General features: G+C 40.1%; 10 protein-coding genes across 14 annotated transcripts; 4 read left to right on the forward strand and 6 right to left on the reverse strand.

Annotated features, from left to right (window-relative positions):
* Positions 1–481: 481 nt before the first annotated feature.
* Positions 482–31,909, reverse strand: LOC134635717 (connector enhancer of kinase suppressor of ras 2-like). 4 transcript variants are annotated; one of them, XM_063485196.1, is made up of 22 exons: positions 31,358–31,909; positions 26,454–26,617; positions 24,040–24,242; positions 22,819–22,906; positions 21,877–21,918; positions 21,666–21,785; positions 19,280–19,339; positions 19,090–19,158; positions 15,127–15,273; positions 13,626–13,744; positions 10,648–10,850; positions 10,371–10,460; positions 9,424–9,614; positions 9,277–9,325; positions 8,965–9,143; positions 8,795–8,868; positions 6,318–6,389; positions 6,013–6,083; positions 4,784–4,884; positions 4,203–4,683; positions 1,146–1,336; positions 482–1,058 (listed from the first exon to the last, which is right to left on the reverse strand). In XM_063485196.1, the coding sequence occupies exons 1-22, from the start codon at positions 31,419–31,421 to the stop codon at positions 1,011–1,013; spliced, it is 2,826 nt and encodes a 941-aa protein (XP_063341266.1). In that variant the 5' UTR covers positions 31,422–31,909; the 3' UTR covers positions 482–1,010. The 4 variants fall into 4 exon arrangements, with proteins under 4 accessions (XP_063341266.1, XP_063341265.1, XP_063341264.1 ...); XM_063485195.1 differs by having other exon boundaries at positions 13,626–13,759; XM_063485194.1 differs by having other exon boundaries at positions 22,819–22,924.
* A 4,602-nt stretch (positions 31,910–36,511) lies between these two features.
* nlrc3l1 (NLR family, CARD domain containing 3-like 1) lies at positions 36,512–42,927 on the forward strand. Its single transcript, XM_063485988.1, has 7 exons — positions 36,512–36,589; positions 38,470–38,707; positions 39,764–39,862; positions 40,114–40,191; positions 40,280–40,385; positions 40,486–40,726; positions 40,852–42,927. The coding sequence occupies exons 2-7, from the start codon at positions 38,523–38,525 to the stop codon at positions 42,453–42,455; spliced, it is 2,313 nt and encodes a 770-aa protein (XP_063342058.1). The 5' UTR covers positions 36,512–36,589; positions 38,470–38,522; the 3' UTR covers positions 42,456–42,927.
* Positions 42,928–44,441: 1,514 nt separating this feature from the next.
* On the reverse strand, positions 44,442–46,010 carry LOC134637281 (interleukin-1 receptor accessory protein-like). The gene is made up of 5 exons (XM_063487669.1): positions 45,907–46,010; positions 45,784–45,825; positions 45,646–45,708; positions 45,432–45,561; positions 44,442–45,335 (listed from the first exon to the last, which is right to left on the reverse strand). Exons 1-5 carry the CDS (start codon positions 45,929–45,931, stop codon positions 45,185–45,187), a joined length of 411 nt encoding a protein of 136 aa, XP_063343739.1. The 5' UTR covers positions 45,932–46,010; the 3' UTR covers positions 44,442–45,184.
* A 118-nt stretch (positions 46,011–46,128) lies between these two features.
* On the reverse strand, positions 46,129–54,052 carry rnf121 (ring finger protein 121). The gene is made up of 9 exons (XM_063487668.1): positions 53,928–54,052; positions 52,044–52,081; positions 51,255–51,396; positions 50,789–50,943; positions 50,560–50,667; positions 49,002–49,122; positions 48,789–48,922; positions 47,941–48,042; positions 46,129–47,408 (listed from the first exon to the last, which is right to left on the reverse strand). Exons 1-9 carry the CDS (start codon positions 54,003–54,005, stop codon positions 47,288–47,290), a joined length of 999 nt encoding a protein of 332 aa, XP_063343738.1. The 5' UTR covers positions 54,006–54,052; the 3' UTR covers positions 46,129–47,287.
* A 3,817-nt stretch (positions 54,053–57,869) lies between these two features.
* On the forward strand, positions 57,870–65,112 carry LOC134636116 (ribonucleoside-diphosphate reductase large subunit). The gene is made up of 19 exons (XM_063485939.1): positions 57,870–58,039; positions 58,802–58,890; positions 58,993–59,170; positions 59,772–59,872; positions 59,963–60,022; positions 61,642–61,681; positions 61,771–61,933; positions 62,018–62,159; positions 62,250–62,333; positions 62,430–62,591; positions 62,700–62,779; positions 62,867–63,068; positions 63,179–63,328; positions 63,414–63,635; positions 63,730–63,806; positions 63,895–64,030; positions 64,122–64,217; positions 64,330–64,518; positions 64,613–65,112. Exons 1-19 carry the CDS (start codon positions 58,021–58,023, stop codon positions 64,799–64,801), a joined length of 2,379 nt encoding a protein of 792 aa, XP_063342009.1. The 5' UTR covers positions 57,870–58,020; the 3' UTR covers positions 64,802–65,112.
* Positions 65,113–65,558: 446 nt separating this feature from the next.
* LOC134636959 (short transient receptor potential channel 2-like) lies at positions 65,559–73,023 on the reverse strand. Its single transcript, XM_063487244.1, has 13 exons — positions 72,954–73,023; positions 71,711–72,403; positions 71,423–71,623; positions 71,161–71,325; positions 70,886–71,060; positions 70,598–70,798; positions 70,326–70,488; positions 70,145–70,237; positions 68,203–68,395; positions 67,987–68,114; positions 67,825–67,897; positions 67,583–67,700; positions 65,559–67,022 (listed from the first exon to the last, which is right to left on the reverse strand). The coding sequence occupies exons 1-13, from the start codon at positions 72,966–72,968 to the stop codon at positions 66,142–66,144; spliced, it is 3,099 nt and encodes a 1,032-aa protein (XP_063343314.1). The 5' UTR covers positions 72,969–73,023; the 3' UTR covers positions 65,559–66,141.
* Positions 73,024–74,068: 1,045 nt separating this feature from the next.
* Positions 74,069–93,777, reverse strand: rb1 (retinoblastoma 1). Its single transcript, XM_063487629.1, has 27 exons — positions 93,563–93,777; positions 92,972–93,092; positions 91,923–92,026; positions 91,351–91,485; positions 91,213–91,251; positions 91,019–91,068; positions 90,666–90,776; positions 90,360–90,505; positions 90,202–90,279; positions 89,465–89,574; positions 89,295–89,372; positions 88,910–88,997; positions 88,700–88,816; positions 88,554–88,610; positions 88,244–88,275; positions 88,016–88,092; positions 87,640–87,860; positions 80,632–80,747; positions 80,142–80,284; positions 79,641–79,786; positions 79,420–79,524; positions 79,197–79,310; positions 78,945–79,093; positions 78,777–78,807; positions 78,399–78,541; positions 76,691–76,737; positions 74,069–76,372 (listed from the first exon to the last, which is right to left on the reverse strand). The coding sequence occupies exons 1-27, from the start codon at positions 93,670–93,672 to the stop codon at positions 76,302–76,304; spliced, it is 2,739 nt and encodes a 912-aa protein (XP_063343699.1). The 5' UTR covers positions 93,673–93,777; the 3' UTR covers positions 74,069–76,301.
* LOC134637247 (lysophosphatidic acid receptor 6-like) lies at positions 82,325–83,398 on the forward strand. The gene has a single exon (XM_063487630.1). It carries the CDS (start codon positions 82,325–82,327, stop codon positions 83,396–83,398), a length of 1,074 nt encoding a protein of 357 aa, XP_063343700.1.
* On the forward strand, positions 86,138–87,130 carry LOC134637164 (lysophosphatidic acid receptor 6-like). Its single transcript, XM_063487528.1, has one exon. It carries the CDS (start codon positions 86,138–86,140, stop codon positions 87,128–87,130), a length of 993 nt encoding a protein of 330 aa, XP_063343598.1.
* A 2,362-nt stretch (positions 93,778–96,139) lies between the features above and the next one.
* Positions 96,140–105,784, reverse strand: slc6a7 (solute carrier family 6 member 7). Of its 2 annotated transcripts, XM_063486259.1 has the most exons (15): positions 105,532–105,784; positions 103,748–103,973; positions 103,123–103,254; positions 102,251–102,461; positions 100,547–100,685; positions 100,302–100,436; positions 100,099–100,202; positions 99,859–99,983; positions 99,648–99,760; positions 99,414–99,551; positions 99,212–99,311; positions 98,850–98,968; positions 97,988–98,008; positions 97,506–97,679; positions 96,140–97,406 (listed from the first exon to the last, which is right to left on the reverse strand). In XM_063486259.1, the coding sequence occupies exons 1-15, from the start codon at positions 105,598–105,600 to the stop codon at positions 97,236–97,238; spliced, it is 1,977 nt and encodes a 658-aa protein (XP_063342329.1). In that variant the 5' UTR covers positions 105,601–105,784; the 3' UTR covers positions 96,140–97,235. The 2 variants fall into 2 exon arrangements, with proteins under 2 accessions (XP_063342329.1, XP_063342330.1); XM_063486260.1 differs by lacking the exon at positions 97,988–98,008.
* Positions 105,785–106,595: the final 811 nt, after the last annotated feature.

Here is a 106,595-nt window from a genome sequence, read left to right on the forward strand (position 1 = left end):
CACAATCAAAAAGAAAATGATTCAATTTTCTGGGGCCGTTTGTATAAGAATTAAAAATACACTGTGCTGCTTGTGTGCATGAGTGTGTGTGGGTGTGTAAGGGACTGCGGGTGAGCCGAGGGGTGGAGAAAATGTCTTACAAACAATCAGGTAGACAGCATGCATACAAAAATAGACGACTATTCTGATCGTTCATCTGTAATTTACAATACGAGTTCATTATTGCCAAGCCTTTTATTTTTGTGCCTCTGGTTTGAGGGATAGCTTGCGTTCTGTGTCTTCTCTGACCTCTCTTGGAAAAGTACAATGTACATTCACTATCACTGAGGCACAGCACTTGATTTACAATTTGTATAAGTAACCCAAAACACTGTGTAGTCACTTTTGCTGTAATGTAATATCATAATATCTGTATATCTGTATATCTGTATGTATATGTATATGTATATGTATATATATATATATATATATATATATATATATATATATATATATATATATATATATATATAACATCCTGTACACTCGTAGAACAAACATACCCATGAATCAAACACACATGCATAACCAAATGTTGTGCACAATGAGCAGCTGCACACAACTCCAGCATAATGTTCAAACAACTCAACAGAAGCAAAGGGACGTGGCCATGCACGTGAGCAATGATTTAAAAACCTCTCTGACAAATTTCTGACATGGAATCAAAGTGCTTATTTGCCATAAACCCTGGGAGCCTATAACTTATTTCATCAAGCCAGGCATCTTTTTTTGCCTTTTGTTAAAGCCCTCATCCTAAAAAGAAAGCGATGAGGCAAATAGGGATAGCGAGTCTTTGTGCTCCTGCAAGTGGACTGTAGTTGAAGGTGGTGTAAAGGAGAGGAGATGGAGAACCAAGAAGGTAAACAATGGTTTTTGGTGCCTTTCATTTCCGTCACTGGGACGCCAGCAGTGTGAAGTGCAGACAGAGGTGTTACAGCTTAGTTGTCACCGCCACACCGATTCTCAACAGGCTACCCTAAAAAACCCAACGATCGATTTGTGTCTTGAAGGGGGACGTTCTGCAAGAAAATAAAAGCACGAATCAGAAATCAGCAAATGCAACTTGTTTATAAAACAGTAATTCATGCTTAAATGTGTTGTTATACATTGAGTGAACTGTGGAGAATTCGTAAGCGGTGAAGTTTGTCATTCAGCAGGGGGTCGTTAACTCGGCGGACAAACGAGCGCTTGTATTCCAGGCGGTTGGCTGGTCTGTGATCAGACAGGTTTGTCTGCTCCAGGGCACGGTACAAATCCACCAGAGAGTCCGTCTGCATCCTGCAGTCACGTCCATGGCCTGGCAAGACACAAAATGCACCAAAAAACGTACATTAGTAAACTGAAGTCGAAACTGAGATTTGTTACCTTTTCACACCCTCTAACAACGCTCCCATGTTTCCGAGCATGACACCACAGAGAGCCAAAAGTAACAAATGACTGGTGAAATGACTATTTTAAGGAACAACATCTTTTTTCTGGAAACAGGTTCCATGCACCAAAACTAAACTATATTCAAGCAGCATTTTACTCTAATAGCTTTCTGGGGTGTGGGTCATCGTTTACTATCGTTAATCTATTAATCATTTCCTCAGTAATGTTGTTTTTTTAAAACTTCAGGCAAATAAGTCAGACAGCGAGACTTTTAAAATCAAAATGATTCAGCATGCTTTAGTTCAAGACAACAAAAACTGTAAAATGTCACTTTTAATGGCTGGAGTAATAAAAAAAAAAATTTGCTAATTGGATTAATCAATTCTAGTTTTCATTTTTTACTGATTAGCCTATTGACTAATTATGTAGCTTATGGACGTCTCCCGAGATGAGTGAACATTTCTTTTGTTTTTAAGACATTAGTCAGAGCTACATGCATTATTTGGGCTTTTTTCTTCAGACAGCAATAAAGGAAGAAAAAGGACCTTAAACCTAGGAAACTGGAATCTCATGCATTATTCTAATAAGCTACCCAAACCCCATTTGTCTCCTGTTTTCATGCACTGCCCCCTGTTGCCAACACTCATACACTGCACTCGGGCTCTGATTATGTGAGTTGTCACACACTGTTTTGTATTGTGGAAGCAGGGTGGTACATTCTGAGGCTTTTGGGCTGTGCTTTGAAATGTATCGCGCTTTGTTTGCCGCCTGTTTTGTGTCTGCTTTCTCATCCCTATTGGAAGCGGTGGAGAGACCGAACCCACGGAGCAATAGATAAATGAGGACAAGAAGAGAGGGGCCTTGGGCGGGCTTCTTTATCCCATTCTGAATTCAACATTAACTTGGGCTGAAAGGATTCCTCCTCGCCTCACCATCCAAACACCGCCGAGAGGCACGACGACATCTCGATCAGGCAAGAGGGAGAAAAGAGAGAGAGAAAGCGAAAGAATGAGCGAGAGAGTGTGCTAGAGAGAAAAAGAGAGTGGGCTGCCAAGATAAATCAGTATCAAATAAGACTAAATTTCGTTTCACTTAGACAACTTCCCCGGAGGACTTCAAGGGATGGCGAATGGGCTGGCTTTAAATCCAATCCAATAAAGCAATAATAGCGAGTATTCAACCTCTGACATTTGCTGGCTCTGACTGCCTGTTAGCAGCTTTAATAAAATAAATGATGACAAATAAGCGCATTTGCACAGCCGTGTGCTGATGAAAAGACTGATCTGCATATAACACTGAGCAGGAGAGGCTCTCACAGCAGGACCATTCAGAATGAGTTCAGTGATGCTGTTAAGTGTGCGACGTCTTCATCTCTACCTCAACATTTTTGTACCCCCACAAAACTGTCAGATTAGCTCTAGGAGCTCTTCATCGCAGCCACCTGTCAGGCTACAAATGTGTTAATCTGAACTGATTTTCAGTTCAGAGGTATTTAATGCTTTTGATTAAATGTAAGTGGATATTGTTGTTGACCTCTCTTGAATACAGCAGACACGGTGATTATAGCATCGTTTATTGTAAGAGGTGATGCCTGACTGTCTAAATCAAAGCAATATGCCTCAAATTTGTGAGAAGAATGTCAACTTGTGCTAATAACGAAAAAAATCTTGCCAAGCATATGTGAATACTTCAATCCATCCATAAATTTCATTCATTTTAACCAATTCAGGGTGGAGTTCAGTGGGGTCACAGCCTATCCCAGCTGTCATAGGATGAGAAGTGATGTAGACCCTGAACAGATCGCCAGTCTGGGCTAATGCACAGATTCATACTCTCAGCCAAGTTTTTTCACAGTCATGAATTACCCAAACAATTGGACAGAGAGGCCAAAGCATGCACAGTGAGAACATGCAAACTAAAAGTAGGAGGGCCCCGGCCGGCCAGTGGACTCAAGCCCACAACCTCCTTGCTGTGAGGCAGCGGTGCAAACCACTGCAGTTCCACTGCCCTGCCTTTTGAACCATATTACCTGCAGCAGTGAGGCAGGCAATAGTCTGAAGGCAGCTTGCGTTGCACTTTTCAGTTTCACTACCAATCAGTTTCTAGTATTAACAGATAAATCAACATCTTCCATGCAGACTGTGGGCAGCAGCGGCAATCTACCAATAAGCAAAGCAATCACAAGGACTTTTTTTGTTGCAGTGCCCTCCTAACAACTAGAAGCAACCACCTGCCAATCATATCATTCCCTAGCAACCACAGGTTGCTAGAGGGTTACCAGCTGTGTGACTGAGGCCTAAGCTTTATTGGTATATAGCCCAAAAATCCATCATGAAACAGTTTTCAGGAAAATAATTATTTTATTAGTTTTTCTGTTAGCTATAGAGCGCAGCAGGATTTTACAGTTTGCACATCTCATTCCCTCATTCATGGTCACTTTGGAATAGGATGTTGGTTTGATGCTGGAAGTAAGGTCTTGGATGAATACGGGGTTTAGACATTTGGTTCTGCAACATGAAATACGTAAATAAAAAGCCCACTTAGAGAAGCTTTTTACTTGTCCTAGAAAATTTTCCAAAACAGTGATTCAATAAGACTTGTTGGGGACACTGTGATTACAATTGTGATTACATTAGCCATAGCAGTGTTATTAAATCATAAGGGGCTTTGGTGAATTCAAATCCTGTAAAAATGTTATAAAATAAATACAAAAGAGAAGACTGCAACTATTTGGCTTCTCATGACAGGCAGCACATTGTAGTAAAACTGAAAATTCATATAAGGAATCTGACCTGCATCCCTGGACCGGTCCAGTGGATAGTGCTGCGGTTCCCCCTGATCAGAAGCAGCAGTGGCAGCCAGGATAGCATGGAGGCCGCTGTCCCTGGGAAGTGTGAAGCTGCGAGGTTTCCCTCCTGCCTCTGAATCAATACTGGCCCTGAGGGGCAAGGGCAGGGCTCTGTACTGTTCCTGCAGCAGACTGCGCTGTGCAGGCAGAGTGGCCTGCCTGCGATACTCCATCGCCAACTGGTCCCTGTCCTCAGATAACAAGGATTCCTCCATGGGAAACGTCTGGAGGTAGTGCATCCGTGTGTTGCTTTCCATCTGGTCGTGCCACGAGTTTCGATGGCTGCTCGTCTTTGGCCCGGGGGAGATGCCATTGTTGCTGCTGCCTTCCTGAGGCTCCGAGCGGAACTCCTCGTGAGAAGAACGAGACTGAAAGGTGTCGGAGGAGGAGAGATGCCCGCGTTTCGGTTCCAGGTAAGGACTCACCTAATTACAAACAGACGTAAGAAAAATAAGGGACGTGTGCCACAGAGGAAAATTCAGCAAATCAACCATAAATTTCTGAACTACAGGCTGACAGACTCACTGAGGATGCTCTGGGATAGGTGTCATAAGGTGGTGGTGGACTGTCCTGTTTGGACATTGAGGGCATTTCCATGTCCTCATGATCACTCTCACTCCAGTAATCTGTCATGTACAAAAGTACTGTTGAGTTAATACTTCTAGGCAGAAGCAAAATCAACTGTTTCTACATGCAGCAGAAAGGGGTAACTTTTCTCACACGCATACAGTTTGCAATCTGAACACCTGCATGAGGTCGGAAAAATCAAACTCTGACTAACAGCTCTGACAAGGGTACTGAGGCAGGAGTGTGGATGGGTAGGTGTGATGTACTAGTCCAGGTCCACTGTGAAGTGTGAAAAAGGATGAATCTAAGATGTGAGAACTTCCTTATGGGTCTTCTGGAGGTGTTATGGTTCTAATTTAGAAACTCTTCTGTAAAGCAAAAGACCCTATTTTCATGAAGCTAGTGATAAACCTGCTCTCACCCACCCACCCATGCAAGGTTCCTACGTAGGCTCCTCTAAATAGCGCAAGGGTTAGTTACATTATTTCCAGTCCATCTTTAAGAAGCTGAAGAAGTTATTCAGCCCCTTAAAATTACTATTTATACTCAGCACGAAGAAGCAATTCTTGAATCTGATGTAAAGCGGAAGTATAACGCCTCTGCTGCTGATCTAAATCTATTTATTGAATCCTCTGCATCTGGTCTTGTTTTTCCAGGCCATAAAATTTACTCTAAGCCAAGTTATAATTGTCAAATCCCCATTTATTTCCTTGTAATTCTTCTAAACTTTGACAGTCAAATAAATAATTAATGAGCTCATCTCCCAGTGGAAAGATTCAGACAAAGAAGTCTTTACTTTAAAGCAAGTGAACCGAACTAAAGAAGCAAGAATTTAAATGGAGTCATCTCTACAGTCACTTTTTTTTAAAGAAACGTTAATGTTGAAACAACCAGTTTTGTCCATTTGTGGTGCAAAAGTTGTTGCACCTCCAGTTCTAAACAGTAAAGACAGGAGCTTAATTACTGCTGTGAGCCTCTGACAGCAAATCAAAACCTCTGCCAAATGAAGACTAGGCAAAATAATTATTCACGCATTTGTTTCAACTTTTATATACGTAATTCCTCAATCGAAAAGCAACAGCGTGACGCCCCACTGCTTAGAAATCATCAGTTTTATATAACTGTTGACCTGTAACAGCTGAAGAAATTCTTGCAGCACCGTGAACACAGACTGTGACTAATCTCACCTTGGTCTTGGCGCATTTTCTCCTGCTGCTCAGAGTAGCCTGCCACTGCCATACTGAGACGACTAAGCCACCTGTGGGGGAGAACAACAGCACTGACGCACAGCAATTCAACATCCAATGAAACATCTCATACCAGTGTGTGTGTGCGTGTTTGTGTGCGTGTGTGTGTTCAACTGTCTGACTAATAAACTTACAAAACTACTTTGTTTCAAACAGAGAGGGCAGTCTATTAGTAGGGGGATTCAGTTTGCAGACAGTATGGGTTTAAATGTTTGGGGAGTGTGCAATACGGCTCATTAACTCACCGGGACATGTCGTCTACATTTTCCGCAGCAAAGTAGAAGGTCTTTATCTTCGGATGGCAAGCCTTGAAAGCACTAAAAGGGACATATTTAATCACACGTAAGCAGAAGGACAGCAACGTATGGCTCACATTTCCATGTGAATGCTGTCGACTGGAAAAATAAACCGACACATGGCCGTGCATATACTGATTCATGCTGACACAAAAACAGCAAGACTGCGCGTCATGAGATAAAGCGCTTTGATTATTTTGGGGAGTTGCACAAGTTGAGTCAGCCTCATGAAGTACGATTCCATTTATATACAGTCACAGTCTTCAACCCAAAAGCTGAAGGGCATCATTAAGATAAATAATTAAGATAGAGCCATAATTATTAAACACAACCCCAAGCCCTCTAATATTCCTGTTGTTTAACTCAGTACTGAACAGCAACCCATCAAGCCATACATCCTTCTGTTTATCTAATTCGTGGTTGTGGGCGTTAGAGAATATCCCAGCTATCACTCGGTGACAGGCAGGGGGCACCCTGCAGAGGTCGCCTGTCACAGTGCAACTACAGAGGGACAGACAACCGCCTATTCATGCTCAGGTTTACCCCTATGGTCAATTTGGAATTGCCAATTAATCTCACATGTCTAGACTGCGGGAGGAAGCCAGTATACCCAGTGAGAACCCATGCAGGCACCAGGAGAACATGTAGAATCTACGCAGAAAGGTACCAGCTATCTAGCAGATTCAAACTCGACCATGAGGCAACCATCTTACCTACTGTACCACCATGCCAAAACCCATCTAATCCTTCACTCCTAATGATTTTAACTCTTTAAGCTCACAGTAAACCGCAGCACAAGGTCATTTCGACTGTTGTAAACGATCCGTGAGCCAAATACAGCCAACTTTGATCTTAAGTAAGCCGAACCACTGAAACTTTTAACTACACATGAATTAGTAAACTTAAGTACACATTAATTCCCTGATACATGAATATCCAATTTAATTCAAATGTATATATTTGTCACCAGTTCACAACAACAGTCAACCCAAGGCCTTTTATATTAAAATATAATATAAAGTAATACAAGAAAAACAAGTGCCATTTCAATTTCAAGAAATATTGCCATAGTAAATGAAAGAAATCTCTCAGGAAGACTGTTTGGGCTTAACTTATAAGAAATAAATATGTAAATTTACTTTTTTTTTTCTGGTAGCACACTGACTAGACTGTCCTCTCATTCAAAAACATTAAAAACAAACATAAAGGACGTATTATTTTTGTTGGCTGACTGAAAATGTTTTATTTATTTATTAATTAATTAAGTTAGCTTGTTTTGTTACTGTGGGCCAATTGTAGAAATGTTGGTGTAACATAAATAGTCATGGGCAAGGTATTTATCAGTAGGAAAAGCTGTAAAACTCTCAAATTTACGCCCTGCTTAACAGTTTCCAAAGCTGTTCAGCGGGCTGTATTGGAGTCATTTGACACCCCTGGTCTAGACCAGCAAAATTTTGGAGAATTTTCTTTTCTTTCAAGTTAAAATTAGAAAGAATAGCTCTTAAAATAACCAAAAGTTAAATTTATTTTTCTAATTATACAGAAAAATCTAAATAAATTTCTTCCTTAAAACATACCTACAAGCTATAGCTCCATTAAGGCCACTGTAGTAAAGGAAGGTAGTTATGCAATGATACCAAACACAATTTGTGTGAGGCAGCCATGATCCAATTAAGATAGAAATCACCTTATTTTCTAATCCTGCACACAGTTTGCAGTGTTTTGTATCTGCCTGTCTTTATCTTAAAACTTGCAGTTTTGCCCCACTCATCAACTACGTCACAGCCTTCCTCTTACTCGATCACTAAATGCATGTGCACATACTCATCACGCGTCCAGCCCTCCATCTGTAACCAGAAAGCACTCCGGGCCCAAAAAGCCCCACAAGAATTTCTTAGAATTATTTCAAGTGTGACTCATAAAATGTGAGTCACACCCTTCTTCAGTGACATTTTCAGTCTGCAAACTTTTTAAAGATCTTTGTTACTGTAATATTTCATGTTGTAGTAATATACCAAAAACTATTAGTACAGCTGCTGCTTCGGCAATTTCTCTCTTTTCTTCATAATTTCAGATTTAAATTAATATCTGAAACTAAATAACATCTGCTGTGCTGTCAGAATATTGGCTGTTTGTGAGTCAGGCACTCGATCCCACCGCTCTGAATGGTCAGTCCATTAAATTTTCAGTATAGAGCTGTATGAAAAGCTTAAACAAATTACATATTTTGTTCATTTCTCGGGTGAAAAGATAAAATCTGGCCCAAAACAGACATTAAGAATGAGCCCATTTTCTTGCCAGGAACCAGTTTGCACAAGATAACCGCTTAATTGATGTTTATAGGGCTGTGTGCAAATATGTGACATGCATAAATGCAAAAGCAATGCGCATTTATATTTGGTGTTCAGGTAAAAACAGGGACTCACAACTTCCTTCTGCATTCAGTGGCACGATCTATCTTAAACTCTGGTAGGCTGACAAAGCCCTCCGCCTTCTCATCCTGAGATAAGCAAACAGAGAGTCAGTTCAAAGTTCAGCTTGAAGAATGGAGTCTAAAACGTATCAATTGCTCTTTTATGGGAACAATCATATTCACCTCCTCATTCATGTACCAGTATAGACACGTGTCTTTCAGGATGAACCAGTACTTCTTCCACTTCTGCGAAAAATAGGTTTTAGCGTCTTTCTTTTTCCACAGCCAGCCCTGACAGTCGCCCTGACCCAAGTCCCTGCAGGAAATCCGCCGTTTGCTGATTGAAGTGAGAGGACTTCCAGCTGCAGGCACCAGCAGGGGAGCAGAACAGAGGAGGGGGCTCAGAAAACTCTACTTATGAAGCACCTGCTTATATAAGGATTTGAGTACAAGTGAGCACGCACGTAAAATTCAGTCCCAGAAAAATGATCCTACCTTTACCCTTTTTCTTTGATCTTGAAAGCAATGAGGATCGTTCAAAAACCTGCGAAATTAAAACAGAACACATGACGGCATGAAATAAATCCCGGTGTGGATTCTGACAAAGAATGATTTCACTTTTCGTGGACAGGACAGACTAACGTGATACAAGGATGCAGAGTCAGAGCTAGACGTGGACCGGGAGACTTCCATCTGGAGGGCAGGGACGAGTGTGTAATGGGTCGGGCTGGCTCCTCGCTCGGTCTTCCTCCTGTTCTGACTCAGGCTGCGACCCAGGAGGAAGTCTTCGCGTGAGGTCTTGTCTTCGCTCTCAAAATGCAACAGAGAATTCTCTGCAGGGACACAACAGAGGCAGACTATTATACACATCACAACAACTCAAAACTGATTTTTTTTTTCCTTAAATCTTACCGACACGCTCTTACTAACGTCAATAAACACCGAACCGTCTGCTGCCTATCAGCAAGACTTGGGTTCAAGACTTTCCACTAAAATATGTGAAAACTGTTAAAACATCTACCGAGGAAGCCGTTGTCAGGCAGGAAGCCCTCAAAACTTCCAAATACTGCCTCTTGTAGATAAATATAGCTCCATCACTTTTTCTGAAAAGCCCAAAGGAGCAACATATCAGCAGCATCCTCAGAGGAAACAAACACATCACTCAAGTCGTTGTTTGAGGCTGAAATAAAGCAATTCAGTCTCCTCCCACTCCATTTACCACCTAGCTCAACAGTCACCAGCAAAATGTGAAAATCTTAGGAAAATATATTTATTCAGTTGCCAAAGCAACAGCGTACTTTTTATATCCAAACTCGGAGGCACGGCGAAGCTGAGAGGGAAAAAGAAACAGAGAGAGGGATGAAGAGGGGGGAGAGCTGTGATAGATAATGAACATATGGAGGAGATACAGGCAGGAGCTGATATCCAGCATGTTATCAGTTTTGACAGGCCAGCTCATCCTTCTACTTTTTGGCTGGGAGATCTGAGAGGGTGAGGATATTATGAGATCTCCTCCCACTCACCTCAGCTCCCTCTGTCCCTTTCTTCCTCCCTTTCTTTTTCTCTCTTTCCCACTGCCTCCCACTCACCTCTCCTGCTCTCTCTCTTCAGCTTGGCCAGGTCTTCGTTGTCTCCCACCCAGTTGTATTCCACTGGCATTGATATGGGCCTTAGCCTCCCTAGAGCAAGGAGGCACAGGGAACGGCAATATTACACAGCCTGCCCCCACACACAGACACACACGCACATACACACACACACAAATCAAAAACACCTAGAAACATTAAGACGTCACATCTGCACGGCTTAAAATTCTTGGCTCCCACGATTACAGCGGTGAATCCTCGGATGAGGCAGAGGTCTTACCGTAGGTGGGCGTGCTCCCCCTGCGGACTGATGCACCCTCTTGGTTCTGGTCGTACTCGTAACAGTACAGTATAGTATCCTCCTCCACCAGAGGAAATCGCCTTCGACACTCCTGATCCAAGTAGGAGTTTGGTGACTCAGATCCCTCTGCGACATGGACATCTGATTGAGGATCATCATCCGGCAGACTTCCCTTGTCATCTCTTTGGTAACAGAAAGCAGGAAGTCATTTTATTGTCAGGGTTTGGAATAAGATCAGAGAGAAGACGTTGTTCTGCTCCGAGCCCATCTGTCCCCATTAGAGATATATATTTTTGTATATACTTAGATTTCTTGGGGCTAAATAATTTCCACTGCCAATGTACTTTAGTTTTTAACAAACATTACTCAAACAGGAGTATATTCAGCTGCAGATTCCTACATATTTTGTGCTCTAGTTTTTATGGTATTAGGTAGTGTTTACGCAATTACACGTGTATTAAGTCAAACAAAGCACAGCGCAGGGAAAATAATCAGGGAAATAGCAGCGGGGAAAAATAAGGAGCACATCTCCCCGTGCAACACCTTTTTTTTCTCAACAGCAGCGGTCAATTTATTATCAGTTTTGATGGTTTTAATGGTACAAGTCCAGGTATTTTAATGGTATTTATTCATGATTTAAAATTCATAACACATATTGTTGTACATATATTCCCTTTCTTTAAACCAGTTACAAAAACAGTGATCACTAACATGAGATTTCTAACATGCATCCACTGAGGACTTAATAATACAAACTTCATATATTTAGCTCAATAATGCTCACCAGCCTGATTTGGCATTTGGGGATATCCAAAGTATGTAAGATTCATCCTCTTGGGACAATACATTCAGTAAAACATTACACAGAAACAAATATCTCTGGGTAAACAATACTAATCGTGTAGCTTTATTAGTTATTATCTGTAGTCGCGTGTTGGAGCTGACCCTGGGAAATCAAAGCTTTCAAGCATCAGTCAAAAATTCACGATTTATCTATGACTCTCGGAGGAGAGCGTTTCTTTATCCACAGAACACGATGCACTGTGTTTGTTGTTTGCATATGAGAGAAGCTGAAATCTGAGGAGGAACTAATTATTACTCATGTCACCAGTCGAGCCTTTCAATATGTGACATGGCTCCGTTCTTGTGGGAACTTTGTGACAAGAGTGTGGGAGAAGCACCTGCAGCCACCGTGAGGTGCAACAAGCTGTCTGCATGTTCAGAAGTTTCACTGTAAAGCTTATCCAAATGTTGTGCATCATATTTGCTACCAAACAAAAAGGAAAACAAAGATTCTCACTGTCTCATTTTCTCTCTTACTCCCACTCATTCCTGCAGAGTTTATCCAAACAGCAGAGGGTACAGCTAATGAGCTAGGCTAGTTATTGTAGTAGAAAACGCAGACTGATATCATGCAATAGCAATGAATGCAGCAAACTAACCTATTTGAAATGGGTAATCCTGTGAATTTCATTGCATGGCATCATTTCTGCTTTTTATGTTTTTACAAGTTGTCAAAAAAAGTGGCAAAGTGGCAAAAAAAAATGGGTGAAATTAGGCTGAAAATTTTTGACAAATCAAACTGATGGGTAAAATTTAAATCGCCAAACAATTTTCTTGGGGAAACCTAACATTTTGTCAGCCAACACATGGCTTTGACTTAATGCGTTAAGACACGTAGACATAGTCAAGACAGCGCGCTGAAGTTCCAACCAAGCATCGGAAATTATTTATGTGACTTTAAACGTAGCAGGGCTGTTTGGTGCCACACAGAATGATCTGAGAATTTCAGAAACTGCTGATCTGCTGGGATTTGGTACGGAAAAGAGAAAATATCAAGGAGCACCAGTTCTCTGTGTGAAAATGCCGTATTGATGTCATTCTCCTCTGTCAGGGGCCAGAGGAGAATGACCAGTGCGCATCGAGCCAATAGCAACTTTTTAAAAACCAAGGTATGTGGAAGAGGTCAATCAAACCCTGAAGTAGACAGGCAACAGCAGAAGACAAAACATGCTGCCACTGCCAATCAGCTAAGAACAGGAAACTGAAGCTACGATTCACACAGCCTCACCAAAATTGGATAAGACTTGGAAAAACATTGGATGCTCTGATGAGTCTCAGTTTCTGCTGCAACACTCAGTTAGTAGGGTCAGACCTCACATGAAAGCATGGAGCCATGCTATATTAATAGTTCAGGCTACTGCTGGTGGTGTAATGGTGTGGGACATATTTTCTTAGCACACTTAGTGCCAACTGAGCCTCATTTAAACACCATAGACTGAGTATTGTTGCTCACCATGATTCTGATGGGTGCTTTAAGCAGGATATCACCCAATCACAATCCCACCCATCACAAAGCTCAAATCATCTCAAACTGGTTTGCTGAACATGACAACGACTTGACTGTACTCAAATATTCCACAGTTAACAGATCTCAGGCCAATAGAGCATGTTTGGGTTGTGGTGAAACGGGAAGGTTCAAATTATGGATGTGCAGCTGATTTGCAGTTTGCAACAACTGTGTGATATTATCCAGTTAATATGCACCAAAATCTCTGAGGAACATTTCCAGCACCTTGTTGAATCCATGCTATGAAGAGTTAACGCAGTTCTGAAGGCACAAATGGGTCCAACCTGGCACCAGCAAGGTGTAATTAATGAGTCAGTGGTTGTTTTACATTAAAGATTTCTCAAAATATGAACTGTGCATTCCTTTTTGTTCTTTTTTTCACATATTTTTCATCGTTTTTCACCTCTATCTTTCACATCTTTTAAAACAGACTCCCCTCCTCTCACTGCCATTGTTGATACAACGCTACACCTTCACTCAATAAAATAACATGACTGTGTCGTACGTAATGTGCACATAAAAAAACTGCCCTGTAGTCACGCCAAGAGTGGAAAACTCTGGTAGGAAACCTTTTGCAAAGTTTTCTGTGTTTTACATCTGCGTTCACCTGGGGGTGTAGGGCTCTGCTGGAGGAGGGGGAATGTAGAGGTCCTGCAGGGCGCAGCTACTCCTCCTGGACGGAGTGCTTAAAGTGCTGGTCGGCGTAGCGACACTGCTGCTGGGGCTCTGAGGGAAGATTGGCTGTGTGTAAGTGAGTGTATGTGTATGTGTGAGCATGTGTGAAAGACAGAGAAAAAGGCAGACAGAGAGAAAGAGCGAGAGAAACAGTTACAGGGACCGACACAATGAAAATTTGGAGCTCACAGCAGTTCAGTCAGTCAGTTCGGGAGCGTTCACTCTGTTCAGACTGTGCAGTTGAGCATCTCAACCATGAAATGAGCTGTGTACTGTACGTTTCTGATGCTTTAGTTCTAACTGGTGCACAGAGGAAGAGAGGCTGGCGTGCGGTCTAGTCATCCCTCTTAGTCAGGTCAAGGAGGATCTGGCCGTAGCCTACTTTGCTTGTTAAGTACAGTAGACTGTTTTCTAAAGAAAACATGTCGTTGTGTTTAAGCACCACAATGTAAAATAAATTTGCCGAATGTAATGTCAGAATAAGAATATGCAACATCATCAGCTTAACTTGAATAGTCGGAGAAATGTAATCCAATCACAAGAAATCATCGACTTCCAAAAAAAAAAGCTTTTTCAACAATAGAATACTAATAAGACATTACTCAAACTATGCTGCATAAAGTCACAGCTGACCAATAGCTGAGATGTAACACTGAGTGGTCTGTGTGCTCCATCATAAGACCATTATATGAGTCACCGCGCAATGTTCTTTTCAATAACTTAGCAGAATACCTTGACATTTTTAATTTTAGTCACAGCTCAGATCAGAAAACACCACAGTCTCTGGTTGGCTTTTTTTTTTTGCCCCTGAAAAATGCCAGCGACATAGCAGATTCGATTTAGGTGGAGAAGAAGAATGTGAGGACGTGAAGGGGGAGGAGGCTGAGCAGCACTGCGCTTCGGGGCCTCAGGGGGAGAAAACATTTTCTCTGGAATGGGACTCAAAGAAAGGCTGGACTACTTTAATACACGTCCCTCTCATTTCCACCCATTCTGGCGCAGGCACACGGTCCTAATATTGTAATTGGTTTGGCCGAAGTAGGACAACAGATGCCACTTAGGGCTGAAATGTCAAAATCTGAATGGATCATGCTGGACATCAGTTAGTCAAAAGAAGAGTGTTTGAGATTTGTAAAGTGCATTACAAACATGTAATAATTGATAAAAAAATAAATAGTGTTAAAGTCAAAAGTTGTGATCACAAAGTGGGTGGAGTCAGATGGATTAGTTTGGACGCTACTCTACAAGCAGATTCATGTTACACTCTCATTTTATATTCTACCCATTTTAGGGTGATCGCGGTTTTTGGTGTTTAGCTTTGTACTTTTATTTTCACCACAGGCACAGAGATGAACACAAGCGAACAACATCAACAGCCACACAGAGACATGAATGAAAGATATATCTGTGGAGCATGAAGGCAGTCATCATACCTGCAGAGCTAATGGTTTCCATCTCATGTTTTTCAGCAGAGCAGGCGTTGACGTGAGCGTGCTCTGGGGGCGTTTCTTCAGCGTCAGGGTGACACCTGCAGGATCTCCACGCAACAAGTTCACCAGATTTTTCAGCTGCCAGCCCACCTAGTGCACAAGAATAGCTCGATAAGGGTTTCCTCAACCCACACGGGCATTTTAATGCCTGAGACTGCAGAAATAACGAGAAATATTGCCTAGACTAAATAAACAGGGAGTGTTTTGTTTTTGTTGTTTTTTTGTCATATGAATGAATCAGTAAAGTTTACCTTTGAATATTTGAGAATATGACCGTCATCATGTAATCAGTTTTTTACTATTACACAGAAATTTTCTATAAGTAAGTATAACTAGCTGATGGACTGTTAAGCTATTACATTTTTAAAAATTCACCTTCATCTACCAGATGCTCATGCTGCAGTATCTGTCTCTGTAGACTCACATATGTAGCGATCATTATAGAATTTAATAGGTGGGCTCCAAAGTTTGTTATCTGAACAATATTGAAATATGCTTGTAATGTATCCTTAAGTTCCAGAGTTATGCTCCTGAATAATAACCAGAAGAGTTTTTACAGAAAAACCTGACTAAATTTGACATTTGTCCATTACTTTATTACTTTATCATTCAATACTATTAGACATTTATGTGAAAATTGTAGGACAAAGGTGACATTAATCTTGAGAAGAGTGTGGGTGAAGACCCATTAGGTGATCATTGTGTGTAAGTTTCTTTAAATTCTGACCAATACTTTAGGAGGAGGCATGAGTCTTATGAGCTGTGGTTGGACAAATGGATGGGTTATCAATGGACCCCTTACCATGGCATAAGCTCATTGGTTCTTGAGCCAGATGAGCTTAAAAAGCATGTTTTTTGAGTTTTGTTTTGTACTTTGATCAATAAAACATGCTATAAATGAACAGCTGGACCAAACCTGAGCAAATTTCTTCAAAACATTCCTGAGACACTCTGATCATGAAAAGGAGAAGGATGCGGGCTTAAAACATAATGCCTTCAGTGATGCTATCGCCAGAGAGGAGGTATAAGAAGCTGCTATTTCAGTTTAACAATGCCACATTTAGTCTTCTTATTAACTGTCTGTATTTCAGGTAGTTTCCATTCACGATTTGAAGTCATTTTCTTTATGTCTAATGTTTTTTTGGTTTTTTTGAAGTTCAGTTCCCCAGAAAATGCGAGCTGTTTTATTCGAGGTGCTGTTACTTTGTTATTTTGGTAATGCACATGGATCCTGATGGTTGACAACTGTAGCACAGCCTGCAGCCCTCTGAGGTTCATGTTGATGATGATGTTTAATGCAAAGCTGGATGCCTCAGGGCATCTTGCACGCCTCCTGCCATGTTGTGGTACAGCCTGATGTTGTGTGTTGCGAACAGCTGCATGCCATGTAAATACTCTTTAACCCAGTTTTAATGATATTTGGCACGAATAGCATCCCGCCCAGAGAAACACTCTCTGCTGCTGAACCAAATATGCCAGGTCCAGTTTGGGGAGGAAAATAAAAAATTCTCCCGCTCGGTCGACCGCACTGAATTTTCAGTATGTCTTGTGTATTTCAAGCACCCTGAAGAACCAGACATTTTTCAGCCTCTGACCTGGCAATCACTTTGTTCCTTGCCAAGTAATTTTTCACCCTTACAGCCACTACACAGAAATTCTTCACAGAAAGTGCATTAAAGACATAGACTGACTGAACAGGCAGACAGACAGACACTTTCCTTTTATTCTTTATTCTATGGTAGAGAAAAAAATGTTATTCTGTGCGAAGAAAATAAAGTGTTTATTTAAAGCAGTAAATCCCTGATTTTCAGCTTTTTAAGCTGTTTACTTGGTAAAGAAATGTTCTGCTTTAAAGTGTTTCTTATACAACATCAAGTCATTGGTTTCTTCCTTTTGTTTCATCTCACTGGAAATTCAGATAAAACTCATAAGCGTTAAAATGTGCCATAGTGTATGTGATATTTTATGTGTTTGAAGCTTTTTTCATTTAATGGCCATTCCTGCGCCAGACTCTATCACTGTTGTCACAAGTTATTTACTTCTGTGTGCACAACACCACCAAAATAACCTACAAATTAGCAAACCCTTAGGTCTTTCTACATGTTTTCAAGTTAATCACAAGGCAGAGCATTTTTTTCTTCATTCGTTTCCTTTGATGTAACTCATTTGCTTTAGCTGCCATTTCTACATCCACTTCCTCTGAAAAAAGATGCTCAGATCCAGTGAACTCTGGTCTGTGTCTTTTTGCTGGAGTACTCCCTGCTGCCTTAATTATAAATCCCTCAACTATTTATAACATGCCTTGTTTTTTTTTCACTTGGTGGTGTTTTTGTCCTTGAGTATTAAGATATTTAACAACTTTTCTTTATGACTTGTTATCTCATTTTCCTGTAAGAAGAGATGGTGGCAGTAATCTGGGCCATCACAGACAAATCTAGTTCAATGCAGTTTCTCTAAGTCCTCAAAGGAACGTTTGTGAACAATCAGCCGTAATTAAGTTGCTCTACACTGTGCCATAATAAATTAAATGCATTAACAATGTTTAAGCTGGTTTAAGCAATGTTTATGAGTAACAGTGGAGTTTTAGCTCAGCATGTAACTCTACTGCAGTAATGTATTGCCTACTTAGGCTGCTGCAAGAGTCCATCCTCTGTTTGAGAACACCTATTACTCAGCCCTACCCCACATACTAATTTCGTGCAACCAATACATCATAATCATGTTGTTTAGAAAGAGCTGAGAATGTCTTGCAAATCAGTCTGCAAAATCACTCAAATCATTTATACTATACATCAAGGCCCTATTTCAATTAGCTGTTTCTGTGTTGGGCTTATGTAATGCTAATATTTACATTACTATGACAGGCTAAAATAGCTTCCGTAAAAGTTTTGTTTGAATACATTGCATTTTCCTTTGGTGCCCCATGAGGAGCATGACTCTGACTGACGCATGCTTCGGTAAAATGAAAATCAACTCTGCATTTCCACTTTTTCTCCAAAACATGGCTGCATTCAGTGGGTGACTTGACTGACTGAAATGAATCTGACTTGAGCTGTGTAATTATCATAAATCTCGCTGTTGCACACACAAGTAGCAATTATTTTAAACAAAGGGTGCTATATTTAAATTCCACTCTACGGAAAAGTGAAAGTTGAAAGTTTTTTCCCTTTCATTTCTGCTCATCACGCTGTGTACGCTGCAGAAACAGACATTTTGTGCAGTTATGCCTCTCACTGACAGAAACAATGGCAATTACTTTGGCTGATAAGTGCTCATGCTGAATCTGGGGACAGCTGAGAACAATTTCAGGTCAAAAAACCATGTATTGAAATAAAAAGAATGAACAGCAACATCCCCACTTTGAGCCTGGATTATACACTTTATTATTTCCATTTCCCATCTGCTTTTCAGTTCTTTCTGCTATCTATTAAAAAAAAAAAGAAGGCTAAAATTTGGTAGTCCCATTCAGGTGCATCGCAACTAGCAAGAATGGTCTAATTATCAAGAAAAACAATGTGTGTGCCACTAGTTTCTAGGAACGAAAACAGGACTCTTGCTAGCAAGAGGTACCTTTTTGAAGCAGGTACCTCTTGATCTGCTTTTAACAGAAAATCCAACTGACCCCATGATGGCCCTCAAAAACTACTACAAGAGACACTACAGCCAGTATCCTAGACAATAACAGTTGAGCTGCAGTGGCTCATAAAAGCACTGAACCCCAGAAGTGTATAAAACAACAGCATGCATTCATAATTTCTTTACGTATGTAAAAAATGTCTAAATTAAACAAACATTTGCATAAATAATCTGCAAATGCAATGCAAATAACATGCAAATTCAAATAACACCAATTTTCTTTTAAAAACAACATAATAATAAGGCAGAGAAAGAAAAACACGACCATACCACTGTCTGATGATTGACCTGAATGACTTCATCTCCAGCATGGATTTTCTTGCAGCGGTCAGCCAGTGACTGATGGAAAAACAGAGAGACCGAGTCATTAAAAGCAGCTCTGATTCAAGTAAAGTATAAATAGTGAATGAACAGTGAGGTGAAACTCTGCAAAGGTGAGCAGAAAGACATTTGCACTTACTCCCTCTGTGGTGCCGGTGATCACATGCAAACCATCATATGTTGATTTGATGTACATGCCCTGTGGGAATATAGCAGATATGTAAATGACTACCTTTTAAAGCACAGCATTAGGAGTCGGCATCATCTGCACCTCAGCTCAGCCCCGCAGTCATTTGCAGTACAGACTACTCCATATTTGCAAATCTCCATTTGTTTTAATCTGCTTGCGGTGCAAAATGGGTAGAAAATCTGGGTTTTTTTACTCAGTCAAAGCCTGAGAGGGAAAGTGCTTTTATACACATCTCAATTTGTCTCAGTAGTCTTAAACAACTAGAGGAAAGTCATAAAATATCACATGGGTGCACTTTCTTTAAATGCACAGAACACTCTGCAAACTTATGTCATGTAACGAGTCCCTCGCAAGCAGATTAAATCAAAGATAAATGATTGTTTATCTCCAAATACTTTTAGTCTGGTGCTGCAAAAAGAAAAAAAAACCTTCAAGGCTTTCACTAAAAGGGGTCAAAAGTACAAGACAAACAAACACACAACTATTTACACACAGATATGCATGAAAATACATGCATAACTATGTGACACACACACCGAGTCACACGCAGAAACGTAGAAGCAGCATGCCAGTCTTCAAGATGAGTGGAAGAGGTTTATTTTTAGGCTACTTGACCCACTGTTGTGTTCAGGTTTCACTGAACGGATGAAAGAACTTCCATGCCCAATGCTAGTGTTTGTGTGTGGGGGGTGGGGCTTTCACTGTGGCCCCAAGCAAGGAGCTTGTGCCCGAGTGTAGGTCAGTGCAAAGATGGAGTCCAACAAAGGGGAGCGTTTATATACAGTGCAAGAAAAAAAGTATTCTCTGCTTCTAAACAGTTATATACAATTCCTAAAAGTAAGTGTAACAGAATTGCCATTTGCTGTATTCTATTTGCTTGCATTTCACTCATCTGAATATGGCCAATATGTTGTTTTTATGTCACATTTTATCCACTGACTCACATGCCCACCAGCTCAGCAAAACCTAGTTTGGGGTCAGCTAATGTGAGCTCCATTAGATATCGTGCTGAAAAGCAGCACGCAAGGTTTAAAATCCACAATCCATATTCCAGATGTTCTGTTTGCTTTGAAATGCAATTTTGGTCATTCCCAGAAAACTTGACATGACAGTATCACACCTAAGTTGAAATTCCAGAGATAGATATAACAAAAAAGAAGTAATGAAAAGAAAAACTGTATGCCTACTTCTTGATGCCTCTACAGCAGGGGTGGGCAATTCCAGGTCCCGAGGGCCGGTGTCCTGCAGGTTTTAGATCTCACCTTGGGTCAACACACCTGAATCACATGATTAGTTCGTTACCAGGCCTCTGGAGAACTTCAGGACATGTTGAGGAGCTAATTTAGCCATTTAAATCAGCTGTGTTGGTTCAAGGACACATCTAAAACCTGCAGGGACACCGGCCCTCGGGGCCTGGAATTGCCCACCCCTGCTCTACAGGTATGTACAGATAACCAAATATATATATAGCTGTAGTCTGGCCTGACCAAGCCTTTAATGAAAATAGCCTCTGTAGTCACATCATGCTTCAAAAAGTAAGTGTGTGCTGTTCCATTAGAAAACTGTATTTATAAAAACTTTAACTGGAAAATCAGGCAAAGTTAGTACTGGGCTTGAGCAGAAATATGTTTGCAGTGAGTAAGAGAAACGCTTAAGAGAATTTGCACATGCCATATTTGTATAAAACAAAATACTCTGTCATGCTGTTTAATCGTCATTAGTACGATTCACATTAGTAAGTTTTGTACTTTACTTTTTTGGCTTTTCCCTGTGTTCATCAAACCTGAAAAACAATTTAACATCTTGATATTTTAAGTATATTTCAAGTTTGTGAAAAGTATATTGAAATATTTGTTATGTGTATTTGTTATGTACGCCTTGTTACGTATAGTGAAGTACAAGGTATGTATGCCTGGGATTACTGTGTGATAGATGACTCACTCCTAAAAAAATACCTACAAATTTCTGCCTTTCCTGTAATTACTAGTTAATTAGCTATGTGGCTATGTAGTCTACATAAAATGTGTAATTTATTTGTTGACTTATTATAGTATCTCTTCAAACTAAGAACAAAATAAGAATTTATTACGTACTTATTATTACTTTATAATAAAGCAGCATGAATGTTTCTGCTGTGTTTCTGAAGCTACACCAAAAAAATCCTTTAAAAAAGTTATTTCAAAGCTAGATTAAAGCCAATAATTAGTTCATCTGTTCATGGTTTTTCATAAGTGTTGAAAAAGTGAGACATAAAATCTGAGCTGGATAATTAAAACTGAACCCCTTTCCCCAAAACTGGTGTGATTCTGAGAGTCTGAGGGAGGGTCACTCTTACCAAGCCTTCAGTGGATTTTATGTTGGCGAGCTGCACAACCTCCAAATGTGCAGACTGGGACACCATGGGATCCGAGGAGAGAGAGATAATTTGGTCGCACACTTCAGACAGTGTTTTACACTGCGGAGGACACGTTAGGGATAAAGACAATCTTCAGGCTTGCACATATTAGTTTAATTATTTCTTTGATAGAACAATATTTCAAACTCACCACATTCAGGATCTTGTTTTCTGTTTCATACACAGAGCAGTCCTGAGGAATATTCAGAAAGCACTGTTACCTCAAGAGAATTTGTCAAAATGAAGTTATTATTGGCATTTCTGCTGTAGGTGGATATAAGCAAAAACCCAGCAGCTTGGCACCTATAACCCCCAACACTCCCACACAGGCAGGCACAAACACAAAACAAATGAATCACCAATGCGGAGGCACATCTTTCCCTCTCTCTTTCACTCTGCCAGTCTTCCTCTCTCTCAGCCTTCAATTATTTTCCCTTTTGCCCTCTTTCACTCTCACTTTTAATGTTTTCCCACTTTAATTTTTCTCTTAACTCTATATAAACATTATATTCCACAGAGACCAACCTAAAACCTGTACAGTTCTCTGAGTTTTAACTGATCTGTAGGAGCTCTGACTGACAGACCCAGATACAATAAAATGAAACTGCAGTTTATGATAAGCATCTATCATTTCTATCACTTTAGAATATATTTTTAGGTGACTCTTTGAGGTGGCTCTAATTAGGATGCTGCTTTACATGAAAGCATATCTGACAGATGAGAAGAAGTTGTGAAGTAGTCAAGTCCAATTTCAGCTTCTCATTATCACTGACAGCTGCAAATTCTAAAACTAATAAAAAAGCATGTATTGAAAGGGGGGAAAAAATGTGCAAACGTATATCTGCTTTAGGGTTTAGAAAGATTTTAAATTTGTGCAGGGAATGAAGTAAAATTTTTGAGATTTCATTTTAAAAATCATAAGCACATATACTAAAGAACCAGGTATTTTTCCAATTCTGCCGTTATACTTTAATATGGATCAGCTTCCTTTTTTCTGACAGAGGCTTTGTGATGATCGCAAGTTTGCTCTGTACAGTATGAAGCAATGCAGTACAACAGGATATGATACAATAAATCATTTCATATTTGTTACCTGTTGTACAATTGTAGTGAGCTCAAGACATAGCTGGATTACATTGTTTCTGGTCACAGAGTAATCTGCCACTGCTGCAAATGGAGATCTGAAAAAGAAAGAGCACCTGGAATGAACCATTAGATCATTCTTCCTTTGAGACTCAGTCACTGGTAAATTTTACATATTTTTTTTACCAGCATTTCTCCCTTTACATTTTAGGATTCCTCACATTTCTGCCTATGTTAGTATGTTTTGGGGTTTTTATTTTGGAATGTGACGTCTGTAATGCTTTTAACACATTTAATAATATTCACATTTCTCCTAAGGCCGAGAGCAGCTGACACAGAGCAGAGATTATTAGTTGCTGTTCTGCTTTTTCCAAATAACCTCACAAGTGCGTCCTATCCACAGCCAACAAATGCAGCTTCGACTCCCACGTTTCTATTTGTACAATTTGGTCAACAATTAAGCATTTTCAAACATGAAATGAAACATGGATTAGTGAATTTTAATTGGGATGAATGCTGTAAATCATGTCAGCTATAATGGGGGAAAGGCACAGCAAATCACTTTGTTATTTTTGCTGAACGTTGTCAGCTTTGAACTTCCAAATTCATCAAACACAAACAGACACAAACACACAGACTGGCACAATCCCACAGGGAAGCAAGGATAAAGAGACATATAAATAGACTTTCTCTGTGTCTTTTTGGCCACCCTGTCAAAATCTACTTATATAAGACTTTTACTCATCTTTTCTTGTCAAATGATTGGTCATGGACATTACACAGAAAAACAAAACCAGTCTGTATCTGTTAAAAAACAAATCCCAAATCAGACTACATGTACCAATGCATGTAAACAGGACTGTCTCATTCCTGTTTGATGTCAGAGTTATATATTTGATTTGGTGTGTGTTATTTTAAACCAACATAATAAAAAATGTTAAAATAATTAAAATTATTATTATATCTTTTTGCTTGCAATTAGCACGGTTGTAAGTTTGCATCTAAGACGAATCTAAGGAAAAGTATGCAAGAATATACCAAAATATGCCCAGTATGCATATAAATATGTGTCCATGTGAACCTGTATTTATGTGTGTGTGTGTGTGTGTAGTTGTAAATGGGACCAGTACCTGAATCTACACAGCTCTGTGGGGCCCTTTTTCACAGTGTGCGTCCACATGTTTACACATGACTTACCAAATGTTTAAATTCATCTTTTTGCAAATCTCACCTGTCAAGCCACGCCAAAAGGCTTTTGGCAGCAGCAATGAGGTCCACCACTGAAGTTAGAAAGTCGTTGGGCAGCTTGCGGGTGGCTCGGCCGTCATAATGGCCACTGCGCCGCCTGCCTGTGATGAAATTCTGCAGGTTCTTGGCAGATGCGTTAAGCTTATGAGAAAGCGTCTTGAGATTCTCAGTCTCCAGCCCATAATTCTAGAGGGGAGAGGAAAGTAAATTCACTGTGTTTGACCAGTTTGTCAGTGTTTGCTTTCACTGTGACACATTCCAAGAATATCCCCAGCCTGGAGATAGAAACCAATTGTTCTCTGATGGCACTTTATGAATAGGAATACTACAGCCGACCAGCCCACCACGCTCCACAACAGAAAGGCTCCACATATGATGAAAATGTGTGAAACCAGCTGTCACTTTGCACGCCTGAGCATCGTTGAGCGCTCATTACACTTTGCGGCTAACTGCACGTGTAGGCCTATGGGCATCTATCATGTCATGGGTTTCTTGGGAGGGGAGAGCGCAGCAGGAGGGCCACTAATCATATTTAATACAGCAGTGCCTGAGAGACTTAAAACTAAATCCCAGTTACGTAAGAAGCTTTAGGGCTGAAGCAGGGCCCCCTGTGCAGCGATGCAGGATGAGTGGACTTTAGATTCAGATTGCATCTGTGACCTTAGTCTGGTAATCTCCACCCAGTTTTTCTATAGATCTCAAGAGTTAACACAAACCCATGTCCAACTTTATTGCACCATGTCTCTGTTATTTCTGCTTCTCATTTATCATTTACCATCTTTTACTTTTATATTACTGCAGTCTAACTTTCTTTGGTTCAAAAACAGAAGATTGGAATTAAATACTGGAATTATATGTGCAAGTGAATATTTAAAAAAAAAAACTCAAAATAAATGAAATTATTAGGAGAGAAAATTATTTAGCTGGATGCTAAAGACACCTTACAAAAAGACTTTACATTTTAATTTCCTTTTGTGGTAAACTGGACAGCATGGCCAGAGTAAGTATTCTCAATTAGATGCAAAGCATTTATATGATTCACCCTTAGACACCTGAGCCACTGAGCATCCAATCCAACACCAAATAGTTCTTTGGTGTAGTTCCTGTTATATAAAGTGAAAATTTTCCAAACCACAACATAATCAGTTCAAACTTCTTAATGGTATTTGTCCCTTATTTCAAACAATCAAACAGTTATTTTATAAATAATCTAAGAGTAAGTAAAAGAGTAAAAAAACAATAATAAATTACTTCATCAATCAAATCATGTTTTCCAGAGTAAATAACTTGTAACATTTTCACTGCAAATTTTAAGCACCAATAAGGACACTTTTAGTAAGTAGGGTCTAAAAATATGTTCACATTGACTGACAAAAGAGAACATTTGGGAACAGCTATCCTGGGAAAAACTCCATTTAAGAAAAAATGTTCCTTAAATGAAGCAAAGCCTCCAAGCTAGTTCAGAAAGACAGCTCAAGCTGCTCTGCGTCACTCTCCTTGCGTCATATACCAAACATACCTTCCTAATCTGGTGGTCTATTTAAGCTACATAACTTCCCATCTCTCCGTCTGACATGCTAGTGCCGCTGCCCAATCGCCTTCTGTTTTACCCCCTTTACGCTCCAGGGATATATTTGCTCATGAGTCCCCAGTTTTATATGTAACATATTTGCACACAGAGACCAGAATCTGCTTCCAGTGCATTTTTTAGTCTGTAGCATGCTTCTGATGATTGCAGTATATATTCGTTCATTTTAATGCCGTTTGTTTGGCCATTACATGACTGACCACTAAATGTTACATTCTCGTGTTAGAAACAAGTCAAGGTCTCTACTCTGTATGCAGTAACATCCAGAATGAATGTTATAAGGAGAATAAATATTATGCTCCAGCTACTCCAGCTGCACATTAGCCAAATCAGCAGAACAGCAATCTATCATGCTGACACTAACAAAACTTGTGTTTTGGGGAACTAAGAGCAGAAATCCCTTCGAGATGAAGCAGTAATCCATGTCAACACTAACGACAGTTGTAAGATTTGCCTGTGGAAGATCTTTTGGCCAGATTAGTAACTCTGGTAGATTTGCTGTGATGTTTAAAAATTGGGGCCTAAAGCAATCCTATCTACATCCACTTATTCCTGGAATGACTGATTTCATTAACTGACAGACTTTGGAGTGATAATAACAATATAGAAATTGCATCATTACTAAATATATCAACTGCTTACTGGAAAATATCTTTATTCTGTAACTTGTTATCTTCACTGACTTGTTAAATGATTTCACAGAGCTGCAGAGGTGCCAAATGTTCGACAGAAACTTCATCCGACAGCACTGACTTTCCAAAGTGACAGTAGAAAGTAGTGGGAAGATGGTGTGGGAAACTTGGACTCACCAGAGCACAGAGTAAGTCCACAGCCTCCAGTATCAGCTCCTGGTGGCCAATTCTGGATACTCCCAAATCTTCCAGCTCCTGGTGGGTGATACGCAGCAGCTGCTCCCCCCCTACTTTCTCCTTCTCAAAGGTCTTGATGTACTGCTGCAGGCAGTCGTCCAGCCCTTGGGGGAACACAAAGGACAACAAGAAAACTTTCAGCACAGCTCAAAAGCATGAATTTTTATTTGCAGGCTGCATCAGATTTTCAGATTTCCTGTGAAACCACTGTTTGCATTATGCATTCTAACAGGACTTGATATCACTTGCTTTGCCAGAATATGTGCTGTAAATCTGTAAAGTGTGAGCACAGGTTGTATTTTGTTGTGTGCGAGTGTGAAGCAGTCTGTGTCAAGACAAGAAATCTGACACACTCCCCCTCGTCAACAGTTCTGAGCTGCATTTTCAGCTTCAAACCAGAAAATGCTTTCAGCTAGAAAGAAGCTATGTAGGTGTGCTCGAGTTGTTTTACATATTCAGCTACTGCAGCAGGTGTGAAATCTTCTGGAGAAACAGTTGATGAAGTGCAGCAGACGAAAACAAACTAAGTGATTCTGTATCTTCTGTCTGCGTCAACCAGTTTTACACCCTGAAATGTATGACTAGAAACTGTTTTCTAAAAAGTATATACACAGGGTAAATCAAAAACTTACAAAAAAAAAACAAAGTCTGTTACCAAAGCATCCCAAGAAATGCCTTCAAAAAATACCTCAAGCCGTGATGAGGGGGCCGAGCAGTTCAGTAGGTGATAAGGGGGCCGAACAGTCCCCACGGCAACTTCTTTTGATCATGTTAAAAGCACGGCTGTGAGCTCTGATTGGAAAAATGTGTTTTTGCTTATTGCACATCTCCAGTGGTGATTTTTCTTCACGAACAACCAAAGGAAGGACTGCAAAGTCCATACACCTGTTCTGAAGAAAATACATGTTGCCACTGCCTTACGATCTTACAGTTAGGTTGAAAGGTCTCATAATTAGTTTTAAGGCTAATAATTCAAGAGATATCTGCTTATTGGAGTCCCAAATAATGGTAAAAGCCACAAATTTGCAAACATGCTCTGGAGTCCACGTATCACGTATCCAGTTTATCAGTTTAGCTAATAATTATGCCAGTATTTTTGAAAAGTTAAACTAAAAAACTAGGCTTGATCTGAAGATCATCTTTGCCAGTTTTTGTATAGACTTAAGTCTGTCACATTTTTTGTGATTATCTAATATGGCAGCGTGTCCCCAGAGTGCGATTTGAACTTGAAAGGTTGATCTGAGGACTTGATCATATGGTTGAATGGTTAGGAGAGGAGTGCATAAAAGCAACTCTAACTTTAACCCACTGGTCCTCGAGGTGTTAGCATTAAACATTGAAAAGAATCAGGAGACTGCTGCAGTTATTGATGGCGTGTCTCTGTAATGCATGAAAGTATTTACTTCAGAAGCTGCACTGTGTCCCGATGATGTAAATTATGTTGCAAATCGAGCATGCAGAATCATGTTGCATAAACTAAACCACAATTTGATTTATTTTCTATATGAAATTTGATTTGATAATTGATGTTTCTGCCTCAGGCTTCCTAGAAACTCATTTACTCATTTATGTTTTATTCACTTTCAGATCAAGCAAACACATTAATAAGTGAGCTACAAGGGAGCAGCTTTTGTGTTGCTTTTCCTATACATTTAATCTTCTCAGACCCTATTTCTCCCTTTTCACTCTCTTTCTCTCTAACACACACAAGGTTAGTTCTTTCCTCGTCTTGTCTTTTTATTGCAGTGGACCAATCATATACATGTGTCTCAGTGCTAAGCTTCAACCCCATCAAGCATTCAGATCAGGTTTAGCTGGCAGCTAAACGGTCGAGAGGAAACATAGGGAGTTTCATGGTTTTGCATAACATTTAAAGGCTTAACTAATGAGCCTCTTTACCAAGTTAATTGAGACTCATCATGTCAATGAAGTATTCCCCATGTTGCCATAGAAACCACAAAGCAGGTTTTTTGGCAGGGGTTCTCGCTGACCGTGGGGTAATATAAAGAAATAAGAAAAGGGAGAACATGATAGTTTGCAAAAAGTAACAACACGCTAGCATGAGATATTGACCTGATGAAGTTACCAGCTACTTTAATTGTTGCCGATTTCATCAGGAAGCATTTAAAAACTCCCAGAGCATTTCACATTTCTAAATGACATTATAAAGCATCTTGTGGATATGTGCTGTATAAATGAGTCTTACTATAAATAAAAGGGGAACATGGCACAAAATGGCACTAATATTGTCTATTCTCTATTTTTCCTTTGAAATCTGCCATGTTTTGTTTCATATTTTGCTGAAAGCCTTATGCAAAAGAACAATGCGCAATAGAAATCCCTTTTTGGTGGAATGGAAAGACATCTCAGCCACATCAATTTTCCTGTCTCTTGCATGTCAGTCAGATTATCAGGCACGCCGAGGAGAAATTAAAAGCACAGCGCTGACACATTATGATCTCCATTCTAGATAATCCACTGGCATTGTAAGGAGAGAGAGCTCTTTAGGGCGGTTAAGCATTGTTATTATGGATCTGTGTTGATCTGACTTGTCATTGATCACTGTCGTTGTCTGTGTTTGACAAGAAGACAGTGAGGGTTTGCACTGAAAGATAAAAACTGATATGCCTTGCAAGACAACAAATATGTTCATGCGCAGATAATTCTAAGACTGCATTAGGTTTGTACTTCAAAAACACCCAGACAGTACAAAGCGCAACACTGCAATGAAATGCACATATTTTATGTGTTTGCACTGATACCCTTCACCTAGTAAGAACCAATTTCCAGTCAAGCTGGAATTCTTTTCGCTTTTGTGATGAGGATCTATTCTTTAAAGCAGCTTGGGAATAAAGCGTCTAGCTCACACAAAACACTAACAGGGGGTGGAGAGTGGGACTGTGGGAAGGTCACGGGGTGCCCCTATTTGGCCTCCTGTGACATCACGGAGCGGGTATGGTAATAATGGAACCTGTGAATGCTAACGACAAAACGCTGCCAGTCCTCCGGGTTCGATAATGGATGCGAGACAAGAATGAAACCCCCTCCACCCCATCGTTTCCTCTGTTTCAGTGTCTCTCCGTGCCACTCACTCCCTCACTTTAAATTACCATTACTGGGCTCTAGGCACAAGAACTGTCTCTGCTCCACTTGTCAGATGTGGGACACTGAAGAGTCCTCTCTCGTTTCCAATCTCCACTCCTTGCTCTTTACATACCTCACTTGTGCCACCAGCGTATTTACAGATCATCTTGGATCTCGTTTAAAACTATCGAGGACATTCAATTTCAGCCCATCTCAGCGTCTAATCATCCCTGTGTGTCTCTATAAATAAAGCTGCACATGGATCTTGTTTCCTTTCTGAGCAAGCATCCACTCCTAAACAGCCTGTTTATAAGGCCACATCAGATTGAGGTACAATCTGTAATACACAACTCATACTAAGAACTGTCTGATCCTTGCAATCATGACATATCTGAGCCAGCAGAAAAGGCCTACAGGCTTAGAATAATAATGTTCGCTTGTGTGTATGTGCATATGTGCGTGTGTGTGTTGAGGCGGTAAAGATGCAGGCCTATGGATGTGTATGTTTCATCTGAAACAGGCCATTGCCTGACACGTGAGCACGTGGCTTTGAAAAACAAGCGCTTATGTGAGTTAAAAGACAAATACACAGGCAGATCGCATCCTCCCAGTGATTTTAAGGTCTCCTCTTGCATTTCTATCACATTTCCCCTCAAAGTACCAACTTTGTAATGCAAACAGACAAAAAAGCAGCATGGCTAATGAGGAATCTGTGCCCTGAAAGTATTCCTGACAGTCTGTGGAAGTAAATCCTCCACAGCTGTTTGGGACATTTATAGATCTTTGGAGCCTGAATAAGCGGACAAATTTCCTCAAAGGAGCCGCTCATCCGACAGCTGTACTGAGCCTTGCGGATGATGAATTAATTGCAACAACAACTGTATGTCTATCTAACCCCTTTCCAGCCCTCAATTCAGTCTAAATGTCACAGTCTCTCTCTCTCAAGAAGAAAATCTCAAAAGTGCTTCATCACCAAACTCAACCTCATTATTCTGCTGGAGGATCCCTGAAAAATGAAAAAAAAAAAAAAAGAATGTTTTGATTCGCATTTAAGTGATTTTTGTGGGGATTTTATGTTTTGTTTTGTTTTTGAGTTAATAATCTTTATGATAGGCCTCAGGATTTAGGTACCCTTGGGAGGTTTTGAAACTACTTGAAGCTCATCTAAGTCAGCTGTGACTTCTTAATGTCTTGAGCATCTGTGGATAAACATATCACAGATGGCTGTACAAGCTCTGATAGTGTACTGCTCTCCCAGCTCTGTTTTTATTCTGTGCACATGCAAATCTTGGTCAATAACTCGAACCTCTTTTTCTTTCTTCTTCCACACAGATTCTGCACCCAGATCCAGCGAGAGGGGAAATCATTTGTGTGTAATTACTAGGTCTCCGCTACAACCATCTGCGAGGCAGCCTTATGTTAACAATGACCACCGCAGGACACAATAGATGGGTTTTCCGTGTAGAGCTGTTTGAATCTGATAAGCTCTGGAGAACATCTTTTTTAAAAGGAGTGGGGGGGCAAGACGTCTGCAAGCTAGAAGTGCTTGGGAAAAAAAAGATCGATTAACTGATTTAAGGCTGTGATTAAAAGCTTCCCGAAGCTGCAAGGCGACGAGGCGAAACCCCGAGGCTCAGCAGGTGTTTTGTTCTCTGTTGGCATCTCGAGTCAGTCTGTGTTGAAATGCATTTCAGCGCAACACCACACATGCGATTCACTGCAGCGCAGCAGTTTAATGGTCATCGCGTCTGATGCCTTACCTTTCATCCAGTCAACCACCTGACTAGAGCTCCACTTGCTCACGGGCTCCATAACCAGTGCCATGGTAGAAGTTTGTCTTCGCGCTTGACAAAAGAAAAAAAAATCCCACACACACACTCCCCACAAACCAAACTCCCCACCCAAAACGTTAAAAAAAAAAACAAATAGAAAGAAAATTAGAACATATATTAAAATAGGCTTGATTCAGTGACCATCTAAAGTCTTCTGTGATTGGTTTGAGTATTTACAAACAAATCGAGGTAGGTCCAAAAGGTCCAAAATGTCGCTGTGAGAAGCCCGAGTGCAGCTCGGCGGACTTGTGCACATTCCTGTGCTCTTCACTTGCTTGAAAGAGCTCTTTTACTTGTGATTCATGTCAGGCTCGGATGCTGGTGGGTCGCTGCTGCCCGACCCCTCTTCCAAAATACATCCCAGTACCTTCCAGAGCGGAGAACAACGCGCAGACTGTTACTTCACACTGGCGTCTGGGAAGGATGGGTTCGCTCTGAGCATCCTCCCTCATACACAGACATGGAGTCATAGCTTTCACCGCGCGGAGTGTACCCTCTGTATGTGGTGTGATTAATGCCACAAGAAGCCAGGAGGAGTGCGAGCGGGGTGGGGGCTGTTAATGGGAATGAATGGATCTAGATTATAAGGGATTTTGATAAGAAGAAGTGCTGGATCCATGTAAAGCTTTTGGAGTGGCAGAACTTATTTGCTATGTTTTTAGCAAAGCACTCATCAACCACAGCCCACAGGAAAGCAGTGGTAATAAAAATGTAAATAAAAAAAATTAAAGTGATTTGTATATTAACTTGTATTCTTTAATTAGAAAAACCCTACAAAATCTTATATAGAAAATCGTGACTCTAGTCAAGTATATAGGTTTTGATAAACATCTAGAAAGATAAAAGTACATAATAGAGGTCGGCGCTTAATTCCAAAATCTTTCTGGATCATTTGGAAATTGAATTGTACTTTTTATTTCTTTTGGTTAAATATCAATAAATACTTATTTTACCGTTTATCTTCAGGGGGCTACAGTTCAAGAAGACACCCAGCTAGAAACTAAACCCCGCTGATTTATCAGTTGGCTAATATTACTGACCAGTGTTAGATATTTGTCAATTATCTATTGACATGGTATTTATAACAGCTGATAAATTAAAATTTGAAAAGTAAAGAAGAGATGGAAGAAGCGTTCCATGAGTGTTGAGATTGCATAGTTTGTCCACCAGAGGGTGTGCTGCATCGCCTGTTGGCGATATTTCCTTGTAACACAACAGAATCAGGCAGTGTGTAAACAAGTAAATTAATAACTACAGACAACAAATATTATGGAAATCAGCTCTGTCTTCACCACAACCGATTTGCATTAAGGAGGTCCAACTGTAAATCTACTTCTCCACTTTCTCATCACTCCTGAACAAAATCTTGAGACTCCTCCACTTGGGGCAACGACTCATTCCCAGCTTTGGATGCTGTTTCCACTCTTTCCCAGCTGAGAATCAAAGCCTCTGACTTGGAGGTTTCTAAATCTCATCCTAGCCACTTCACACTCAGCTGCAAACCAATCCAGTACGAGCTGAAGGTCTTCGCTCCATGAAGCCAGTACCGTGTCATCTGTAAACAGTAAATATGCGATCCCGAGGCATCTGCGTTAGACATCGAGCAGTTTTGGCCAATGACAACTAGAAATGAGCCTTAGTATATGTATAATTTTTTATAAAAATATTTTATAAATACTTTAGTTTGTATTATTTTTATTATCAATAAAATGCTAGGTCTAAAAAATACATTAGAAAATCTAGGAAAGTACTCACAGAAAGAGCCCAATGAGACACTGTCAAATGCTACTGAACTGAGGAGTCAATGCCACACTTGACCCTATTCGCTATTATGCAATAAGAACCTGAAACCATCAAAAGTTTTGCATTTTTTGCTTGAAAAATGTTTTCAATTGCAGATGTGGTTGTCTGTGTTGCTGTGTCCGTGTCCATGTTTCCATAACAGTTTGCCAACCACACCACTGTGGTCACGTTTAAAAAAAAGTGTTCACTAAATTAGTTACACATATAATGTTTAGGAAATGCTGCACTTAAAGGGACCTTTGTTGTTAACATCCAATGCTTTCCCCCACAGGGCATAAGCTTTTGCAGCGCTGAGAGCAGGCATGTTGCTTGGGAAAAGAGAACAGCCTGCTTTTTGTCTTCTGAACACTGCCGCAATCTGACGACAACACGTCATTACACATGCCACTAACTCCATTAGGCAGAGTGGGTATTCTGGGAACCACTTCTCCTATTTTCCTTTCAGGCCCTGGGGCACTAATCACCCCTCATACAAGCCACTGTTTCCTCCTGCTGTCTTTGTCGCTGCTCACGCCTCCATCACACAAAGCGCAGTGTAGTGGAAACAACGATCACCACCAAGACAAGGATGCTGACATGTGCCTGTGTTTTTTTTCATGTATGGGTAAACAGCTTCGGGGGGGAAGCTTAGTGCCTGGAAATGGTAATTCTGCATTTTAACTAAGTGCAGTAACATATGAATACAATTTTTTTTTTAAAATTAAAATATGAATTAACTGATGAGCGCATATTTCATTCGGTTGCTGTTCTTTTTAGTTTCTATTACATTAATTTACATTCAGTAAAGATATTATTATATATATATAATGAATAATGGCACAAAAAATGTACAGGAATTTAAAAAAAAATACTCCTCTCAAGGTTAATGAACAACATAATGTTGCTTTTTTAAAACTCCACAGTTGAGTGATTTAGATGTCAGAAGAAGCACCCAGATAGGCGCCAGGGAAGCAGATTAAGTTGGGATCCAAGATCATTGCAAATAATAGTGGTACTCCCAGAAGAACTCAGTGCTATCAGGAAACAGTCCTTATCATTACAACATGGGGTATTGCAATAAAGCATTTACATTGCACTCATGATATAATGTATGAATTATATCTTTGCAAATTATGAATTTGCTTTGTTGAGGTGTTTGTCATGTTAGCTTTTTCTTTATCACGAATTAGTTGATATCTTTTTAAAAGGAATCATGAACTAGGGAGGACCTTAAATTGGTGGGGGTGGTGATGTGGGTGGGTAAGGATGGGGGTGCAACCTGTTAGGTTGCCTGTGTATTTTGAATTAAAAAAAAAAAAAAAAAAAAAACATTTGGCAGCAGGGCCTCCATAAAGTAATGCAATAGGAAGCAACACATTACACTGCCTTGCCAATATCTTGCCCCATCGCTCAGCATACAGACAGGAAGTGTGAAACTTAATCATTTCACTGGCTACAGCTCCTTTAAGCAATGTTGGTTGTTTTGTTTTTTTTCACCTTTATGAGTCATATTGTGCAGCAGGGACACAGCCGAGGGAAATGTGTGTATTACTGTGCATCGAGCACGAGCTCTCACAGGTTTGACATTCAGTATCAGACTTATATAACAGCAGGGTCATCATATAGTTCAAGATGACACTGACTTGCAAGAAGTGCAGTGATGGAGGAAGTACTCATTAAATTCATTTGCACACCACTCTGTGCAAATTTCAATACCATATTTATCTAAAGGTATAAGAATAAATCAACAATTTTGCAACAGTGGTATCCAAAGTTAAAGTCTAGCATTTTAAAGTGTTAATTATCGTTATTGTTAAGGAATTCATCTGAATCCGAATACTTTATTAATCCCTAAGGAAATTATATCACCTACTCCAATAGATCAGATTCTGTGACATTGCTTTATATATTAGTAGTAGTGCTGTCCTGTGAGAACCACATGTAGTTTTTCATGAGCTCAGAGAAACAGGAAATTAAAAGTTTGGTCAGGAAAGGTGTTCAAAATGAAAGCAATGAAAGCTGTGAGACAAAAATACTTGATTAAGATGTACAATATTTTCCTCTGAGGCAAAGTAATAAAATGGAAAATATCTGCTCAAGTAAAGTCCTTTAATACTGGGTACTAAAACACAGTATAACAGATATAGTAATTATATTTAGTCAGAATAAATGTGCCATGAAGTATCATAAAATTAAACAATAAAACCTTAGCGTAGTAGTAGTAGTAGTAGATATATAAACAGCTGTTATATAGTTAGCTGAAGTGGTACTCTATAAACATTTCACATCTGATTGCATGGGATGTACCCAGTTACTGCTACTGGTTTCAGGTTTGTCTCAAGTGATGTAATTTAAGTCTGACTGAGTCTAAAGTCCACAAGTTTGAAAATGAAAACAAAAGTAATCATATGGAGCTAAAAGCTTTGCAAGTCTTTGCAGTCCAGTCATCATATCAGCTCGGAGTTGGCTGTTTAAAGTTACATTAGCTGCTGGCATAAAAGCCAGATAGCCACCCAGAATAGTTAGCAGTTGGCTTTTAAAATAAAGACTGTGGAAAAAAAAAGTCTGTGCTGCAGCAATTTTCTATTTGTCATTTGAATAACTGTGCATGGAGAGTCCAGCAGTGAAAGGACTGCAGTTGTAAATCGCTGGGTGGAGAGCACATCTCTTTGGTAAGTTTTCCAGTCCTTTGGTCACTTATAATATAACTCTAACAGCCAGGATCAGAACACCTAAACAGCTAAATGAAGTGATTTAAGCCAGTGTTTTTCCACCAGCCCTGTACATTTTCAGGTTTTCCTGTGTAATATTTTCTGTGGTGAAAGCAAAGGTGAAGAGTCAATTTTACAGGCAGCTTAGGTGGAATTTATTATACTACCACATTTATTTAGACATTGCTAAGATTTACATACAAAATTGATTGTCAATTGTGTATACATACATATACATATATATCTATTGATAGATAGATAGATAGATAGATAGATAGATAGATAGATAGATAGATAGATAGATAGATAGATAGATAGATAGATAGATCTTTGACATCCTTCTAGATCAATTCTCAGCTTCAAAGTACTGAGTCTATATTATGCCAACATGATATAAAACATAATAATATGAAAAAATTCATTCAGATTTGTGATTATTTTACTTTTGGAGTTTTACTTATATGTATTTTTGCAGTTTTTGGATGCATATGATTTTTTTAATACCTCTGTGTACTGTACCACACCTTCACTACTCGTCTTTTTTCTCTTGATTTTCACATTTTATCCTGTAGGTGGTAGTGTAGGCCTAGTGAGGTGTGGTATAGCCATAATAAGAAGAAGAAACTTAAGAAGAAGAAGAAGAAGAAACTTCCAGTCACGGAGAAGGGTAAGCTATTCACTGTTCATTGCATGCTTTTAATGTAGTAATAATGTATTTATTTTATAAACAGTGAAACTGCATGAGATGATTGAGTGTCGTGAAAGCATTTGTCGTCGTTTTGTGTAAAAGTCGTGTTCCTCATTGCCTGTTGGAGACTTCTTATTGCGCTTCATCGAGTTAGCTTATGTAAATCTCTAAGTTCAACATCAACACGGCTAACATTAAATCAATCAGAAATACATTATGAAAAGCCGCGGACATAATTTTATCATGGTATGTAGAGGCTGCTGTAGGTCAGACAGGTGCCACGAGCTCCCATTCATAACATGAAGAAAAGGAAAACGCAATGCGGAAGAGTTCCCAAAAATGTCAAATTAAACCAATTTCTATTCTGCTTTATGAATGTAGGCCTCAAACAGTTAGAGTAAGAAAGGCCACCAAATTCATGTTAGCAAGCACATGTATACAGTAGCGAAACAAGCTTTGCTTTAAGCAGGAAGAAACCTGCGGCATGACCAGGCTCGGCGTGGGCGGTGATCAGCTTGACAGATAGTAGGAATAGATGTATAACAATAAACCAGAGTTACCTGCAGGAGTGCACAGAAGAAGAGAGAGGGAGGGGACAAAGAGCAAAGACACAGCATATTAATAGACACTGGTACCAAAATTGTGCTGATTCTACAGGAGAGGGGCCTGATAGCTCCAGGCGCCACCTCCCAGTCTACTTTTCAAAACTCAAGGAAGTGTAATTAAGGCAAAGTGCTAATGTGATATGAGACTTACAAATGCTAGCAAATGGTAATGCTGTGGGAAACGTGATCACTTTGATACTAATAGCACACTTGCTGCAGCTCGAATTGCAATAATCTAAAAAGTAACACGTGCACCGCTATTTGTTTCTACATTCCTATTTAGGACTTATGTTACTTATTTTTCATGGGAATGAGGGTGGGTGGCGTCTAGTGAGAGAGTTTAGGTTTACACATAAAAGAAGCCATAATTACAAAATAATTGGGAGCTGTCCATCCATTTTCTTCTCATTATTCGGGGGTCACAGTGTGCCTGGAGTCAGTGTATCTGATATCCCTGTGTTGGTGTTGTTTCTACATCACCATAATAATGTCGGTCCAGGATCAACATTGCAATTGACCAGCCATGCTGTTGTTGTCATAACTTTGCAATGTGAGGGAGAAGGAAAGAAATACTTTTGTTTGTATAAACTCTATTCTGAAACACATGGCATTTCAAGTTTTCTTAAGTAATTCATGCAGTGTAACAGATATATTATAGAGGTATGTTTGCTTTTTGCCAAATTTAGGTTGCTCATGCTGGTTTGCTAGTGATAGTTTTTAATAGCATTAGCTAACTTCTTGGCTAATGCTAAATGAATGCTCACACGATGTGATTGGTCAGTTGCAATTCTGATCCTGGACCACAAGTGTTATGACGGTTCGGGAACAACACCAACACAACAATATCAGATCATGTCCAGGAGCCTATCCCAGCAATCATGGGCAAGAAATGGGGTGCACTCTAGACAGGTCATCAGTCATCCTAACATGCATGTCTTTAGACTGTGAGAGGGAGCAGTAGCAGGTGTAGGGAGAACATGCACACTCCAAGGCACCAGCTGGCTAACCAATGACCTTCTTGCTGTGCTAACCCCTGCACCGCTATTTAAACCAATGTAGGAGCCAGTGTCAGAATATTTAAAAACACAGTCTTTTATGCTTATTAGTTACTTTCTCAAGACCTCTAAAGGAAAGTTGTATAATTTTCTTCTGGCAAGGCAATGTCAAAAGATTACTAAAGACAGCTTTAGTAGCAGAAATGTGTTGAATAAGCAAGAGTAGAAAGCTTAATATCCGTCTCCTTTATTTCCCCAGGATTTTTCTTCTTCTTCTTATCAGTGCTGCTTACTGACCCTCTCCATGACATCATGAGCGACGTAGACGAAGCGATGGCCACGCAATCAGAAGGCTCTTCCATTGGGGAAGCAGCTTCTGGAAGACGGGAAAGTGGGCTTGAGGAGGAGGTAGAAGATGAAGATGAGGACCTCTACTACATTCCTCCGAGAAGACCTTCGCTTGACCTGGGACCCAGTCCAATGGACACAACCCACTGGTATGGAGAAATGTTTGACTTGCAACCCCTTCCTGTGCTTCTCTCACTCTAACGCTGTGTTTTTGTAGTGAAAATGCTTTTTAAGTATTGTTAAGTAAGTAAAAAAAATCCCCACTCTTCTGGATGATTTATGCCGACCTACGCTGTGACTGTCTGTAATTTTCTTAGGTTACAACACATAAAAATAAGCATCACTCAGTTTGCAGTGGGATTTCAGAACTTGATGTCTTCAGCTTCAACTTGTCTCTTTTTGGGTTGTGTACATGTACAACGTTACATGTTATACATGTACATATGTAATTTATATTTCATGCATCCATCTTTGTTTTCTTTTCTACGCATATTTAAGTTGAAGATGTCAAACTGTGTCCGGTCTTTGAACTTTTGGTTTACTACCAATGCGTAAATACTCAATTACATTCAGAAATGATTATAAACCAGACTAGTTACATGAAACTGTAAATCAATTAGTTATCAGCACAGGCTAAAGACAGGAAAATTGCATGCATCATTAATAGTGAGAATTTCACTGGGTTATTGACCGGTCACACTACTAAGTGGTTGTGACTCTGCTGACAGGGGATTTTCCCCTCATAGTTGAAGTCTGCTGAACTAGAATTTCGGGGCCAAATAGAGCACAGTTTATTCCTACTTTATGCATCAGCACCTGCTCAATAAACTACAGTTTTCTGACATATGTTGAAAGATATTTGCAGACAGTGAAGTTAAACTGGAAATATTGGAAACCCCCGTTGTTCTTGATTGCGTCAGTGCTTGGCTGTTTTTGTGCGCAGGTGGGATTTTCGGTCTGCAACTTTGGCTGTCTTTTTGCTACGTCACATATGCTGAGTCTTAGTAGAGTCACTCCAGTGAAGGAAAGCCCTTCCATCATGCATCATAATTGCTCAATATCCTCAATTTGAATAGCTTAGACTTTTCCAGATAAGTAAGAAAAATCACAGACTGGGCTATTTTGCATGATGTCTGGAAATTTACTTGCTGTGTGATCACTAAGTAACTAAAAAAACTGTCATTCTACCATTCCTTCTTTTTCAGGTATTACGTGGACCAGGCCTTGTCTCCAGCTCAGAGCTACAGCACAATGACAAGCGAAGACTCAGACAAAATGAAAGAAGACAACACATCTTCCACAAGGTGCAAACAAGTCATGTCAATTTTAGTCAGAAAGCAATTTTTTTAAGGGAAAAAAACAAAAAAACTAAGTTGAACTAAAGTACTTTCCAGTTAAAGAAGATGGATTAATAGTCCAAGCAGCCTATCCAAAAAATACACAAGCTTTTCATATAAGAATATTCAGAGGGGACGAAATCTGTCTCTGTTAAATTAATTCCTGGAAAGAGAGTGAAACACTTTATTTAAACACATCTTTGTCTCCCTGTTTTTAGTGTCCGCCGACAGAGAGCAGATTCGTACTCTAGCTGTTACTCCGTTGACAGTGACGACTGTGAAAAGAAGATTCGCAAGTAAGAAACTTGCACATGTTACTGCGTGTTGCTTTTTCCAGTATTGTCACTAAAATATTTTGCCGCATGTTCACTGTGACATCACTAGGGTCAGGAGCAAAGAGGATGTCCCTGAATCTTCTGACACAAACAAGTTAATCGAAAACACAAGTGAGAATAGGCATCCATCTCTATCAATTTCATTCACTTTCAAGGTCAGTCACTGTTATTTTTTTGCCTTTGTCCATTTTTTGCTAAAGATAAAAACAAGCATTATATAGACATAGTTATATTTGACTGCTGTTTTGGGTTTAGGCTATCTCAAAAACCCTTGGAAAGCTGTCAGAGTTTGACCTTATGGCATTCAAAAGGATGCTTTGGAAGTATTACCCGCAGTCGTTCAACACGCCTCCACAAAACACGGACCTAGTGGACCTGGTCGACCGCTTACTCGAGTGTTACAGCCTTGAAAATTCTTTCCAGATCACCAAAACCCATCTGGCCGAGATGGGGAAAAAGAAGCTGGTTGAATATGTCGATACTTTGTGCCTTAGAAGTAAGTGCCCTTGAGTATGCCTTAATGTCTTGTTTTGGCTGCTAATTTAACCTTAATGAAAGCAATGATGACACATCTGCACAAACTTTTTCATGTATGCACATTTTCTTTTCTTTTTTTTTCAGATGAAGTACGCTACGAATTAGCCGAGTCTCTGAAGCAGAAATACGGTGAAGTATGTGAGGATTATGGTGGTGAGAAGAGGCCCTTTGACGATGTCCATACTACTCTCAAAATTGTTTCCACGTGTGATAATGGCCCCAATATCGAACACGAGGTCATGAAAATAGGAAAGCTGGACAGCAACCAGGAAGCACCCAAGGAGATTTCTACTGCAGATATTTTAACTCCTAAGTATCTGGAGACCTCAAGCTCAAGGTTTATATTGCTCACTGGAGTGGCAGGATCAGGGAAGTCAATGGCAGTCAGAAGGTTAGTCCTCGATTGGATTGAAGAACGAGCACACAAGCACGTGACTTTCTTGTTTCCTTTGCCATTCAGAGAACTCAAACAGTTTGAGGGCGAAAAACTTTCCTTGGCAGACCTAGTTAAAAAACTCTACCCGGCAACAGAAAAACTGAGAGATGAGGATTACAGGTGCGACGAATGCCAAATGATGTTTGTCTTTGACGGACTGGATGAGTACCACTGGAAGATTGACTTTGAAAACACAGAGCTTCTGAGTGACCCCACAGATACCAGCAATCTGAAGGTCATCGTGGTCAACCTCATGAGAGCGAGGCTGCTTTACCGCGGCCTGTTCTTGGTTACTACTCGGCCATATGTACGTGCCTGCGTCCCATGGGATGCGCACTACGATGAGATAGAAGTACTTGGTTTCCGTGACACTCAACGGGACGAGTACTTTCAGAAGAGGTTTAAGGACTCAAACCAAGCAGCTCGAGTTATTGATTATATCAATTCTACCAAAACCCTCCGTGTCATGTGCCACCTGCCCTTGTTCTGCTCTATAGTGGCCAATGAGTGCCAGCGCGTATTTAAAGAAAAGGGCACACACGCAGAGCTGCCAAACAGCATCACCTACATCTACACAAAGCTGCTGTTTGCACTCCTGCGTCAGAATCGCAAATGGAGAGCTCCAGAAAACAGCGTAGATAAAGAGAGAGACTTTCTTATTAAACTTGGAAAGCTGGCCTTCTCGATGCTGGAACAAGGCCAGTACAAGATAGCACAGACTGACTGGAAAGAAAATGACATCAACGATCAGGAGGCAGTGCCCTACACAGGCCTGTGCACGCAGTATGTCACAAAGCCATACGTGCTGTTCCACGAGAATGTCTTGAGCTTTATCCACCCCACCATGCAGGAGTACCTGGCTGCTCTTTATGCAATGCTCACCTTCGCAAATCTCGGGAAGAACGTTTTCGAGGAGAAACTGAAAAACAAAGTTAAGGGTATGTTCAGGGGGCCCACACCCTCGGAGATGTACAAGAACGCTGTGGACAGGAGTCTGCAGTGCGAGGATGGCAGATTGGACATTTTCCTGCGTTTCCTGTTTGGAATGACACTTAAAACCAACCAGGAACTTCTGCAGCCCTTCTTCACCTCTCCCTTAAAGTGGCCAACTACCACTGAAGATGCTGCTGCTCTCATCAGGAAGAGAATGAAAGACAGTCAGAATCCTGAGAGGAATAGAAACTTGCACTGCTGCCTGAAGGAGCTCGGGTCACAATCACGGGGCTCAGTATCCAGTTTAACTGACTGTTAAACGCTGATGACTGCGTAGAATTATTCAAGTCCAAGTCTTCAATGAATTCAAAAAGCTGGCTGCACAGTGAGCTACAGTCTCTCTACATTATGACAACATGATCAGTGTTCAGCCAATGTAAACACTATCGAGTTTAAGGGAGCTAAACTAAGGGTGTGAATGCTTATTTTTAGACTTTTAAAATCGTCAGACATAACAAGGATGTGTAAAGCGAAGATTTTAAAGTGATGTTTGTTTTAGAAAAGGTGTGAGATTAAGGTGCCTTATATTGGAAGTTGGGGGTTTTTTGTGTTTTGTTTTGTTTTTTTACATAGTGCATCTAGGATCAAAGATTCGTGATAATGTGTAAATTCTTTTGTCAAGTGTGGGGTTGTGTTGCTGCTGTTGCTGTGCCTGAAATGTGTTAGTCTAAAAAAATAATTTAACTTCTAAAATCTGCTTAAAAAAATAAGGAGCAATATTATAATAAAAGTGTCTGACTAATGCTTTTACTCTGAGTTCATTCTAACTGCTTGTTGACCTCTTGCATTATTTAGTTATTCATGCAGTCATTACACTTTTATTGTGATCAGATTTTTTTGTTGTTTTTAGACAAACATGAACATGTAACCGTAATGTCAAGTATGATCAAGGAGGAAAAAAAGAAAAAAGTGTTCTGAAAGAAGGAAAGAGGCAAAAAGCAGACAAGAAGGGGAGATGAACAGCCAAAGAGCAAAAGATACACTGCCTGGCCAAAAAAACAAAGATCGCAGACTCTAATATTTCAGCACGCATTCACTGTGGCATTGTGTCGATAAGCTTCTGCGGTGTCACAAGATTTATTTCCATCCAGTGTTGCATTAATTTTTCACCTTGCGTTAATGATGTTAGACCATTCTCCAGCACATCCCAAAGATTCTCAATGGGGTTAAGGTCTGGACCCTGTGGTGGCCAATCCGTGTGTGAAAATGATGTGTCATACTCCCAGAACCACTCTTTCACCATTTGAGCTCGATGAATCCTAGCATTGTCATCTTGGAATATGCCCATGCCATCAGGGAAGGAAAAATCCATTGATGGAATAACCTGGTCATTCAGTATAGTCAGGTTTTCAGCTTTCCTCATTCTTGGAGCACATACTGTTGCTGAACCTAGACCTGACCAACTGCAGCAACCCCAGATGATAGTACTGCCCCCACAGGCTTGTACAGTAGGCACTAGGCATTATGGGTGCATCACTTCATCTGCTTTTCTTCTTACCCTGATGCGCTCATCACTCTGGAACAGGCTAAATCTGGACTCGGACCACATGACCTTCTTCCATTGTTCCAGAGTCCAATCTTTATGCTCCCTAGCAAATTGAAGCCTTTTTTTCCCAGTTTGCCTTACTGATTAGTGATTTTCTTACGGCTACACAGCTGTTCAGACTCAATCTCTTAAGTTCCCTTCGCATTGTGCGTGTGTAAATGCTCTTACTTTCACTATTAAACATAGCCCTGACTTCTACTGTAGTTTTTCTTTGATTTGATTTCACCAAACATCTAAGTGATCGCTAATCACAATCATTCAGGGGGTTTTCTGGCCACATTTCTTCCTCGAAGACGATGGGTCCCCAATATACTTCCACTTTTTAATAACACGTTGGACAGTTCTTAACCCAGTTTTAGCAGTTTCTGCAATCTCCTTAGATGTTTGCCAATGATTTGACCCTTCTCAAACACACTAACATCTTTTCCACAACCACAACGTGTCTTTTGACATGTCATTTAAGGAGTTCTTTTATAGCTTAAACTACATAACTAAAAAGAATATGGACTCCTGTAGCTTTAATCACTACAGCACATCACAGACATTTGAAGTTTTCCTTTGACTCAAAATATCTGCATCGTTTCTCATGAATCTGCTTCAGATATCAATATAAAGACCTGGTGATATTTGATAACTAGTTTTAACTCAAGAACAAAAACAATGTTAAGTAAAACTTTTTTTATTGTTTTTTTTCTTCAAATCAAATTAAATGAGCTGCTATTTATCAATAGACATTACATCTGCTTTCAAGCATGAATCTAAAAAAAGATTAAACACAACTTAGACATTGGCATGTTGACTGCGTCTACAAAGCTAAATCTGGTCCCCAACAAAACAAGGTTGAGGAACCGAGCTGCTTTGCTGACCTCTGCTGTACAGATGGTGGAAATGCTTACTCAGATATTATTAGGAATAGTGAGCAGTTGGCTTATTTCAAATATCTAAGTGTGAATAACAGTAACTCTCAAGGAAAACATGGTTATTAATTTAAAAGTGTCTAAATTTAATTTTCACTATTTTTTTTCCAGCAAGTACAGGAACCGTACACAGGCATAGAAAACAGTTTGCTGACACAACATTCAGCACACATTCACTGTGTGGTACAGTCGTCTAAATGACTGTAATGTGGGTAAGTGTAACAGAGTTACAATTGGACCACAACACTGCTACATCAGATGGCGCCTCTGTATGTTTGTCAGATTGATATAAAGCAGAGCATTCTGATGACCCGCAGCAGCTACTTGCTTTACCTTTGAGCGTAACTGGAGTTTAGGTTTTGAACCATCCAGCTCTTCAGCAGAGTTCATTCACAAGTTGCCAAACAAAAGTATTACATGAAAATCCTGACATGCAATGTTGACTCTTGACAGACATGACTTATATCACAAGACAGAGGACAGAAAATCAAGGTCTTTTACACAGTTGTCATTTACTATCTTCAGTCATTCACTTGTTGATATTAATTTAATGTGTTTTTGGGCCACTCCCACAGCATTTGTCACAACGCATGTGAAGGTGGATTTGAGGTCCTCGGATGTGATGTTCTTCAACAGCAAACTCCTCTGAAGGATTGCACCCTCCTCTAGAGTAGATCTAATGAAAACACAGCCATTACAGCCCAGCTACAGACTGTTTTAATTGTTTTAATTTAATGTACACTTCCACTGTAATTGTAACAAAGATACTCACTCATTAGATTCTCTTATCCTGTCGCTGCTGGGGGCGTCTTCGGGGAAGGTGTCATTGACAAGCCAGTAGATTAGAGTCACATCGTCCTCACAGTTTGCAAACGCATCACAGTGAAGCACCAGCGGTGCACCTAGGAGGCAGAACACATCCATACATCTAAGAAAGGTTTCACAACTACACAGCCTGTCCCATCAAAAGAGGCTTGATGCGTTACCTGGATGAGTTTTCATTTGGACAAACCCTGGTCCAATTATCTCTGGAGATTCATCTTCAGAAACTGCAAAACATTCTAAGGTTAAAAATCTTACTACACAAAAATAAACCTTTTCTCTATCACATAACTATTCTGTACCTGGAAATCCATCTACGAGCAGCAGACACAGAGATCCCAGAACTGTTAGAGACACACAAAACGTTCACCATCGAATATAATGCAAAGAAAAACAAACTGTTTGGTATCATAATAAGTCCTTACCTTTCACAGCAGATGAGAGCTTCATATTGATTCCTCCTGTGTGAGTCTTTTGCTGCTGACCAGTGTTTCAGATTACTGTATATATATATGCGGGCACACACACGCGCACACACACTTAACTTCCTCTTCACCCACACAGTGCAAATGAGATGTGCTGACTAATTCTTTGTGACATTATGGAGGGTTGTGAATGCTACCTCGCAGACATATGGACAAAACACACATGATCGAAGTGACATTTATTAATCGGTCTGGATCAAAACAAAATTATCATATTTTGGTCTGGTTACACCCAGTCCTTTTACCATTTAAGCTGGTGGTGAGGTGCACAAATGGGCCCTAAAACAACTGCTTTATGCATTTAGTCTGACGGGTACCCACAAAAAGATTACCAACCATTCTCTTCCAGAAATTTCAGGATGGAAGATAATGCACATACCACGTGAAAATAAGACCGTCCCCATCTGCATGCTCACCGGTTAAAGGATCATTCTGGGATATTTTTCATCTAAATCTTAAATTTAATTTGAATACTTTGGATGGATTTTAGTTCAGTTACATTATAACTTTGAATTGTTTATTTCTCTCCACACACAGTTTTGACTTAAATTTGCCTCCCTTATCATCATCTCTGCTACACCAAGACAATGCAAGGGAATTTAATTTAGCACTCACATATGCTGAGACACTGGATAAAGGTCAAACCAAAATGACTCTGTTGCTACTTGGCTAAAGATTGGTGTTTCCCTAAAAGAGGACATCATGAATTCCAGTAACACTAGAATTTCCATCGTAAATGTAGGAGGTACCGTTTTTACCAATATGAGTAGCACTTTCTGACATATGATTACAACTTGGCTCCACGAGGCATATGACAGGCCCTTATGAAACTGGTGCCACTTGTGGTCAAAATACGTGACCGATGTGAAGCAGGAATTGTAACTAAAGCAGTTGTGAAACTAATGTCTGTGGATATAGCGTTCATATATTTAGGAGTCCAGAGGAAATACTTATTACTCATGTTTGATAACCATCAGACACAAGGATGACACATTCCAGTATGATCCTTTAACCTTTTAACACTTAAGACATAAATTAGTAAAAAACCCCTCTAATGATTTCAAAAACCGCTTTACTAGGCCATGAGATACAGACCAATCAAATCCTGGGAAAATGAGACACACATCCAATTTTAGGTTACTAAGAAAATTCAAATAAACTGCAAATACAGATATGTGCCTATAAATATGTACAAAAAGTATAGACACTTTTTTTTTTTTTAATTGGTGTTTTAGTTCAATGTTAGGCCCTCAGTCTTTTTGAGCCAGTGCATAATCTTCTCCACATGGTATGTGTGTCCGTTTCTGCCGGGTTTTGCCGGCTACTCCAGACCCAGGACGTAGTTGATACCTTGCACAAATCCAATAATAACAGGCTGCCAGGCCACCAAGTACCGAAGCCAGTCTAAAAGTTGTCCATACATGACGTGCGGTCTTTCCCAGCTAGAATAGAAATGGTTAAGGAAATAACCCTTGACAACAACCAGAAATGATAAATAAATGGAGAACAATAAAGAGGTCAACATGTAACGCCAGTGATGACGCATCACAAGGAAGCAGAAACCTTCATCAGCTCCTGAGAAATCATTAATTATTATATATAACATGTATTTGTCAGTTATATAAAGTGTTTTTCCAACCCACAAAAAGGAACAGGAACCTCGTATACAGTTTATGCTTTGCTTTTGTTTGTTTGAAATAGCCTGTACTTAGCAGTCTGGAACACCCCCCCTTCAACTATCCTGTGACTTGGCATAATTAGGTTTCAGTGCTTTGTTAGATCTCATCTGTCATACTTAGTTTTGGACTTGAAAGTACATTCAAAATCTTCACAGGGTCTGTTTTTGTCAGCATTTCTATGCAGAAAGTTGTTATTTCATTAGAATCGTTGAAATTACAACTAATTCAGGAATCATTCAAAATTTAGTTACAAAATTTAACTAAAGCAGACAGAATCCCAGAATAAAAAGGATACGGGTTACTGAACATCCTCTTCAGATCCACCTTCTCTTTGCAGTACGGACACATCTGCTTCTTCCCGACGATACACCATCCTCTTATGCAGAATTCATGGAACCTGGATTTGGAGTTAAGGCTCAAATACTGAATACTCAGACATCTTTGAACATTCATCCAACATTAATGCTCTAATACCAGTCAAAAGGACAACATTCATCTGATACTAAATTATTTATACAAAACAATAGTACAATTTAAGGACAAATGAGAATTTCCTGAGCTGGTTTAACTACAGATAGCACTGCACTGTAGGGCGAGACACTTAATTACATTTCAGTTTGCAAATATGTGTTGTTGGGTTTTTTTTTTTTTGTTTTTTTATCTAAACCTGGTGTTGATTTTATGTGTAATAAAAGAATAATCTTCAGGTATGGATAATGCAATTTTGGTCACATCTTTTTGTAAGGAAATAATTACAATATTAAAGATAAAGGTAAATTTTAAACAGCATTTTAAATAGAAAGTTGATTTCCTATAAAGAATACATCAAGGAAGTGTCAAACTTGATTCAAAACCCAAACAAACAAAACAAAACAAAAATCGTGAAATGGCACTGTGTATCATTTACAACACACAACAGATCCTTGGGGAAGTAACAGAGACATCAACAGTCTGGCATAAAGGTCAGGTAAACCCTAGCAATTCCTCTTTGAGCTGTTAATTTGAGTACACCGTGTAGTTCCATGCCAACCCATGACATACCTTTTATACCAACTGAATGCTCCATCACGCACCTGAACTTCTCTTTCAGCGGTAACCATTAAAAGCACGAAAATGTGTCAGTAAATGTCACAGGAAGGATACACATGGTTGCAAGATAATCGATATGTGTTCTCAATGATCCCTTCCTCACTGACATCGACAAGGATGGGCTGACCGCACACAGCACAGATGTTGTCTGAGAGGTGTTTGGTTGGCATGCCGGATGCACTGTAATACTGCGGGAGGGAAAAGCTACATTAAATTTTAGGTTACAGCCAGGAGAAAATATACACCGTTTTAAATTTGTGTATTTACCCCAATGGTTGAAGCCATGAAGTCCGCACACATCTCTGCAAAGTCCCTTCCCAGGACCCCGTAGTACAGTCCATAGAAGAGAAGTGAAACACCAAAGTCCATGGCATCCTCTGGCTTTATCCTGGACAGAGAACACAGTACTGAAATCATCTGACTGATAATGTTGTTATTCAACCTGAAGTTCAGTTTGCTCCATAAGACAGGCAAATGCTTTACATTTTGGGTGAAAGACTAGACTATAAAATTTCAATTTTCTGTTTTACTGTGACTTTTTTTTTTTTCAACTCCGTTTAAAAAAAATAAATAAATCACTATATTTCACCAAGCTAAAATTAAAAATGGTTAGAAATCTATCCTTTTATGATGATCCCAGAACATCAAACCATAAACAGTGATATCAGTTTCTGTAAGTCTGATCTGAATTTGGAAAATTATGCATCTGTAGCATTTTTACTTTTCATGTGTAAAAACTGCTGTCTTGTTCTACTCTTTGTGAAACAGAGCAGACAAAATATGACGTTTTCTAACTGAAAATTACATTTTATGAAAGCACTGTACTATAAAACGAATCAACTGACAGTTGTAATTCACCTTTTTATACATACAGTGTCGGGAATAATTATTTGATCCCCAGTTGAAGTTGCTCACAAAGAAATGAACAGTCACTAATTCTTATGATAGTATTTTTATTTTAATGGAGAGGACAGAGTATAAACCAAAAACAAAAATGCACTACCTTAAAGTAAACTGGCCTCAGCCACTGAGTCTGTCACTGGGTGAAATGAGTATTTGATCCTCATGCAAAGCATGACTTGGTATCTGAAGGTGAAAACTCCAGATACTAAGTCAGTGTCTGTAATTCACTGACTGGTTGATTGACTGTAATCTGTGTGGAACATGGGCACAGTGTCAATCTGTGGGAGCCAGAATTCTGCCTGGGTGGTACAGGACCAAATACTTATTGCACTCAAGGACAAATCAATGTACAACTTTTGTAATGTGTGTTTTCATGGTTTTTGGTGCTCATTCTGTCTCAATTACAAAAAAAATGAACAAACTGACAAACTCAGGAAGGGCTCAAATAATTATTTCCCCCACTGCACACGTGAGGCCTGTTAAAGAAGGCAGGTTTAATGAACTCGGAAAGCTGAAAGAGATCTTGAATGGTAAAATCATCATCAAAGTAGTCAGTCAAGTAAACAGATACTTTTCACTAAAGCTTCTTCTTGTAATACTCTCAGCTCTCAGTTACGTTGGAAAATTCTTTAATCGCAGTGTGTGCAACATCAAGTACTTTACTTTATAAATTAGCAAAAACCAAATCACATAGATGGACAAGTACAAAGGAGGAAAGAAATTGTAATATGGAAAACAGCGCCATCTAGTGGCAGCCAAGTGCTAGAGGATGCATCCAACCTATCACAGAACCTCATGCATTTAAACAAGAAATGTTTCACTGAAAATATATTTCTATAGTCTCCCATTTGAAGGGTTTTAATTGCAGTAGATTGACATTCACTGATATTTTTAAAAAACTGAACTAATGTGCAATACATACCTGAATATTAGGTTAATACCAAAAAGTGTAAACATGACGACAGTGTAGCCAACTATTCCCGTGGCATAGCTGATTTTATACAGGAGGAGAAACCACTTGTACACCAACCTACACAAACAAAAAAGTTGAATCAGAATATATCAGGATATTTTCCTGACAATTCTGTTCCCACACAGAGAGAGGAATGGGTATATTTACAGGAACGTGTGAGTGTAAACAATGGCTTTACCTCGGTGTGGTGCAGGCCAGTGGCTTACGGGTAGCACGGAAGGAAATGTACGCTGTGATTACAGAGAAGATAAACCACGTGGTCAGGAACCTCCACCAGTGAAGCTTGGTAGTAAAGTAGAGTGGAACTACCCACATCTGGAACAAAGTCACCAACTACAAGACAGCAAAGTGTGTGCGTTAGAACATTCATGCAGTCCTGACTACCATCAGACTGTGCAAACACAAAAACACAAACACATAGCTTCAAATTTTTGATGATGTGGAAGAAAATAAGAAATTACTGGATCTCTCTTTGAGAAAACAGGTTTAGCTGGCATTATGTATGAAAACTAAGAAACCATAAAAACCACAGCATTTACTGTGCACTTTCACTTCCCATTCTCTCACACTCACACACGCACACAAAACTGTTTTAATTCAAACTGAACGATTGCCAAATTATTAGTGTTTCTTTTGTGCCTTACATTGTATGACTTTGGATGCCTCTGTTTCCACTGCACGAGGACTAGCTGGGCGACAACCAGGGTAACAATGAGGATCAGCACCATCTCTGCGTGCATGGCCTCATGGCCTTTGTGTTTGGCATGCATTCTTGCATGCTCCATCCTGTGGAAAAACACAAACTTAATTCAGCAACTGGCAAGCCTGATTAGACTGCGATGCCTTAAACAAAGCATAAACAAAACTTGCGAATTAATGCGTAAAAGCTGTTCCAAGATCAACTCTACATCTTCAAGTACAAAACATTTTGTTATACAGATTAGTCAACCCCTTGATATGGGTCAGCAGATGGATGAGTATAATGTCCAATATCTTTTTTATCTTTTTTTTTTTTTAAAGAGTGCAGAAGATATTCAAAAAAAGAGGGATGAGTAATTTAGAAATGGTGTCCTGATAGTTTGTTCAAAAAGATAAATTACACCTCTGACTACACTGTGTACAACAGTTTTAGCACTGTCTGTAGCAGTGTATGCATCACGGCTAAGCAGATAGTCATGATGAGTCAAGCGGCGTTATTACATTAAGCTGCTAACTAATTTGTTAAAGACGTGACTGGTAAGTTAATAAGCTATCATTCTATAATTTTCTCTTTTCAACACAACTATAAGACATTGTATGGATAAAAAATATTTGCAATCAATATCTGATTTTTCAATCCCTTAAAATAATAAAATAAAAATAATAATCAATAATGGTCAAAGAATCCAGAATCATATTAGGAAAATGTATACATGCATGGCAAAGACACTAACCTCCACTTCTCTTCTGGTGAAAGCTTGGACAAATCATACTAAAGAAAGAGAGAGAAAAATAAGTAACAAATTATCAAACTAAAAGCTTGCATGAAATTACACTCTTCTTTTTTAAATTGAGACATATGATAGTGTGCACACTGATCACAGAATCATTTTAAAACTCCTATAAAACAAGTCAATCCCACCAAACTGCAGCATTTGCTTCACCTTTTACACAGTTGGCTTCAAACCCCCAGATCTTACGGTGCATACCAATTACAGAGCAGTGTATAGGAATTTCTTTCAACTGATGTACTAATCACATTATTTTATTGTATTATGCCTTGGTGCCACTGGATTTTAACATGTCTGACACCCATACTGTAAGAGGGAAGTTGGGGGGGAGCAGACCACTCCACAGGAAGAGTCTTTTGTCTCTTCCAGGACTTTGGGAGGTAGCAAGGGAGTGTAAACCTTAAGGTGTGAAACAGCTGTGTACTGCCTTTTGTTCCTGAAGAAGGTATTTAAACTGAGAGCCATCCTAGGCTCAAGGAGACTCTGCTGACCCGGCCCCGCGTCATGCAGGCTCTTCATCAAGCTTGGTTGTCCGTTGTCTTTGTGTGTCCGGATTAAAGAATGTTAGCTACCGCTCACCGCTCGTCTGCAGGCTTTATTTAAGTGGAAAAAACTTCCACAACAGCAGCTAAAAAAACTGTAATGGGATTGAAACATTTAGGTTTGGTTGAGCAGCAAGATATAAGGTAATTTCATCCTGAAATATCTATATTTAAACAACAAGAACACTCGGCATGCTTAACCGGTAGTCCCTCCCATGTTGTTGAGCTTGTTAAGCTACTATCCCTGTATTCAAAACAAAGAACTGTTGATGACTCCTCTATTTATCATCTGCTAAATAAGGTATATGAATAACAGACACAAGTACACATTTAAGGGCTCACATCCATTTATTACGATGTTCCTTGTAAAAAAAATAAAATGATCCGTTTTTACCTTTTATACCTTGTTACCATGAAAACAACACATTTTAGGTATACCTGCCAATCATTAGCTTCATTGCATTTTACTCACTTAACAGATTAGCTCATCTACGTGTTGTTTTTCACTGCACATACTAAGATGTAATACAAAAATAGGTCAGTGTGCCACATTAAAGTTCCTACTGAAAGGTTTCTATTCAAACCAGATAGAGTGAAATCATCAGTGACGGATGTAAAGACCTCTTTGGGATTTTTCCAGGTTGTGATGCCACTTTTGCATCACAGTAAATGTTCTGCCTCCTACCACCCGCTCTTCACATCTCAGACTTTGAGAGCTTTTATCACGGACTCGGTTCACACCGTGACCTTATTTAGTTTAGCATCTAGCTCGATTAGATTTGACCAGAATGTTGAAATCCCACAGGAAGTGATGTAGTCTTTTCTTCAGTCTGACTCGTCGCGGCTAATGCATTTGGTGACCTTTGACCCCAACAGCCACATCAGCTTTATTTGTAGGGTTAATAATTCAGACGATCACATATCTCACAGCTCAGATCAAAAATTCGCGAGTGCACAAATCTCTTATGAAATTCAGTATTTTAAAAAAATAAGTAAACTTTGGTGCTATGGTGCTACTTTAGTCACATGAAAGTAACTAACAATAATAAGCTTGGCAGTTGGAAAAGAGTCCTTTTACGCTTGCACTGTCGCTTTGACCAATGAACAGAACAGTGCATTTTATACACACACCTCTGCTCAGTAAAATGTGGCTAAGTTAACAAGCAGCTAGCTACTTACGGGAGACTAAGCCCAGGAGTAGCAGTTGGGTTAGCAGCTAGCAATACACCACATCATAAATCCGTTTTATCTGTCACAATACCTCAGTACAGTCCGTTATTCTCACCTGGTTCGGTTCATCGTGATGCTCCAGTCCATGGTCGTGCTCTACACCATCAACCTCCACCTCAAACACCCCGGCCATCTTCGGAGTGCTGCTTTATCGTTCCGGGTACATTAGCATTAGCGAAAAACCGGGCACATCCGGTCTTGGATATTTTTCTTCCTTCAAAATAAAGGTCGAGACATGTTCTGAATTTTTAGCTTAACCTTTTGTTGTTCCCTCTTGAAGTCATAGTTAGGGCCCGAGCACTGAGAGTGCGAAGGCCCTATTGTATCTGCTCCGTTTATTATTATTATTATTATTATTATTATTATTATTATTATTTATTTATTTATTTTTTTTTTCATTGAAATGAATTGCCTTTTTGAGGGCTTTAACATGCTCAAAAACTCATGAAATTTTGCACAGGTCTGCTGAAAAATTATGTATTTTAATAGTTTTACATATGAGCATGTGAAAATGGCTCTGTAGCGCCACCTATGCCTTGTTAAATGAAGCCCTACGAACACATTGTTTGAGCTACATGTATAAAATCTGGCACACATGTGTACCATGCCAAGACGAACAAAAAAGTCAGTGGGACCATTGACGCAAACCCAACAGGAAGTCCGCAATTTAGAAGTGAACGTGACATTTTGGCTCTAATTTTGCCATTTCCATGCCTCGAACTTTTGCGAACTCCTCCTTGGGTTTTGATTGCATAACCTTCATATTTGGTCAGTTTCAACTACACACCTGGGCCATGTTAAATTGCGGAGCTTTTGAGTTTTTGGAATACGGTGAGCCCGTGGCGCCACGGCGAATTTCGATGACTTGCCATGAAAATCTTATTGCCTCTCATTCCCTCATACATTGTCCGATCTGGACCAAAGAGCACACTTATGATAAGGCTCCAGCCCTGAACAAATTTCAGCTGCCACAATTGACATCAGGGAGAGCGCCACCTAGTGGGAACAGGAAATGTCATGTTTTACACTTTGGGGTACAGTATAGTGATGGGTGACGTCTGCAGTCTCAAATTTCTCCAGGAAAGCCTTAACCTACTAAGACCCGAACTCTTCCACAACATTCATTTTTAATTTCTCTTTGATATTTGGGCATATTGGGGCCCGATGAATGTAAAAACAAAGAATTACCAGATTTTTTTTTTTACTTTATTTTTGTTTTTAAGAAAAATGAGAGCCACAAATGAGGATATTCATTTAAAATTTTGATAGAACAGTACCAGTATAATGTCCTCGTAAGTGGATATCAGGCCCATGTAGAGCAAAATTGAGTATTTTGGTCTAACTAACCCAAAATGTGATGTCCACATATGTGGACGGCAGGTCCTAGGAGGTTAAGGAGTTGGTCTTGGGTTAGAGTGAAAAGTGTGAGTTTTCGCGGAAGGGTGTGACCCCAGCAGCATGGCGAACACTGATGTCTCGCCATGAAGAAACAAATTAGTGTAACTCAATGAAATCCAGTCTGATCAGTACCAGACTATACAGGCGTAATGTCAGACCCGACCTGAACAGATATGCCCATTGTCAGGAATAAGCAGAGCGCCACCTAGTGGGAACAGGAAATGTCATGTCTTTCACTTTGTTGTACTGATTTTCACAGGTTCATCATGGCCACCTCAAAAGCGGTGAATATTACCAAGAGTACCTCATGATGCTACAGTGCGAAAATTGTGGGTTTAAACTGAACGGCGCACCCTGGTGGCAACGCGGTTCACCATGAAAACTGAAGTGGCTTTTGAGGGGCTTGAAAAGTTTAAAAAGTCTTGAAATTTGGCCCACACCTCCAATGTCATGAAGGCTTTCTTAATGTTTCATCATTTTTATGGAACCTTGCAAAATGGCTCCACAGCGCCCCCTACAAAATTTCAAAACATCAGCCCCTGCTCTGTGTTTGATCAATGAGTCTGAAACCTGGTAAGCTTATGGACGATATCGAGATGTACAAAAAAGTCTCTTGGAGCAATATCCCAAATCCAACAGGAAGTCAGCCATTTTAAAATTAAGGTGTAATTTTGGCGACATTTTCCCCTCTTTTCAGGCCTCGTACTTTGACGAACTCCTCCAAGGGATTTCATCAGATTGACACGATCTCCAGTGCGTGGATTCTAAAAACCTTTGTGATGTTAAATTGCGAAGCTTTTTACGTTCAGGGAAACGGGGTGGTATTGGCGGCACGTGAAGTTTCAAACACTCGCCAAAAAGCAGTAATCTGCTGTTACTCAAAAACACAATGTTCAATCTCTCCCAAAGGTCGCAGGCATGATGAGACTCGAGCTCGGAAATGTTTGTTATGCCATTTGTCAGTAATGGTTAGAGCGCCACCTAGTGGGAGGACTATATTCACGATTGAATGAGATGAAATTTTAGCTGGTGGTTAAATGCATGAATTCCATCAATTTGACATCAGATCGGACGTGCTGGTTTTAGGTGTTGGGCGTGGCTCGACGTGCCGGGGTGCGAGGGCCCTCATAACGCTGCTTGCAGCTTTAATTAATGTTTGAAAGTCTCAGGTCATCACCGTAAGATTTTTTCCCCACATTTAGACGGTGTGTTGGACGGCGCCCTGTATTTTGTCGCTATGATTGTGTAGCAACTTACTATGAAGATTAGATAAGATAAGCAAAGATGAAATAAGATAAGAACAGATAATCCCACAAGTTTTTAAAGCAGTTGAAAATTACGTTCAGCGCAGCCTATAACAGAACTGCTTAAATTAGTAGACTAGTATATAGCTTACTGAAATAAAATGGGTACTAAATACTAAAATATGATATGACAAAATAAATGTAATACAATTGTAAAAAAAAAAAAATAATAATAAAAAATAGAAATCAAAATTAATAGAACAAAGCTACGTAAGTAAATGTATAAAAAAATATGCATATAAATTCATGGTTTGCACTGTTGCCTCAACAAGATGGTCCTGAATTCAATCCCACCATCAGGCCAGGGGTCTTTCTGTGTAGTTTGCATGTTCTCCCTGTGTTTGCGTGAGTTCTTTCCGGGTACTCTGGCTTCCTCCCACAGTCAAAAGACATGCAATTAGTGGGGATAGGTTAATTGGAAACTCTAAATTGCCCATAGGTGTGAATGTGAGTGCGACTGGTTGTCTGTGTCCGTCCAGGGTGTACCCTGCCTCTCGCCCTGAGACAGCTGGCTCCAGCCCCCCTGCATGGATGCATATATACAAATACTCCTCTGTCACACCAGTCCTCTGCATGTACTCCTTCACTACATTCATGAATCTTCTCTGTGGTCTTTCTCTTGTCTTGAATGGTAGGTCCATCTTCAACATCCGTCCACTGCACATGTGCAAACCACCTCAACCTTGCCTCTCCAAAAAGTTGAACTTGAGCTGTCCCTCTGACAAACTCATTTAAAATCTTGTCAATACTCATCCCACCTAATAAAAATCCTTTGCATTTTCAACTCAGCTTGATAAATGCAGTAAAAGCAGCAAAGCAAGTATAAGATGTCATTTGCCTCATTAGGAGAGTGTCAAATGTAGCTGAAAGTGCATAAAGTCATTCAGTGTATCAGCGTTTATTATTGTGACACTGCAGACTGGAAGAAGCTGTTAACATGAGAGAGATCATCAATTTTCTGCTACACAGATGTAGATTTCCTAGATCTATGCTTGTGGCACATATAAATATGAAATTCGGTGTTACAACTTGTTTCTGGTTTTCAAGACGTTTACAAACATGTCGCCAAACTGCACGGACGAGCCAGTCCTGTTGTACAAACACATAATTGCATGTTCTAAGACTGTTGTATCCCGCCAGATTTTTGGTCCGGAAAGAGGCCACCGGAAAACGTAAAATGACGGCATGATGAACGTGATTGGTTTAGAGGTCTTTTAGTCTCGTGTGATTGGCTGAGCGGCTGACACACTTTTGTGTAACTGACTTCGGGTTCTTTGGCGCTCTCAGTTTGAGATTCTGCTGTGATGCTTGATTGTTCTCACAGGGTTTATAACCTTGTTGTTAGCTACTTTGCGCCACAGTTTCTTTAGCTCGTTTCCAGCACCCAGCTGAGAAGATACCAACAGCACCTGCTTTCTGAGGAGACCCGCCGCTTCATTTGTCACCATGCATGTTATCAAACGAGGTACTGTAGCTAACTTTAATACTTCCTCTATCAAAGAGGTTGATGCAAACCTGGTCACCGGCTTTGGTACAGTCGTGGGAGGGGAAAGCCTTGAAATGTATTTAAGTTGCAGTAAATGTTAATAGCACAATGAAACATCGCATATTTTGTGTGCATGCATGTTAAACACACGTTAAAGGTGCTTTTTGTTTCTTTGTGTGGTGTTTCCGTCGAGACACCAAACAGACTCGAGTTATGAAAGGGCAGAAAAAGCGGACAAATAACCGGTTGCTAATTTTCCCCCGGCTTCTTATGTTGTTTTGGTCTTCTTTATTTTTAATCATATACATTAATTGTAACATTTGTATTCAAAATAGAAGCAGGACAGCTGAAATTTTAAATGCGTTCAGTAGCCTTTTCCGCTGTTTTACACCATGTCCACAGGCTTCCCACTGTGACGTGTGTGTGTGTGTGTGTGTGTGTGTGTGTGTGTGTGTGTGTGGGTGGGGGGGCGCTTTTGGCGTCTTTTTATCATCTGTTTTTTTGGCGCGCAGCAGCGAGGTGTCGCCTTTTGTTGACACTAAATGGTTAGGCAGGTGATCACTGGGAGCCTCCTCTGAGCTAATGAGTAAACTGGGGGAATAAATTGAACAAGAGAGTCGATTAGACGGTGATATGCGGTGTGTTTAAGACTGTTATATTAGCTAGCTAGGATACTTTACTTCAGATAAACGACCAAAGGAGTTTGAAGACTACTGAATTAAATTTGTATTTGTTTTTCAGATGGACGCAAGGAGGCAGTTTCCTTTGATAAAATCACTTCTCGAGTCCAGAAGCTTTGCTATGGACTCAATTGTGACTTTGTGGATCCTGTAAGTTGTTAACCCCCCCCCAAAAAAAAAAAGACAGAGAGAGAGACAAAGAAAGGTCAGGTGATGAATTAATATAAAAGCCAATATCTTGTGTTTCTGCAGGCCCAGATTACCATGAAGGTGATCCAGGGTTTGTACAGTGGAGTCACCACAGTGGAGCTCGACACTCTGGCAGCAGAGACTGCTGCCACTCTCACAACCAAACACCCAGACTATGCAATCCTGGCTGCACGCATCGCTGTATCTAACCTGCACAAAGAGACCAAGAAAGTATTCAGTGGTGAGTGCTGATTTACCAGAAGAAATAAAATACTCGACAGCAGGGACGTCAAACTCATTTTACATCATGGGGTACATACTCTGACACTTTGATCTTAAGTAGACTGGACCAGTGAAACTACATGATAAATATGAAAAATGACACGCGCAAAAAAATTCTGGTAGTTCAAAGGACAAAGTCCTATAGTGGAAAAACAGAAACTTTTATGTCATTTAATTATCTTTAAAAAAATTTACTTTGGTGTAGTCTTTATCATTAAGAAACGCTGCAAAACTTCTCAAATTACAGTTAAAAGTTCAAAATCTATGGACTACCATCCAGTGGGCCAGATTAAAGTCTTCTCTGGGCCGATTCTGGCCCCTAGGCCTTATGTTTGACACCCCTGCTCTGCACCCACTTCCTGAATTTCTGTGCATTTTATGAAATGTATCTATAGGTATGACTTTGCATTGAAATCATAGCACCTGTAGTCTACCATAACACCCCCTGGTGCACATCTTTGGTAACTAATAATGCTGCACGCAGGAAGTTGCTTAGCTTTTTAGGAACACTTAAATAATCAGCACTAATAATGAACTGACATTCCTCTTTGCTTGTGTAGACGTTATGGAAGACCTCTACAACTATATCAACCCTTTAAATAAACGTCACTCTCCTATGATCTCCAAGGAGACACTGGATGTTGTTCTTGAAAACAAGGCTGTAAGTGGGGTTTGATTTTATCCTTTGTTCGTCTCCCCACAGTTAAAGTTTGGTGAAGCTTTTTAACACATTTTCCTCAATTTTTTGCAGCGCCTCAACTCGTCAATCATTTACGACAGAGATTTCTCTTACAACTTCTTCGGGTTTAAGGTAATTTCTCATTTTACCCTACATTTAACATCCTGTGCATTAGACACTAGGGCTGCCACGATTAGTCGACTAGTCACGATTACGTCGACTATCAAAATCGTCGACGACTGATTTAATAGTCGACGCGTCGTTTGAAGCTTTGTAAGATCACAAAAGACGCAGGAATAAGTAGTAGGATTTAAGAGTGTAATAACGGACTGAAACAGAAGATGGCAGCACTGCATGTACAAGGATGCCAGCTGCCGTTAAACCCCGAAGAAGAAGAAGTAGCTCTGTCCCAGAATTCATAGCGCAGCCCAGCTCAGTTTCCAACAATGGCGGCAGCTAGTTAGTTTTAATATTACTCTTATTATTCTTTCTGGGTTACAAAATAAACGTTTAACATATTTTCAGGCGAGAATGTAACTGTGTAAACCTCAAATATCTGCTCAGTTTATCAAGACACCACATATTTTCAAAATCATCTCGAGAATATACTCCGGTGTCCCGTTATATTTTAGATAGCAAGGAGTTTATTAAACTGCACCGAAACAATCTGCAAATTTCATTAAAATTTAATAAACTATCATCTTGTCTTTATTTTTAGTTAGCACATACTTTAAACACTTAAAGCTGTAAGCTAATGATAGTTATATAAGAGCAGATGCATGCTGGTGCAATAAGCTGTACGTTTTACGTCCAATGGATGCATGATCTGATTAGTCGACTAATCGCAAAAATAATCGGTGACTAGTCGACTATCAAAATAATCGTTTGTGGCAGCCCTATTAGACACACATATTACCACAATACTTCACTCATAATATGATATTTTTGCAATGTTTAACATGTTGCATTATGCAGAATATTTTACCAACATATACTGTGGTTTATCCTGGTTTTTCAGCTGCAAAATATGTCCTCATAGTTTGTCTCAAACTTTGTCAGTATCTGTCCCTCCCCCCCCAAAAAAAAAAAAATATATATATATATATATTGGGGGGGGGGGGTGTTGCTAAATCAATGGTGTCACTAACACCTGCCATACATGTTGCCATAAGACGGCATCAGTCTGGTACTTAATGGGCTCAAGCTGACAATAATAAGCAATCTGTTACTGATAATACAGGAATGAACTTATAAATTGTCAAAAATCACATATCTGTTGCTGTTTACATAGACAAAAATTCACATTATTACATTTACGCTCAGAAACGTGTTCAAAAATTTTTTTTTTACCAGAATACAACCACCTGGCAGCCAGTTGACTCGAGTCCCCTTGAATTGTGTTCACTGACAAAGATTCATTCAGACTGATGGCAACATGTCGGCAATCTATCTGTATTTACAAATCAGACAGGGATTATTTGCAAGCCTTCCACAATCTCTGAGAGTGATTGAAGGAAAGTTGCCTCTTATCAAGCAGTCGTTAGTGTTCAACACCCTCAGAAGCTCTGGGCAACCGTTTAGTCACCACAAGTTGCAAAGATGACAGAATTTGGAAAAACTATTTTCCTTATCTAATAAAATATCGAAATTATTGGGATACTGTGATGTATCCCCCCCCTTTTTTTTTCCTCTGACCCCTATTGTGCATACACTATGATTATGAATCTAATTTGTGCTTTTTGCTCTGACAGACTCTTGAGAGATCGTATTTGTTGAAGATTAATGGCAAAGGTGAGAGTTAAATTCCCTATAACTTATTGATAAGCATGTTTATGGGTGCAGGCCATCAGGTACTAACTATTTAACGTCTTTTGCTGTAGTTGCTGAGCGACCCCAGCACATGCTAATGAGAGTGTCAGTCGGGATTCATAAAGGTGACATTGATGCAGCCATTGAGACCTACAACTTGCTGTCAGAGAAGTGGTTCACTCATGCTTCTCCTACACTGTTCAACGCTGGCACCAACAGGCCCCAGCTGTCCAGGTAAAGAATTTATAATTGAGGCTGCTGATACGCTCATACTGTGGGGATTTTTCTGCCTAATATACTTTGTTTGGATTTCTGCAGTTGTTTCTTGCTAGCCATGATAGATGACAGCATCGATGGTATTTATGACACACTGAAGCAGTGCGCTCTCATCTCAAAATCAGCTGGAGGTATTGGAGTGGCAGTTAGCTGTATCAGAGGTACAGGCAGCTACATTGCTGGGGTGAGTAAAATTTTGACGAGTTGCTTTCATTTATACCAATGTGTTTTGTTTTTTACTTAAAGTGGTGCATGTTTGTTTTGTTTCTTAAAGACTAATGGCACTTCCAACGGGCTGGTTCCTATGCTTCGTGTGTATAACAACACAGCACGTTATGTTGACCAGGGTGGCAACAAGGTAAAGATGAGATTTTCCCATAAATTATGGAAGATGTGTAACAACAGTGTAAATAAAATGGTGCTAATTGCATGGCTTGGTTTTTGTTTACTTTAGAGGCCTGGGGCGTTCGCTATGTACCTCGAGCCGTGGCATTCTGATGTGTTCGAGTTTTTGGAGTTGAAGAAGAACACGGGTAAAGAAGAGCAGAGGGCGCGGGACCTGTTTTTCGCTTTGTGGATCCCAGACCTTTTTATGAAGCGAGTGGAAACCAATCAGGTGATTACTGGGGGAAACTCCATGCTGGCCAGAGTTGACTTTAGGGTTTTAGTTTTTCCCAAATGCTGAATAGGAACAAATCTTATCCTTCTTCTGCTGTGATTGTAGGACTGGTCTCTGATGTGTCCCAGTGAATGTCCTGGATTAGACGAATGCTGGGGGGAGGAGTTTGAGGAGCTCTACACTCGGTAAGATCAGCACGACAAACTCGGTTCTCAACAAACAGCTCTTTTTTTCCAGTGCTAAAATGTCCCAATGATGGTCTTGGTTTTCAGATATGAGAAGGAGGGCAGGGCTAAGCGTGTGGTGAAGGCTCAGCAGCTGTGGTACGCCATCATTGAGTCGCAGACTGAAACTGGTACACCATACATGGTTTACAAGGATGCCTGCAACAGAAAGAGTAATCAGCAAAATCTGGGCACCATCAAATCCAGCAATCTGTGCACAGAGATCGTAGAGTACACGAGCAAAGATGAGGTGAGGGGTAGAAGATGTACTGGTCACAACAAATTTAGCTTTTTGGGACAACTATGTGTCTTTCATTCTGTCAGAACTTGTTTTCAGTTTGGTTTGTTCTCCTAACTCAGGTTGCAGTGTGTAACCTGGCTTCCATCGCCGTCAACATGTACGTTACACCAGAAAAGACCTATGACTTCAAGAAACTTGCATCTGTTACCAAAGTCATTGTCAAGAACCTGAACAAGATTATCGATATAAACTACTACCCAGTGCCTGAGGTATGACTTCCTTTCTGGTGTTGCAGCCATGCAGCTGGGTTTCATAAGCTCTCTGTAAACATAACTTCTCTGTCCCTCTTTACAGGCTGAAAGGTCTAACAAGCGTCACAGGCCAATTGGAATTGGTGTGCAGGGTCTGGCTGATGCCTTTATCCTCATGCGCTATCCGTTTGAAAGCCCAGAGGCCCAGTTGCTCAACATTCAGATCTTTGAGACCATGTACTACGCTGCCCTGGAGGCCAGTTGTGAGTTGGCAGCAGAGCTTGGCCCTTATGAAACCTACCCCGGCTCTCCTGTCAGCAAAGGAGTGAGTAGATATCACAGTGTCTCAAAACCATCCTGGGATACATTTTAGCAGTTTGAGATCAAAACCTAACAAAGATGTTTGTTTGTTTTTTCAGATCCTTCAGTATGAAATGTGGAATAAGACCCCAACAGATTTATGGGACTGGAAAGCGCTGAAGGAGAAGATTGCCAAGTAAGTTTTCTTGAATGCCTGGTTTTCAATTTACTGCTCACGTTAACCGTAAGTGGTGGCCATAGTTCTTACTCCTGTCCATCCTCAGGCATGGTGTGAGGAATAGCCTGCTTTTGTCCCCAATGCCCACAGCATCCACTGCCCAGATCCTGGGCAATAATGAGTCCATCGAGGCATACACCAGCAACATCTACACCCGCAGGGTGCTTTCAGGAGAGTTTCAGGTGAGTGCTGAAAGCATCTGCCGTACTGTGTGTTAAGACATGTGCGCAGCATAGGCAAGGCTACTATGTGTGTTTTCAACCTGTCCTATAGATTGTGAATCCTCACCTGCTGAAAGACCTCACAGAAAGAGGACTGTGGAACGAGGATATGAAGAATCAGCTCATAGCTCATAATGGATCCATCCAGGTAAAAGGCTTATTCAGTTGTTCCATTTCACTGCTCCAATTGTTCCTATAATTAAGCCCAACTTCACTTGTGGAGAACAAATAAAATGTGAATTTGTCCCTCTTCTCTTCAGGACATTGATGAGATCCCAGATGATCTGAAGCAGCTGTATAAAACTGTGTGGGAAATCTCCCAGAAGACTGTCCTCAAGATGGCAGCAGATCGTGGTGCATACATTGACCAAAGCCAGTCGCTTAACATTCACATTGCTGAGCCAAACTATGGAAAACTTAGTAGCATGCACTTCTATGGCTGGAAGTTGGTAAGTTAGGACCAACTGATTCATGGTTGAGGTGGAAATGGAGAAATATCCAAACACTGTTTGAAACCTTCCAATTTTTTTCCTCCCTCCACAGGGTCTGAAAACTGGCATGTACTACCTGAGGACAAAGCCTGCTGCCAACCCCATTCAATTCACCCTGAACAAAGAGAAACTAAAGGAGGGCCAATCGGCTAAGAGCGTGGAGGAGACCAAAGCGCGCAATACCGCAGCCATGGTCTGTTCCTTAGCAAACAAAGACGAATGCCTGATGTGTGGCTCTTAAATGAAGTTTGTTACGCTCAGACAATCACATTCCTAAATCACCTCAGCTTCACCACTTAAACCTCTGTGCTTCTGAAACTCTTGGTGCTTTTTATCTGTGTAAGATGTAACATGTGGTTTACAAATGCCGATGTCTTCAGATTACAAATATTTACAGTTTTTGTAATTTAATATTTTCTGGATTTTAAAACATATTCTTTCTGTTTTCTTGTTTTTTGGGTTTTGTTTTTTGTTTTTACATCATGAAGCATTGCATGCATGTTTTGTATAGAATTAATAGGTTATAATGAATTAATATTTCTTTTAGCTTCAGGTGGGTCATATTAATGAATTCAGGTTGACCTGCATTTTAGATGAATGGAAAATAAAACATTATCCAGTGGTCTGAGATTCAGCATAATTATTTTCAAAGATACTGCATACAAGTTTTGGATTTTGCTACAAGACATCAAAACCTGTTGGACAGCAGTGCTGGGCTTAAGTTGGGCTGATGAGAACACAAAAACAAAGTTTAAGGAGACATTGTGATAGAAAAGGTCATAAGCCAAGGTGATTTTCCAGTGCAAGAGTTTGGATATGTGCCATGGGACCGATGCTGCTGCAGGTGATGAATTAATGAGCCAGTGTGTTCCTGCATGAGACCTCATGGGAGCAATATGTATAAAGCAAGCTAAGACCTGTATTGTTGCAATGTAGCAACAGGTATAGGTCAGCTGCCTGATGGAAATAAAAGGAGGCGACACTGTTTAAAACAGGAAACTTTTATTTCAATGAATGTAAATTGAAAACTTTAACAGCAGTCTATCTTTCCGATAAATAACTAACAACCTAAATGAAATGGAATCGTCTTGGGAGATGAAAGCAAGCTCAGAAGCTTCTGGGTTTTGAGAAACACATTTCACAAGTTTGTGCACAGGTATCCAGAGAGCTACAGTTGCTACACACACATCTGCACTCAAACATCCTTAAAGCTCATTTATTAAAACTTTCAACTATACTTTGCAGTTTTTGTGCAGATCAAACAACACATTTAAAGAGGGGTTTTCTAAAGGTATGAAGAAGCTCTAAAGCATTGCTGGCAAGCCTCTGCAGTTTTCATCCTTGGGCTTAGAAATAGACTACATGACAAAATGTTTGGCAATCTAAAGATGAATGGATAAAAGCAAATGTTTTTAGGTAGTGGAAAATATCTTGCATGCAAACTGACAGTTTCTCTGCTGATCCTTTGTTTACTTTTTAAGACATGGGGAAAAAGTGGACATCTCAAAACTCTGCTCAGCTGCAGACTCTTATCAGATATTGCATAAAGTGACCAAAGACGCTGCAAGGTCACCTCAAAGGTTAAGGTCTCACTGGTGTGCCATCAATCGATTCTTCCCCTTCTTGGGAACCAAAACCCGTGTCCTGGGAGCTGCTGCTTCCTGTAGGTGAAGGAATCATCTTCTTCATTTCAGGTTTTTTATTGCTCTTCTCATTGTGAGGCTTCTCTGCTACATTATGCTCAGGCTTTCTTCCCTTCATCCAGCTCGGTTGTGCTGCTTTTTTTTCTTGTAGCTCAATGTGATTGAACTTGCTGATTATTTTTTTGGTTTCTACCTTTTCGTCACTCACTTCGATGCTCTCGGCATGTGCAGAGGTCATGTGTTCATCTGGCGCTCTTCCCTCTTTGTTCATCCCTCCTTCACTTAGGGTTTCTGCCTCTTCATCCGTGGCCTCATCACTCACCGTTTCTTCGGTGTTAGTAAAACCGTTTCCTCCTTTTTTCTTCTCTTTCACTTTATTTACACTAATTTCACTTTTGGCTGCTTTCTCCTTCTCGTCTGACTTAATTTCCTTCTTTTCCTCTTGTTCAGCCTGAGCTTGGCCTTCCTCCATTTTCACCACAACAGAGTCAGGAAATTGTCCCTCGTCTCTACATTCATCCACCTCATTCTGTTGAATGTCTGATTCCATCTGTGCTTCAAGCTTTTCTTTATCCAGCTTTTCCTCATTGCTGTGCACAGTCACCTTAAGAGCTGTGCATTTGTCATCTTGTCTGGTGTTAAAACCTCTGAAATTGTTCTTGGCACCAGTGATGTATTTCCCCAGTACAGAGGAGCCATTCTTGGTCAGGGCATCGCTTGTATCGTGTCCATCATCCATTGCGTACTGCTGGGCGACTTTCAGATCGTTGTGCATCCTGGCGACCGCTTTGCTTAGCTCAGTCATTCGATTTCCAATATCTGAGGGAAGAAAACACTTTAGTCGCACCACAAGCTTTTTAATGATTAATAATTTACTTAAAACTGAAACCAGTGCTTAAAAAAGAAGAAGAAAAGAAAACCTGCTAAAATCATAGAGCTGATTTATAGAATACAATCCATGTCTGGGAACCCAAGCCTTAATTTCTTTGTCAGTAGTAAAACAAGATTAGTCAGGAAGTCAAATTACACACTATATGGACTGAAACATTAGATCAACAAAAGGTGCCTGACCATGAAATGAAGCTTTTGTGCTGATGTTAATGTAAGAGAAGGTTTGGAGCTCTGGTGTTACTGAGTCAGCAGATCATTGGAGACTTTTTTGCACTTAGAGGCACAATGACCTCTTTAGAATTATCCATTATTTCCTCTTTTGTTTGTAAAGGCAGACTGCATGCCAAGATGCTGCATTTTATACACCTGTGATAATGGAACTGAAAACACCTGAACTTAAGATTAAGCGGTGTAGCCCAATACTTTTTCCATATAGAGTATATCCTCTCTGCAAAAACTAATCAAGTGCTTACTGAAAGAGTCATTACCTTTCCTCTTGGTCTCCTCAAACTCCCTGCGAGCTGACTCAATGTAGCGCTGCACCAGTGCCGTGATCACCTGCTGACGGTACGATAACTGGCCATCTTCAGACCCCTTATCACTGGACTTTTTACAGAATACAGATAGCATAAAACATGTTAAATGCCATATAGAGTATAATTAACATATATTAAGTAAAATGTAAAAGATAATATATTCTTTTGATAAAATCAAATTCATACACACTTACTATAGAGGCTATGGGGGGATATTTTTGCTCAGAGGAACAAGTGCAGCAGCAGCAGATCCGTCTAACGATGCCCCTTGAATGGAATAAAAAAATTTCTTTTTTAAAAAAAATCAGAATAAAAGGCTGTTTTTCTAGTTTAAAATCTGTATTTTTGCAGCTCACCTTAGGATGTAAAAAATGGCTTTGGGGGAGGGGATGATGTTGAAAGGCACAGGCATGGTGAGGCCCTCTCTGAAGTAGCTGAGGTACAGCTTTGACCTGGCAAATTTCCACTCAACGTCCGCATCATCCTGAATTAAAATAAATGCACATTGGTCAGTGCACATCCCAGAGGGGGGGTCGCTTTTGTAGACGTTACACAGGATGGTAATTCTTTACCTCAATTTTCTGAAAGGAGTTTGTTATCATGGCAATAAGCATGTTGAGAAGTACAATGACAATGACAAGAGTGAAGATGCCATACAGGATCCTTCCTACAAATTCTGCCAACACAAAGTCTGGCATGTCCACATATTCCTGGTTTACAACTCCAAACATGGTCCAGAACAGGAAGCGGAAGGTCTCATTAAACCTGTGAAAGTGAAGAAAAGCACAGGCACGATGTGAGGGTTATTTTATTATTAAAAAAAACAACAACAACAAAACAAGTTATAATCAAGCTATAATATCAGGGGGTTGAACAATAAAGCAAGTGCCAATTGCCCAAAACTGCCAAGATGTGCAGAACAAAAGGGTGAATCTTTTTATAACTCATCTGTTTTAAGAGTTAAGTTGTGCATTTTTATGGGGCATGAGTATTTTGAATGACAGGTGACTCCCCCTGTGAGCTGTCTGCTAGAAATCCACTCAGCTAATTAGGGACACTGATATACTGAACAGTGGATACAGAAAGTGTACACACCAATGTTAAAATGCTGTTTTTTCATGATGCAATCAATACAATTTTTCCCACCTTTAATGCTATGTATCACCTGTACAATTCAATTGGAAAACAAATCTGTTAGGGAAAATATACATTACAAAAGTACAATAGGCTTGTTGCATAAGTGTGTACACCGATCATCTAGGACTTTGAAGCATCTTTTGAGTCTTTTTGGGTACACAGCTGCCATCAATTAGAGACTCTGGTTAATCCCAAATAAAGTTCAGCTGTCCTAAGAGGATTTCTCTGAGATTTACTCAGTTGCCTGCTTCAGCCAAAGCCATGGGTTGCAAAGGGCAAAGCCTCAAAAGGATCTCATTGTTGAAAGGTGTCAGTTGCAAGAAGTGTACAAAAAATGTTTTCACAGTATTTGAAATTTCATTGAACACAGAGAAGACAGCCATCAAAAGGTAGAGGGAAAAATAGGACAATAATTACACTGCAAAGAACTGGACTTTGTTGCAAAATGAACGAAAAGACAAGATGTAAACTGGTCAGAGAAGTTGCCCAGAGACCTACAGCAACACTAAAGGACTGGCAAGTCCTTGTTGTATACTACATGTGACAACAATATCCGGTGTTCTCCTTATGTCTGGACTATGGTGTAGGGTTGCAAAATGGAAGCCTTTTCTGATAAAGACAAAAACAAAAGGTTTGGTATGTTTGGTACAAAAAAAGTACTATGCCTCACCAATACAACATCATACCCACAGTGAAGCACGGTGGTGGCAGTATCATTTTTAGGTTGCTTTTCTTTAGCTGAAACCGGGGCTTTAGTCAAGGTGGAGGTAATTACAGTTTCGTACACGTGTCACTTTTGACCCCAAACCTTTTGGAGTCTACCAGACAGCTGAAGATGAAGAGGAATTTTACCTTTTTAGCATGACAATGACTCTAAGCATGCAAATCAAAAAGATAATGGCTTCACCAGTAGAAAATTACCCTGAAGATGGTTGTGCACAAGAAATGCCCTCAGAAGCTGACAAAAGTGGACAACCAAGTCAAGATGTAGCATGCTGGTAGACTCCCTTCCCTAACAGATGTGATTCAATTGAACTGTACTGGTTATAGGTCACATGAAAGGTGGGAAACACTTTTAAATGATTTATTTGGATCTTTTTTTTTTATGACAAAAATTGGTATTTCAACAGGGGTGTGTACATTTTATACATTCGCTGTGTGTGGCTTGATAAGTATGAGTTCCTTTATTAGATAGACAGACAGACAGACAGACAGACAGACAGACAGCATAATATTAACAACCTTTGACAGCTTAGATATTAACTGTAAGGGCTAGTTTTAATTATCACATTTCTGTAGATCATTTAAATTAGAAATACTTTTTAATGCCTTCAGAAAAGATGATGTAAAAGTCTCTCAAACTCTCTCTACTCTTACCTGCCAAGATTTGGAGAAATGACATAAGGAACATAGATATTGTTGATGCCACAAAGGAAGGCGGTGCCAATGATCATCAGTATGAACATAAATCTAAAAAAAACAAACAGAAAAAAACTTTCACATACTTCTGGCTCTGTATATTCAGATGTAAAAATATAAGGAATCAGATATAAATGACCTCATCATATCATCAATCATCTTTCCAATGGAGATCTGTAGTGTTCCCAGAGATTCGTGGGCTGGCAGGATATATGCCAGTCGTGTGAAGCTTAACATGCTCGTCACTGCAAAGAGCACCTCGGCAATCAGCTGAGGATCTTCCTGGTGCCAATTGTCACGTGCTGCAAGACAATTTCACATAGTCAAAACAAACAAACAAAAAAACAATTGAGCATTAAGATTTGTGACATTCATTTTGGATGAATGCACTGATTTTTCTTTTCCCCTTACAAGTCTGGGTGAAGTAGACACACTCCTCTGTGCCATCATGATCATGGCAGAGGAAGAAACCTTTGAGCAAGATAAGCACACGTAACGCAAAAGATGCCAGGTACATGCTGAGCACCATCACGTCCAAGCAGTTCCACCAGTCTAGGAAGTAACTCCGAAGCCCCTCGATCCACACTTCCTTACACTCATACCAGAAGAATCCTTTAAGAAACAGACAATCCGAACCCTGTTCACATCTAACGGCTGTTGTCTATTTTTAAAAGTTAAAACTAGAGAAAGTACACCTACCGACCACCCACACCATGTGAAAGGAGCTGTGCAGAAGGTTCTGCTGCCGGGAAGCAAATGTGTCCCGATATAGCTCCATGGTTATCGATTCCCCAAGTAATGTAATGAGAAACCACAGGTAGGATGCAGAGTGAAGAAGAAACTTGATCACAGGAATTCTTACTAGCTTTCCCAGCTGGGGAACAAACAACACAGTCAAAGGAAAATTGAAATAATACCTCACATGACATCTTTATGTACATCCAATATCAACCTGCTACTACAGAGTGTGTGACCTTTGACTTCGGTGCAATCCAGTAGACAAGGCAAAGAAGGGGCATGGTAAGAAAGATTCCCATAGAGACAAACAGCTTCCAGGCCGTTCTGCTACCTCTCCAGCCTGCCAGTTTCCCACACCAGATAGAGGACAGAACCTGCTGGCAGATTGGGTGCGCCACAAACTGCCACAAACAGAGAGAAACAGAGACAGAGAAGTCAGGAATTGATTGTTTCTTATCTTACTTGTCTTTGGTTGGCATCCGTTCTAATTCTAGCTACCTGCTTCTGGTTGTAGTTGACTGCAAGCCGCAGGCGAGACAGGCTGGGGATTCCTTCCTCAAAGGCTTGTTCATCCAAGGAATCCTGAGTTTCATTTCCACAGCTGTTCAAAATAGTGGTTACCTCGCTCTGGTTGCGACACATGCCCAGCAACTCCACGGCAAACTCCTGACAGATCTGCTCCAGGCTCAGGTACTGAGGCTGTAGGAGAAATTAACCATAAGTCATGAAGCAACAGAGACACCCGCCATGAATAGTGAGCAGGGATAACTATGAATCTCCTCAGACCTTGAACTCTGGCTCTTTCTGTGACAGCTTACGGAGTTCTCTGCTAAGACTGAAGGCGCTGAGCATGGCATCGTCAGAGGTGATAGACAGGTAGGCACGGCTGGCAATGCCACGATAAGTATTGATGCGAGACAGGGAGAACTTCAGCAGGTCATACTGCCGGCCGTTAGAACACTCCAAACAGGCGCAGGAGATCTTATGTGGCCACGGGATGACGTGGCCTTTCTGGGTGAGCATGGTAACAATGTCGTACAGGTCTTTCTGGCAGGCTAAAGTCAGAGGGGTCACACCAGGGGCAAACTGAGAGTTGTCAACAGAACGATCAAATATGGCCTGAGAGAAGGACCGTACGTCCATCTTGTTCCCTTTCTCCTGATCCAAGCGGTCCAGGAGACGCTTCACCACTATGGGCTGGTTGGTGTCCACGGCGACTAGCAGAGCCTCATGAATCTGCCGGAAGTCAAACTTGACTCCTTGCAGGAGGGCGTCCATGGCATCCTCGTTGCCCAAGCGGATGGAGAGGTTGAGGGCCTCCCTCCACTGGCGATCCTCAGACTCATCCAGCTGGCGGGTGATGCCGTCACCTGTCTTCAACAGTCCGCACAGCAGCGCTGTTTTCCCCTCCTGAATGGCACTGATGAGCGCTGGAGAGAACCGCATCTTCTTGCTCATAATCTCTCGCCATTGCTCTGGCTGCAGGACAGATCGGGAAAGTCAGCAGCAGTCTCAGATTCACACACTGGAAGTCTTTGATTTTAAACCATTTTATGCTGTTTAATTATGTTTAGACAACAAAATTACTTGGTTAGATTTGAGGAAAGAAAATCATGGTTTGCTTAAAATAGACTTTAAAAGCTTTAACCACAAGGCTTACAAAGTGAACAAAGGTCTGAGGGTAAGCTTTTCTGTTCTGTCAAGATGTTTTGGCACTGAGGCCAATTACCCGATTCAACTGATCCTTTGATAAAATGGCAAGATATACTTGGAATAAAAGAACATGCCAATAGGGAAAGATTTTACTTAGAAATGCATGACATATATGAACACAAACATTAGTAAAACAGATAAAAATATAGAAAAAAAATATAAAACAAATTAGTAATTTTTTTTAAGCTGGTTCGAGCTTATATGAAGCACAGTAGGGTTAGATTTGCTTTTTTTCCTCTTTTTTTTTCAACCCGCAACTACTTTTTTCATATCAAATAACAAATTCAAAGCCACGAGCCACTAAAAATCTCCTTACCGTTAGGTTTTCCATTCCCAATGACAAAACAACACGATTTTGAGTGGTGGCTCTCAAAAACAGAAGCAGATTCACTGAAACTTCAGGGATGAAGATACTGGCAGATTGCACAATAATTCCAAAAGAAGAGAACTGAGAACTCCGTAGTCCTCTGATCATGTGCTATCGGCTGACTACTGAAAAATCAACATACACAATCTCAATAACAAATTTCAAAGGCCCTCGGGGCTAGGCCAATTAAAACGTTACCGGTTCAAAGTACTTTATGCTTGGCTGGGCCCAAACCAAACTGTGACTGCATTCAAACAGAAATTAATTCCGGTCTCCCAATTGGAAACAGCACCATGGCACAATTAAGGCAGCTGTTACTGAACACGCAGCAGCTGTCACCATTTCTCCCAGAGGAGCTGTGAGGAGCAGTGGGAAAAACAAGGAGCTGCAAGTTAAACATTTACAAATTATTTTCACAGGTCTGATTTAATTCTTTTCCTGGAAGTCAGATTTTGTCCATTCATTAAAAATGCATATTATTATTATTGTCTTGAAACACGTTAAGTTTCCCTTGATTTTACACTGATCATGTTTATAGAGATTTTTCAAAATCACTGTGATTTTGGCAGCATTCTCTGTATATTGCTGCTAAACTCATAGCACCAACTACACTGTGTGCGCTCATGGCTTTGGTCCAAATTTGTTATTTCGTTTACATTTACTTTAGAAACAGAAATACATCCCTTTACTACAAAAATGTCTACCAAGCAGCTGATGGTACCACACTCGTAAAAGAAAGTATGTGCTATGTTTAAATGATGGTCAAACAAGTTTTAATGTGTAGTTATCCATGATGTAAAATGGTTGTTAGAATTAAGCAGCACAGAGAAAACACTTTTATATCCTTGGCTACAAGAGGATTTCTTTATCACGTAGAAAAGACTGAGACATACTGTTGAGGATGAACTTCTTTTTCTTATATTAGGATATCCCAAGGATTAAATGTGTAGTTAAACTTGTGTACAGTGCTAGAAAGTTAGAGTTTGACTAGTCTGGCACACTGATTAACAGTGAAGCCGGACTGACTTCAGCTTCTTGCAAACATAATTCTGAACAGCAGAGGGAGTAAAACGCCCTCTGTAGACTTTAAGATGAGCTCATAACTGAGACTGCTGTTCTTCTGGTTGAACAGGAATAAACACAAGGTCGATTTTCTTTTGGTCAAAGATTTAGTATTTATTGGTTCATAATTACAGCTGAATTTGGTGAAGAAAAGGGACTGTTCTGGTTTGGTCTAAATGCCCTAAACTATAATCTATTTGAGCTTTCATGTTAGCACTGAGGAGATCTAAGACACAACTTTCAAGATGAAGCTGAACAAGAAGTAACAAATATTCTGTGGTTCATTAAAAATGTCTACACATTTCCAAAATGGTACTAAAATCTTATTTTCCCCACAGCCAAAGCAAACCAAACCAAAACTGCACTGCCCAATAACACGTCCTCTCACGTACCTTCACAGGGACGTGGGAGTCTATTATGAGAACACACAATGGTGCTCTTTACTCTATCAGGTGGTCACTGCAAACCGCCTTTGGCTACTCTATGCTGAATGAAAACACATGGCTGATCTCTGTGGTGACCTGTATGTACTACACTTCAGTACAATAAAAACACATTTCACTTTAAAATTAGTTACAGTGTCTTCATTTTCCCTCCTTTTCTGAGAATTCTCCTATCCCCATTTGCAAAAATGACAACAGCCAATCTAATTTGTATAAATTATATAGAAAACATAGTTCTTTAACTCATGACAAATAACCCCTTTATTTGCATTTATTAACCACCCCAAAAAAGAAAGCAAAAGTTACCATAAAACTACACATTACACCGAAGGGAAATCATCTGAAACTATAGGGAAAATAAAAACTTGCACCTGAATTAGTGGGATTTTTATCCTTAGATTACTCATAAAGCATAGTATGATCTTCAGCCATGTCAAAATTATAGACAAAAGATATTTCACTAAACATACAAAAACAACTGTACTTCTCATGCTTTCACTGACCACACAGAATAGACACCACCAACTTGTGCAAAAACTACACTGTGAGGTGTTACTATTGAGGTGATTGAAAGTGTGGGTAAAGGTTTCCCTTTCTATAAGTCAAGCCACACAATGTCTGCTCTTCTCAAGAAAGAGACACTTTGGGACAATGATCTAAATTAGTGTTCTAAATGTTCAATGTTCTAAATCTTTTGGCAAAATGCACACAACTACATCTGGAGGAAAGAAATGCAAGGAAGATATTTTGTTTAAAAAAATCTGGACTGTGAAGCATGGAGGAGGGATCATCATGGCTTGTAGCTGCCTTTTTGCAGTGAGGCTCTGTTGGAAGAATTTAGGTAACAATTCAAACTTATACCAAGAAATTTTACTAAAGAAGTCAAGACAGCAGCTGACCTCAACTAGGAGTGTCTGACTCATGCAACAAAATAATACAAAGCAATGACAACATCACAGAATCACTGATGAATTAAAACTGGTTTGCTGGGGAGAGTTGTTTAAGTTTTCTCACAGTTGTCTCATAAGCAGCAAGAAACATCTGGTAAAGATTGTTGGTGTTAAACAAGTTACTGATGTTAGGCGTTCCTTTCCAGCCGGTGTGTTCAATGAAAACATGAAAATGACTGTTTTTGTTTAGTTTGACTGTGTTCGTATGACAATTGTGGCTCAGATAAAGAAGTAGTGGTGCAGAAATCTTGTCAGGATGTCAGTAAATGCAACTCGACATGTTTTTAAAACGAATTCAATTTTCCTACTCATTTTATGTCACCAACTTAAGAAGACATTATGTGCGCTGCCAACTGAAATTATTACTTTAACAGTAAAAACACTACATTAAAAGACATTCGGCTGTCTCTTTGAGGCTGATATTTACTCCTCTTTACAGAGTAACCATGATTTAACACTTGAATGTGACATTATGCTTGAGACGTGAAAAGTTCTGGAGGCGGAGAAAACCAGCAGTGTGTGTCAGAAACTATCCAGACTACTTAAAACATGAGTGAAGAGGAACTAATAGTACTGAAATACTTAAAACCAAACATACTTAATCTCCAACAAGTTGAATTCTAATGAAAATCACTGACACAACCCTAATTCATTAAAAACACTGAGATAAAGCATCAACAAAAAAGGTGAACATCCTCTATATTCACAAAAGTCTCCTCAAAGTTAAATAAAAAATAAAATAGCACTTTTAAATGTACAAAAAACAGGTGTGTTTCACTTCAGGTGTGAACAGAAAGTAATGTTCACATTGTGACAAACAGTGCAGGTCACTTGAATAGATTTCAGAGTTCTTCCATCCTCGACTCAGCATCCTCCTTCATCTTTTGCTCCTGCATGCGACTGCGAGTGGAGCCTACATGAAAACAACAGTCATGAAAACCAGTCTAAATAGCTAAATTACAGACTATGACATGGATGGAGCCAGCATGATGTCACACAAAGGGTTTCTGGATTTGGATTTTCAAGAATCAACAGTCCACATATATGGTCCGGTCTATATTCTATATTTTTATATGTACATATAGACTCAATGTTAAAATGTCCTAAGGATTTACTCATTTTCGAAGACAGCCTCAAGTAGGGATTGGAGGAACTGTAGTTTTTGACAGACACTTTTAGCTTGATGGGGTTTTTTTAGCCCCTGAAGCCTTTTATTGATACAAATACTTACTCATCTCTGCAAGCTTCTGAATCAGTGTAGAATCTCCACCAGATTTGCTGTAAATTAGACAAAATAAAGAAAGCTTTAATGAAATCGTTCTTCATACTCCAGAATCATACAGTGAAAACACAAATTTTACATATTAATTGTAGAAGCTGATCTCAAAATGAATGGCGAATGTATGTTGTTGTTTTTAAGTAGTGCTGTGGCACTTTGGGGACACTGGAATGTGCTGTCATGCATATCTGTAAATAAGTGTTCATCAAGTGATGCTAATAGCGCTTGTAATTGATTACTTTGTCTTAAACAATAAATATGCAGCTTATAAAGAAAAAGACTAAGAAATATATGTATTAGTCTTTTGTTTGGCTTTTTATGAACAGCCGTTTTTGCCATCTGACTATTTGCAGGGATATAAAGGAAGAATACAATAAATGTAACTATATGTCTGTGTTTTAATGCGTGCGAGAAGCGAACAAGTCTCGCACGCCAGGCAAAAAGCACTTGCACAGCAGGTTTGTGCCAGTAACACAACATGATGAGCAATTATTCCTTCTCCCATGAAGAAGCTGGAGTACTGCGAGAACTCACTCAAGGGAGGAAGAACAAGCAAGCAAACAAACACAGACAGGCCGCATACAGCAAAGGGAATTTGAACACAGCACATTTTCACTATGAGGCAACAGTTTTAACTACTGCACCACTGTGGTCAAACTTATGCTATATCATGCTCCCAAAATTTAGAAGTCTGAAGGGGAAACAACAAAAAATACTGAGCCTACACCTTTCAGTTGTAAAACTGACACCGTGCCTCTGGAGCAAAACCTGACACTCGTTCTTTAAAGTCAAAACAGGGTTTTGCACTGGTGCAGGCAATGTAGGCCCCTAATATAGGTCAAAGAGTGTGTTCTTGTGGGACGATGTTGGACAATGTGTGACAATAATGGGCCCATTATACTTGCTGCACTGGTCAAACAGTGACGTCACCATTTACGAGTACTCGCTGCAGTGTTCTACGTAATAATAGATGTCGCCACTGAGACAAAACCTCCACATCAGCACTGGTATGGGAGAAGTCATCAAAAATGGTGACTAGAGTAAATAATTAATTAAAAATTAATTACACAATCATGTTAAACAAGTGCCATCAGCCGTGGCACCTGTTCAAGGTTACAAAAAGTGAGAGGTGAAAACCAGCAGATATATGATGTCACTTTTGTGATGTAGTGCTGTTGGTATAATGAGCCCACAGAGAGGTAGTCTGAAAAACTAAAATCTACACACAGAGTTTACTGTTTAAAGGTTTGACATCTATCAAAGGACAATTATAGGCTACTGCAACTGAATGCAATTTTATAAACTTTTCACACATATAAGGAAGCTAAAAAATGTTTTTTCTGATTTTTGTACACATGTGCAGTCCCTTTCTTTCACAGTAATTGTAAACTGTTATTTCAGCTGCTGTTCTGTCAGCTAATCATCTTTGGCTTTTAAGAGAGACGAAGCCACTGGTTGGCTATTTTTGACTCTTGTGATTTTGGTGAGAGTGATGTTTTGACTTATGAAAACTACAGCCAATTAAAATAGTAAATCATGTCTCATATGAGACGGGGAAATGGTGCAAAAATGCTGTGATGCCCCACATTAAGTCGGCGACCTGGTCATCCTAATCAGGTTGGTAATATAATCTGGCACACAAGCACCATTTGTGACCAACCTGCCGTCAGCTTCATCTTGCCCGTCCACATCAAATCGTAACCTCTTCAGAGGCTTTGGTGTGGAGCCATGATCCAGAGTCCTCTTTAGGGATCGATCACTGCTGTTGACCATCTGGTTGATCTTCTGGAAGCGATTTGATGGCTGCAGATGAAGACAAAACAGAAGTAAGAGTGAGTGAGGAAACAAATAACTGGCACTGCAGCTGCTGAGAGATCAAACCAGCCCTTTGTTACACTACAGAGCAAAATGTTTTGATGCATGCTTGATAATCCAAGTAAGAAAATACCAGAAAGTTGATTTTGTACATCCAGACCAAGCAACCAGATGAACAGCATCAACTCTCTGGGTCTACAGAGCAAACTAAAGATGAACATACCCCAAATGATTCGCCGATCGATACCAGCATTCTGCAAGGGCAAAAAAACCCCAATGAGCATTGTACAAAACAAACAGGCCTTCATTTAAAATCATTCTATAATATAATTATAGTTCACGAGTAGCGTTGTCAAAAATTATTTGACAATGAATATTATGCAGGACTTACTTGGATCGAGGGGTCATGATACCGGGAGACATGCGTGCGCTTTTCAGAGGAGAGATGTAGACATTGTTGCTACCGGGCACACGCAGAGGCGAATTAGGGAACTTGTAGGGGCTGCAGGGTATTTGTGGGATTGGCGAGAGTGTCGGAGGCTAGAAAAGAAAACAGCAGCAGAAATTTGTAGAAATACTTTTTTTTTAATATATATGCATTAAAACCCCACCGTTGCCAATGACAACTGCAGATGTAGCTCACCCTGGTAGAAGCATACTGCAGGATGTTTGTTTTCAGCTTCTGCATAAACACTTGGTTGTAGAAGACAATGATGGAGTCGTAGTGGCCATCAGTGATCAACACGTGCTTGAAGGTCTGCAACATTCAAAGTGTTTTGTTACAGTTCTACATGAAACTCGATTACATCAGCAAAACTTCAGCCGACTCAGTGAGTTTTTATGGAAACTGTAACAGGCTGTTTTACCTCTTGGCTGGTGTTGGCCATGTTTTTGTATGCTGTGACAATGGTCTTGAAGCGCAGATCAACGCTCTTCACTTTACATATGGCATACATGGCAGACATCATCAACTACAGGAACATACAACGTATTTAGGAGAGAAAAATAAATAAGAAAAGTGGAGGAGGGCAATAACAGGAGACGAGGGACAGAAACAAATAGTGAGAGCAACATATTTCCAGCTTACCTGATCGAGGTGACGGTCTCTCATCAGCTCGTACTCGTGCTGCAGAGTGTGCTGGAACAGAGTCCATATTATGGGCTCAAACTCAGGGTGGGAGGACAGCAGGTAGGAGCAGAGCATCTTCAGCCTTGTATAGGCCAAACGGTACACTACAGAGAAACACAACCAGAGAAATAGAGCGTCTAGTGTGATAGAATAATGAATGGAACCTCTTTTATCTTAATAAAAATGTAACAATAATAATATAAGAATAAAAATATTGTTTAATGAACATGTGGGGACACCTGACTGTGTGTGCAATACTTTAAAGAAAATATCAAACAATGTTATTTCATACAATTGCATTAATATTTTCTCCTATTAACTTGTTATTTTCCCATTATTTACTCCATCCATCACAACATTACTACTTTAAAAGATTACTTTATTACTAGGCAGGACTATTATCATTTATCCAGCATTCTCAATTATTTTTGACTAGTGCAAACTCTACCAGTGACTTACATTTTTTATAGAAGAGGCTGAGAGAGTTGGACTTCAGGGGTCGTGGAGGTTGGCTGGTTGGCTGTGAGGCAGGCTGAGAGGAAGTTTGAGAGCTGGACTCAGGAGGTAATACACGCAGGCCTGGGCGCATGGGGGACAAATATCTGTGCGGGAAGAGCACAGGAACCAGTTTCATATGTCAATAAACATGAAACATTCCCCTAACCACGAACCTTAAATGGACGGGTAAAACAAAAGAAAGCTCTTCCTCATCTTCCTCAAAGCTAAAAAAAATAATAAAAATCAAAGAAAGACAGAGAGAGAGAGGAGGAGTGGGGGGGGGGGGGGGGGGGTGCTGTGGAATTTAACAAAATATTACTGATGCTTATCTGCTCATCTATGACGTATTCATCAAGGCTGTGCTGTTTTGATTAGTCACAGTCGTTTCACAACTGTTGTAAAAAGGTTTCAAAATCAAAAGAAACTGATCGAAAGCCGTGGGATGACTTACAGGTCGGCTGCGGTGTGGTTGTGCTGCAGCGGTTGACTGAAATTAGCTGGGGTTTCCACCTGCTCTGCTGCTCCGCTCTCATGTTCCTGTTTCAGAAGCTCAAACAGTGGGGAGCCCTGCAGAGACACAAACATTTACTTTATATTTAACCATTTCCATTTATATCCTGTCAATCACGACTTTCATTTTCCTTTCATTCAAGCAGGAATTTTAAAAAGGTGCAAAAAGAAATTATTTCATTTGGCAACATAATAATGTAATATAATAATCCTGTTAGGTTGGATATCATGTCTTAATCAGGCAATTAGTTCCTTTTTGTTTTTTTCCTGGAATATTAAGCAGAAGACATGTGCAGAAATGATGTTAGAGGTATTTTACATGTGAAATTTCCCTTGCAAAACAGCCAACTGATAAGTCAAATCTATACATGTATTATAAATCTGTTCCTCATTTTATGTTGACCCAAGCACACACCCTACAGTATCCTGTCCGACTCGGAATGCATTTCACTGACTCGTTAAGCTCATTAAACAAATAGTAACTTCAAATTAAAAATACATTTTCTCTAAATACCAAAAAAAGCTAAATCTATGTTAACATGCACAATTCTAAATCAAGATGAAAAGACAATGAAAGTGAAGGTTGCATGTGAATCTCAGCACGCAACCTTCACACCAATAAAAAAGCAAACTGATATGAGCTCATACAGGGAAGTGAGGAGTGGTTTACAACTCAGCAGCTCCCACAGTAACTGCAAGTATGGACTTGTAAGTATGGCTTATGGTACATTCATGCATCATGCCTGCCACACCCCGCTTACACCACCAACATTTCAAAAGTACATTTGGATAAGAGCATTCGCTGACATCTATCAGCAGTTATCTATCCTCACAGTTGATTATCAGGTCGTAACAAAGTCATTGCAACACTACATAATACATCCACCTACAGGGGAGTCATGCTCTTATTTTTTTTTTTTTTAAATTTAAAATACTCTAAATGACACTAGTAAGAGCACTGAAAGACAAAAATATGCACTGTGCTATTAAACAAATAAGAAAATCTCCTGATAAATGCGTTGATGTTTCGGGAAGATGATGAAAAGACCCCTATGGCAGCAAGGACAATCTCACACACACACAACAAAAAACTTACTAAAACTTATCTTACTGAAATGTGAAAATTACAGAACACATCTTATTGTTCCATTATTCAAATGCTTTTTATTTGCAAAAGCAAATGAAAGACATTTGAATGGGAGGACTTTGGCCCCAGCGGTGGCTCCTCCCAATGGTTCGACAGCCTGCTCTGTTCCCTGTGTCAGAGGCTCTGCCATTCAGGCTGCTGTGAGGTTTCTGATTTACAATCCAGCAGGAGCAGAGTGACGATCAGCACGTGCCTTTGGGACTTCAACAACACAGAGAAGAACGAGACAACTGGAAAAGCACGACTCTTCTCTTTTAATACATTTCTCTTGTGAGGACGACTGAAAACAATGAAAGCTCCACTTAAATGACCATCGCTGCACATACAGGACAGCTGCCACAGCAGGACAAGTAGATGGAAAGGACTTTGGATGGTATATCAAGGAGCTGCTGTATACCTACCTTATTTCATGGCATAACGAACACCGACTGTGAGTAAGGAGAACCTTTTCACTGTTTTCACTGTAAGTGTACACTCTGGTTTAAAGATGGATAACAGCACGGACTGCAACAAGAGTGACGACTTCAAGTATAATCTCTACGCCTCGGTTTTCTCCATGGTGTTTGTAGTTGGACTTGCCTTCAACGCGGTGGCTGTGTACATTTTTGGCTGTACGCTGAAGATACGGAACGAGACCACGACATATATGATGAACCTCGTGGTTTCGGACTCTCTCTTTGTCCTCAGCCTGCCTTTTCGGATTGTGTACTTCATCAGACGTGACTGGCTCTTTGGAAGTGCGCTCTGTAAGATCTCCGTGGCCCTATTCTACACCAACATGTACGGCAGCATCCTCTTCCTCACCTGCATCAGTGTCGATCGTTTTCTGGCAATTGTGTATCCATTTCGGTCCCAAACAATTCGTACGAGGAAAAATGCCAAGCTGGCCTGCCTTACAGTTTGGGTGATCATTCTCTCTGGAGGTATAACCACTGGGGCCTTTTTGGACACCACTTCACCGAACAATACCAACTCGGGTTCGGTAAACTCAACGCCACATTTTTGCTTTGAAAACTACTCAAAAAAACAATGGAAGGCTGAGCTTTCGTGGGTGGTGATGTTTATTGAGACTGCGGGCTTCCTTATCCCACTGATGTTGAATGTGTTCTGCTCTGTCATGGTGCTAAGGACATTGAGGAACCCCAAAACCATCAGCCGCGGAGGAAACCTCAACAAAACAAAAATCCTGAGGATGGTCTTTGTGCATTTGCTCATCTTCTGCTTCTGTTTCATTCCCTACAATGTGAATCTCATCTTCTACACCTTGGTCCGCTCCAAAATCCTAAAGGGATGCTTTGCAGAACATGTTGTAAGAACCATCTACCCCATCGCTCTGTGCATAGCGGTGACCAACTGCTGCTTTGATCCAGTTGTCTACTACTTCACTTCAGAGGCCATTCAAAGCTCCATTAAACGAAAGTCTTCAGCTTGGCAAAATGGTGCCAGGCTATTCGAAAGACTACAGATGGACAGCTCGCAAAGCAGCCCAAGTTCAACGCTCAAGAGTTCGACGCTGAAGAGTCTGAGACCCAAAATATTTGACAATGAGTCCACGGTCTAAAGACAGCTTGGTAATGTGAGCTACAAATTTGACTTAAGCGAGTATGGCTGACAAAACTTGATTTAAATCAGAGGACATGGGTGAAAGCAGAGTGCCTTGGAAAAACAACATAAACAAAATGGTAACTAGGGAGTCCGGCTCACCTATTGGACACAGCAGAGACTTTAGACCGGAAGACAATGATTCAGTCAACAATAGGCACTGACACAAAGCATTTTAAAATAGGTGTGTAGGCTTTTGCACAAAAAAGAACTTCTTTCACAGAGAAGACTCTCCTTTAAGAAAAACCCTAATTTGACAGTGCTGAACCAGTATTACAACTCGTTACATCTACTGCCCTGTACGGTTTTCAAGTATTTGTTTTATGTGTATTGAGGTTTTTAAGAAGTTTTTAGAGAATCATGTTCTATAAAAGCTTTGATTCCCATTCTGAAAGTGAATTAAATATTTTTTTAACATTTTGAAGTGTTGTGTATGGAATTCAATACTTGTTTGATCAAGCGGTAGGTTGTGAAATACTTGGCACTATCTTGGAAGAATTTTTTTTCCATTTCACTGTTCCCAGCTAAATAAGTCCTCTAGACTGGTTAGTCATATGTGTACTAACAATACAGATGCAAATATTCTGGTTGGCCCCTGAGTGCACAATACATTTATAAAGTTTTAAATTGTTTCATTACATGTGTTGGTAATAAATTAAAAGTGTTCCAACAAAACTGATGGTCTTTAGAAAAACAAAAGTGGATCAAAATGTCATCATTTCTGCATATACAACAACACTGGAACCGTAAAAAACTCAACCCACACACAATATAGATTTTCCAAGTTCCTAAAATTTGTTGGAAATCCAGAAAAACTAATTTAGACCGGATCCAGGCTCACACTGTGTGAAAACATAAGTCTCATAGCAACGATGTGCATATTTCTTCCATGCTTGTGACAAGCTGTGTGATGCAAGACTGAACACTGCGCATACCTGTCGACAGCCTCAGGGTCTGTACTGACACGGTTAGACTCATCACCTCACCAGCAATGATGAGAAAGGGCTGTAAAACTAAAGCAGGCAAGAAACAACTTGCCTCTTGAGGGAAAAGGGATAATAAAACAGCCTAGAGGGGGTTTTTGTAGAGCAGTATTTGGTCAGATCATTGTATGCTGATCAACTTCCCAAAAAGAAAAACAAATTTTATACAAACCATAAGAAAAGTTCTGCACATTACAGCACAAGAACATATTACAAATACAAATAATAAAACTTTGTATGCACTCACAGGGATTTTTAATTTTTATGTGTTCGAGAACTGACATGCAAGTTGCACTACTGCTTACAGCCCCTTGTTTCAGTAAATTATTGCTTTTACTTTATGAGCTACAGTTTATGATTAACTCTAATCACTCACGTATGTTCCTAACAAGGTGTTGTAAACACTGATCCTACCAGAAAGCCTACAAAGAAAACGAAAGTTAATCTGACAAATTTCAGGTCAATGAAAAAAATTTTAAGTTGACATCTGACAACCTGTAGGCTGAACTAGAGATTAGAACTCTTGTATCCTTCTAAAAAAGGTCATTAAAAGTAATCAGTCAGCTATAAATTAGAGGGTATGTGAGCAGAAAAGGGTGGGAGCAGAAGAACACGACAGAGGGCTAGAGAGAGAGAGAGACCCTGACCTGTCGGTGTCTAGGTGTGAACTGCTTCAGTCAGCGGCAGATTCCCAACTGCAGCATCCTGACAAGCTAGACACGGTTAAACACCAGCTGACTGGAAAAATACCTTTAATCGCACTGACAATGCTCCCATCCTGCTACTGGTGAGTGATTAAATTCTACCTTTAAATATTCTCTTTGGTTGTGGCAACTGTAAAATTAAGTACAATCTTTTTCTAAATTAAGCATATTAATAGCTCAAACTTTTACAGAAAAATTTGTAATATCCACACAGATTTAAAGATGGGGTCCTCTATTTTAAATCTGACAGGTCATAGAATTAAAAACATCTGTCTTAATAATAATGCTATGAGAAAGAGAATTTGTCACCTATTTTAATTTTGAAAAGTTATTTCCAAATTAGAATTAAAGTTAGTTTTTAGATATTAGAAAGATTTTGTTTTTAATTCTTCTATTGATGCTCATTTTGTGACTGAAAAGTTAATGACCTACATTACAGATGAGCTGGCAAGAAAAAAAAGATAAACTTTAATCATGATCACACACAACAAACAATTGTAAAAAGCTATAATCAGACTCTGCCTTTACAACCGGAAAAATGCTTACCTGATTGCCTATGCAGTGCAAACTTAGTTCAATTATAAAATCTCAATTAAAAAAAAAAAAGACTGATTTTATGGGCTCTGGTAAATGTGTATTTAATCTGTCAATGTAATGAAATACATCAGTTAAGTGCTTTTTCGATTAGCTTTATGCATGTAATGACACCAAATGTTTGCTTTGTTTCTTTACAAGCAGGAAGCTGCAGGTAAAAATTTATTGGCAAAATTCATTTGTTTTCTATATAACAGAGCAGAATATATACGGAAGTGTATTCATGTCATCTCAGCAAATTTGCATTTCAATTTAAAAAAAAAAGATGTTTTGTTTGATTAAGTTTTAACTTACTACACGTTTAACTGCTCCACCAGATCTTTCGTCACATATGCCCTCTTCAACCGATCTAACCCTCCTCCAGATATAAGACCATAACAATTTGACGTGCTGGAAGTGGTCAAATCATTTTGAGACATGGAGCAGTGGAATATGACTGACTTGACAGCCAAGCCAGTCTCACTTTTGTCTAACTGTACTGTGGATATAAGCTACCGCTTCACCTTCTACAAAGTATCCTACAGTGTCATCTTCCTGCTGGGGGTGGCCACCAACAGCCTGGTTCTGCGCAGACTGTGTCTGTCTCCCTGTACCATGAACAGCACGGCCATTTACATGGCCAGTCTATCGACGACTGACTTGTTTTTTGTCATCTCTCTACCTCTGAGAATCTACTACTACCACCAAAAGGCTCAAGCCTTGTCCTCCAAGACAGAGGACACCTCCAGTTGGACTCTTGGGCCAGCTTACTGCCAGATCACATTCACTCTCAAATACATCAGCCTGTATGGTGGCATCTTCTTCCTGGTGTGCATTGCTGTGGACCGTTACTTTGCTGTAGTGCACCCCCTGGCATCGACACTACGCAGGTTGCGTGCCGCACGGGTGGTGAGCGGAGGGATCTGGTGCCTGGTTCTGGGGCTCAGTGTGTGTCTGCCTGCGCTGCGGTTAGCGGCTTCTCACCAGAACAAGGCCTGTCTGCTGGATCCGTCCTCACGACACCATCGCACCCTTATCCTGCTATTCCTGGGCATAGCCCTGGGGTCATTTCTGCTGCCCACTCTTGTACTCCTCTACAGCTACTGCCGGGTGCTGAGTGTCCTTAGCAAGCTGAGACACCGCTGCCGCAGCAACCGCCACGGCCATCTGCACACTCTAAGGGTTATTTACTCAGTGCTGGGTGTGTTTCTCCTGTGCTTTCTCCCCTATCACATCAACCTGCTGGGATATACGCTCACACACGTGAAGCTGTTGCCACATTGTGGCCTGGCCAAGGCAACCAAGGCTATGCATCCTGTGGTCCTTTCCTTAGCCAGTTTCAACTGCTGCCTCAACCCACTCATCTACTATTTCTCCAGCAGCCTGGTGCACAGGGAGGTGCCCAGTAGTGGAGGCAGTGGTAGCCGGTGACACAAGTACTGTAAGACCTCTTTATTAACAAAAGCATTAGATTGCTTTACTGTACTTCCGTCAATTTACAAGAAGTATCCTGTTACCTATACTTTTATTTTCTTCCATTATAGTGAAACCGTAAACACCTTTGTGTATGTTAAAAGTGTAATCTTTCAGTTTTCGTGTGTGTGCCCCACTTGTGGAGCAGTCAGAGTAAAGAAGCACTGTGAAATCATTAATTATTATTTTTGGCAAAGCAGCTTCGTATGTTTGTGAAATGCTGACATGGAATGAGATCAGTAGTCAATGCAGGATTTATGTAGAATCTCCTTTTATTATTCTTATTGTTATTATTATTATTATTTAAGTGACTCTTAAACAGTGACAACAATCTGCTTCCTTTGGGCCAATAAATCCTAAATGATTGATATCCAAAGAGTCTCTATGTCATGTATACATCAATCTCTGTGAAATGCTGTGATTATTATTGGCATCCTAGTCTAATAGCAATGAAAGATCAAACTGACCGTCCTCCATGCAAGTCTCTCCATGATGAGGTTCTCGCAGGTCTCCAGATGTTTGACGATCTCTTTGCTTAGCGTGGGGTCGGCCTTGATAAAGCTCTCGATAACTTTATAGAAATCAAAGGCGGTCAGGTTGAACACATTTAGTATCCAGGGGAAACACACATCTGTTTCGGCTGAGTCGGCTCCTCCATGGCTGTACCCTCCATTTTTGAAACTGCTCTCTAATCATGTGGAGCAAAGAACAACATTAGAATTGGTCACACATAAAAGATGTGTAAAACTTTATTTAATTACCGATAACAGATGACAAAAAAATACATAATACTTCATAAAGAGCTATATTATTATTCATTTATAAGAAAGTTATAGGACATGCCTCCATATGTTGCCATGACTACCTCCAAAGCACAAGCCAAAAGCGATGTGTGGAACGTGGAGTCATTCAGGAGTTTACTGGAAAGGAAATCAAATGACTCAGCTCCATGGAAGAAAGCATCAGTGTGTGTCAAAACAATAGAAAGCATGCATGCAATTCCAATGCACCAACATGCATTAGAGTCATAATTCCCACTATTCCGATAAAAGTGGAGAAAAAAAAACATACCTGAAATTTTGCACAGACAGGCGCTTCTCTTCCTACAGAAAAAAAAAAAAAAACCCACCCAAAAAAATTAGACCTTAACGTTAAGATTTACCAAAAGTATTTTCTTCCTAGAGTGGGATTTATTTTTTCATTGATAAAAGTTTAAATAGGAGGAAAGAAAGAAAAAAGAAAACTCTTGGATAATAATTTGGTGACTGATGTCTATAAATCTTATCAGATAGATTTGAACTTAAAGGTAAACATCCAAAACAAAACAGTAAAATTCTCTTCACCCAACAGTTTAAAAAAAAGAAAGAAAAAAAAACTGTACCGATTTCAGCATTTCCTCCATAACTCTGTAATACAGTCTGACACCGAGGGTGAATCTCTGAAAGAGAAAAGCAACTCAATTCAGATAAAAACAAAAGAATATGAGGGACAACATGTTGCCATTGTTCCTCCTTTTCGTCTTCATACCTGCCTGCCGTACACTACGCAGCGTGGGCCGACCGCCTGACCGAATCTTTGACTGAACACCTGTCCAAGCGTCTCCAAGCGCTTCTGCACATCCTGTGTCGGATCCACTGTGCAATGCTGATGAAGGGATAGCGAGAGGGAGAGAGAAAGGTATGTTTGAAAATCTGCAGTTTTATCTTTTAATTAGAGGCAAAACGTCTAAAGACCCACTTTGAAATATGTAACCAAATTAGCAGATGGCTGGTCCCCACTGGAAGTGAGATCACCCCTCAGCAGCTGAATGGAGGTCATGGCAGCTCTGATGGGAGATTAGAAAAGAAAAAAAAAAATCAGACAAGGACTGATAAGGTCCTTTTTAATCAAGTAAGCTTATAATCTGCATCTTACAGATGTCATTTAAATTGCTGGCAACTTAAAAGGAAATAAACAGTCATTACAGAAATGCACAAATGTACATATTGAGAGCTGAGTAGCTAAACAGTGTTTAAAAAAAAAAAAAAAAAACGATACTGCAGAAGCAAACATGAGACCTCTGTCCTTTCCCTCTAGACAAAGAATGATAGATACAGTCAGTGAGGAACTGCTAGGTGCCCACCTGATGGGTGTCTGAGGAGGGACGAGTAATCCATCTTCATCTGACAGGTTCTTCTTTGGTGTTCTCTCCACTTGTGATCTGAATGCAGGAGAAGATTATTGGACATCTTCTTTAAGTTATTTTAAGAACTCAACATCTAAACACTGTACGCTGAAGAAAAAAGGGATTACATCTCGACTTTAGGTGCAAGAACAGTCTCGTCTCCATTGAAAAACATTCGTCCGTCAATGTCTCTGCTCTTGAGGTAGTGTTCTTCATATTGTTGGTCGACATCATTCACCTGGGTTGAAAGTCACAGCAAAAAGTAACGCGCGGTCAGGCAGAAGCCAACAGACACAGCTCTCAATCAAAACTAATATTTAAAAGGTTTCAGATTCAGACTACAGCTGATTGGAAGAAGGCAAAGCTTTGCTTATTCTACACCTGGACCAGACAACAGGCAAAGCAATAACCAGCACCAAAAACTCATCGAAATCTTTGTTTTTTCCCAGAGTAACCCAGGCCTTTTGATGATAGCTTATCATGGTGACATTTGTATGTTATTTATTTTCAAGACACTTAAGCAAAAATGCAAACCATCTGCCCGTCACCGTGTCCACTATAGTCGTTTAGATGAGTGTACCACTGTCAGCAAACAGTAGCATCCTGTCTCTTGTTTTTATACCTGCCTCTGCATTATAGTGACACACTACAAAGGACCTCCTGCTTGAGTGCACATTTACCCAACATGATATACGTGAAAACAAACACATATAGGCAGCAAATAGCGCAACCAACACCTGCCATTTGCTCAAACGCTCTACAGCGGCAGAAGCGGGCAGGAAGAGATAATGACTGGAAACTCCAAGTGCAGTTAGTCAGAATAAAACCAAACAGTGGAGCAGGTGTTCTGACAATGACGTCCTACCTGAGGAAAATCTGGGCTTCTTGAAAGATCCATCGACTCTAAGAAAGCCATGAAACTGGTTTGGTATACATTCTTCACCTGCAAATAAATCCACATAAATATATTTTGAGTTGTGTTTGTCCAGTAGGACTATGAGATTTTTTTTTAAGTGTTCACACCTCTTCTGCACTGCATTCATTCTCTTTGCATAAGGTTTCGAGAAGCTGTACATCAACCTCTGGCTCCACAGCTCGGGATTTAGTTTTGCTCTGGTTGCGACGAGATGTTCGTGTTGGAGGGCTCTGAATTTTGCTGATGGCTGATTCTGAGAATAAATAAATAAATAAAAGCTCAAGGAGCTTTAAACCAAACTTTCATGACAAAAAATTGTAATTATTTGACTTCACATTTACTTATTGTACAATCTGAAGTCATAAAAACATTAAAAACAAAGAACGTGTAAATTAAATGCTACTGAAGCTTACTGTAAAGAGGCTGCAGAAGGTCAGGAGAGCAGCGCTTGGTGATTAACTCCAGAGTACAAAGAAGCAGCTGAAATGATATGACCAGGTCATCCTCCATCTGTAAGGCCCTTCCTGCACACAGCACAGATGCAACACATGAGACGCATCGTCACAACAATTCCGATGCCTTCTTAAAACAACAAAACTTAAACCATGATTTTCCAATTCAATTGATATCTGCAGCTGAGCACGAAGGAGGAAGGAAGGGTGAAAAGAAGATGACACAGAGGCATGAAAACAATTCCATAACGTGTGTTAACAGCTTGATTCTACTTGTTCTTGTTGTTGTTAATGTATTCATAAGCTTAACTGACCTTTGGCCAACAGAAACATCGTCCAGCAAGTCCGCACGGTTTCCCGCTCCCTTGAAAATGATACACCAAATTAGTCACGCAACAGCATCAATCTTTCATAACAAGTGCAAAACCGCTAACACACAAGACAATAAAGATTATAACATAATCAACGTCACCAACACATTTCCCACATTTAGAAGTTTGTAACTTACTTCCCATCAGACGTCAGATTGAAAATTTTCTTGCAAGTTCTGAAACAGAACAAATTTACATTTTATTTTTTTCATTTACACTTAAACTACAAACATTTTTACATTAATCCAATGCAATCTATTTGTATGATCACTTACTTCTCAAACCTCTGGTAAAGAGCCAGCATCACATCATACTTCTTGTCCAGCCGTGACAGTGCAGAGTTCACCTTGGTGCTTATCGTATCCAAGTTCACATCCAACTTCCTCACCAGATCTATAAACTGTTTGACGCTACAAAAGAAAAGATGGAATTAGCATCCAAGTAACTTCCATCCATTCGTCCATCAATCTGTTTCACAAACTATCCAACTGAGAGATGAACAATGGACCTGGAGCCTATACCTGGACTGCTTTTCCATCCATCAAAGGGAGAACACACAAAGATCTATCTACAGCTGGAGTAGTAGCATGTTTAATGTTCTTACACAGCCTGTAGTTTTTCTACTTTATTTCAAAGAGCAATCCCAAATAAAGTTCTGTTTTTGCTGAGGAAAAACATCGGCTAAAAAAAAGTTTCCTATTTCCAAAGAATGAAAATCCCAGCAGCTAATACTCAAGCAAGGCTGAAGTCATCAGCTACCCAACAAAATTTCACATTCACCAATATCTCATGCCAACAGTTGGACTGTGTGGTTATGTTTTGTCAAGAAAACATAGCAAGCGCTTACTTCAGACAGACTGCTTTCAGAACCTGGGTCAAGGTGAAACAGGTGGCATCCATGTCTGTCACAGTCACAAACAGACAAGCACCCCAAAGCTTCTTCTGACTGTCCTGAAACCAAATGACAAAGAACAATGTTAGATGATGCTCGTGTCACACCTTTTCGCCTTTTGTTAAGAATGGAAGAGCAACTGTTTTTAAGGGGATTATAAAGCTATTCCACTTTATTTCTTACAGTACTTTTTAAATGATTATTTTTTGGACTGTACCTGGCTACTGATTAAAAGGCAAAAATACTTAGTCTCCTAATATCCCATTTCACCAATAAGGCACAGTGGATACTGTGTGTAAGCTTTGATTTAAAATTGGACTCAGTACTGGAAAAAGAAAACTTACATAAAGGGCTTTTAAATGGTTTATGGCCCAAACAGTACAAATTGTACTTTCTTTCACTCCCTATGCATTTACATGCCTATCACTAACTTTGTGTTGTCTTCTTCCCACAGCTTGTGATTTGCCATGTTTGTGGATTTTTCTTTTCTTGTCTTCTTTTTGGATGTCTTTCAACAATGTTGTAGCAGCTCTGATTTGCAGGACAGATTGGATACACCCTGGTTTCTCTATACTTGAGAAAGGTCATATGGACTAAACTGTTATTAATGAATAAAAATAATGCTGAACTGGACAGTGTGCGAGGGTTATACTATATTTAAACACCCTTGACAGGCCACAGGGCTAACGCATAAAGTCAATCAGTTTAGAATCACCAAACTGACTGTGTTTCTGTTCTGACCCCAGTGAGAACCCAACCAGAAACAGAAGAACATACAGCCTGGATTTGTTTTGCTGTGAGGTGACAGTGATAACCACTGCACCACCATTCCATCCTGCAATATGTATTGCTTTGGGCCAAATACTGTTCTAATTTGTTGCTGTATAAGATAAGGAATTTAAATGATCGATTTCCACTCATGCTTTTTCCAGGACAGGCGACAGGATTGCAGTATTATAAATGTAGAGTGGAACTACTGAACTACAGTATGTGCAAATACGTACAGCAGCTTCATCCACGGACTCCTGAACGGTTTTCCACAGCATCCAGGCTCGATCACATACAGGGTCAGTCACATGAAGGCTCTTGCACAAAGTCACAAACTCAGCATCCTTGTCTCCGTGCCTAAAAGATGGAGACCAGAGGTTAGCAACCACGAAAAACACGAATAAGGTTTCAGGAAATCAAAACAACTGCATTCAAGACAACGGTCTTGTCTTGTGAAGTACTCTGACTGCCAGTCAGAGTCTGAGCAGGGTACAGGGTATAGTAGGTAGGGTATAGCTCTCAAACACAGGCTGTGTTTGAGAGCCATACCCAGGCTACATTTCAAGTTTCATTCATTACTTAATAGTTACACTCTTTGACCAGTTGTGTGGGGCTAAACATGCTTTTAAACTCGCTGTTATTAGCCCGGTGGACACAGCTAACAGATCAGCCTGACGTTTAGTCGCACAAGCTAGCGAGCAAGATAAACGTAGCTGGGGGAAAGACCAAAATATCTGTCTACAATGTCAACTTTTTTTTTTAATTTTCCAAAGCCACAAACTGAAGCTACTGTGGCTTGACGGAGAGATGATCATTACTTCTCTTACTTTTTAAGAGATAACTCGGGACTCTCCTTCTTCTCTGGAGAGGCATTTTCAGCAGTGGGTTTCATCTCTTTGCTCTGTGTCGTCCCAGAATTGCGTTTTTTAGGCGGCATCTTAGTATCCGGTTACGTAACGGCCAATAATTAACAGATAAAACTCGAATATGTTTTAAAGCCGACTGATATTGTTTACTAAGTGTAAATCCCACTTCAAGAGTTCCGTGACAACAAAACCTCAGTGACTTCCTGCAACTGTAGATCTGTGGATGCTCGTTTTGTATCAACGTACTGCGCGGTGAAGCGCCGTTGGCGACGCTGCAATGGTGTTACGAGTACTCGGCGGTTAGTGCTCAAAAACCTGTGCACACGACTGTGTTCATCTGTGTTTTTGCGATCGTCTGTCTCTGTTTAAACTCTGTTTTGTCAGAACCTCTGTCAAACAACCGATTTATAACTTCTCACACATAGGCAAGAGGTCTGTCATTGCAAACATACCGATGTAGCGTTACGCCGGGATCACGTGACAAACCGCAAACGAACTAACCCAACCCGAGGACTGGAAAACGCGGGAAAAAAAGTCTACGCAACATCCTGTTCGACCTCCAACGCGCTTGGAACAGAAATAGTAATATAGCCTCTTTATATACACCTGCAACCCACAACATGTGGAAACCTTCTGCTTATTATCGGAAGGATTTATTTACTCATGTCGTGTTCCTCAATTAGTTTATGTGGCACTTACAGGCTGCACTATTTCGGGAGTGGAGGTTGTGCCTCTGCAATAATACATGTTAGATTAAAGTAATATGTAAAAACAAGAAAAACAACGATGTTAAGGCTTCCCGGTAGAGGTCATTAAATGCAGGTAGATGACCATTATTATCCCGTTCACCTGGTTTTTATCTCGCGGGTGACAAGTTTAAATTATCGCACACCTGTACATGTTTATTTGGCAGCTCTGTTAGTGTGTAAAACTTCACCTCTAAGTGTGCAATCGTTGCCCTCTGGTGGCAAAAATTCACAAGTAACTTGTGCTGCAAGCTTTTGGTGCACATTACCTAGTTAGAGGACCCTCGATCACCTCTACTGTCTATTAGTAGCATCCTACTTTCATGTGGAAATACATTTCACCAGCCATGTTATTAGGTTCACTTTGCCACTAAAGGGTTGGACCCCCTTTTGCCTTTAGAACTGCCTTAAGTCTCTGTGATAGAGGTGGGCTGATCGATCCAAATATTGGTAGCATTGATACCAATGCTGGTATTTGTACTGGATCATACTAGTGGAATATACATATATATATATATGTATAATTTTTTGGAAATGAAAAAATATGTGTCAAACATACACTGTGAAAAATGTCTAAACCTTTTTGCGTGGACAGTCACATCTACTTTATTTATAGCCTGTCTTTATAGGTTAAAAGTATTGGTATTGCTATCTATTGCAATACTGGCCCTGTATATACTTGTTATTGGATTGATACCAAAATTTGCAGTATTGCACACTACTACTACTACTTTGTGTGACACAGATTCAGCAAGGTGCTGGAAACATTTCTCAGAGATTTTTAACCATACTTATATGACAACATCCCACAAATGCAGCATATTTTTCTGTTACAGAACCACAATGCAAATCTTCCACCCACAACATGGTGACTGTGGAGGCCATTTGACTACAGTGAACTTGCAGTCATGTTCAAGAAACTAATTTGAAATTATCTGAGTTTTGTGATATGACACATCATCCTGTTGGAAGAACCTATCCTAAGGTAGTCATAAAGGGTTGGTCATGGTCAGCAGCAATACACTGTGGTACAATTTGAATGCTGCTTAATTGGTGCTAAGGGGCTCAAAGTGTGCCAGGAAAATTTCCCTCACACCATTAGATCACCACTGCATGCTGAACCATTAAAACAAGACAGGATGGATCCATGCTTTCGTTCTCTGTAAACCCTAGAGATGTTTGTGTCTAAAAATCCCAGTAGATCAGCAGTTTCTGGAGTACAGAGACCAGTCTCCCTGGCAACAACAACCACACTCAGTTCTCTTAAATCATCTTTACTTCCCATTCTGATGTGTGGTTTAAACTTATCAGGTCATCTTGACCATGATTACATGCCTGAACAGTAGTTGAACAGCTGTACCTAACAAAGTGGCCAATGAGTGTGTGTTGTTAAGAGGCAGACTACCACATGACTGGCCTCTGTGATCACACTAATTCTTCTCATTAAGTTAAGTCAAACTGTTATGGGCTATATATACTCATCCCATAGCTTCAAGTAGTTTTTAAATTGGACACTATAAAAAATATACAATAAGCAAAAGGAACCGACGAAAAATGTTCTTAAATGTTTATGTAAAGGTTTATGAAGAGATTCTGCAAGAAAAGAATAAAAAACCCTCTTGTGATGATATTTATTTTGTAATTCTGAAATTCAGAAAGGGATTAAAAATGCATAATTTGCGTACTAGGCAAATTGCACAATACATTTTTAAGCAATAGCTTGCAAAAAAAGCCAGATGTAGCAAATATGGTACAAATTAAAACTAAAACCTGCAAATTTATACTTATTTTTGTTTTCAACTTCAGAAACTTAAATAAGCAATTGAACATTTTCCAAAAAATTTAATTTCTTGGCAATTATTTCATGGTTCAGGCTTTAAATGCTTAATCTGAGAAGACAGGTTCTGTGAGCCCTCTTAAACAGATGAACACTAAAGGGTCTGTAATTTCTACCCTGTACGTTCTGATGTTACTGTCATCAACTTTAGAACACACAGAAAGTTGTGGCAAATGGGGGCAAATTTAAAACCCCAACAATAAGCATGTCCAGAATACATTTAACTCAAATTACTTAATTAGCTTTCTATTTAAAAAAACTAAAAACACAACTAACAATAAAAGTTTTATTTATATATTTAGTTGTTACTCGGTTGTATTTAGATGTGCAAAGACAAGTTTTCACTAGACATGACGCAAACACTACATTTTCTGCGGAACTGCGGGAACTGGTTATTTGAAATGCAAATAGTCAGAGTCAGGAGTCTTCTTGCATTGAAATACAGACAATCCCATGAGAAATAGTTCATTTGGCAACATATTGTATAAATAATGTATTTATTCTACCAATCATTTTTGCAATCATTCATTTTAAAATGGAATTTAAAATATTCTTGCTTCAGTGCAGCTATGTTTCAATGCCATTTAGTCTGAAAGCATGATGATTTGTGGTCACTTCTCTGGTTCCATCAGTGGCATGAAGGGTAACAGTCACAAAGTTCTTTTCCTCCTTGGACAGCAGCTGCTGGCAACTGTCAGTAGAAGTTCATTACACTGTGCTACTATAATAATAAATAAGTTCAGCATAAACATTGCAACATAATCTTCATTGACGCATTCTCATGAAATCCTGCATATATATGATAATCCAAGCTTCCTCTAAAACCTCGTAGCCTTACATTCCAAGCAATGAAAAAGGATTTCAAAAATCTATATTTATGTACATAATAGTATAAATATAGCAGGTAATCCATACTGCCCTGACACAGGACACAGTGTGAGCGAGCATAGCCTCCAGAGCTGAACCTCAGCCAGTAACAAAATAGTAAATTGCTCTGTCTGTTTAGAGCAAAGTCTGCTCGTCATGGTGTATTCACAAATGCTCTGTTCCCTTATGCCTGGCTTCCCATGTCCCACGTCATCGCAGTAATGTCCATGTCGGTGAGTGTGACTGTGTATGGGGCATCCACTTGCTCAGGCTCTACATGCTCCTCTGCTCTCACGGTGCTGTTCAGGTTATTTTGCCTCCAGGAATTTAGTGGTCGGATTGATTTCTGGAAACGCTGTCAAAACAAAGAGAGAGAGAAAGCCAGAGATAATCACAAACCCACTTAAGACTGGTACTGTGACAGTAGTGTACGTTAATGAGTGGTGATACTGACTTCTTTCAGTGTTCCAGTTTCTTTGCTGATGGCGACGATAGCCCAGATGAGGATCTGTAAACAGCAGGTGGCCCCCATGCACACACCTAAGGCTTTACCCCACAGTGGATACACATAGTCGCCGTAGCGGAGTGACGTTCTGTACATCTCAATGAAGATGTATGTCAGGATGAACTATGCAACGGGAAAAGCACAGAGTGAGCAGAGGATCATTTCATCTCAACACAAAAAGAAGCAGAGAGGAGGGCCGACACAGAAAAACTGCAGATCGAATTCCAGTTTCTCCTCTTCAATTATTTACCTGCCCCAAAGATGTCAACACAGTGGGCAACTGACGCTTTTAAATGAGTGACGTCATTTTAGTTCCTTTGTTAGTTTCTGAGTCAAACCCTTCAGTCATTTAATAGGACACTATGAACTATCTTTTGCTCTTTTACTAAAGGTTCACTGGTACACTTGAATGCAGATGCTAATAGAGTTACCCGCTGGATGCAAAGTTCAAGCTTTAGAAGAAGCAGCATAAACAACAAAGGGAGGAATTTGGTTTTAAAATGATACAAATCAACAAGTATATAATGTGTGCTATAGCTTAGCAGTATCACCACAGCTACCAGAAGTGGTTTTTACTTATTCATCCCATAATAGCTGTGCCAGATAAACAATAATGGAAACAGAATAAGATAATTTAGATCACAGAATGTAAAACATTTAAGATAAAGCAGCTTTATAGTTTCTGGACTTGAAGTCAGCCACCTTAAAAAATGTAATTAAAAAGAATATCAAAACTTGTACGTTGTCTAGTAGGTCGTGCACAACAAGGGTTATTTACTGTGGCTACAATTTACAGACTTTCTCTAAATGCCTCATGATGGACACATTCACCTTATACACAGAGATTCCCACTTAAAGACCAAGAGGAGTCACAAACCACACCTCATGGGCTCAAAAGCTAGTGTACTCCAAGTGTTGGTCCCTAGACTGGGTAAATGGAAAGGTGGGGTGAGGAAGGGCATGTGCCATAAAATCTGTGCCAAATCAAACATATGGATCCTTTGGTGAATGGGAGACAGAAAGTTGTACTAAAGCTGTGAAAGCTAGCAGAAAACAACAACCTCAACCTCAACACTGCATTTTCTCAGACATCTCACAATAGTCCTGTTAAGTCTGATCTTTTGGGTGAAGGGATGCAAAGAAAAGCAAGCAGCAGCCATGCACACTGAGACCTGCATGCAAAGATTCTTCGATTTATTAGAGAGATATTTTCACAAGCATTTGTTAGCCGTTACCAGTGCTGTTGTTATCTACTAACAACCAATATCGATATCAGTTCAAGTGTAAACTCACCAGTAGAAGAAACGGAGTGCAGAAAACCCAGCATGCTTTGAAGTAAATCAGCACTTTGCCACACCAGGGAGGGCAGTGGCGGATCATATCCAAAATGTCTTGACAAAACTGGTTGACGCCTAATAAAAAACAAATTAGAAAAAAAAACCCATTCAAATACAAGGAAGATCATTAAAAAAATGCTCATCATTCGACCAAGAAATCAGAATGTAAAAAAATATGATCAATGTTCTATTCAAAAAATAAAATGGGGGAAAACAAACAAACTTGCCATACAGCAAGTCAGTCACTGAAATTATCAAAAAAGGAGTGACATGGTTAAAGGAGTTTATTGTGAATATGAGGGCTGTGAGATGAGATACCATAGAAGAAGGAGATGCCAATGCACATGAAGAGAGTGATGATGATGAGGCCGAAACTAGTGCTGAAGGAGTCAATGAGAGTGAACCAGTAAATTCCTCCCTGTATAGACAGACAGCATGGGAAATATGACTCTTTCTGATCATATGAAGCATGCAGACACGTCAGACTCCTCATTAAAAACAAACATACAAACAAACTCACATCAGTGACTAACAGAAGGCCCATCAGGTAAAAGAAAAAACACAAAGCACCCAAGAATAAGGACTTTTGCAGTGGGTTTCCTCGGAGGTGAGGAAACTCATCCAGCACGGCCGTAGTGATGCCCTCCATGTTTCCAAACTGTGAAGCATTAAGAAGGTGTAAAACATTAACAGGTGGTATCCATATGTTTGAGCTTTATTTCTGCTGCTATCTTTGTATAGAGTGCAGCCTTACCAGGGTATCAACTCCCAGCATAAAGAGCATGAGGAAGAACATAATTGACCAGAACACCGAGCCTGGCAGCAGTGCAAGGGCTTCTGGGTAAGCAACAAAGGCTAATCCAGGACCTGAAAGTAAACAGAAAAAATTGCATTTCAGAAAACGTGATACAAGTAATTAATTGTTGCTGTCTGTGTTATAGAAGCCAAATAGGTAAAGTAACTACCAGTATCTGCCACTTCTCCCACAGGAACGCCCTTCCTGTATGCCATGTGACCCAGGATTGAGAATATAGCAAATCCAGCAAAGAAGCTGGTGCAACAGTTTCCTGTGGTGATAACTATAGTGTCCCTGAAAACAAACAAACACAAAAATCAAACCATGATTTGATTTCATGGCTTCTTTACCAGAGCCATGAAAAACAAGTAAACAAATGACAAAACAATAGAACAGAGCCCAAACTCACCGGATGACATTGTTGTCAAACTTATTGTAAGAGGCCATAGAGAGCAGCCCCCCGACGCCAATACCTAATGAGTAGAAGATCTGTGAGGCTGCGTCATTCCAAACCTGCAACACAACACACACACACACACAAATATCTGCAGTTATTTTAAAGCAGCATCAATACACTGTGTTCACTAACTACCACTGTCCCATCAAATCTACCTGTGCGTTAGCCAAGCGGCTCCAGTCTGGTGTGAGGTAGAAGGCGACGCCCTGGAGAGAGCCCTCCAGTGTGGCCCCTCTGATGATCAAAACAATGAGCACAAAGTATGGGAAGGTAGCCGTCACATAAACCACCTGAAAGCAAAGACAGCAAGGACACACATGAGGCCAGCAAGATATATGAGCAGAGGCCACGCATGAGTTTGTGTATCTGTGCTGACAATAGGAACATTGTGTTGCGTCACCTTGCCAGAACTGCGGATGCCCTTGAGCATGCACAGGAAGATGATGATCCACGCTGCCAGTAGACACAGGGCCAGGGGCCACCGCACAGGGCCTGGATCGTGAAGGCCCTCACTGTGTACTACACCCAGGACTTGCTTACTACAGATGAAATAGCACAAATATGACCACACATATTACGCATCTGTTTTCTCCCACTTATCCAATTCAGAGTTGTGTGGGGGGTGGAGCCTATCCCAGCTATCAGAAAGAGGCAGGATACACCCTGGAGTGACTGTTAATCTGTCACAGGGCTAACAGAGAGAGACAGACGTTTGCACTTATGGGTAATTTAGAATCACTAATTAGCCTAACTGTAGGAGGAAGTAGAGGAGAACATGCAGACTCTACACAGAAAAGCTCCAGGCTGGATTTAAACATTTTTGCTGTGAGGCAACTATGCAAACAAGCACCTATTACACATTAACTATATAAACAAGGCACAGCTGTTGGTCTGGATTTCTATGATGACATCGTCCTGAACGCTAAAACATTCCATATGTCCTACAAGGGAGTAAGTCTACTACAATGCCTGTAATATTCAGATTTCTTTTATTTTTTGAATTCACTTAAATAAAATTGAACCAAATTGAATTTGACTAAAGCCGTAGTACGATGGCACGTACTACGGCTAGCACTGTTGCGTCACAGCAAGACGGACCTGGGATTGAATCCACCATCTCAGCAGGGCCTTTCTGTGTGGAGTTTTAATGGTCTCTCCATGTTGGCGTGGGCTCTCTCAAGGTACTCCAGCTTTCTGCCACAGTCTAAAGACATGCAGTTAGTGGGGGTAGGTTAATTGGGAATTAAATTGCCCACAGGTGAGTATGAATGGTTGTCTGTCCGTCTGTGTTGGCCCTGTGACACACAGTTACCTGTAGTTACCTGTCCAGGCTGCACCTCATCTCCTCATTCTTTGACAGCTCAGAAAAGCTCTGGCCCCCCTGCATGCAGTAAAGTGTAATACAATACTGACTGCATTACCAGCTATAAGGCTATACACCTTAAAATGAAAGAAAGCTTTTGTGATATGCATTTTGACTAAAAGGATAAAACATGAACACAGTGCTTTTTGTAATGATGATGTGCAAAGCCTCTGGGATTCATTCACCGTGTCCCACGGACTGCTGTGGTTATCTGTACAGACAGCTGCTCTGTACTGAAACTCTTATGTATTCTGTAGTAACACTGTGTTGCTGTGAAGTACTAAAAACAGTTGACTGGGATCAAGTGTCGAGTCATTTTGAGCAAGTACTTCAGCAAGGTTTATAATTACCTTAATAATTGTATGGGAAATTTAAAATGAGTAGACTTGAATGAGAACAATTCTTGTCACTTTGTTTTAATGCAATTTGATTAGTTAAAGCTCCTGCTGCCATTACAGATTTGCTCAAAGCCTTTTGTATGTTTTTTCTCACCCTATTGTTAAGACACAATTGGCTAAAACCCATCAAATGTGTCACTTAGGTGTGGCTTAGAGACATACCAGTGCCTTTGCATTGCTGTCATTTTGATGCAGCCATAGTATATAAGTTAAAAAAAAAAAAGTAAACCCTTGCTACGCATTACTTTTTTCTTTTAGTAAAACATTTCATATAATGTACAACCTTAAAAACAACACTGATTTATTCATTTATGTAAAAGGACCATCCAAATAAAGCACTTACTTCCAGAAAATTTCTGTCGGGGTGAGGACTTTACCAGTGGAGTCGTTGGCAGTGATGTTACCGCTACAGATAGCTGCATTGGCGAGGGCCTCACAGGACCAGGGCAGAGGGCTCTGGAATGAGCTTCCCAGGTAGTAAAATGTCCACGCTATAATAACGTTATAGTAGAGACACACCAGTGTGGACACACACAGCATCCCAATCCCAATCCCTATGTAAAAACACAAAGAGGGACAGGAGTACCTCAGACAAAAGCAAATGTTCTACTATATAAGGCAAACTGTATGTAAGACATTCGTTTCAGAAAGTGGTGCTTAAACTGGCAAGAAGAAATAATACTGACATTTAACAATCACCGCAGAGTTTTTCACCCTTGATCGCACTATTGCTGACAGCCAGTGTTATTCTTGCTAACATAAAAAACGTTCACTTCCTTTTTGCTTTTATGAGGAACTCCATCTCACCTTTCTGTTAAATAAGCCTGCTGGCATGACCACTCCCTAGCACAAGTTGTACGTAAGACATTTCTTACAGGGTTAAAATTAGTTCCTGAGAAGCCAGGAATTTTAAGTTAAGCCATAAGTAGTGCGGCAGCAATTTGTTTTGAGTCACCCAGCAGCTATTTGCATGAACTATAATGTCTGGTCTGACTGGTGACGCTGGCATTTTGACGTCAATCGGAGATTCTGCCCACACATATCCTTCAAATTCAAACAGAAATGCTGCATAACTGTGGTCAGATATTTTGACCATATTACCCCCATATGAAATCACCATGCTGACATGTTTAAAATTTCCAAAGTCTTTCCACCGATTTGCTTCTGCTTTCTGTAATTGCTTTACAAAATATTCCTGCAATAGGAGGAAATTACCTTTGAGCAGAGGGCAGCATTTCCACACAGTGATCGGGCCAGCTGCTCCATACTGGCCTAAACTCAGCTCCATGAGGAAGAGCGGAACGCCCGTAACAATAAGCATGATGAAATAGGGGATGAGAAAGACACCTGTGAAGATTAGAAACAGGCCTCTTTAATGAAGGGAGGGAGACGACTCAATAAAAACAACTTGGTTTGTGGATGCTGGCAGCCTGTAGCAGCAGGCTAACTTATAAAAATGCAATATAGACATAATCTATCTGGCTTTACTGTCAGACAAGCTGCAACATGTACGCTTTTCAAAAAGAGATGTGTATTACTTAAGGCTGGGATCAAAAAGTAAACCCCATTTCTGGCGTGTAATCGAGGAAAAACATTGCCCCTACTTAGAGGATTAGTGAATGCTTTGTGATGTAGTTCCCACTCTCCTCAGTCTTTCCAGAGGCTGTCATGGCGTGCTCTGGAAAGAGTGTGCCAAATAAATCAGCACGATGAGAAGCACACACACCCAAGGGCAGGGCAAAGAGTGCCTCATGCACAAATGAGTGTTACAAACAATGATTAACACACACACACACACACACACACACGCACGACAAGCATTTGACTATGGACCACTCACCTCCCCCATTGCGGTAACAAAGGTAGGGGAACCTCCACACGTTTCCCAGTCCCACGCAGTATCCAATGCAGGAGAGCAGGAACTCATACTTTCCACCCCACTGCTCCCTCTGGACAATCGGTGTTGGAGTAGGTAGTTGGCATTCAGACTGTGGCTGTGGTGTAGGTGTACTTGGCGGGTTGAAACCATTTTGTGTGACTGTATTTCCATTCATATTTACTTTATTCTAAAAACAACAACAACAACAACAACGAAACATGAAATTACATTGTTAGGATGTTGAAATGAGAGGGGAAATACATGGTAACTCTGATGTAAATACATATGAGGAACTGACTGTGACTGACTGTTCTGTTTGCTTTTGTCTGACAAGGTTTGTTTGCAGTTTGTGGATTACACAGTCGAGTACAAAAACCAAGAACAGGCACACACACTTAGCGTGTGGTTTAACTTTTCTATCTCCTTAAAACCGTCCACTGATCTATTGCTTCCTGTTCCTCTCCCTTCCTGCGCACCATCTACCTCTAAACAAAGAAGGAACTGGTTTTGATGTCCGCGCACACAGGGAGGAAGTCTGATGAAGATAACAACAGGGCTTCTGCTTTAAGCATTGTTGCTGCATTGTTATATAGTTCACGTTCCCCCCCCCCCCCCCCCCCCCCCCAGCCCCCCATTTTTAAACACATTGAACGCCAATGTATTATTGCATAAAAACAAACAAACTACATGAACATGAGGATGATTTGCTTCTGTAAAAGAAGTTACTGAGTTGAGTTCTCAAGTTGTTATCTGGATATTACCATTGTCATTTATCATCATTATGTGCTCGTATCTATAGCTACTGAGGATGTACAAGGCCTGTTTAAAGTTTAGCTAGTATTATAATATTTTTTTTTCTTTTTACATAAGGGGAGTAGGTCTTGATAAGTATTAAACTTCCATCTACTCCTTTTTGTACTTAAAAACATTTATTGACACCATCAAGCAGTTTTTTGTATTTTTTTATTTTGTACTTGTATTTTTTTGTTTGAATTAAACTACATTACAACTTTTGAGCCCATAATGTAGCATGTCTGAGATATTTTGTATGACTGGCTTTTATACACTTCATCAAACAGATATGACGTGGAAAATCTGATGCACATGGTAAAATCTGTTGGTCAAAAAACAAAACAAAACTTCTTTAAGGCTACAGTTACTCTTGTTTCTTGTGGTGATTACTATTCTTCGACGATTAACTAGTGATTAAAATCCAGATATATTGATATAAGTTGTCCCATTGAAATTTAAAGAGTGGGGGCTTAGAATAACAAGTAGCTGCAGTCATTTTCAATTATAACCCCAAATACCCTCACAGTCACTTAATATACCACAGCCACACCTCAGAGGAAAACGAATCGTTTTAGTTCTCGTTTCTACACATTTGCTGCACTATTAAACCAGTCTTTCTAGCTGAATACTCATTGTGCATGTGTGATGTACACAGCGGGAAAAAGTTAAGGTAAACACAACTGCTGAACAACTGAACCGAGGCAAGGTCTTTATCTGCTGCAGACGAAGAGGAAAAGCCTGAGAGCAATGCAGGCGGACAGGTTGGACCGCCTCATCTGAACACGGTATCTTTAACAATACCCGGCGGACAACTGAAAGCGCCCGTTGGTGACATTGAACTGCTCGTAACGGGCTTCTGGGGTTACATCAGGAGGCTGGCGTGTGTCTTACACCTGCACAGAGTCGTGTATGATGCGGTGAAAGCGAGAATAACAAAGTTGCATTGCTCCTACCTGCTCTGCGGTTGCGCCGCTGTCTCCAGCCGGGTTCCCGGAGGCTGCTTTGCCGGTTGTGTCCTGCATTTTCCCCCACTCTCCCTCCCGACAGAGGTGGCCCTTCGCTGTCCGGTTTGTCACTCGTCCCTCCGCATTTCACAGGGGAAAGCGGTTTTTTTAGGACTCCATGATGTGGTGGCTGAAGTTGAAAAAGAAGCGCTGTAGCTCAGACACAACAACAGAGTGACGAGCAGGAAACAAACCGGTGGGCGGTGAGGTGACGAGGAGACAGGAGGCAGGGCGCAGGTGCAGCTTTATCCAGGAGGAAGACACCTCCTACTCCTTCTCCTGTACCTTTGGGCGGGAACTGGAAGAGTATCGATAGCTATGCTAGTGTTTCGGTGCTTTGTTTTACATGTCCTTTACATTAATTTGAGTTTTCTGCAGTGTACGCCCTGAGCCTGTCTGACAGATACCATCAAAGGCTGACCTCACGTCTGTGTGCACCTGCAGCCCACCAACAGAGACCAAGTTAAAGATGTATACTTTCAATGAATCAACATAAGGCTCTCTTACATAGTATTAGCTGCACACAAACATGATTCTGGTCCTTAAATACATCAGTTAAAACATTTATTTTTCTTTAGCGTGGCACAAAAAAAGGTTTATTTTGTCCAATTTTCAGAAATGTCTCTTTCTTGCTAAGAGTAGCAGCACATGAAAGCCTCCCGCCACACACAGTTAAGTGAGAGATGCTAACACAAGGTTACGTTATATCTGCTAAGTCTTTATTTATCTGTATGTAATTTTCTGCAATAAAGAGGGTTTGGGGGTTTTTTTTTTAGGAAGTACCAGGTTATTTTGCTCAGTTAATCCAACAAGCAGGGCACATATTTATACCCCTAACTCTTATTTAAATTAACCATATGTGTGTTGTGTTTTTAATCTAATAGATTTTCAGAGTTGTCATGTCTGTGTGATATTGAGCTACCATCAGGAGTAGGGCTGTTTTTATTACCAGCGCAGGCTAAATGAACCCAAAGAACCAGACCAACAGCAGGAGCTGGTTTCAAGAGGTTGAT

This window comes from Pelmatolapia mariae, linkage group LG10_11, assembly GCF_036321145.2.
Source record: "Pelmatolapia mariae isolate MD_Pm_ZW linkage group LG10_11, Pm_UMD_F_2, whole genome shotgun sequence".
Classification (NCBI taxonomy): Eukaryota; Metazoa; Chordata; class Actinopteri; order Cichliformes; family Cichlidae; genus Pelmatolapia; species Pelmatolapia mariae.

Excerpts from the sequence above, each read along its gene's own strand:
- LOC134635717 (XM_063485193.1), bottom strand. The coding sequence starts at position 31,421 with ATGGCACTGGTTATGGAGCCCGTGAGCAAGTGGAGCTCTAGTCAGGTG. Across the intron at positions 22,925-24,039 it reads CTTTTGGCGTGGCTTGACAG|GTGCTCTTTCTTTTTCAGAT; the intron begins GTGAGATTTGCA and ends GGTTCATTCCAG. Across the intron at positions 13,760-15,126 it reads GGAAACCATTAGCTCTGCAG|CCAATCTTCCCTCAGAGCCC; the intron begins GTATGATGACTG and ends ACTTACACACAG.
- nlrc3l1 (XM_063485988.1), top strand. The coding sequence starts at position 38,523 with ATGAGCGACGTAGACGAAGCGATGGCCACGCAATCAGAAGGCTCTTCC. Across the intron at positions 40,192-40,279 it reads TGTGAAAAGAAGATTCGCAA|GGTCAGGAGCAAAGAGGATG; the intron begins GTAAGAAACTTG and ends TGACATCACTAG. Across the intron at positions 40,386-40,485 it reads CAATTTCATTCACTTTCAAG|GCTATCTCAAAAACCCTTGG; the intron begins GTCAGTCACTGT and ends TTTTGGGTTTAG.
- LOC134637281 (XM_063487669.1), bottom strand. The coding sequence starts at position 45,931 with ATGAAGCTCTCATCTGCTGTGAAAG. Across the intron at positions 45,709-45,783 it reads GCTCGTAGATGGATTTCCAG|TTTCTGAAGATGAATCTCCA; the intron begins GTACAGAATAGT and ends AATGTTTTGCAG. Across the intron at positions 45,562-45,645 it reads CCAAATGAAAACTCATCCAG|GTGCACCGCTGGTGCTTCAC; the intron begins GTAACGCATCAA and ends TCTGCCTCCTAG.
- rnf121 (XM_063487668.1), bottom strand. The coding sequence starts at position 54,005 with ATGGCCGGGGTGTTTGAGGTGGAGGTTGATGGTGTAGAGCACGACCAT. Across the intron at positions 51,397-52,043 it reads TCACCAGAAGAGAAGTGGAG|GATGGAGCATGCAAGAATGC; the intron begins GTTAGTGTCTTT and ends GTTTTTCCACAG. Across the intron at positions 50,944-51,254 it reads GGCATCCAAAGTCATACAAT|TTGGTGACTTTGTTCCAGAT; the intron begins GTAAGGCACAAA and ends GCTGTCTTGTAG.
- LOC134636116 (XM_063485939.1), top strand. Across the intron at positions 59,873-59,962 it reads TTGTTCTTGAAAACAAGGCT|CGCCTCAACTCGTCAATCAT; the intron begins GTAAGTGGGGTT and ends AATTTTTTGCAG. Across the intron at positions 62,160-62,249 it reads CAGGCAGCTACATTGCTGGG|ACTAATGGCACTTCCAACGG; the intron begins GTGAGTAAAATT and ends TGTTTCTTAAAG.
- LOC134636959 (XM_063487244.1), bottom strand. Across the intron at positions 71,061-71,160 it reads GGATTGCACCGAAGTCAAAG|CTGGGAAAGCTAGTAAGAAT; the intron begins GTCACACACTCT and ends TTTGTTCCCCAG. Across the intron at positions 70,489-70,597 it reads TGTCTACTTCACCCAGACTT|CACGTGACAATTGGCACCAG; the intron begins GTAAGGGGAAAA and ends ATTGTCTTGCAG.
- LOC134637247 (XM_063487630.1), top strand. The coding sequence starts at position 82,325 with ATGGATAACAGCACGGACTGCAACAAGAGTGACGACTTCAAGTATAAT.
- LOC134637164 (XM_063487528.1), top strand. The coding sequence starts at position 86,138 with ATGGAGCAGTGGAATATGACTGACTTGACAGCCAAGCCAGTCTCACTT.
- rb1 (XM_063487629.1), bottom strand. The coding sequence starts at position 93,672 with ATGCCGCCTAAAAAACGCAATTCTGGGACGACACAGAGCAAAGAGATG. Across the intron at positions 91,252-91,350 it reads CTTTACCAGAGGTTTGAGAA|AACTTGCAAGAAAATTTTCA; the intron begins GTAAGTGATCAT and ends GTTCTGTTTCAG. Across the intron at positions 79,525-79,640 it reads GAGACCGTCACCTCGATCAG|TTGATGATGTCTGCCATGTA; the intron begins GTAAGCTGGAAA and ends ATGTTCCTGTAG.
- slc6a7 (XM_063486259.1), bottom strand. The coding sequence starts at position 105,600 with ATGCAGGACACAACCGGCAAAGCAGCCTCCGGGAACCCGGCTGGAGAC. Across the intron at positions 102,462-103,122 it reads ATGCTGCCCTCTGCTCAAAG|GGATTGGGATTGGGATGCTG; the intron begins GTAATTTCCTCC and ends GTTTTTACATAG. Across the intron at positions 99,312-99,413 it reads GCCTTCTGTTAGTCACTGAT|GGAGGAATTTACTGGTTCAC; the intron begins GTGAGTTTGTTT and ends CTGTCTATACAG.